The following is a 144,179-nucleotide window of genomic DNA, read 5'->3' as shown; positions in this document are numbered from 1 at the left end:
CCATTATGTACACGTGGTGTACCACCTTCTTCGTCTTCCTCCTTCTCCACCTCCATTATCCCATGAATAGCCACTGTATCTCTCCCTCTCAGCTTAATTTCTTTCTGCCTTGAACGTCATATCCTGCTCATTGTCTCGTCCCAAGCAACCTTTTCAGTAGTCGTCTTATATACGTCTTCTCTATCTATAGGCTTTATCTCTTAATTCTTTTAACAATCCAGGAAGTTTGAAGCCATGAGCAGGTCCAATGCGACTTCCTTGTTAATGATAAATTCAGGAGCTTCTGGGGCATCGCCAACCTGGTTGGAGTAACGCTTCTTGTAGGAGAAGAACATGCAGACCCTAGACAGGATATGAGAGGGGATCTCCTTCAAGTTCACTTCATTGGTTTCATCCTCTGCAAACTCGCCTGGCCCACTCAGCATGGCTTTGATGGTGGCAGAGATGAAGGCATGATCTTTTTTCACAATAAATTCATGGCCATCTGAAGAAATCAACTTCACATACATGGCCTCTGGCCCCTCACAGCCACCATAGGGTGTCTCTACAACACCGTCCATTACGTCTGAGGAATCTGTTTGTAGATTAACGGTTGTAAGGCCAAATATCCTGACTTGTAAGTGATGGACTCTCTCCGGTCAAGGTACTTGAAGGTTGAAGGCGAATATAGTCTTGAGAAGTCGTGTCTTAGCGATAGTAGGGTGCGAGTGGAGTGAATACTGCTTGCTTCTGTGGCTGGGTCTGTTGTCAGTCTATGGAGACAGGGGCCGCTACATATACATATAAAGTGTGACGTGTTGTTAACGTCACCATAACATTATGGTGTTGTGTGTTTCCATAAAGAATGGAAATGGAAAGTAATAAAACAATAACATGGCTTCATGAGATCTCAGACTTCATGTGGCCATATGATGTCAGTCATCTGATGTATGATGAATATTTCATGCCTGAACACCATTAACATTGAAGCATGAATATTAGTTTATTTAGTACATTTTGTAGTCATATAATGCATGTGATGTTGATATGAATATACACTATCAAGATTAAATCACAGACTTAATTTATAGTTCTTTGACACTATTTGACAATTATTTTAAGTGATTTTGATTCACTTGAATGAATTACAGTCTCCCTTTCTCACACACACACACACACACACACACACACACACACACACACACACCCCCCATATAACGGCATTTCATGGTATAACATGGTCATATTTTGGACTTTTACTTTTATGTGTACATGACATATTTAGGAAACGTCAAGAAAGGGGAGCACTCTACAAGCTTCCTGCTCAAAGTAAATTATTTAACCCCTCCAGTATCTGGTGATAGGCTCAATCATCCGTGAGGGAGTCTGAGTAGAGCCGGTGCTTCTTTGTGTAGAAAGGACAAAGGAGCCAGTTGAGGCGGTTTGGGCATCTAGTAGGATTTCCCTTGGTCGGTTGTCCAGGCATGCCCAGGTGGGAAGAGGCTGGCTGTGTGTGTGTGTGTGTGTGTGTGTGTGTGTGTGTGTGTGTGTGTGTGTGTGTGTGTAGCTTTATTTATCGAGAATCTACAGTACTGTTTACAATAAAACATTGTGATGCCCCTTGTGCTTGTGCTTGTGTTGATTGTGATATTTCAAAAAACTTGATAGCTCTGGAATCTAATCAATACCTAATATTTTTTTATGGAGAATTTAGTTAATACATCCTATACGATTTACCTGTCATATGGCCTATACAACCTTTGCAAAAGTAATATGCATGTCAGTTTGACCCAGAATGCATATCTCTGTTGACGGAAGTTTTAATAAGAATGTCAAACAACAAGATCAAATGTCACAATAGTATTAGGCTTTACTGCAGTAGTTGTCCGTCATTTGTTGTTTCCTGACATCTGCTCTCGATATGTAAAACAATGTACAGTAGATAGAGGAATTCAGTGCAGAAGTCGAAGCAACCTTGGTTACCATGGTAGCACCTGACTAAGTCAAATTCTGAAGGTGACGACATCAGATGAAGAACTTCCGCCCAGCTGAGGAGATACACTTGGAGCCACTAATGTGTAAACAATTGTGTCAGCTAAGCTTTTGAAATCACGGTACATTGACCTGGTTACCATTACTGATAAGAATGGCTTAAAACTTCCATTATGTATCTCGTTAGAGAACACTTTTTACCATTGTACCGTACCGTCCAACTCGTCTGTTTCTCTCAATAGAGATTTATTATTGGATAGTGCCTCAAAAACCTATCCATCAATTTGGCTATAACTTTTGTGGAGGACAGTCTGAAGATGCCATGTACCCAGTTTGGTGTCAAATGAGAAAACAATGTGGGAGGAGATAAGTTTAATACATGTTATGGTTTATGAGAAAAAGGGTAATGGGCTTAATAATTCCTACCAACTCAAACAAATTTTCAACGTTTAAAAAAACTTTGGACGGTTGCTTTAACACCACCATACTATTAGCCCACAATGGCAGTTTAGTTCTGGCATAGGACTGGACCTGTGTACCTTATTCTCATGCATGGAAAGGCAGATTTCACGACTGGAAGAACAAAGAAGGATCAGAGATACAAGCACTGGCAGCAGCATAGGCCTACTGCCTGGCATACTGTCCGGCCCATTAAAACAAGACAGGGTCCTATAACGTGTGTGGCTTCATGTAGATCACAGATTTCATGTGGCCAGTCTGTGACATCAGCCACTGACTGCAATTCACTTCCATTATAAAATTAAAGTAAAATATTTCAAATATAAAACGTGAATGCGAGCTCCATGTGAAAAAAAACCTTGACTGCGGTGTTCTCAGTATCATAAACATGTCCATTACTTGCTCCACCCTCTTCTTCTTTTGGTCTTTTTTTTTGTCTCCAATCAAATTGTTTAACCACATTAAACATTGGCATCCCTATAAAAAAAAATCAAAAAAATCAAAAATAACAAAAATAGCCAATCTGCAAGCTCACAACGTGTTGCATTTGTGGTGTGACAAAGTATATAGGGTGAAAGGTGGAGAGTTGACTTCTGGGGTAACGACATTTGTCACCTTCTGGGGTAAGCCCTTGTGCATAGGTCCACCTCCAGGCAGAAATAATACAGAGGGGCTATCGTTCCATCAAGAACGATCTTTCTAATGTTTCCTTGCATATTCTTTCGAATTGATTGCGTTGTTCTATATGTTAAGCGTAAATTAAAAGGACATATCCACAAACTATATTAACGTATTGCATCGCGACGCAATGACTTGTAGATCTGTTCTTTTTGGAACTCGACACCGTCTTATACCACAGAGCGAAGTTGCTGTACTTTTTTCACTTTGGCGAATGATAATCCTGAATCTGTGATCAGCGTTGCTTGATTCCTTGTTCACGTCTACCTGGTGCTTGTTGTTCTGATATTATCAGGAAACGCAGTTTCTCGTTAACCAACCGTGTGTTCATTGACTGGATATGAAGTGCAACATATATACGGTGCCCTCGATCTCCTCTTCTTTGTACTTTGTGTGTGAAATGATCTGGATATGAAGCGTCCGTAGCGCAAAATAATCAGACGTTTTTAAAGACATAAGGAGCCATCTCCTCTTAAAAATAAAAATACTAATACAAATAAAAAATGTGAATAAAAATAAAACAAAAAGTCCGCATCAGCGGTCATTCAGCACCTTTCTAGTTTATCTCTTCATCTTTTCTAACAATCCAAGAAGTTTGAAGCCATGAGCAGCTCAAGTGCGATGTCCTCGTCAATGACAAATTCAGGGGCTTCTGGGGCATCATCGCCTTGCTGGTTGGCGTAACGGACCTTGTAGGAGAAGAACATGCAGACCCTAGACAGGATATGAGAGGGGATCTCCTTCAAGTGCACTTCATTGGTTTCATCTGGGGCAATCTCACCTGGCCCACTCAGCATGGCTTGGATGGTCGCGGACATGAGGGCATGTTCTCTTTTCACAATAAATTCATGGCCGTCTGAAGAGATCAGTTTCACAAACATGGAATCTGGCCCTTCACAGCCACCATAGTTTTGATCTCCACCGGCCATTATGTCTGAGAAATTGATTCTTTAATCAACACCAGTAGGAAAATATACTTTTCTTTTCCCTCTTACTGTATCATCAATCCCTTGTCGGTATGTAGACTGTGAGGTTGTGGGGTGCTATATATACAGATAATTATCATGTGGTGACGTCACCAGCTGTGCCCATATGGAGAGAAGTGTATTTGGAATTAACAAGGGCGTTGAAACATGGGTACAACGAGTACTGCAAAACCGGACGGGACAGTCTATGACGTCATATTGATGGCATCAGGGATCTATATGGGCATAACACGGACACAGACATAAAGACACACAGACGGACGAGACAGATACAGAGAGAGAGATAAAGATAAAGAAAACCTTCCATTTGATGTAAAATTGAATGGACAAGGCCATTGTCTTTTATCTTTATATTTAGTACCCGTTGTACCCGTTGTCAGAGTATCCAGTGCGGTAGGCCTACCCACCCACCATACAACCCACCCACGACCCACCATACATACAACCGATCGTGAAATGGGGATCCCTGATATTGTCAGAAACTACTGACGTTGTGTTGATGACGTACATGGGCATTGGTGCAGTGGCACAAACGTGAGGCAAAGCTCAGCCTATCGTGAAACCGATGGGTTGGATTGGCCAATCAAGGAAGCCAATGCCTGTATACACCCCCCCGCCCCCTTTTTCTTCATTGCACTAATTTTATAGATTTTATTTTCCTAATAAAGTTGTTTTTATTTGTTTCAGCATTTTTGGGTACTCAGAAAAGCGCTATATACATTTGACATATTATTATTACACCCCTCCCACACCCAGAGATTCTGTGCCTCCTCCACAGACAGACAAATACAGTTATTTGTGTTTTAGATATTAGACTTTCAGGCCATCAGGCTGAGGTTGTGAGCCACTCTGCTACATGTGCACCCAGTAAAGAGGTTGAACCGAGAGAGTGAGTGGAGTAGACCACAACTACAGTGTTACAGTGCAATGTTGATGACAAAACACATTCAAGTTCAAAGAGGAGATTGTGTGCAGGTACCACATGTTTAGGCACATCTGCAAGCTTCTTTTCTGTGAGCAACGCAATGAAGCATAAGAATTGCATTGATTGTACAGACATTTATCGCCATTAAACATGAAACTTCTGCAAAAGCCCGTAGTGGCAACTTGAAAAGTGTGCAATTTGTGCTATTAAAGTAGGGGTCTTCAATAGGGGGTCCGGGACCCCTAGGGGGTCCTCAGAGGGAAAAAAGAGCAGTCTAAGTAAAAAAATCTGAAACACAATTTATACAATATAGAGTAGGGGGTCCCTGCTTTATCGCTCTCTCAGCTAGGGGGTCCTTGGCCTGAAAAGGTTGAAGACCCCTGTATTAAAGTATTAAAAAGGGGGTGGTGGGGCTGTTGGCCCGTTGCAGCTGCTGTGTGTGTAACACATACAACAGATACAATATAAAAACACAGCACAAAGATGTTTAACTTAGATTTCAAGGAGGTTCAATTTACCAACACCGAAAATAAATCGACGTTTGCTGAAGTTGATTTCTTCAGACTGCGCACGCACAAGCTGAGCGCAGCGCAGGCGTGAGCTGAGCAGAAGAGCCTGCATTGTCGATCTGTATCTGCTGTCTGTCGTTGTAGTTCAGCCAGAACACACGCGTGTTGTTTACTGTGTTAACAGGTCCTGTAGCGGTGCTGTGTACACGCCTGTGCTGAACCGAGGTGATGTTTGTTGTCTTAAGAGTCAGGAGGACAAGTATCCTGACCTGCTGCCGCCATTATGTCACCGCGGCGGCAGGACTCAGAGAGACAGCCGGGAGCAGCAGCTTCTTGGCCGCCCAGAGGCTTCAGATCCACACCGGCACCGTCCACAGAGCTACCAACCTGCTCAAGAAGCTCCTCAACAAGTCCAAGTGAGTATCCATGAATTAATAATTCATGGTTTTATTGCACTTGACACTGCGCTAAAACAAGTTTGTTATTATGTGGGGCATTTCAGTCTGTTCAACAAAGGACAAATATGACATTTGGGAAGGTGAGGGATGATTGCGTGATATAGCAGCCTCCTAGATCAGTGGTTCTCAACCTGTGGCTCGAGACCCCCAGGGGGGTCCCCACATGATTTTAGGGGGATCCCCAGATGACAGTGAAACGACAATTTAAGGACTTTTAAGACCTTTTTAATACCTAAAAAAGAAAGAAAGAGACCATTACTGCATCAAAAGTAATGAACAAACTATAGCCTACTAGAAAAACTGGTCAAACATTGGCCAAATTGTCAAATAAAATAAGAAAGAGCCAAGATAAACATTTTGAAAATAGCCGATCTACAAGCCACTGCCGCCCCAAATTAAATGAAAGTATGTAACTGTGTAGTAACTGTGGCATCATTTAGGGCCCCTGTCATCATGGGTGCTGCTGTCTTTGCAGAACCTTTGTAATCTTAATAACTTTTCACCATAACATGGTGCCCAGGCTGCTGCATATCACAAATCCTATTAACCCAGTGTGTTCTGACAGGAAGAAGACGTGGTACGTGACTCCACCACAGGTCAGTGACATGACATCTTATTAGACACTTTCAACCTGGTGTCCCTATTTTGGGCATGTCGTTCGAGGTGTAAAAATGTACAAGCTCACTAACAAGTGAGCTTGTACTGTAGATCGGCTATTTTCACTCCGCAACACCATCGTACGATGAAAACATTATGCTGCATTGCTTACCAGTCTACCATGTTTTGATTCTGCTGTAATTGTTTTACCTGAACTGGAAAACAAACTACAAAATCAGCCTAGGGTTTCATGCCCCTTTGAAATGAGCACTAAGGATTTTGCTGTTATGCATTGCAGTAAATTGTAGATTGGGTTTGTATTCATATTTTTCTATAACTTTTCAACTCACTTTCAATCCATGCGTGGCTGTGGTAGCGATGTTAACAATTAACTGACTATTAATTAATTAATTGCTATTTGCTAATAGGAATTTAATCAATTTGATTTAAAATTAAACAATTGACTGTCTTTTGTATCCTTAGTATTTAACCAGGGTAAATCACATTTTACCCAGAATTATAAAATCTTTCAAGCTGGTCCTGGACTCAGACAGCTCCACGCATTCACACCTGTGGGAGCTATCCAGTACAAACCACCTACGGTCACAGATCTGCATTAGAAGCATACCGAGGCATCAGACACTTCAATTTCCCATATTGTCTTGTAGGTTGTGGGTATTGCTGGTTTTCTGGCGTGTAGTTCGCTTGAATTACGTTAGAGTAGTTGTATCATTGAAAGAACTACAACCGAAATTCAGATTCTCCGGAAAATAATGAATGATCAATTAACCCATTTAGACCTGAAGCCGATTTCTACAAAATGTCTTCTAAATCCCAGCAGTTTTCTGAAAAAAACGTATATTTCTATATCAGTGGTGCTCAAACTTTTTCATGTCAAGGACCCCCAAAATGATATTTATTTGACCACGGACCCCCATCTCAAAATATGTTGTTCCAGGGACCCCCAGACGCAAAGATTTGAGTTATAAATGTTCGCTTTAAAAGAATATAAATATATTAATTTGCACACATTTTCTCGATTTTTCAAAAATAGCAGATCTACAAGCTCGTAGCGCGGCACTCGGTGCTGCGCTATGAGCTTGTATATCTTCTATTTTTGAATAGCCAAAGTGTAAAATAATGCTTTTTAGCTCAAATGAAAAGGTGACACAGATGCTTCTTCAGGTCTTAATGGATGATCGGTTAATAACATTAAAATCTATCAATCAATGGAATTCCAGAGTAAAATGAACTGATGTACTGTAGTGTGAACGTGTTTACATGTTGTAACAAAGCTACTGCATCTCCAGTTGGTAAACGCCTGTGTGTTTAATGATGGACAGACAGGTTCGTCCAATCCTTGGGCTGCTGTGAGACCACCCAGGAAAAGAGACCAGGAGGACAGCCATCGCTGCAAGGTCCTAAACTCCCTTCTGTTCAAGGCTGTGAATGACCTGCTGACCTCAGGACAGGTACATAAGGAATAGAATGTTTTTTGACACTTTGTCGCTGCACTCAAGGTTCCGTTTTCATGATCAGAGAAAGAGTCTGTTATCTGTCCTCAGGTCAGCCATGATCTTTACAACTACAGCCTTGAGATCTCTAAGGTAATTATAAACACACACACACACACACACACACACACACACACACACACACACACACACACACACACACACACACACACACACACACACACACACACACACACACACACACACACACACTATCTCTCTCTCTCTACAGCAGTGGTTCTCAAACTTTTTCATGTCAAGGACCCCCAAATTGACACTTATTAGCCCGCGGACCCCCATTTCAAAAGATATGCCAGGGACCCCCATAAGAGAAGATTTTGTACGTCTCTAGCAGTGATTCTCAACCATTTTCATTTCAAGGACCCCCGGTTTGACATGCATTAGGGCTACGGACCCCCATTTAAATGGCATTTCTATCACTTGTACCGCAATTTATATTGTAAAATCTATGTCAATTTAACTCTGAGAGTGTACAAATGGACACGTTATTCGTACACTCTCAGAGTTACAGACCCATAAGGGTCCATATGGTGCCTAATCTATCATTTAGCTGGGGACCCCCTGGAACTCCCTCAAGGACCCCTGGGGGTCCCCGGACCCCACTTTGAGAACCAATGCTCTACAGGGCCTTGGAAACTCACTTGGTACATTGTAGTAAATGCGCTGTATGCAATAGTTTGCATCAGGGATAAGCAGGGTCTCATATTATTTTCTGCTCACTGTTTGCAAGTCCCTGCTATCCTCATCTCTAAATGATGTTTCACCAGGTGTCTCTGGCTGCAGACTTCTCCAGCTGTCGTGTGTTCTGGAAGAGCAGCGGGGAGTCTGAGAGAGACCAGCTGATCCAGAGAGAATTTGACAAAAACGGCCCTACTATCAGGTCAGAACCACAATACATTGTTTTATGAATGCTTTCAGCATTCCGTATGTGTTTTAATGAAACGATGGCTTTTTATTTGTCTTTTCAAACACAAAAAGCACAAGCTCCTCTGAAGGAGGACCAATATAGAAATGAGCTGGTAGAGTTGGTGGTACGACATATGACTGAACGGCACTATTCTGTTATGTGTGGTCTTGTGTGTTCTTTACGTAAAAAGTGTGTTAAAATAAAATATGATTATGTGCTTCCCGAAAAGAAAAGACAACAATCTTTAATTATGAACTTTTATAAAGTTAATAGGTGCATATGAAAACAAAAGACAAGTGGTTTACACACATATATAGAGTAGCATACTGTGCAATGCCTATCAAATAACAAGCTATTACTATATAATGAAGAAGAGCCCCTCCCCAGCCTTCACATTTATTTGTCTATTTTGATTTATTGTGTGTGTGTGTGTGTGTGTGTGTGTGTGTGTGTGTGTGTGTGTGTGTGTGTGTGTGTGTGTGTGTGTGTGTGTGTGTGTGTGTGTGTGTGTGTGTGTGTGTGTGTGTGTGTGTGTGTGGTGTGTGTCTGTGTGTGTGTGTGTGTGTGTGTGTGTACAGGTATCTGATCATGTCTCAACAGATTATGGGTGGCGTTCCTCCTCTGGTGTTCATCAGAGACAAACAAGATGCTGCCATGGTGGAGGTAATCCCATAATACTACAGTGCTACCGCTACGATACTGTAACTACCACTAATACTATTACAACCAACCAGTGTTCATTTTGACAGCAAATTCTGATTTAGCCGTAGTCTTTTGAATAACACACCATTTAGTTTTACTCCTATTTTAGTCATCTGAAATTGTTTAGTCTAGTCTTAGTCGACTAAATATCAAAATCTTAGTCGTTTAGTCTTCTTAGTCTTAGTCAACAAGATTAACACTGATTACAACTCCGGTACTACCACTAGGGGTGGGACGATATATCGATATCGTGATATATCGCGATACTTCCTCCCACGATAAATAATCGACATACTGCCGAAAAATATCGATATTAATTTTTTTTTCCGTTTGTGATATGTTGTTTTTCCAATTCTGTATTTGTGTGATGATGATTTTGAACTGTTTGGTGCTATTTTATGTGTTTATGAATTGAATACAAGGACTATCATGATATTATCGTTGGTGAAATTTCATGCAATATATCGTGATATCGCAATATATCGAATATCGTTATATTATTGTTATCGAGGGCCTAATATCGCCACAGATATCGTATCGTGAGATACCCATATTGTCCCACCCCTAACTACCACCACTACTACTAATATTACTACAAACCACTACTACTAGTACCCACTACCACTGCATGTACTACCACTAGAACGGCTAACTACTGCTAATTCTACTACAGCTACCTGTTATTACTACTACAGCTACTGCTGCTGTTCCTACTATTACCACTACTACTGTTAGTATGACTGTGTTATGTGTGTTCAGGTGGACATGCTGCTGCAGGAGGCAGACTTTGGTCCTGATCCTCCAGAAGACTCTCTGAATGACAGGTATTATTAGAGTATAATGTAATTGCTACTGTTTCTTATGTGTTTTTCTCTAGGCTGTGAAAACAAAAAGCCCTCTGGGACAGTAAAGTCTAATCTAGTCATAATGTTATTATTATTCTCATTCTCATTATTTATTATCACATTGATCTTTGGTCTTCATTCAAACTTTTTCTTGGCAATGATGTGTGCTGTTTATTCGAGGGGTGTTGCCCTCTCTGAACTTAATCTCGTGAACTTTATCGATGTGATAAAGGATATATATGATATGGAAAATGTTCTTCTTTTCATTCTATTTTACAACGGTGTAAAACCATTCAACGCAGTTATCTCTCTTTATCTCTCGTCAATTTGTGTTGTCAATTCCAAAGTCCGATTTCAGCAAATAAAGATGTGAATCATGCATATTAGCGAACTGTGTAGCACACAAAAATGTACGAATTATATTAAGACTTTTGGTCCACAGATGTTAAGTTAAGTTGTACACCTCTAGCTTGATATCATCATCTTCATCTAAACATTTTCTTTATGCCAATGTCAGTCATATCAATTCAATTTCTATTATATAATTCTATTTCAGACCCAGGGAGATCAATATCACAATTTAATAACACAAGACAATAAAATAGCAAAGGAAAATAAAAAATAAAATGCAAATAGCCCACATTGTTCAGTTTCTTACACACAAACATGTGCGCCAATGGTTCCACAATCTAGAGGAGAACCTGACAGAACTGCATGTACAGTAGGGTCTGTGATGACACAACGATGATGTCATTTACTGACTCGAATGCCCTACACATAATAAGTCTGTACATAATGTTGCGTAGCACAGCAGAGCAGGTGGATACCCAGACACTAAAACAACTGGCTTGCACTGGAGCTTCTTGGAGCTCTCAGCAGCCTCATGCAGTCATTATGAGCCACTGTGAGTCATCTGATGCTGCCTGTCTGTAGCGACACCAAAGGTGGGCAGTATACAGCGGTGTACAAAAGGATCTAAAGAGGGAGATCTTCACAGGTACTGAGCACACGCTAAATTTGCGACAGAGCCTGGTCGCTTGGGCATACAGCTTCCGCCGCTGTCTATAGATGTCCTTGTCATACATTTCACTGGTAACAGCTTGAAAGGGACCGTATTTTCAGTGTCTATTTGAATGAATGGAAAGAGTTTCTCAGTGAAAGTGTGTGTGATGGTGTGTATGTATGTGTTGGTATCAAGGTCAAAGAATGATAACCTTCCTCTGTTCCAGTCCAGCTGGACTCTGATCTTTTGGAGGTTTTGCTTCAAAGGGAGACTGGTGTATGGCATCTTTACACCGTAAATGGCATATTTACCATTATTGCGCTCTATTTTCCAGACGACACCGCCATGTTTTCCCTTCTTTGGATAAGACTCTGCTTTTACACCCACCTCCCAGCGTGTGGCCTCTCCGACCTCAACATCCCAGCTGTGGGTTCCTGAGTTGAAGCCCTCAGAAGCCAGAACAATGTTCCAGTAATCAAACCTCTCTGGGTTGTCGGGAAGCTGCTGTCTCTCTCCACACCTCACACTGGTCAGATCATCAGACACAATGAGTTGTGGGTGGGCAGTGTTGGGGTCCAGAATCACAGGATTGTAGGAGACAATGGTCTTCATCTTGTCCCAGACTTTGTAGGCCAGGTTGCCCAGGTGGTTGGTGACATTCATCAGTGCTCCTGAGACCGGCTGTGAGTCCTGCAGAACCTGTTCCTGCTGGACGCTTTCCATTGTGGTCTTGTAGTTATGCAGGAATGAGATGTGTTTAGCTGTCAGCTGCTCATCTATAACTCTGATTGAGTATGAAACAGTTTCTATGTTTCGGTTTAGCTCCTCAATCTTAACCTTCATCATCAGACTTTTCTTCTTCTCTTCCTCCCACAAAGCATCAATCCTCGCCTCCTCTTCCTCTTTTAGGAAGTGGCTGAACTTCTTAAACTGTTCCTTAATCTTCAGCTCTGTTTGCCGGGTCTGGACCTTAATTTGTTGTGCCATTTGATCATAGTTCACTTTAACTTTCCTAAATACCTTCAGTTTCTCCTGTAAGGGCTTCACTGATTTCTGGAGCTTCTCCCTGTGATCCAGTGCAGCTTCATCAATGGGTTTGAATCTGTGGTTGGTGTGTTTTTTAGAATCGCGGCACACAACACACACTGGCTGTTGGTCGTTCATACAGAAGAGCTTGAGTTTCTCAGTGTGCAGACTGCAGAGAACCTCAGACCCTGCTAAAGCTCTCTGACTCATCTGCTGTGAGAAGGCCTCACACAAGTTCTTCAGAACTAGATTTTGATGAGTGGGCAGAGAAGATATTTCCTTACAGAGTGGACAGATCTTTACTGGTGTCTCCGTCCACCATTTCTGCAAGCAGGGTTTACAGAAGCTGTGGCTACATGACAAGACCACAGGATCCTTGAAGATGTCACAGCACACAGAACAGGAGAAATCATCTTCTGAAAATGACGACTGAGAAGCCATTTTCTCTATCCGAGTATAGCCGGAAAAAAAAGAAAACCGGAGCCAAGGAAGTCAGGACTGGTAACACTCCCCCTTCTAGAAAGTTCCCTGAAGTTTACCTTCACTATCAATCCTGGTTCTTGTCAAATCAAAGGATGAAGTCAGGAGCAGGTTAAATGTCCCAGTGTTGGTGGAAATTTCCCTCTTGTAATTTAGTTGTGTGATGGTAGTCTGTCCTCCCTCCCTGTAGATTGTCTTCCAGTGAGTGTGTGTCTAATCAGTACGGAATGTTACAACCTTTGTTCAGGTGAGGCAGATAAAGGGTGGAGCTTACACACACACACACACACACACACACACACACACACACACACACACACACACACACACACACACACACACACACACACACACACACACACACACACACACACACACACTATTTTATGAACAAGATATAGTCCTGTTTAAATCAGCATTTTGTAACAATCTGCCTTTATAACTGAAAGGATAATTATTAACTAAAGGAAAAACAACAGGATCGGTGGGTTTTTAACTGATAAGATTTTTATATAGAAGCCTTGGAATGAATTGACAGATTAAACCGTACTCAAAAATCAAATAATAACACTCTGAAATTCACTTCTGTTCCTGTCTCTCTCCCTGATAAATAAAATAAACAACCAAACAAACAAATTAATCAGCAAACAATAATTACTTCAAACGCCCCTCCCTACCCAAACAAATCCCACTATCCTTTATAACGCCGCGGATCACAATTCAAATACAAACAATAAACACACGCACGCACAGCGTTTAGAAGTCCGTCAGGCGCACACGCGGTTTAAAGAAATAATAAACAGTCCCCGCGATCGCCCTCTTCTTAAGACGCTTCCGCGACGCAGCGCTCCTTAATCCAAACGAAATGAAAAGTCTCTTCCGCACGATGCGGCCCAAATAATGGCTACGTTTCGGGGTAACCCTATAATTTGTAATCCCAAGAGAACTGGATGCTTGGATTTGTCTCAACGGCCTCGGCTCCTCCCGACTCCAACACCGACCGGCGTCTCGCTCACAACACCACAGCGCTCGAATCCCACGGCACGGCAGCAATGGCAGGTTCCTACCTCTGCTGGGCTCGAAAGTCCTTTAACTTTGGCTGCAGCTTACTGTCACGTTTAAACTTTGTAACTAAACGGTATAAACTGGCGCCTCGGAGATCTCCGCTTTCCACCCCGTTCAACCGGGCACAATGGTTTGGTTCAACCCCCCCTCCCGTGTACCACACCCTCTATTAGTAACCTCGGGTGGCACCACTGATTCCATTATCCCCGCAATCAGACCCATTACAGCTCATGTGAATAGGAAAAGTTCATATTTTTCACGGCTTCAATCATGTCACATACATTCAACAAATATAATAACATGCATAGGTTGAGTGGAATAATAATACAATTGTCTCAATTCTTCTCATTATCTCGGGTGCATTTACAGTAAGCCATCTGTGATAAATTTGACCTTACATAAATGCTGCTACAGTTACCTACATTCTATCAATCATTAACTTTACCTTACATAAATGCACACTTTTTATCTGAATAGAAAGAAGGACCCAATCCAAAACACTGGATTTATTGTCTTGGTAAATGACAAACCTTCCCCCGAGTACCACCTTCAGGTGCCTTTAGTAAGTCATTAACCCCAGGAAGGATGGGGCCTTTTTAAAGGAGGGTGGGGGGTCGGTGGTCGCCTGTCTAATGGAGAAGTGTGAGAAAACTACTGATTTAGAAGGCATTTGTAGAATCAGCCTCAGATCAGATGGGTTTTGCCTAAACCCTAACATTTAACTTCACAAACACTATGCCTAACCTTAACCTCACAGAAAAATGATGCCTAAACCTAAACTCAAAACCCTGTCCACCTGGGCGAAACACCAGGAAAAGAGACTCTCCAGTATCTAAAAGCAATGATTACTATCAGACTATAGAGCTTTAACCTTTTTGACACACTTTTTGTGAAAAGAAATCACTCACCCTACCTTTAAGAACACTGAGCCTGACAGTCACACTGTCTTTCTGCCATGTTATGTATCTGTCTCTCTCTCTGTGTGTCTCTCTCTCTGTACAGACATGTTCCACTGTCTACAATCAGCACAGTGAGTTCAGCTGTGGCTAAACCGGCATTGTTCGGTGTCGACCACGAGGCGTTGAACCGGCAGATCTCTGACTGGCGGCACCGTTCCAAAGGGGAGGAGCTTGAAGAGACCCCTTCCCCTGAACTTACACAGGTAGAGACAACCACTTCACAACATTTGGAACAAAAAACTGTGGTTGGTTGGAACACTGTGACACGAGAACAAATGTAATTTTGAGAACAAATGTCGCTCAACCTGGAAAACGTTTACACCATTTTGAGATTGAACTGTGAGGACTGATTTAACACATTCCCTGCCAGAGGTCTTTTTTTTTTTTACTTCCCCCACTGCCGATGTTAAAAACAAAAAACACAGGAGCCGAGATACAGGATTTTAAAGTAATAAGTTAACCAAGGAGTGAATGGAGCTAGAAATCTTTGGATGGCTATATCTCTGGTTCTGTGTGGATAAATTGAAAATTGAAAAAACAAACAAAAAAAAACAACGGTTATACTCGTGGCTGGCAGGTAACGGGGTATTTTTTCAACAACGGTTATACTCGTTGTTGGTAGGTAATGTGTTAATGTGGATCAACTCTGTTTTGTCTATTCTGTGGTTCTCTAAGAAGTCAAATTAATACTAAATAAAATGTGTCTGTCTCTCTTCAGGAGCAGCTGTCTGTCCTGGCAGAACACAGGAAGCAGCAAATCATCAAGAAAAGGAAGAAGAAGGCTCCGCCCATCGACGACGATGTCACGCCTAGAGCATTCTTGCTGGCGCAGCATGATGATGTCACGTCCAGGCGGGGTGGTCGAGAGGAAGAGGACGAGCAGCAGGAGGAGGAGGGCACAGCTTTCAAAGAGGAAAAGGCTCAGTTACAGGAATTGATGTCACACGAGGACAAGAAGTTGTGATCATAGACATATAAAGGTAGACGCCTCCTCCGACTCTGGGGCGTCTGTATCGCGGCCGCCATATTAGAGGAGGCACGCTTCCTGACTACTGGCCAATCACAGCGCGTCTTTTTCCGAGACTTGGCGAAATCTAGTTGTATAAAAATATAACAGGATATTTTTATACCACTAGATTCTGACGGAAAAGACGCGCTGTGATTGGCTAGTAGTCGGGAAGCGTGCCTCCTCCAATATGGCTGCCGCGATACAGATCGCTCCAATGAACTGCAGTGGCCAATGAGGTATCTAGGTTTCTATAGCTATGGTTGTGATGGCCTAAAGGACTGGTCTTGTGTTCTTTCATCTGTAGGTACATTTCTGACATTGATGTAGATTTTGTATGTATTTTTGTATGCATGTATATTTCCTGTTAAGCACACTTGTTCGGTGACTGCAGACTATGTGGCTGACTCTGTATGTGTTATATAATGGTGCTTTCGGTCGGTCATCTTCTACTTGTAGTCTGAAAATTATGTTCTATTGTGTTGTGAACCTGCTTATCTAAGCGTTAAAGCAAATCAAATAATAAAATGGTATGGCATAACTATGCTAGCTATGGTCAAAATGTTGTCAGGTAAATACAGGTTACTATTTGCATTCAGAAATCAGGGAAAAGGGAAGCCAAAACGTTTTTGAAAACCAAAGCTTTGATGAACAGCCTACAGGTGTGGACCAGTGACTAGGACACAAAATGTTCGACTCCCTTTTTTCGCTGAAAACTAAGCTATGATGACTAAAACTATGACAAAATATACTGACAATTTCATCAACAAATAATAACTAAACTGTTAGGGAGGACTAGTGGAGAAGAGATCCAGTAAAACTAAAATCCTTTTATACTTGCAGCGACGCATTGTGAGCTTGTAGGTCGGCTATTTTTGGCACACAGTTGAGTATAGATCAGGCATTACGACGCCATCACGGCCCACCAAAAATATATCTTGGTCGACTAAATCAACTGTAGATTTAGTCTAAAATCGTATGATATTTAGTAAAAACTAGACTAAAACAAAAAAGATTCAGATGACTAAAATATGACACACTAAATGGAATTTTATTCAAAAGACTGACTAAAACAAAATCTTCATCTTCTGTCAAAATGAACACTTGTGTGGACGGTAGAGATGCAGAGGTGTTGTGGAGAGGGACGAGCAGGGTGGGCCTGAGTCCTGCTCAGCACTAGGAGGTTCTTTGGGGTGCAGCTTTTATGTGCAGACTGGAGATGACAGAGGACAGCATGTTTGCCCCACTGGGATGGACGAAGAGGACGACAATGAACAAGAAGAGATTAGGTTTTTAACAGTCTCAAGGGGGTCCATGTCAGTGCAGACACATAGAGGGCCTTTCTGAAAAGCCTGGATCTTCTGTTCCAGTGTGGTAAACCGTAGCACAGACAAGGGGTCGTACTTGTGCAGGAAACTCCTAAACGTGGGTATCATTATTGCCAGTTTACCACTGGTATTTAAGACTTAATGGCTGTTCTACTGCAACGTTTTGGTGGTAAACTGGGAAATTAATGATTTTACAATTTGACAATATCTGTGTTAATACACCATTCACCTTCAAAGCAAATACAAGTCACGGAATATCCCTTTATTTTCTTGCTTGTTATTTTCATATCATGTCATTTCAATCTTGAAATGTGTGCATATCTTTGAAATATATATACATGACAAAACACAAAACGTTTTCAGATGGGGGTCCGTGGCCAAGGAGCCAGATTGCTCAGATGCCAAGGATCCTGCACTGGGATTTGAACCCATGACCTCGAGGTCTGAAGTCAAGAGCTCTTCTAACAGAGCTAACCAAGCACACTGACCTTTCTACATTGACATTAGATAAACGTGATGGGTCAATCCACCAAATTCATTAAAGGCATTTGGCTCATGCACTTTACAAGTGGGCTTATTGTCAGCAACAGCTAAGAACACAGGAGTCTATCCTATTACAGCACTAGACCCCAGGGAGACAGACACATGCTGATTTGCCATTTCCAGGATTTGATTTCCAGGATTTGAGTCATGAGTCCCAAGACTCAAGACCCAAAAGAGTCGAACACATTAGATCCAGGGAGACATCAAATTTCTCTTTTGGACCTTAAGTCCCAAGACTCAAAGCCCAAAAGAGAAATTTGATGTCTCCGTGGGAGTAATTAGTTCGACTCAAGACCTTGAGTCTTGGCACTCAAGGCCCAAAAGAGAAATTTGATGTCTCCCTGGAATCATACGAGGAAGTAAAATGTATAATAAGCAAGAAAGGAAACACGGCCGCAATAAATGGATCCAGGGAGAAAGCGTGGCAAAGCATTGCCGACAAATTAAATGCACAAGTCGTCCAAAAATATATACAATTTATATTATATACAAGTTCATACATATATAATTTAGTTAAGCTCAATCTCAAGCATACATGTCCACAGTAAGGTGGAATTTTTAAATTGTGAATCAAGTTTATAGGTTTAAGTAGCCACCCCCCTGACAAAAACGCCAGGGTGGTGTGTTTATGTTTGGAACACAGTTCTTATATGACGTGATCTAAGATTCCCAAATGGGGATTTCAACACAAAAGATAAAGCCACGAACCCTGGAACAGCGCCCTCTACTGGCCCTCTACTGGCAGTGACATTGAGTTTCTAGGTGAAAGTGTTTTTTTGAGGTCCCTTAAAGGAGTACAATTCTAAAACTATGCAACATTTCAAAGATTCCTTTTCAGGCAAACATGTCCACAGTAAGATGAACATTTTAAAGTATGATTGCCTGAAACGTACTCCTAACAGGTTTTTGGCGGAACATTTTTTTTTTTTACACAATGGTGTCACTACCGAAACGAAAAAAAAATTACTAAGTCCAGAGCTCGATGAATGTTAGGGACCAAAAAAAAAGTCACTACCAATCAACTTTAAATTGCCTGAAACGTACTCCTAACAGGTTTTTGGGGGAACAATTTTTTTTTTGACACAATGGTGTCACTACCGAAACGAAAAAAAAATTACTAAGTCCAGAGCTCGATGAATATTAGGGACCAAAAAAAAAGTCACTACCAATCAACTTTAAATTGCCTGAAACGTACTCCTAACAGGTTTTTGGGGGAACGATTTTTTTTTTGACACAATGGTGTCACTACCGAAACGAAAAAAAATGACTAAGTCCAGAGCTCGATGAATGTTAGGGACCAAAAAAAAAGTCACTACCAATCAACTTTAAATTGCCTGAAACGTACTCCTAACAGGTTTTTGGGGGAACAATTTTTTTTTGACACAATGGTGTCACTACCGAAACGAAAAAAACAATTACTAAGTCCAGAGCTCGATGAATGTTAGGGACCCAAAAAAAAGTCACTACCAATCAACTTTAAATTGCCTGAAACGTACTCCTAACAGGTTTTTGGGGGAACGATTTTTTTTTTGACACAATGGTGTCACTACCGAAACGAAAAAAAAATTACTAAGTCCAGAGCTCGATGAATATGTTTGGGACCCAAAAAAAAGTCACTACCAATCAACTTTAAATTGCCTGAAACGTACTCCTAACAGGTTTTTGGGGGAACGTTTTTTTTTTGACACAATGGTGTCACTACCGAAACGAAAAAAACAATTACTAAGTCCAGAGCTCGATGAATGTTAGGGACCCAAAAAAAAGTCACTACCAATCAACTTTAAATTGCCTGAAACGTACTCCTAACAGGTTTTTGGGGGAACGATTTTTTTTTTGACACAATGGTGTCACTACCGAAACGAAAAAAAAATTACTAAGTCCAGAGCTCGATGAATATGTTTGGGACCAAAAAAAAAGTCACTACCAATCAACTTTAAATTGCCTGAAACGTACTCCTAACAGGTTTTTGGGGGAACGTTTTTTTTTTGACACAATGGTGTCACTACCGAAACGAAAAAAAAATTACTAAGTCCAGAGCTCGATGAATGTTAGGGACCAAAAAAAAAGTCACTACCAATCAACTTTAAATTGCCTGAAACGTACTCCTAACAGGTTTTTGGGGGAACAAATTTTTTTTTGGCCTCCACACTTGGTGATTTTTTCGGATTTAACTTCGTTTCGGTAGTGACACAATGGTGTCACTACCGAAACGAAAAAAAAATGACTAAGTCCAGAGCTCGATGAATGTTAGGGACCAAAAAAAAAGTCACTACCAATCAACTTTAAATTGCCTGAAACGTACTCCTAACAGGTTTTTGGGGGAACATTTTTTTTTTTGGCCTCCAAACTTAGTGATTTTTTCGGATTTAACTTCGTTTCGGTAGTGACACAATGGTGTCACTACCGAAACGAAAAAAAAATTACTAAGTCCAGAGCTCGATGAATGTTAGGGACCAAAAAAAAAGTCACTACCAATCAACTTTAAATTGCCTGAAACGTACTCCTAACAGGTTTTTGGGGGAACATTTTTTTTTAGTGATTTTTTCGGATTTAACTTCGTTTCGGTAGTGACACAATGGTGTCACTACCGAAACGAAAAAAAAATGACTAAGTCCAGAGCTCGATGAATGTTAGGGACCAAAAAAAAAGTCACTACCAATCAACTTTAAATTGCCTGAAACGTACTCCTAACAGGTTTTTGGGGGAACAAATTTTTTTTTGGCCTCCACACTTGGTGATTTTTTCGGATTTAACTTCGTTTCGGTAGTGACACAATGGTGTCACTACCGAAACGAAAAAAAAATTACTAAGTCCAGAGCTCGATGAATGTTAGGGACCAAAAAAAAAGTCACTACCAATCAACTTTAAATTGCCTGAAACGTACTCCTAACAGGTTTTTGGGGGAACATTTTTTTTTTTGGCCTCCAAACTTAGTGATTTTTTCGGATTTAACTTCGTTTCGGTAGTGACACAATGGTGTCACTACCGAAACGAAAAAAAAATTACTAAGTCCAGAGCTCGATGAATGTTAGGGACCAAAAAAAAAGTCACTACCAATCAACTTTAAATTGCCTGAAACGTACTCCTAACAGGTTTTTGGGGGAACATTTTTTTTTTTTGACACAATGTTGTCACTACCGAAACGAAAAAAAAATGACTAAGTCCAGAGCTCGATGAATGTTAGGGACCAAAAAAAAAGTCTCTACCAATCAACTTTAAATTGGCTGAAACGTACTCCTAACAGGTTTTTGGGGGAACAATTTTTTTTTCGTTTCGGTAGTGTCACTACCGAAACGGAAAAAATGTACTAAGTCCAGAGCTCGATGAATGTTAGGGACAAAAAAAAAAGTCACTACCAATCAACTTTAAATTGCCTGAAACGTACTCCTAACAGGTTTTTGGGGAACTTTTTTTTTTTTGGCCTCCAAACTTAGTGATTTTTTCGGATTTAACTTCGTTTCGGTAGTGACACAATTGTGTCACTACCGAAACGAAAAAAAAATTACTAAGTCCAGAGCTCGATGAATGTTAGGGACCAAAAAAAAAGTCACTACCAATCAACTTTAAATTGCCTGAAACGTACTCCTAACAGGTTTTTGGGGAACAATTTTTTTTTCGTTTCGGTAGTGTCACTACCGAAACGGAAAAAAAATGACTGTCCAGAGCTCGATGAATGTTAGGGACCAAAAAAAAAGTCACTACCAATCAACTTTAAATTGCCTGAAACGTACTCCTAACAGGTTTTTGGGGGATTTTTTATTTTTTTTCGTTTCGGTAGTGTCACTACCGAAACGGAAAAAAATGTACTAAGTCCAGAGCTCGATGAATGTTAGGGACCAAAAAAAAAGTCTCTACCAATCAACTTTAAATTGCCTGAAACGTACTCCTAACAGGTTTTTGGGGGAACAATTTTTTTTTCTCGTTTCGGTAGTGTCACTACCGAAACGGAAAAAAAATTGGTAGCACTTTACAATAACGACCCGTTATAAAGCATTTATAAACGTTTATAAGTAGTTTGTAGACTATTAACAAATCATTAACAACCTGTTTGTTGACATTTGTAAATGATTACTAAAACCTTTATAACTACGGTTACAAATCATTTATAAAGTATTAGTAAGTAGTGAACTATTCATGAATAAGCCATTTATATACATCTGTAAAAGATTATTAAATCATTTGTAACGACCCATTCTAAAGCATCTATAAACGTTTATAAGCAGTTTGTAGACTATTAACAAATCATTAACAACCTGTTTATTGACATTCGTAAATGATTACTAAAACCTTTATAACTACGGTTACAAATCATCTATAAAGGTATTTTATGACTATTCATGAATAAGACATGTATAATACATCTGTAAATGATTATTAAATCATTTGTAACTGATGTTACATAATATATACAAGCTATTGGTAGCTTGTTCATGTTTAACATATGCTTTGTTAAACATTCCTAAAGTATCTATAAATCCTTAATACATGTTATTATGTGCCCTATAGTAAAGTGAAGACAGTTCATCATTTACAACTGTCTGTTAATGTGTTTGTTCATGTTTAACATGCTTTGTAAAACATTCCTAAAATATCTAAGACTATGCATTATTATACTCTACCAGGAAGGCTGTACTTGTCAGCCATCTGTTAGCTCAATGGGTTGAGACGCAGTATTCATGATCCAGAGGCCATGAGTTCAAATCCCACTGATGTCTTTCCTATGATTCTTTCCTTTGCAGACTGGCTTCCAGAAGATCAACTGAAAACTACCAGGAAGGCTGTACTTGTCAGCCATCTGTTAGCTCAATGGGTTGAGACGCAGTATTCATGATCCAGAGGCCATGAGTTCAAATCCCATTGATGTCTTTCCTATGATTCTTTCCTTTGCAGACTGGCTTCCAGAAGATCAACTGAAAAGTACCAGGAAGGCTGTACTTGTCAGCCATCTGTTAGCTCAATGGGTTGAGACGCAGTATTCATGATCCAGAGGCCATGAGTTCAAATCCCATTGATGTCTTTCCTATGATTCTTTCCTTTGCAGACTGGCTTCCAGAAGATCAACTGAAAAGTACCAGGAAGGCTGTACTTGTCAGCCATCTGTTAGCTCAATGGGTTGAGACGCAGTATACATGATCCAGAGGCCATGAGTTCAAATCCCACTGGTGTCTTTACTGTGAACTTCTAGAAAAACAAGTTAAAACCACCAGGAAACCTGTAACTCTCAGCCTACAGCATAGCTCAACATGACTTGACTGATATCCGGATGACGGATATCAGTCAATTTATCCGTTGCCCCAAGTTACCTGGGACACTTGACTCGAGTGGGAATCAAACCCACTCAAGTCAAGTCAAGTCATGTTATTGGACAGACGCTCTACCAGTCGAGCTATGCTGTTGGCTGAGAGTTACAGGTTTCCTGGTGGTTTTAACTTGTTTTCTAGAAGTTAGTCTGCAAAGGGAAGCATCACTAAGGATATCAGTCAATGTATCTGTTGCCCCAAGATACCGGGGACACTTGACTCGAGTGGGAATCGAACCCACTCAAGTCAAGTCATGTTATTGGACAGACGCTCTACCAGTTGAGCTATGCTGTACGCTGAGAGTTACAGGTTTCCTGGTGGTTTTAACTTGTTTTCTAGAAGTTAGTCTGCAAAGGGAAGCATCACTAAGGATATCAGTCAATGTATCTGTTGCCCCAAGATACCGGGGACACTTGACTCGAGTGGGAATCGAACCCACTCAAGTCAAGTGTCCCCGGTAACTTGGGGCAACGGATAAATTGACTGATATCCTTAGTGATGCTTCCCTTTGCAGACTAACTTCTAGAAAAACAAGTTAAAACCACCAGGAAACCTGTAACTCTCAGCGTACAGCATAGCTCAACTGGTAGAGCGTCTGTCCAATAACATGACTTGACTTGAGTGGGTTCGATTCCCACTCGAGTCAAGTGTCCCCGGTATCTTGGGGCAACAGATACATTGACTGATATCCTTAGTGATGCTTCCCTTTGCAGACTAACTTCTAGAAAACAAGTTAAAACCACCAGGAAACCTGTAACTCTCAGCCAACAGCATAGCTCGACTGGTGGAGCGTCTGTCCAATAACATGACTTGACTTGACTTGAGTGGGTTTGATTCCCACTCGAGTCAAGTGTCCCAGGTAACTTGGGGCAACGGATAAATTGACTGATATCCGTCATCCGGATATCAGTCAAGTCATGTTGAGCTATGCTGTAGGCTGAGAGTTACAGGTTTCCTGGTGGTTTTAACTTGTTTTTCTAGAAGTTCACAGTAAAGACACCAGTGGGATTTGAACTCATGGCCTCTGGATCATGTATACTGCGTCTCAACCCATTGAGCTAACAGATGGCTGACAAGTACAGCCTTCCTGGTACTTTTCAGTTGATCTTCTGGAAGCCAGTCTGCAAAGGAAAGAATCATAGGAAAGACATCAATGGGATTTGAACTCATGGCCTCTGGATCATGAATACTGCGTCTCAACCCATTGAGCTAACAGATGGCTGACAAGTACAGCCTTCCTGGTAGTCTTCAGTTGATCTTCTGGAAGCCAGTCTGCAAAGGAAAGAATCATAGGAAAGACATCAATGGGATTTGAACTCATGGCCTCTGGATCATGTATACTGCGTCTCAACCCATTGAGCTAACAGATGGCTGACAAGTACAGCCTTCCTGGTACTTTTCAGTTGATCTTCTGGAAGCCAGTCTGCAAAGGAAAGAATCATAGGAAAGACATCAATGGGATTTGAACTCATGGCCTCTGGATCATGAATACTGCGTCTCAACCCATTGAGCTAACAGATGGCTGACAAGTACAGCCTTCCTGGTACTTTTCAGTTGATCTTCTGGAAGCCAGTCTGCAAAGGAAAGAATCATAGGAAAGACATCAATGGGATTTGAACTCATGGCCTCTGGATCATGAATACTGCGTCTCAACCCATTGAGCTAACAGATGGCTGACAAGTACAGCCTTCCTGGTAGTTTTCAGTTGATCTTCTGGAAGCCAGTCTGCAAAGGAAAGAATCATAGGAAAGACATCAGTGGGATTTGAACTCATGGCCTCTGGATCATGAATACTGCGTCTCAACCCATTGAGCTAACAGATGGCTGACAAGTACAGCCTTCCTGGTAGAGTATAATAATGCATAGTCTTAGATATTTTAGGAATGTTTTACAAAGCATGTTAAACATGAACAAACACATTAACAGACAGTTGTAAATGATGAACTGTCTTCACTTTACTATAGGGCACATAATAACATGTATTAAGGATTTATAGATACTTTAGGAATGTTTAACAAAGCATATGTTAAACATGAACAAGCTACCAATAGCTTGTATATATTATGTAACATCAGTTACAAATGATTTAATAATCATTTACAGATGTATTATACATGTCTTATTCATGAATAGTCATTAAAATACCTTTATAGATGATTTGTAACCGTAGTTATAAAGGTTTTAGTAATCATTTACGAATGTCAATAAACAGGTTGTTAATGATTTGTTAATAGTCTACAAACTGCTTATAAACGTTTATAGATGCTTTAGAATGGGTCGTTACAAATGATTTAATAATCTTTTACAGATGTATATAAATGGCTTATTCATGAATAGTTCACTACTTACTAATACTTTATAAATGATTTGTAACTGTAGTTATAAAGGTTTTAGTAATCATTTACGAATGTCAACAAACAGGTTGTTAATGATTTGTTAATAGTCTACAAACTACTTATAAACGTTTATAAATGCTTTATAACGGGTCATTATTGTAAAGTGCTACCAAAAATGTACTAAGTCCAGAGCTCGATGAATGTTAGGGACCAAAAAAGAAGTCACTACCAATCAACTTTAAATTGCCTGAAACGTACCCCTAACAGGTTTTTGGGGGAACATTTTTTTTTTTTTTTCGTTTCGGTAGTGTCACTACCGAAACGGAAAAAAATGTACTAAGTCCAGAGCTCGATGAATGTTAGGGACCAAAAAAAAAGTCACTACCAATCAACTTTAAATTGCCTGAAACGTACTCCTAACAGGTTTTTAGGGGGAATTTTTTTTTTCCGTTTCGGTAGTGTCACTACCGAAACGGAAAAAAAATGACTAAGTCCAGAGCTCGATGAATGTCAGGGACCAAAAAAAAAGTCACTACCAATCAACTTTAAATTGCCTGAAACGTACTCCTAACAGGTTTTTGGGGGAATTTTTTTTTCCTTCGTTTCGGTAGTGTCACTACCGAAACGGAAAAAAAATTACTAAGTCCAGAGCTCGATGAATGTTAGGGACAAAAAAAAAGTCACTACCAATCAACTTTAAATTGCCTGAAACGTACTCCTAACAGGTTTTTGGGGGAAACATTTTTTTCTTTTTCGTTTCGGTAGTGTCACTACCGAAACGGAAAAAAAATTACTAAGTCCAGAGCTCGATGAATGTTAGGGACCAAAAAAAAAGTCACTACCAATCAACTTTAAATTGCCTGAAACGTACTCCTAACAGGTTTTTGGGGGAATTTTATTTTTTTTCATTTCGGTAGTGTCACTACCGAAACGGAAAAAAATGTACTAAGTCCAGAGCTCGATGAATGTTAGGGACCAAAAAAAAAGTCACTACCAATCAACTTTAAATTGCCTGAAACGTACTCCTAACAGGTTTTTGGGGGATTTTTTTTTTTTTTTCGTTTCGGTAGTGTCACTACCGAAACGGAAAAAAAAATTACTAAGTCCAGAGCTCGATGAATGTTAGGGACCAAAAAAAAAGTCACTACCAATCAACTTTAAATTGGCTGAAACGTGGCTGTTGGCTGTTGGTGAATATTTCCCTGGAGGTTATCTGTGTTGAACTGAATCCAACAAGTGTGTGTCTATTTGCCTAATCAGTAAGGAGTGCTACTACCACCTCTGTTCAGATGAGGCAGGTAAAGGGTGGAGCTTTGACAGACACAGATCAGATCAGTGCATTGCACACACACGCACGCACGCACACACACACACACGCACACACATTTTATGATTATGAACAGGACTGTCCTGTTTGAATCAACATTTTTTTCATATCTACTGTAAGATGCATTTACAGTTAACCCTATGTTAACTTTACCTGACATAAATGCCAGACAAACCTTCCCCTCTGTCAACAACTACCTTCAGGGTGCCTTTGAGCAAAGCATTAACCAGTTAATTTGCTATTTTTTCCGGAAGCAGCTCAATGGTCAACAGGAGATCACTGAGCCTGACTGTCTGTCTGTCTATATTAAAGGAGGACTTCACCCATTTTCAACCTATCTTCATATAATTGGTCCTCACTAATGCTCGTGATAAAACTGTACCATTTTCTTCTACTCAGTCTGTCTCATAAGGAGAGCTTTGGACAGTTCAGAAACCCGTCTACCAGTGACATCATCGATGGGGAATCCAAGCTAATAGAAACTGCAGGCTTTGTATTCCTGGAAAGTTGCAATGCAATAATAGAATCCATTGTTCTCGCGTTAATAAATATCTAAATAAAATGTTTTAAATCTTGTTGAAAAAAAATTCCTGCTTAATGATGATGACTGGTAGACAGGTTTCTGGACTGTCCACAGCCCTCCTATGAGACACAGACCAAGTAGAAAAAAATGGTACCAGTTTATCATGAGCATTAGTGAGGACCAATTAAATGAAGATAGGTTGAAAATGGGTGAAGTCGTCCTTTAACTCATTTTGCTGGATCCCCCCAAAGACTGAGGGTCCCTGGACCCCACTTTTTGAAAACCAATGGGCTAAGTTACACTACTATAGTAACTCCACACAAGACAACAGTAAAGATTTTATTTGAGCTCATGTAACATGTTCCGGTAAAACATGTTTAAGAAATTTGACTGAATTTGAAAAAATGTTTTTCGTTCTTTGTTTTATCTTCCATGATATCCATCAACATGTTCCTGTTACCATCGGTAACAGTAGTTTATTAATATGGTCAAACAGTACAATTCTCAGCTGCTGTGATAAAACCGAGTCACTTCTTTTCCCATAATATTTCTTTTCTCTTTTACAAATTACACATTTTTAAAACATTTAAAATTTGTAATTTCAACCAGTAAGGCATCAGACAAGGTGCAGAATAAATATATATATGACACATACTGTATACACCTAATCAATGGTTTAACAAGGCTATTTCATCTCCGAGGTAGAGAATGTCTGTGATAAGACGACAGTGATGTTCAGTGAACAGCAGGTGTCACTGTAAAGCAGCAACAAACACACATGAGGGGCTCTTCTTCTCAGAGTTTCTTTGTTGTCCTTTCGTACCAACTAGGTTTCCTGTGCTTGTTCTCATCATCGGTACGTAAAAGTTAACACAACAGGCGGAAAACTGCACAAACTTTGCATAAAAATGTGATCAACATTCAGATTAAAAGCTTGCATAAATACGTTACGCAACTTTGATAAGCATCGACTGTTAAGGCAATAATTGGGTGAATTGCAGTAAAGAAGACAAGCTTGTACAGTAATGCTTAACATATACTCTGTTGTACGACGGCGCCACGGGCCAAAAATACCGTGCCAAGCGGTGAGAGCTGATAGATCGGCTATTTTCGGTGCACGGCACTGCCGTACACTGAAGCATAACTCAGGCTTAAAGCGTGGAACAGCAGATGACAAGACTATGGAAAAGAGTCTTCCCCAGAGCCAGCCTGGGTCACAGTCTCTTAGTAGGAGGTCCAAATGTCTCTGAGCTGTCATCCACACATCACCACAGTGCAGGACAGTCAGTGCAGGACAGTCAGAGCAGGACAGTCCACGTGGATCACCACAGTGCAGGACAGTCCACGTGGATCACCACAGTGCAGGACAGTCCACGTGGATCACCACAGTGCAGGACAGTCCACGTGGATCACCACAGTGCAGGACAGTCCGCTTGGGCAAAGCCAGGCTCCTTCCGCAGCTCCCAGTAAGTGTTGTTAGTAACCCATGTATCATCCCTCGACTTCCTGTAAAGCCAACAAGAACAATACAAAACTTGAGTAGATTTTTGAATCATTTTAACACATCTTGTATGGGTTAGTCCCTGGCACAAAATATTTTTAGACGGAGATCAGCAGCCAAATGCATAATAATTTGGGGGTCCTTTTTTGAGAACCACTGTTTTAGATTGATATGCAGTGTCATGGAATTCTGGATAAATCAGTTAATTGATGAGGCAATCGGAGTCCAGACAATATTCTAGGTGGTGATGGTTCTGCTTTAATGTACATGATATCATGGAGAGAAGTACAATAGCACTCAGGTCGGTGGTATGGTAGTCCTGCCAAGGAGCACAGGGATCAGACTATTGTAATACTAGCTGCTTCAAGGATAAGCTGAACCATAACAAGACAGCCAGGCTGTAACCAAAACAATAGCTATCAGGCCTAGTGGAGACATCTAGGCTCTTACGAGCTTCCAAATATCATAATGTATTTATATAAGTACTATAAGTGATGGTAAAATAGAAAGGTTATGTATAAGTAACCATAATAACAATATAGTATAATGAATAATTCTTCTGCAGCAGACAGTTACTTTACTGGTGTAAAGTAACTAAGTACATTTGATTTACTCAAGTGCTGTACTTAAGTACAATTTTGAGGCAAATTTATTTTCTGGAGTATTTCCAATTGTCTATACTTTTACATCTACTCCACTACATCTCAGAGGCAAATATTGTACTTTTACTCCACTACAATTATTTGAAAACGAGTTACTTTGCAGATATAAATCATGACATTATAAATCATACATTAACCAGATTAGCCCTATTTTATACCTAGGCTATTTGGAAATAGCCGATCTACAAGCTCACAACGTGTCGCATCGCGACGCGTTGTGAGCTTGTAGATCTGCTATTTTCAAACATTTTAGTACTTTTACTTTTGGTACTTTCGGTACATTTTGATACCAATACTTTAGTACTTTTACGTTTTTGGGTATAGTAGTAGAACGAGTACCTGAAGAATCTGGCCTCGTGTGATTGGTTGTTCTCCTCCAGGACTCTCCTCCTGTCCCTCTGCAGCTCTTCAATCCTCTGTTTGTGTTGCTCAGCGCCCTCTACATCCCCTTCCTCTAGCAGTCTGACACACACACACGCACACGCACACACACACACACACACACACACACACACACACACACACACACACACACCGGAATAACATTGAGGAAAAAAATAGGACACATTCAGGCCAAATTAGTGCGGGTGTATTTGTGGTTATAAGCGGTGTCTTGTACTGTAATCGCTATTGCTCTCATAATCTAAGGATACAGGATAAACACGTGAAATGGAAAGTAATGAAACAAACAAAAATGAGCAGTCAAAGTTGGAACACTTGAAAACTGAAGCTATTATTTTTGTCGGGTTCTCTCTGTTTTCTCCTGATTGGATGAAATTGGTATCCCAACCTCAAAATGAATTTTCTTTTTACTAAATAGCTGGAGAGATGGAGAGACCCCTGTTACTGAACAAACACTCCAGTCTAATAGCAATACTATCAGAATATAGAGCTTTAACCTTTTAACAAGAAAAAAAACAAAACAACTTTCTTTTAATTAATATTGTAATTTGTTATTTATTTTTAATTTTTTTCAAAAACAACCGTAAGTTTATAGTGTAAGTGGTTGTGTGGTGTGTCACCTTTGGTCTGGTCGTAGCCTGGTATCTGTGGGTGGTAGCAGCGGCTTCAGCGATGCATCCAGCTCGTTCAACTCCATTGCAAACTTGGTAAAGCCGTAGTACCTTTCATGATCAGCTGGCATCGCATCTGCAATGCACACCATCACAGCCACACATAGTAAATATATGTTTACACTCAGTGTTACTGTAAACTACCATTCAGGATTTTGCTGGGTAGAAGAAGGGCGTCACCTATTGTCAAAGTGCTTAATTAGAAACCCTTTAAAGCTGCGATCCGGGCCTTATTTTAATGAATAAAACTTTATTTTAACCAATCTGTATGGTAGAGTGTGTGTTAATACAATATAACTTGTACATCTACAGTGGTTGGAGGTGGTCTACTACTCTTCCATTTAGAAATGTACTCTCCGGTAGGACACCACTTTTTTGGGGGGTGTTTTGTGTTTTCATGTTTCATGTGCAATAATATTGAAGATAAAGTATTGACTAAAGTTGACTAAAGATTATTTCCTACACACAAAATACAATTCCTGCAATTTGTTTTTTAAAACACTTGAACCGCCCAGCATGGCTATTCTGGGGGGAACATTTGCCAAAAATAGCAGATCTACAAGCTCTAAACGCATTGCGTTGCTAGATCTGCTATTTTTGGCTAAAATATTTGGTATCAACAGAAAGTCCAAGTACAGTTGTAACTCAGTCTCTAACACTAGGTTTTAAGTGGTTAAAAGATCGGGATTGCAGCTTTAAAATGCAAAGAAAGAGATTCCAGTTAAATCAGCCTACTTGCTCTCCAGATGCAGGTGGCTGAGGGGGGGTCTCCGCAGTAAACCCCCTCATGCCACTTCCCAAACAGTCTGTGGATCACCTTGCCTTTATGGTCTGTGACGGAACCCTCCACCTCGTTCATACTGGAGTTCCAGTACTTGGCCTAGTGTGCACACAAAACAGAGTTGTCTGTCTTTAACTCATCTATGCTCAATCTGATTCAATTTGGCTGTTGTTGTTGTTGTTGTTGTTGTTTTTGTTTCATCCACTTTGGATAAAAGTGTATCAAAAGTACTTATACAGTGAACTATGTAAGAAATATATACAGCAGCATCATAGACAGTTTAGCCCAGTGGTTTTCAAAGAACGGGTAGGCCTCAATCAAAATCTCCAGGTACACCTGTAATAATAGTGAAAAGAGCACATCTACAAGCTCACATATTTGTAGTATTTGCTCTATTTATTTATTTATTTAATTGTTAATTGTTATTAAACTAGTAATGACCAAAAACTATTGTATGGTACTGTATAGACAGAATGTCCCTCTGTATTGGGAAACGAGTGCACACAAAGCACTGATATAATGAATGTAAAAATATTTCAGATCTTTTTGTATGGTTGTATATATTGCAATAATGTGTGGTTGTCACAAAATCCCAAGGCACACCTGTGTTGTGTTGAGTATACCAGGATGTAAATAGAAAGTCAAGTAAGACTGTATAGATGAGAACTTGTCTTTCTCTTGGGTTAAAACAGAGAAGAGACATCCAACAGTCAAACCTCCGTGCTGGCTGCCGTGGTCAACCAGCGGGTGGCAGTATTACTATACTTGCCAAATGTCCCCACAAGTATATTAGAATTTGATAAACAGACATTGTGAAGACAATTTTCTTGGTCCTCACATTATTATTTTTATGGTTTAAAAAGATGTTGGGTTAAGTTGAGCTTACAATTAGGAAAATACCCCAACCCCTTTGGGGTTAGTTTTAGCTATTGAGACGTCAGGTCATCATGTACATACCTGCTACTACACCTGCCATCTGTATATATGTATATATCATTGATCATTGATTATTTGACCTGTTTGAAACCTGTGTTATTATTTTTTCCCCCATACCTCTCCTGCACAACCCTACCTCTGTCCTATCACATTGGCTTTACTTTGAGGGTTAAAAATGTCAAGAAATTATAAAAATGGCATTCATAAAATGAGCGTCTTAATATGTCCTCACAAGTATAGTAATATAATCGTGTGTGTGTGTGTGTGTGTGTGTGTGTGTGTGTGTGTGTGTGTGTGTGTGTGTGTGTGTGTGTGTGTGTGTGTGTGTGTGTGTGTGTGTGTGTATGTTTGTGTACGCACACACGCGTGCGTGCGTGTGTGGGAGGGGGGGTGCTTAACAAGCGCTGACGTGTCTTGACCTGCAGCGCTGCATAGCCTCTGAAGGCCTTTTCATTGCTCACACGCTACAGCTAATGAACCCACTCCTCCAGAGGATAGAGCACCATCATTAGGCCCTCAGACATCACAGACACAGTGCACAGATGGAGGCTGTTCTCTCCGGGCAAGGGAGACGAACAACACCGTCTGCAATGTTCAATATTCCACCGAGACCGCAGACTTAACGAGGAAAACGAAACCTTTTATTAAAACCCACTGATAACGTATAGTATATAGTCCCTGTCGGGGTGGAAACCTCATATGTCCCAAACTGTTACTTATTTTTAGGATTTGTGGTTCATTAACTCATTAAGAACGCATCTGCGTCATTTTTAGATTTCTTTAGGCTATTCAAAAATAGCCGATATACAAGCTCGTAGCGCTATTTTTGTAAAAAATCGTGAAAGTTTGTGCAAATCTTTGAATATATATGTCTATTTTAAAGCGTTAGGATTTAGAAAACATCTTTTTAATGGGTTAATGCTACTGGACACACTGGCCTTCAGCGCACCGAAGAAAACACAATGTGCTCAAACGTCTGCTCTGTTATCTCTGCCAGGCCAAAGGCAACAGATGATGTTTACCCCATGTGTGTGCTTGTGTGTGTGTCCAGCACTAATCTCGCAAACTGATGGACGAATCAAGACCATATCTCTCTCTCTCTCTCTCTCTCTCTCTCTCTTTCTCTCACACACACACACACACACACACACACACACACACACACACACACACACACACACACACACACACACACACACACACACACACACACACACACACACAAGCACACGCACACACAATCTCACTCTCTTCCAGTGCCGCCTCTATACGCTCATGCAGACCACGCACTGTGCGTAGGGCACCACGTTCCCGATGGGGCATCAAAACGATCCAAGCCTATCACCAATCACCATAGGCTAATAATCATAAATTAGTTGATAATCATGGAGGAGTTATTGATATTTAAGATGAAGAAGTACTGTATAGCTTACAAGAAGCACCATTAGACCAGGCAAAAAGACCCTGCTTAAAATAGTCAATAGATTATGGTGCGTCATGTGCGTCGGTTCACTTCATGCGTGTCATTATGTATCATGGTGGGAGCGCGAATGCCCCCGCTGGGCTCTCCTTCCCGGTCTTATGATCATTGTGTATTCTATTGTTCCGTATTGCAGAAATAATAGGAAGGAAACAGGCAGAAGAAACGTGGTAACGAGATAGCCTACGCACGCACGTTATAGCGCGCTGTACAGCAAGTCCCCTCCGCGGCGCATTGTGTATTCATTTTGTGTGCGTTCGTCATGCGTCAGAGACACTGACTTAATCAGACTAGCAATTAATGGGCTGTTTTTGCAATTTCAGCACTTTACTTTACTTGTTTTATATGAAAGAATATCAAATATTGCACTAGAAATGTATCAATTTCATGGCCTTGTTTAACTCTGAAACATTAAATGTGGAGTTATCTGGATTTTGCCAAAAACCTTTTCTTTATTATTAATGTTATCTGCTTTATTATTAATGTATGTAGAGAGAGAGAGAGAGAGAGATCAAATGTTCCTCACCTTCAGTGGTGGAAAAAGTACTCACACGTTTTACTTAAGTAAAAGTATCAATACTGCAATGCAGAAGTACTCTGTTACAAGTTAAAGTCCGGAATTCACAATTTGCTTGAGTAAAAGTAAAAAGTATTGGTATGAAAATGTACCAAAAGTACCAAAAGTAAAAGTACAAAAATGTTTGAAAATAGCCGATCTACAAGCTCACAACGCGTCGCGATGCGACGCGTTGTGAGCTTGTAGATCTGCTATTTTCAAATAGCCATATGCATAAAATAGGGCTAAAGTGGTTAATGGATGTTTAATAATATCATAATTGATATCTGAAAAGTAACTAGTAACTAAAGTTTTCAAATAATTGTAGTGGAGTAAAAGTACAATATTTGCCTCTGAGATGTAGTGGAGTAGAAGTAAAAGTATTGGAAATTGGAAATACTCAAGTAAAGTACAAATAACTCAAAACTGTACTTAAGTACAGTACTTAAGTAAATGTACTTAGTTACTTTCCACCACTCCTCACCTTGACAAAGGTGATCTTGCACTGGCAGATATCACTGCTGGAGTTCTTGATGCAGATCTCTCCATAGTGTTCTATCCAGCGCTGGCCGCTCAGGATGTTGTGGATGCAGGACGTCACCTTGTTCCACTCGTAGTGATCTCCTGATCTGTTGGAACAACACAGGACCGGCTCGTCTCTTTGTGCTGTGATTACATACAGTAGATGGTGCATGTCTGTTTGCACTAATTGATTTAATTGATTTGCTAATTTTGCACAAACACTGTTGTACAACACATTATAAAATAGGGCTTAAAGGGATATTTCACTTTAAAAAAAACTACTCAGGCTTTTGTGAGTCCCCCAGACCGTTTTTAAGTTGCTTGATTCAGTATTTAGAAATTTGATATTCATTTTATCAGACACGCCCCCTTCCTATACAAACCCATTATAACTTCAAACTAAATTTTGAACATGTTAGATTCATCAAAAACACCCGTCCTTGGTCCTGGTGACTCACCCTGCCCTCCTAATACGCGAGGGGGGCGTGTTTTTTCGATTACTTTTTTCATGTATTTTTAATATTATTTTTGGAAAATGAAAAAAGTTAAATACAATAAAAAAATAAAATACATGAAAAAAGTAATCGAAAAAACACGGCCCCCTCACGTATTAGGAGGGCAGGGTGAGTCAGCAGAACCAAGCACGGGTGTTTTTGATTAATCTAACAGTTTAAAAATGGAGTTTGATATAGTGGTAAATGGGTTTGTATAGGAAGAGGGCGTGTCTGATAAAATGATTATCAAATATCTAAATACTAAATCAAGCAACTTAAAAACGGTCTGGGGGCTCACAAAAGCCTGAGTAGACGATAAAATGACTCAACGTTTTTTTGAAAGTGAAATATCCCTTTAAGAGGTTCATCAGACGAACCTTAGTCGACCATTAGTCAATTATGAAAATAAATTAGAATGTCTTTGCATCAATTCGTTGATATAAAAACATTGTGTGTGTGTGTGTGTGTGTGTGTGTGTGTGTGTGTGTGTGTGTGTGTGTGTGTGTGTGTGTGTGTGTGTGTGCGCGCGCGCGTGCGCGTGTATGTGTGTGTATCTGTACGTACGTACAAGTCTGCAGTGCACACACTATCTGGTCCTACACTGTAGAGACGGACTCACCCAGGCAGGGTTACATGAGTGGTTCCCACAGGAACGATCTCCATGGACTTCCCCCAGAACTTGTTCTTCCACCTCATATCTACACAACCAGGACATCAGAACGGTCAGCATGGTTGTTTACCACAGTGGTCCTCTACCTGTGGGCCAGGGCCCACTGGTGGGTCGCGAGGGTATAAGTCTGCCCCCAAAGAATTGGCGAAATACTAAGGTTTTATCCCAATAAATAAGAACTTAAAGTATACTATGTCAGTTCCATTGGTCCAAGGTGGATCGATGGAACTAAACATGCTCTGAAAATTATACACAAACAATTGATTTGTTGTTTATGTAAAATAATCTAAGAATGATATGAAAAGAAAACGTATATATAACCTATATATAAAAATAAAACGTGCTTCTCTAATTCATTTTTGCCCTGATGAACACCTTCCGAGGTCGAAACATGTTGGCAGTTGCCTTTTGATAAATTCAGGCTGTTCCTCCATTTTACTCCTGAGTGCCCAGATTGTCTGTTGTTTTTTCACATGTTTTGATCCTGTTTGATCAGTGAGCGCCATTGACACTTTTACTATAGTTACCTTTTTATATCTCCTGTGAGCACCTGTTTTTTCCTGGTTTCTGGTGCTTCTCTCTTAGTCGATTAATCGGAAAATAATCAATAGAATAATCACTATAAGAACATAATCGATAGTTGCAGCGCTGCTATTCTTGAGGGAAGCTGTTTGAAAAGACTGCTCCAGTGACTCGTCTATAGTCTTCAATTATTCAGTTATATCTGGACAGCCTGCAATTGAACATACACTGAACTAACTGTGTTAAGTTACTGAATGACACTCTGGATAAAAGATGCTTAAAGCTACAATGTGCAGGTTTTATGTCACCTCTCCCGATGGACAGAGGCAACTATAACAATGTCCGAACTACAGTCAAGATTGCGGATCTACGGCCATCTGCTTCAAATAACTTTATTGACATTGTTAACCAATGGGTGTCCTACCAACCTACGCCAGTGTCAACAGATCTCAAAGCAAGAGTAGGGAGAGTAGGGAGACCACCTTCAATCACTGCACATGTGCTTGTTAACATACTCTACCATGCAGAATAGATTGGTTAATCTTTCGTCCAAACAAGCACCGGATTGTAGCTTTAAAATCCGCCCTGACAGACCGGATTACAGATTGAGCAAATAGCTTGTATGAATGAATCTCATACTTAACAGTGAAGTGTTTTCATTAGAACCCATATAAATTGGTGCAACTCTCTTTCTCACAGCAGTAAATGGGTTCAGTCAGACGCTCACGTCAAGATGAAAACCATTTATTGCAATGATATTGCATTGTATTTGGCGGTGTGGCGCTATGCCCCCGTGATATTACAGAATAAGCTGTGCAAGTACAGGCACAGACTCTGAGATCACAAACCCACCCTGAAGCAAAGCTTACAGTTATTTGCAATGACATAACAATAGACATAAAAACCCCCTCATAGGGCAGAACCTAAACCTACACATAAATTAAAAGAAGATTATACGATACATAATGAACCCGCATTGAATGACATAATGCTGCCAACGTGAAATTAAGTGCAACTACAGGAGCAGGCTGGGGAGCTGGAGGGAGTTTGAACACTTGATGAGCTGTCATTGTGGCCGCGGCAAGAGATGTTGAGCATAAAATAGTGTCGGTCTGCTTAAATAGACGCGGAGGAAGACCAATTAGGTTGCAACGCGTCCGTAGATCTGTCTTGGTGAGGCATAACAAATGTGAAAAGGACATTCATAATGAGTGCCGCTGGCTGTTTTCTTGTCCTCATGATATTCTTGCGATTGAGACTTTTATTTAATTTGGAGTCTAGCCGGCATTCTGTTTTGCAGTGCTTCCTCTCAGGTCTGCTTAAATAGACCCAAGTAGATTTAACCATTTAGAACCGTGGCCGTACTGTATGTGGGACCGGCGGCTCGACTTCCAGGCCTGCCTGAACTACTGTACCGCGATGCTCCATTCCAAAACTCCTTCACAGAGGATTTCTGAGTTTGCCTACCTTGCCACAACGTGAAGTTTTTAGATTCGGCATGGCATGCTGAGATAGGCGGGTGATGGCTGACCTGTTGGATGAAAGAGCAATTCAATTTGGGTGAAAGGGAATTAAATGGATTCCGTGTGCGTGTTGTTCAGTGGTGACTCGCCCCGTATACACACCTGCTCTGCGACACAGCGGAAGCCCTTATCTGGTCGATCACATTCATAGGTCTCTCCCAGGACAGGATTGAAGGGTTTACCTCCCGCTCTGTAGTAGCTGGCGGCATACTCCGATACAGCGAATGTGGCGATGTACACCTGCACACAGAGAACACTTGGTTCAGTATGGACTCACGTTTGATTGACAAGCATATAACCACTTAATATCCCTATTTCCTGTAGCTCGTATTGTCTGGAAAACGTATGTCCTTTAACCCTTTAAGACCGGGAACGCATCTGTGACATTTTAAGATTTCTTTGGCTCTATAAAAATAGCAGATATACAAGCTCATACCGCAGCACCGAGTGCCTCGCTACGAGCTTGTAGATCTGCTATTTCTTTTTTAATCGTGAAAATGTGTGCAAATCTTTAGTTTGAATATATATATATACTTTTTTATAGCGAAAGTTTTTAACTCAAATATTTGCTTCTGGGGATTTTACAAATGTCTTCTAAACAGTTTTTTTTTCCTAAAGTTTTTTTTTTATTTTTTACTTATGTTGCTATATTTTCAATGGTTTTCAAACTTTTTTCATGTCAAGGACCCCCAAAATAATATGTATTTGTCCGCGGACCCCTTCCCATCTAAAAATATTTAGTTCCAGGGACCCCCAGAAGCAAAGATTTGAGTTAAAAATGATTTGCACAAATTTTCAAGATTTTTCCCAAAAAATAGCAGATCTTATAGCGCGGCACTCGGTGCCGCGCTATGAGCTTGTATATCTGCTATTTTTATATAGCCAAAGAAATCTTAAAATGACACACATGCGTTCCCTTCCTGGCCTTAAAGGGTTAACCTCAATTTCAACATCCAATTTCACCCATGACCAGCTCCAGCTGTACTTTATTTCCTGCATCCACCTGCTTTATCACCAATGTATAATTTTCTCCTAAATCATTCATTCTGCAATGAAGTAAACCATAGGGCCCGCATTTGTTGACAGTCGATTCATGCCTCGTATCCAAACACGCATTACTCTTTCGCTTTGAGTTGGCATAGGAAGTTTATGACGACAATGTTTCTATCTATCCGGAGACACACCCCCACCCAGCCCGGACCCCTCTAGGCACACTCTTCTGCTTTGAGTTGGCACACAATCACTCTTTCACTTTAAGTAGGCATGCATGACTTTCAAATTAAAAAGGCATGCATCTGCCTTTAGCTTTGAGTAACAAATAAAAACAAACAAATTGGATTTGTATTTATCACCTAGGTGATCTATTTCTCATTAAAAACCGAGGGGTTTGTATGCCTATATAATGAGTCCCAGAGAACTTGAGAGAGTTCACTATGTGTGAAATCTCTTTTTGATTGCCGCCAGTTGTAATTTCCTCTCCACTTGTGTGTAATGGTGCTGATTAGCCGATGGCTGATAGTAGAGTGCTTCAGTCTGGGTGCTGTTGTAATGGTCAGGGAGCACACAGAAAAATACAGAGTTTTAATTGATCTCTGAGAGTATAGAAATGGCCCCATGAGGATCCCGTTGTGCAGGAGCAGTGAGCACTCGTCATTACTTCCACAATGTGCACAGGTCTCTACTTGCTTCTGATTCTCTTTCTTAACAACACAGTTATTTTACAACCAGACGCCTCCTCAGGCTGCACATTTCTCCACCTCCCACGTACTGTAAACACTCATGTCCTCCCGTCTAGATTACTGCAGCTCCACATACTTCAAAATTAAAACCTTTCCCGTCGCCAATTAGTTCAGAAAGCAGCAGCCAGCACGTCGCACTAATTTCAGCCTCCCTTAATTGGTCACCTGATTTAAATATTCTATTGATTACTTTTAAGGCACAGCTCGGTCTAGCACAGTGGTTCTCAAACCTTTTCATGTCAAGGACCCCCAAAATGTTATGTATTTGTCCGCGGACCCCTTTATCAAAATATTTTGTGCCAGGGACCCCCAGAAGCGAAGATTTGTGTTAAATTTGTTAAATAATGTTCAACCTATTTTCATACCAGTGGAATCATCGATTGGAATCCAAGTTACTAGAAACTGCAGGCTTTCTATTCCTGGAAAGTTAGCATGCTATAATGGAAGCCATTGTTCTCAGTAGAGGAGACATTAACCAAGGATATGACGTGACCGGCCCGTGCGCTATTTAGAATGATGCAAGAACCTACAGGAGTTTAGATGTTACAAGAAAAGGCAGTTAGCAGGTAGCAGTGTATTCTGGCTTCTCGAATTCGACCCTCTCTGCATCCGCTCCCATTCCATCGATCAAATCTATTTTCAGATGTGAGAGCAGATGTGAAACAGGACCCGCTTACTTACACATGTACTCCATTTGTCAAAATATAGTGGTGTCACCTTCCTGCCTGAGACTATACACACACACACACAGAATGAATGGCTTGAGCCTGAATACAAGTACGAGTATGTTATTTTTGTTTTCTTGTCTGTTTATGCTACTGTAGGTGTGTTTACTTCTTCTCCTAGCTACTACTCAGCACTCTAACTCATGGGTTTTCAACTGGTGGTCCGTGGACCACTGGTGGCCCGTGAAGGTATTGCATGTGGTCCCTGACCATGCATTTAGTAATGTAGGAAAGTGAAGATTTGTATTTTATTTTATTTTATCGTCCACTAGTTGAGAAACAAAGCAGTAAATTACCTGGCGACGTAAGATGACCCATCAATGTTGTCAGTTACTGTGAAGTCGGATGTGAAGAACTTCCACAGAAATGGGAAGATTAGATTAGAATCTCAAGGGAAACTGTACCGGCTTGTCTGGTTGATGTGCCCATAATCAATCGCATGTGTCTGCTTGCTAATACATAAGTTGCAATGAATCAGTTATCATGAGTTTAATATGGAAGGTTAAGAGAACAGAATAAGGGAAACCATGGGAGAATATCAGTGGTTCTCAATCTTTTTTCTTTTTTTTTAGCTCTGGACCACTAGCATATCTCAGTTAAATAATGACTGTTAAGGGCTTGATTGAATAGCTTTTTCACTCACACCACACCCATATACCCCCTCCCAAGTTCCCAACACAACAGTGGTCCCCAGGTTGAATCTCAATCAAGGTGGTGGTCCCTGGTTCATAATCAGTTGAAAACCCCTGCTCTAACTTAATCCCTCAACTTGCCTTGTTGTTGTTGTTGTTGTTGTTGTTGTTGTTGTTGTTTGACAATCATTCATGATACTTACAGAACAACTACCTTGCAAATGTATAATTCGTTCTGCTAGATGCCTTAATTGTAAATGTAATTTTGAATAACCATTATTGATAGTTTTGGTCTAAAACGGCCTTTGGTCTAAAACTGCTGATAGCTCATACACTGCAGTAATAGCGTTAACCACTTTGTAATAGCTTCGAGTACTTAGTATCAAATATCTATGCACTGAATCAAGCAAAAAGCCAGAGCAACTTTAAAATGACCCCAGAAGTGTTTCAAAGTATATACCGCTTTAAGAGTGGGAGGATGAGTCTCGGATGCTAATACATTTGGCAACAGAGCAATCTATTTTTGATGGGTTTTAGAGGAGGCTGGTGGAGCAGTGCAGGAAGGGAGGGAAGTTCAGGGAACCAAATCAACCATTTACTTCAGCTCTTTATTTCTAATGGCCTCGGGAAGGCCCTTTCCTCTATTCCATCTCATGGACTGGAGACCCGACATCAACATGCCATTGACTTTTAACAGATAAGCTCATTTTGCGTTGGTCTGGCCAATGGTCTCCTCACGGCTTATACAGCCTGAGCTTTATCTGGCTGCAAGCTATATTATCAAAACTCATAATCTGCAATATCCCAGCGATTGATAGAGGTTGATATACTGTTGGCCTCAACAACAGTGATGCATGTGTACATTTCTAGACAGACAGACAGACAGACAGACAGACAGACAGACAGACAGACAGATAGATGTTAGTGTTCATGTGAAATATTCGCGAATGACTATATATATATTTGCATATTTCCGTATAATATATTTGTCATGTGGCCCAGAGCAGGCAATACAGAGAATTACAGTATCTTCCCTCTCACCGTCCATTCATTACAGCAGTGGTTTTAAAAGTAGGATCCGGGGGTCCTTGAGGGGGTTCTGGGGGGTCCCCAGCAAAATGGGGGACAGTTTAATTTCGCTATTGAAATTTGCTGAAACTGCTGCAAGGCTGCAAGGCTTTGGCAAATGAGGTAATAATGTCTTTGTGACAGGTGTGTAGGTGAAGCACACATTAATGAACGAAGGCACCTGCACACTGCCCGACTTGCACAGTACAAGAACTTTACTAATGGCAACGTTTCGGTCACCAAGACTTCTTCATTCTTCAAGCATGCTTCTTGAAGAAGGTCTTGCTGACCGAAACGCTGGTGACCGAAATTGAAACGTCTAATAAAGTTCTTCTATCTCTCACCCAGTGTTGCCAAGTCTGCTTATTATAAGTGAACTTCTTTGTGCTTGTTTTTCTGTAAAGTCTCTTGTAAAATACTGGTAGTTGCAGGTTGCGTTTTTCTTTTGGGGGTCTTGTTTCTAAAGCGTAGTTTCTTATTTAGGCTTCCTTCGTGATGTTGTTTAAACCAGTGGTTTTCAAACATTTTCATGTCAACGACCCCCTAAATTAATATGTATTTGTCCGTGGACCCCCATCTGCAAATATTTTGTGGCAAGGATCCCCTATACAAGATTTGTGTAGTTAAAACGTTTCAACATTCCACATTTCTTTCAAGATTGATTTGAAAAGAGCAGATGTACAAGCGCACAACGTGTGTGTGTGTGTGTGTGTGTGTGTGTGTGTGTGTGTGTGTGTGTGTGTGTGTGTGTGTGTGTGTGTGTGTGTGTGTGTGCGTGCTTGTGTGTGCTCATGTGTGTGTGTGTGTGTGTGTGTGTGCTTGTTTTTTGGGCTTGTTTTCGTAGACCGCTTATTTCTCTTGCATAAATCCGGCAACGCTGCTCTCACCATGCGTTCAAATGGGTCGGTTGTGTGGGCGGCGCGGTCCAGCAGCTCGCTGTACTCCAGCTCCTCACACAGTCTCTGCAGGGTGTTGAGAGGCTCATTAAGCTGAACGGGCATGGCCACCTTGGACAGGTCTTTGCCAATGTTGTTCTTCAGTATGTTCCACAGGCTGACAGTGCTGGTGTTGGGGCAAGGGGCGGGCAAACACGACCTCCGCTGGCCCACTGGGGCACCGTTCTGCGCGCAGCCTGTGTGACAAGAGGGTTTGTACAGGTCAGAATTGGTCATTTCACAGCCAAACTGGTCAGGTACAGTACTACAGATGGTTTCAGGCTGTAAACAACAATAACGCTGTCCTGAACGTTGTGAAATTCCAGTTGGGACCGCTACCGTAGGAAAAAAAAGACTGTAACGTAATCAAAACTATCAGAGAAACAGTAGCTACTGTAGCAAGCGAGTCTACAGGAAATGTCCGTAATATTTCTAATATACTATTATTGTTTTAAGACAGAACGCCAGCTTGAGCAGGGGGGATATTAGGTTTTGAGCTTCATGCTATACCAACCAGTTTGTTCTTTATAGAAGACCATATCTAAATGTCTCAATAGAAGAGCAGGTAGACCAACTACAGTTGTGTTAGTTATTGTATTAACATACTCTGTCATGCAGATTGGTCAAAATAATGCTTTATACACAAAAAAAGTTAGCTAGTGTTCTAAACAGCTGAAAGGACGTTGACAAGGGTTTTCACCTGTCTCCTAGCAACAACAGGATTATGAAGCAGTCAGGATAACAGAAACTTACAGGTGTGAAAAGAGAGGACATTAAAGGGATATTTCACTTTCAAAAAAAACTTTTGGTCATTTTATGGTCTACTCAGGCTTTGTGAACCCCCCAGACCGTTTTTAAGTTGCTTGATTCAGTATTTAGATATTTGATATTCATTTTATCAGCCACGCCCCCTTCCTATACAAACCCAATATAACTTCAAACTCCATTTTTAACCCGTTTAACCATCAAAAACACCCGTCCTTGGTTCTGGTGACTCACCCTGCCCTCCTAATGCGTGAGAGGGCCGTGTTTTTTCGATAACTTTTTTCATTTATTTTTAATATTTTTTTTTTGAAAATGAAAAAATTAAATACAAAAATATATATAAAAAATAAATGAAAAAAGTTATAAAAAAAACACGGCCCTCTCACGCATTAGGAGGGTAGGTTGAGTCACCAGAACCAAGGACGGGTGTTTTTGATGGTTAAACGGGTTAAAAATGGAGTTTGCAGTTATAATGGGTTTGCATAGGAAGGGGGCGTGGCTGATAAAATGAATATCAAATATCTAAATACTGAATCAAGCAACTTAAAAAACAGTCTGGGGGGTTCACAAAAGCCTGACTAGACCATAAAATGACCAAAAGTTTTTTTGAAAGTGAAATATCCCTTTAATGATCAAATAAAAGATCACAGGTAATAAGAAATGCAAGCCATTTTCATAACATACGCACAAGAAGGTTGTCCAGACATTTCAGCAAATATTTCACAGCCTCACAGCACACACACACCCACCTGAGGTTTGTCGCTCGATTTCCGTCTCGTGGCTGAAGTTGTCCATGGACAGGTTGTCGCTGATGTCGCTGATGTATGAGTCATCCTCTGAGGCCTAAAACACACAGCAAAGTCATTGAATCATCAGTCCTCCAGCAGCAGCATCACGCGCGTCTCCCTCGACAGCAGGGATCCAAGGCAACCAGTGGGGGGGATCGTGTTCCTGAGGGACACGATCCCTCAGGAAACACGATTCCAAATTGACATCACAGGCTCTCTCCAGGTATTTTTAGCTGTGAGTAATTAACTGCCATTTGCACATTGCTTGCGCAAGACAGGAGCTTTCTGTCTGGGTGAGTCTGAGCACTGCAGCGGCTGCTGGCACAAGAGATGTTCTGTCTGCAGCAGAGAGCACAACTTGCTCCTTCAATCACTTTACACCCAGGTGTCCCTACATATGACAGAGAAAATGGTCAAGACGTTTTCAAATATAGCAGCAGTGCCACACGTGCCGTGGGACGGGTCAAATACATCATTTCAGCAATCATTTCGGGGGTCCTTGACATGGAAAAGTTGGAGCACCACTGATATAGCAACATAATGTTTTTAGATATGTATTTGGCCGCGGACACCCCCATCTCAAAATGTGTTGTTCCAGGGACCCCCCCGAGACACAAAGGTCTGAGTTGCAAATGTAAGCTCTGAAAAAATATACATTCAAAGATTTTCAAATTTCCAAGATTTTTCAAAAAATAGCAGATCTACGAGCTTGTATATCTACTATTTTTGAATAGCCAAAGAAATCTACAGTAAAATGACACAGATGCGTTCCCGGTTTTAATGGATTATCTGCCATTTGCACATTGCTTGCGCAAGACAGGAGCTTTCTGTCTGGGTGAGTCTGAGCACTGCAGCGGCTGCTGGCACAAGAGATGTTCTGTCTGCAGCAGAGAGCACAACTTGCTCCTTCAATCACTTTACACCAGGTGTCCCTACATATGACAGAGAAAATGGTCAAGACGTTTTCAAATATAGCAGCAGTGCCACACGTGCCGTGGGACGGGTACAAATGATGATTAAAAATATACTTTTTGGGGATCATTTAAAATATATTTAACATACTTGTAAAAGTCATTAAACTCAACTTCAATGTAGGCTACTAAAATATAAATAATACTAAATACTATATCTGCACTGCAGTACTTAAAATATGTTATTTCAGCATACTTATTTAGTGTAGAAAGTACACTAAATTGAAGTTACCTACTACTGTAATAATAGTGATAATGTAGTGTACTAATCGAAAGTACACATATTTTCCAGTCATTTGTAATACAGTGTTAGTATACTATATTAAAGTGTACTTTCATTTCACTCCATTACAGTAGTTCTCAAGGATGCACACACAAAGTAACATTGCATTGTTACTTTTCACTCTACCACCTCATATTCATGGCATCTTTTACTATTTTGACATTTGCGGTCACCAAGACCGATTGCGGTCACCAAGACATTCTTCAAGCATGCTTGAAGAATTTCTTAGTGACCGCAAACGTTGCGTCTTGTAGCCTAATAACATTTTCCTCTTGTACTGTGCAAGTCAGGCAGTGTGCAGAAGTTTTTCGTTGATTCTTGTGTGCTTCTCCTGTCACAAAGACATTTTAACCTGCTGTGTGAAAGCTTTTCAACGGTTGTACTGCTTTGACATTTACCAACAGTATGACAGTCTCTACTTACTATACCTATTTGTATCATTATAATGATTTTTACTATTGTTTATTATTATTAAGATGATGGTGACCACAATATTCAGATGTACACGCATTCATTCTTTCCTACAAGATATATCATGTCACAAGGGAAACTTGAGAGAATATACATTTCGGTTAGAACTGTTTACAAATGGCTTTGTACTTGACACACAAAATACATTTAAAAGTGATATTAGTAAATTCCAAATATTATGAAATAATTTTCACGGCACCCCTGGTGGACACTCCACCTACTTTGAGAAACTCTGCAGTATAGTTACGAAGCAGATTTCTTCAATGTAGTCTTTGTGTCATGGTATGCATTTTGATGGTACGTTTCTGTACCTTGTATTTATATTGTCTTCAATTTCTTGGCAAGGTCTCCCTTTAAAAAAGGTTTTTAATCCCAATTAAGTTGACGTCCTGGTTAAAAGGTTCAACGAAATAACACTTCAATTGGATGTAGTGGATGTAGAGGCCGGCCATAATTAGGATGAGTAAATGCAGAGGACAAATTTAATGTATGTAATGTATGTGCAAATACCCCCCAAAACAACTACACTCATTATTAACCCATTAAGACCTGGAACTGTGTCATTTTTAGATTTGAGCTAAAAAGCATTATTTTACACTTTGGGCTATTCAAAAATAGCAGATCTACAAGCTCATAGCGCGGCACCGAGTGCCGCGCTACGAGCTTGTAGATCTGCTATTTTTGAAAAATCTTGAAAATATGTGCAAATCTTTGAATATATATATTTTTAAAGCGAACATTTGTAACTCAAATCTTTGCTTCTGGGGGGTCCCTGGAACAAAATATTTTGATGGGGGTCCGCGGCCAAATACATATAATTTTGGGGGTCCTTGACATGAAAAAGATTGAGCACCACTGATATAGAAACATACGTTTTTCAGAATACTGTTGAGATTTAGGAGACAGGAGCAGTGCATATCCTTACCTCATTTTCAGAGGAACTAGCTGACAACAGAACCTCCTGTGCGTCAAAGAACTCGGACAGAGACTCCGTGATGGACGCCCTGCTCTCGTGGGAGGCCTGGTGCACCAGGTGACAAGATTCCTCTCTGGAGTCCTGTTTCTAGAAGACATAAGAGAAGTAAGGATGAAAGCAGGGCAGCGACATTTTTTTTTTTAAATCTAAATTTAGAGTAGCCAATTATTTTTTCTTTTCCTCCCAAATTAGTCGTTATGCCAATTAATTCCTCGCCACACGTTTTTGTGTTGCCATCGCTGTTCTACCCTACTGGCTCACCTGCCAGTTAGTTAGAAGCCCCCCCCCCGGGAAGATGTAGCGCCTTCGCACTCCTTCCCGTTCAACACCCCCCGGCTGACAGACCCTGCCCAGCCTGTAGGAGTTGCTAGCGCCAGTGGTGGAAAAAGTACTCAGATATTTTACTTAAGTAAAAGCATCAATACTGCAATGCAGAAATACTCTGTTACAAGTAGAAGTCCAGAATTAAAAATGTACTTGAGTAAAAGTACAAAAGTATTGGCATCAAAATGTACTTAAAGTACCAAAAGTAAAAGTACTAAGATGTTTGAAAATAGCAGATCTACAAGCTCAAAGCTGCGACGCGTTGTGAGCTTGTAGATCGGCTATTTTCAAATTGCCGAGGTATAAGATAGGGCTGAAGTGGTTAATGTATGTTTTATAATGTAATGATTTATATCTGCAAAGTAACTAGTAACTAAAGTTTTAAAATAATTGCAGTGGAGTAAAAGCACAATATTTGCCTCTGAGATGTAGTGGAGTAGAAGCAAAAGTATAGACAATTGGAAATATTCCAGTAAAGCAAAAGTACCTAAAAATTGTACTTAAGTACAGTACTTGAGTACATGTACTTAGTTACTTTACACCACTGGCTAGCGCAGCGACAAAGATCACCCACCCCGCCCGCCTTCCCTCCCCCTGAACACAGCCTGAAACTGTGTTTGTGTAGACGCCGTGGCAAACTGGATGCATTGCGGTGGATAGGATCCCCTAGATTTTCTCATCTTTCTTTGTGCGTGACACCTGTATGGTCATGGTCTGACTATCACCGCGGAGCTAATCTCAGAGGAACGCTTTTAGCTTAGCTCAGGTTGTTCAGCACAGGTCGTTCTGCAAGGATCCGGCCAGGGACGTGATTAAGTGGATCAGCTTGCACTCTTGTCAGCAAATCTGATTAATCAACGAGTCCTTGAGGAAACCAGATTCTGATGGCTGATTTCTGAAGTGCATGTGAGACATATGGAACATGTACACATGATTGCATTCCTGTCTCTCTGTCCTCTTCTTCATTCGCTAATTATTTCTACCAATTTCTTCTCCCCATTTAGTAATTACGCAAAATAATCCATCCCACATATTTCTATTTTGCCACTGCTGTTATACTCTACTGGGGGGATGATCCTGCCCTGAACACGGCCAACTGTGGTCGTATAGATGCTCGCCAAGTCTGATTCGAACCCCTCCTAGACTTCATGATGATGGACAGGTGCTTTACCCCTGCACCACCCGAATGCCTTGACTGTGCGTGATCCCAGAGGAGAGGAAATATCATATTTTTGGAGAGGAGAATAAAAATTCAGCTTGTTTGACAAGACAGCCCTCCCCACAAACACAGAGAAACCCTTTGGTTGGTTGGGGCCAAAGTGGAGTGAGTGAGGAGATGAGAGTTGAAGGACATGATTGTGAATGGGACTGGAGAGCGATGACCAACTGAAGTCACAGACATTCAGTGGAAAACTTGACACAATGGAGCCAGATGAGGTTGAAAGCAAAAATCATAATAGTACACAGCAAAATTCTGTTATTCTAACCGGGAGTGTAAAAATAGTACATTTTTACAATATGTTTTACACTTAAGTTAAATCAACTTGGAAGATTACATTTTTAGACAAAGGCAAAAGTGGCGTGACACTTATCACCGCTCAGCCTTCATCAACTAGAGATTATATTTTTGGCAGTTGAATACTTTTTTTTGACAGGATATTGACGAGAGACAGGAAACTGATAAAGGGCAGAAACACAGGGGAAAACACATGCAACACACACACAGGTCTCCAGCCGGAATCGAACCGGCGACGACACACTATTCGGTTACATAGGTGCCGTTTCTCCCCAACACAGAGGATTTTGCTGTGTAATAACGATGAATAAGGAAGGGTGAAGGGAGGTATGAGAGGGGCTTCATCACACATTCCCACACCCACCTGCAGGGCGGTAGATATGTTTATTAGCACTGAGGGCTCTACGATGCGGGACTCTGCGTGAATCTTGTATAGGCGCTCTTTCAGCTCAGAGTTCTGGGCTATGGCCTAGGGAAATAACCGCTTATTAACACAACACACCCAAACAACAAACGCAGTCAAATTTACATGCTTGATAGGTCCATTTCAAACAAAGACAACTACCAACAAACTATTGAGTAATAATAATAAACTGTATGTGTAGGCTATACAGTAGCTATTTTCATGCATAGATTTTATAACTCAAAGTCGCAATTGGAGAGACAGTACAAAGTGAGAACGTACAAAACTCAAGCAACTATAGGAACTAACTCAAGAAACTATTAATGCATACTGCAGTGCAAACTGTACTTTTATTTCAATAAATACTTGATTAAATGGATGCTAATGTAATTTCATCTTAAACTAACCTTGAACTAACCTGGCCAAATCAAAGCTTTCATGATTTTTTTTTACATATCCATAATGTGTTATGAGTATATCAGCCCAAATGTCTGGAAAGCAAAACAATTGAAAACAAACAATATGAGACAAAAACTACTTCAGTCACATATTATTAACCTTATGTGTGAAGGAATTCTCAGTGACTGATTAATGTAACACGCATAATAATCGGAGTGTTTCTCAACTGGGTCTTTGCACAGAGCCACACATTTTGCTTTGGCACAAACTTGGGACCCAAAACAAAAGTTGAGAACCTCTGAGGTTAGGCTACAGACAAGGTAAAATGATGGCTTGCGTGAACAATGTGCCACAACAGAAGCTCCATGGCTGAAACTGTCAACGGTGTAAAATGAGGAAGACAGCATGGTATTGTCTGACAGACGACAAAGGAAACAGACTCTGAGTAGGAGGTGATGGACTGTTGAATGTTTTCTTCAGGTGGAGAAATTTCATTCCAACAACCCACACACTTGCACACATGCGCACGCACACACACAAACACACACACACACGCACGCACGCACGCACGCACGCACGCACGCACGCACGCACGCACGCACGCACGCACACACGCACACACCCACACACCCACACACACACACACGACAAGAAATCCAACAAAAGTGCTGTCACACATGTATTTATCCCACAATGTGTTGTACTTTTTTATTCTACTACATCTACAACTCTGCATAAGTATGGTAGCACGAGTATGGTTCCCTCTTTTGTGACCGTTCTTGAGCTTTCTTTCTTTTCTCTTCTTGGGAGTTTTTACCTCGTTAGTTTCCTTTGTTAAATGTGGAACCGTAAAGCCCTTTCAGTCTGTAACAGCGAATTAAGGGCTATAGTACCGTACAAATAAACTTGACTTGACTTGAGTGAGGTACGATAATGTGTGTGTGTGTGTGTGTGTGTGTGTGTGTGTGTGTGTGTGTGTGTGTGTGTGTGTGTGTGTGTGTGTGTGTGTGTGTGTGTGTGTGTGTGTGTGTGTGTGTGTGTGTGTGTGTGCGTGCATGTGTGCGTGCGCGCACACACACACACACACACACACACACACACACGTGTGCACTGTTACATACCGCAGCTAGTGCATTCTTCATACCCAGAGCCTGCGGGGTGGTGGGCGGGCTTGTAGCTTCGTGATGACCCAGCAGCTGTTTCAACCTCTCCCTCTCTGATGTCAGAGAACCGAGTGCTGACTTCATGGTGCCGTGCACTGGAGGGGGGAGGGGGGAGAGGGGGGAGGGTGGGGGGGGGACAGACGTCAAACTTGGTGCGTGGGTATTTGGTGACGCAGCACAGACACTCACCTCCACAACCACAGGGACAAGACACGCTGCTCTCGACTTCACCATCTCTCCTCCTGTGCACATATGCAGCTGTGGTGGTCACATGGATCAACGTTAATGAAATCTTCTCACGACTGCAAACCTTTGCTAGACCTAAAGTCCTAATCTGTGATTTATGAAACAGTGTTAAAGGAGGCCGTCCCGCACTAGCACTCTGTTTCCTAAACAATTAGCACAATATGTAGAATTCTGATTATTATCATTCTAAACCTATGTTCTTGCTGTTCTACAGCAGTCAACCAGTTGAAGAAATCGCAGATCCCATAAAACCATTTGGGTTTTATGGGGATCTTTACTTTAATCTATGCATGTTCATTCCACCAATCCATTCCTGTGTATGCGGACACCCTAAACTAAATGCAGACTTGAGACCGCGACTGCAGATTCCATAGCCTGCGGCAAAAAAATGCTAACAGCTTCAATTGATTGCTTCAATCCATTTCAGATCAATATACCAACCCACTGAACCCACTGAGGAGAAATTGCACGACAACAGCTGCATGCAACTGTATAAAAGTTTCCGTCTGCCGATTGGTCGTTAGGTCACTCTAGCGTGCTAGTGCTACAGTGGGTTCTTTCCAACACAGCTGATGAAACCATTTTGTCATTGAAGCTTCTGTGCTTTATTGACCAGTGACCACACACACACGCACGCACGAGCGCGCACGCACGCGCGTCAATAGGCTATGTGCAGCCGAGCCTCGCTGGGCGTGCTGCTTGCTAAAGTATGCGTATAAATCAAAGTCCTTTATAACTTTGCACCATTGAGCCAGCTCTCTCTCTCTCTGCTGCCGTTTTCCCTGGTGTTGTGTGTGTCTACAGCCCCAGTAAAAGCATGCCACTATAAAGAAAAGAACACAGGGCAACAGATAATTGAAACTAATCACTGGATATTCAAATATTGGGAAAAAAAAACTGTATGTTACTTTTCCAACATGTTATAAATGTTGGAAAAGGAGTTTGAACAGCTAAATCTGCCCCGCCCCCAGCATTCAATAATCATACATATGATCAGCTTTGTGGTGTCAGGACACGCCGGGTAAACTCATACCTACAGTATGTCATTGATATGCATTTAATTTCACAGTCAACAACAGAGAGGCTTCCACAGCATTGCAAATGGAGCTAGTTCTGAATGCTATACATCTACAATGTACAGTATATCTATACTGCACAGGCCAATACCAAGTACAGTCAATACAACTACTGTAGCAACTTCCTCCACTTGTGATGTGCACCTTTACAAAAGTTATTTTCATTTCAAGTACATTTCCATATAATTATAGGCTATATAAAAACATGATTTTGTTGTCTAGATATGGACTAGTATTTCAATATCAGAAGTAATCCCGTATCTGTTGCCCTACCCTTTCCTATGAGTCACTGGCCCCTCTCCACCCACATTAGTCTTTATTGAGTTATAGAGTTCACAGAAACAGATTCATTTTGGGAGAAGTAAAAATTCAGCTTCCTCACTCCTTTCATATATCAATGGTCAATACCCAGGTCCAAGTTTAGATATATTGGTATAAACTACTGAGGAATAAATTGATACAGACAGACAGACAGACTGACAGACAGACAGACAGACAGACAGACATAATGCAGAGACAGAAGTTTGCTTTTGTTGTAGGATTGGGCCGTCATTTTAAAGGGAAATGGACAGGCTCTCCAATAATATACGTATATAACATATATATGATATACAGTAATTTCAATGATATAAGATGCAATGCTACAAGTCCCCCCTCACACATCCATTTCAAAAGGAAAAGACATTCAGCCACTACGCTACTGTCATTTTGCTCTTTTTTGCTGTGTGACTGGAATGACATTTTACCTCCTACCTCTCAACGAGAGATAATTACACCTCTGATCATGGCAATTATCACACTGCCACACTACACTGCCTGAGAGCGAATCGTTATGTTATCGGATTAATTGCAATACTGATGCACCATGTCACTGCTTTGCAACGAGTCAATCAGCAATCCGAAGCCTCAGATTTTCAAATGGGGACATCATTATATCACAAAGTTCATTTCAAGATGTGCGCAGGCATCTGGCATTTGGACATTAACACACTAATTTGGACATTAAGAAAGGCAGAGAGTCAATCTGGAGGCCGGTTTGAGGTTGTGTGTGTCTAGGCCTGTCACAATTATTACATAATCAATCGCCTGATAGCAATTATTTAAACTAATAACATTTATTTCTGTATAATCATTAGAATAATTTTCATTCATCAGTGTAAAAACAGCTGGGATAACATTAACAGAAATGTAATATCTTTATATTTTTTTCCATGTAGTTGTCCATGCTCTTTTAACTAATCTTAGGCATTTCGGGCCAAAAATGGCTAAAGTTTTGTCACTAAAATCACAACGTGTCGAGGGCTTGTAGCTTGTAGTTTTCGCCATAGTACCATTATTTATTTTGATTATTGGTACTGGTAATTGTCAGTCATTTCTTTGTATGTTTCAGTAATAGGCTTTGTATATTAAAAGTTATTTATCATATCTTTCCTGTGTAATGATAGCGTACAAATAGAAATGTATTTATTTTTATTTTCCGAATGACAATTAATTCTGAACTAAAAGGTCATGATCGTGACAGCCCGTCATGTGTCTGTGTGAGCTGTGAGCTGCGAGCTGCGTTCAGACATACTTCTGCCAAGATGTCTGAGCTTTACGAGCAGAAAACATCTCACTTAGCAACGCTGCCAACGGAAATGTTGACATGGCACATTCCCAGAATTTTAATGAGCAGCAACTGTGACAAACTACCAGTAATTAACAGCTACCGTGACTCCACGTCTGTCACTTCATTTCAGGATACAAACAATAACAAGCGTGCTATTTTACTTGCAAATAGCCAGTATGACTAAGAGGGGTAGGGATGGGGAGGGTGGTCTTCGATTAGACTGATAAATCTCACAGAAATGACAGCTTGTGAGTTTCCCTTATTTATTTATTTTGCATTGAATAATGTATCCCCACTTAGCATGTCACATTTAACCACCCTCAGTGTGTAAAAGTGACTGCATAGATGCCTTGGTGACTCATCCTTTTGACAAAATAAGCACTGCATTTTAACTATTTATTTAAGAGCATTCCTGCGTCATTGAGTTCGGACAGAGGCAAGAAAGATGGGAAGGACAAGGGAGAGAGAGGCGATGACGTGATGACACAGCTTTTGAGGCAGTATTCTAACTCGGAATCCTATCCTTCTATTGTGAGTAGACACTTCCATAACACTTCCTGTTCTGTGTCTCGAGTACTCGCTCTCGACAGGCTCTGGAAAGCACGGGTCAAAACCCTCAATATTGCTAAAATATTTTCTAGGAGGAGCATATTAATGCTTAATGTATACTATGTCGTACTATGGTGTCGCATGCCGAAAATAGCAGCTCACAAACTGTCGCATTGTGATGTGTTGTAAGCTTGTAGATGTCTTTTCGGTGTGCAACACCTGCACAAAGTATAAAGCAGATAAGATGTATTGTATCAAAGAATAAAATAAACTAAATGAAAGCCAGTGGTTCACTCACTGTTGGTGGCAACACGGCAGAAATCTTCCTGCAGCTTGGTTACATCAACGGAGAAGTCCATGGATTCAAGGTGGGGGTTGTCGTTCCCCAGGGCAGCAGAGGACAGGTTGGGGTTGGAGGCATGGAGCCGCATGGAGCCAGAGGAGATACAGCTAGGAACCTACAGGAATGCAGTGAAGAGAGGGTCCTAAGACAAAGTTGTGTGTATGTGCGTGCATGTGTGTTTTTGTGATCTTGCAGAAACATTTGCAGCGGAAACCTGAAATCCTGTTTTATTGTAAAAAAAAAAGGAAATTCTAGTTCATGTTTATCTGGTCCATCCATACTGTAATGCTCTGAGTACATATGATTTTATAAAGCAATGCTTCATACGCAGCAACAAACAAATCCAGCCTTGTTATGTAGTGAGCAGCTCCACAAGAGCATGTGGTGGAGTGTTGCCACACTTTGAAGGACAGAATGTTTCTGAATCCTCCAGCTTATCGCAATCATGTTGTGGAGTCAACGCAGTAATTTAACATAAATAAATGAAGCTTTAGCGCAAGTTCAACAAGGAATTCCCCCTCCCACGGCCGGCACTGTCATGCCCCTTATTCATTGATGAAATTGCTTTCAGGTCACTCCTATCCCTCATGTGTTCATACTGTATGAAATGAATGCACTTCCTGTTAGAGCCCTGTGTGGGACGCGAACTAGCCTTTCCCAGCGGATCGTAGTAACTTGGCGACGCCCCCTTCTGTGACGCACACGGAACTGCCTCTCACATGAGCGGACCGCATTAAATAACTCCCAAAACCCCAGCAATACTAGAAGCTCCTGTGTTGTGCAACGGGAATTGAATCCCTCTCCCGACTCCCGATTTTTTTTTATTGGGATTAAGGTTAGGTTTAGGCAACGTTTTGTCGCCCCCAGCGAGGCGGACCACTCATCCCACTTGGTGAGAACAAACTACAGCAGTAGTTAGGCAAAAAAAGCGCTACAATGACGGAGTTCGAGTTATGTACCGATAGAATCGTTAATTATCGCACCCCCCTCCCCCCCATGCAGTGCCAGCACCGAGCACTATTTTCCACCACGGAGGAAAGCCAGTGGGAAAGGCGAGGTCATGCGTGGGACTGTCTTCTTAGTCTCGCTTCTCCCCGCTCCCATTGGATTTCTGACCATTCCTGCTCATTCCCGTAATGGTTTCATTTCTAACCACATGCAGTTAATTACTGACCACTCGCTCCCGCCTGCAGCAAAATTCAAGTACCGTCTAGTCTTGCAATATTTCCATTGGGACCGAAATGCATTATAAACATAATGTGAGAGAGAGAGAGAGAGAGAGAGAGAGAGAGAAAGGGCCATTACAGCACCAGAGTTATTAATAATAGATGCACATCCTGCAGTTTGATTCCTTTTTTGTAAGTAACAATTAAGAAATGTCCAAAATGTCAGAACTGCCTCCTTGCTTTGCTTCACTATTATTATCACCCGCTTTGATCTTCTTTTAAACCTGTTTTTTTTTGTTGACAACATCTGTGCTCCATGGTGGTGGCTCCATGGTATCTCCATAGTGCAACTTTTTTTTGTAAATTAATGCCCTACTTCGTCATACTACAATGTCACACAAAAGTAGGGTCGCATTGCGACGCAATTTGAGCATGTTGATCTGCTACAGTATTTCTGCTGCTTTTGAATCATGAAAATGTACAGTTTTGGACAATATTTTACATCTAATGATATTAACCACTTCAAACCGGGGTCCCCCAGGGGTCTATACAAGCCCCCTCGTTTTTTTTCCTGCATACCAAATCTCTTCACAAAAAAATATATATATATTTTGTCAAATGTTCGCCCTACATTAGGGATGCTAGGGTCCATGTGGTTAGAAATGTTCTTGATGCATTTAACCCATTGAGGCCTGAAGCCGATTCTACATGTTTCCTAAATCTCAACAGTTTTCTGAAAAACGTATGTTTCTATATCAGTGGTGCTCAAACTTTTTCATGTCAAGGACCCCCAAAATGATATGTATTTGGCCGCGGACCCCCATCAAAATATTTTGTTCCAGGGACCCCCAGAAGCAAAGATTTGAGTTAAAAACGGTTCGCTTTAAAAATATATATATTCAAAGATTTGCACACATTTTCACGATTTTTCTAAAATAGCAGATCTACAAGCTCGTAGCGCGGCACTCGGTGCCGCGCTATGAGCTTGTAGATCTGCTATTTTTGAATAGCCAAAGTGTAAAATTATGCTTTTTAGCTCAAATCTAAAAATGACACAGTTCCAGGTCTTAATGGGTTCATATAATGTTAAGTCTGGTTGTAATCTTTGTTTACCTGGAGAGTGTTTTTGGCATCTTTGTTGTAGTTCTTGGAGCGCCATTTCCTTGGAAGCCTTTTATCCTTCTTGGGGCTGTCAAACGCAGAGGCCTAGTGTAGTGAGTAGGAGAGAAGAGTGGAGGAGGAAAAGACAGAACAGTTTCCTTTTAAGAAAGCTTTCTGATGGAGACATCTTTCTCAGACAGACAGTCTGTGATATGTTCTCCATTCAGCAGGGTCTGCCTGGAAAGACAAGAAAATCAGATACCAAAGAGAACACAATACTTTTCTCTTTTATCTTCAGTATTTCATTGTCTTGTCTTTCCAGGACCTCATTCGTGCTACGGGAAAAGGGTTTGTGGTCAAGTGTAATCTACTGTAGTCGTAGTCTACTTTAATGTGACCAAGTCAGGTTGTATAGAACCCTTTTCATCCTGAAAATCACCTCTAATCAAAACGCAGAACTCAGGAATGATTTACTGCCAAGTATGAGGTTAATTTGCAATGCAATATAAACAATACCTTTTTTTGTCTGAATTTATAGACAGTGGTGTCGTGTGAAGCAGTGACAATCAGTGTGGGCTGGGAAGCTGGTGACCAAGCATAAGAGTGCCAGTGACTCAGGCAGTTCCTAGAAATGTTGAAGTGTCCTTAAGCAAAACACTGAATCCCCCATGAGGGTGAATGTAATGCAGGAAGGGTGACGTGACTTAACGACCAATAGGCTGACGGGAACTTTTATACAGTTGCGTGTGTGTGTACAGTAGGATTCAATTGGTTAAAACAAACTGACATTTTCTTAACCACTTAAGCCATTAGTTAATAAACACAGAGAAGAAAAGAAAAACGGCTACAGATTTTTTTAATCTTACCAAAATGGGGAAAATGTTGTGTAATGACTACTATAGGGTTAATGTAATCTCTCAAGAACAGATCCAAAGTGGAAAAAAATGTTTTCCATTTTTATGACGATGGGTTTCCAGATTGGGGTTAATGTGGTTAACATATTTTTTGTATTAGATTGTTTGAATTGTGATATCATCAAACATAAATATCAAACTTATCAGACAGTATAGTTCACAAAAGAAAATGCATGTCTGACCAGAATGACCACAGGGGGATATAAAAGCAGAGGCATGGATCCCCCCCCCCCGCAGCGGGCTAGGAGATAGCAATCAAGGGGTGATACTGACCTGTAAGGCCTGGATAGAAGGAGCAGAGTAGGTGCGATGAAGGACCTCCATGCTCTGCAGCAGATGGGTGAGGTCCATCAGGTAGGACTCACATGCTGACAGGTCTGTGGAGACGGACAGACAGCCAATACAATTCAATAAGTTATTGTGTCCCTGTGAGAAGATGTACAACAAAAACTGAACATTGGAGCGATGTGTCAACACAGCCACCATATGGTCAAGCTGCACCTTGTCAGTACTATGACACTACTTCTGTCTATCGAGGTCTCTTAATAATCACAACTCTGTGAATTTTCAAGCAATTGCCAAACGATTTGTTTTTTACAAATGCCACGCATATAGTTATGTGTTATGATACGGAATACTCTGTTAGATTAAAAATGTGGGTTTTCATACCAAAATACTTGATCCTACATACAGTAGATACTGTAGATAAAGCAATTATATATATATATTATATTGACCTCCGTGTACAATGATAATGGGTACTGCGCTAAGTACTGTACTCTGACAACGGGCACAACGGGTAGTGCCTAACCGAGGGGCTGCGTTCACTGGCATCTAGCGTCGGAGCTTGGACAGCAGGGGCGCGGCCACTGCGTTGTGATTCAAATCAACAGCCAATGAAGAAAAGGGGGCGGGATCCACATGCAGTGGGTGTTACATCTAAATAGTTGTGTACTGCTGTTTGCCTCTCGTCTGACTTTTTAGACGAGTTGCACAGCTCTCAGACCGGTAAGAGGCGTGTACGCTCAGATTCTGAGCGTAAGTTACATCCCGCGCCCACAAATACCAGACCTCTGGCCCAGAAGTTCCTCGCCGAGAGCTGGCGAAAACTTCTGGGAACTCAGATTAACTGGCATCATACCCAACAGGCATCATCAGTAGTAGTTATAACTGCACACGACTCAGGGAACTTTCTTGTGGTAGAGTTACTGTATGGCAAGTCGCCCGGACCAGTATGGCGGTGATGTTGACGTATTGCAACGGCGGCCAATGCTGTGTCTACGTACTGTATGTTATGACTATGACACAAGACACCTTGAACCATTTTATTTGCAGTTGATGGACTTCAAAGAGTATGCAGTGTAAGCAGGAAATCTCAAGGGCACCCTGTCGGCCTGGCCAGCTAGTGGCTTTTGATCTGTGTAGCAGCATTTAACCATCTCTCTCCCTTAGATGCAACTGTATCTTTCCACTGAATGGCTCCAATAAAGCACACATGCATGAACAGTTCAACAGCAGGCCATTACTGGACAATTCAAACATAGATGGTGGTCTTCCGCCTTGGTTTCAGTGCGTTTTTTTCGATTTAACCACTTAAGCGCTATACTGTACTTTAGAAAAAATAGTGATAATAGCCGATCTACAGGCTCACAATGCATGCTTGTGGATCTAAAAGTTTAGCTGTTTTTGAAATGTTTTTAATGTTTTTTTATTTGTATTTATTTATCATTTATTTTACATGAAAATACCTACAATGACATGCTCAAAATAGGGCATGCATTGAGATTTAAGTTGCATTCTATGAGAATTGTACTGTACAAATGTAGCACAACAGAAGCAGTAGCAAGAACCATAAGTAAACTTAAAGAGGCATGAAACCATAGGGTGATTTTGTAGTTTGTTTTCCACTTCAGGCTAAAAACTACAGCAGGGTCAAAACATGGCAGATTGCAGAACACTAGTACACTAGTACAGACTGAGTGATGTACAGTAAGCAACACAGCTGCAGCTAATCACATTAATAATGGGTATGTTGGCCAATACTGTCTGTCATGCTTGCACATGGCTCTGGACACACTCATTATTAATTTGTTTGGTGCAGCTGTGTTGCTTACTGGTCTGCCATGTTTTTAAGCTCCTGTAGTTTTTAACCTGAACCTGATTCAGTGTGCTACTGAAGGTCTCTACAGGGCTCTACAAATCACTGGTATGTGAGCAGAGTGCATCGAGCCACTTAATCGCGACAGCCCCATTTCGATGTTGGCCGGCGGCCAGTGCCTTGCAAGACTTTCTCCTGTCTAAAATATAATCTAAAACCTTGAACCTCCACAGGTCAGGAGTGGCGGAATGCCTCTCACCTTCGGAGCATTTGCCCATGTCATCAGAGGACTGCAGCCAGGCGGCTACCTTAGCCTGACTGCTGCAGCACCCGGGGAAGGTTCCCGCGCCGCCGTGAACAGATGGCTGCCTGGCGAGAGACATGCGCTGCAATCAACAGGAAACACACCAAGAAGGTCAATTCAATAACAGCCCATCTCTGCCTCTTACAGGGAAATGCCAGCAAAGGTCTGACCTTAGAAGATAACGTAGATAGAAGATGAACATGTCAGTAAAAGACTAAAGTAAACAACATAACCTTCGACATGAACGCTTAATGTCCGGGACAAGTGAATATTTTGGACGGACAAGTTAGCTGTTATTGTCCAATCGGACGAGCCATCAACTGTCTTCACATTTCTTATACCTGACAGCTATTGTAAAGGGTGTACTTGAAGTGGAGAAAAAAGCAGAACATGACCTCAAAGCCTACAGTATGACTGTTCTGGCTTTCAAGCAATTCCAATTTTCTTAACAAATGCAATCTTTAGGACCGGCTGTCTACACACACTGTTGACTGTAAGGGATCAGATCGGATGTACAGGCTTACAACGCGTGACGATGCGACACGCTGTGAGCTTGCAGAGTATACTGTAAATCAGGCTTCAGCGTCCGAGTGTCCAGACTTAAGACACATCTTTATAAATCAAATTTGATTATCATTTCAAATCTCATACAGTAGGAATGTGGTTCAAATTTGATTATAACAAAAATGTTTAGACCTGATTAAACCAATGTGATTGCTATCTGGATAAGCATAAAATGTGATTTGGGCTGTACTTCTAGTTTTTAGTCTATAGGAAGTTAATTGCATTCAGCCCGTGTCCCAGGTCCAAATGAAGGTGTATGCCTGATTCTAATGAAGGACATGCGCTGAAATGATCTAATAAAGAGATCGTCCAAGTTGCACAATGTGGCTGGAATCCTTATTTTCTCAGGTTTTTACCTTCCTCATGGAGGTGCTGTCCGCCACGGTAGGAGAGCCTGGTGCAGTGTAGTGGGGGGTGTAGTAGTAGGGCTTGTCAGAAGGATATACAGCCATCTCATTCTGCCGATACAGTCTGTGGTGACGCAGCTGGGACACCCATTCATCAAAAAGCTCCTGAGACTTGATCTAAAAGGAAAAATATACTATGAATACTATGTATACATGAAGAAACACATGCAAGGTCAAGAAACACACACACACACACACACACACACACACACACACACACACACACACACACACACACACACACACACACACACACACACACACACACACACACACACACACACACACACACACACACACACACACAAAGAAGGTCACAGACAATGGAAGTGCTTATTGCAGTAATGAAAAGAGACAATAGGAAATAACCCTCAGGACTTCAATAAACAATGTATGTCCACACCATCAGAGTTAATTTACATAACAATGGTGATAGCCAGCAGCTATATGCGCTCTATGAGAGAACTAATAATTCACTTGTCAACTCAAAATACATGTAAACAGTTAAAGGACCATACTGCTGCTCTGGCATGTTCAGCCTATTGTCTACAACTCCAGCTATACAGTATAAGAATTAAGATTCAAAATAAACTTTATTGTCCCACTATGTGGAAAATATAGCTTGGCCTTTCACCCATGCTGCAGTCATCAAAGACAAACATGCCACATATAAAAAAACATACAATAATGTTATCCTATTATAATTCTAGTAAGCTCACGGTGGTGGTGGTTGGTGGTAGAGTGGTCTCTTGATCAAACTGCGCATGCGTGGTTGGTGCCAGGTTTCGCGAGAGAAACAAGCAGCGAGGTCTATGAAAACGAGGCCAAACCAAACGAACCCTAACACCAACATTGGCCCTACAGCGCTTACAATCGGCGGACATGGCAACACCGACGCCGACGCTACACCATAGACCCCGCCCACTCTCTACTGCGGAAAGTAAACACTCCAGATTTTTTCCCCCACACACACGATGCACATTAGCTCCATAAAGAACGGTTCAATGTCGTTCTCTTCCAGGATCGGGCGAACGTCCGCCAAGGCTCCGCTGTTTACCCTTTTGTATACATCGTATCCCAAAACTAATGGTAGATTCTAAACCGCACGGATGTTTAAGGTTTGGTCGGCTGCATAATATTTTAGGTCGCCAGCGAAAGTACCCGTTTAAATCGCTTATTTAGTCAGCCTGTGGCCATGTTTCCCATTGGAGCCAAACCGGGAGACACCGGCTACACGAGGCGCGCGGATACGTGCATCCCCCATACGCAGACTTTTAAAATAGGACTGGATCTAAAAGTGAGCGTGTGTGCGTCAAAAACTCTGCTGTGTTTCGTGTGTGTGTGTGTGTGTGTGTGTGTGTGTGTGTGTGTGTGTGTGTGTGTTTGCGACGACGGGGGGCACGGGGGGGGAGTAGCATCGTGCCTCCGTGGTGTGTGTGTGTGTGTGTGGCTGGGGGCTGGGGGGGAGATGATCGCCCGTGTGTGTTCGCGACAGGCCACGGGCCGCATGGATGTACCGTTGTGTGTGTGTGTGTGTGTGTGTGTGTGTGTGTGTGTGTGTGTGTGTGTGTGTGTGTGTGTGTGGGGGGAGATGAATCTGATCGCACCACAATTGCAACTTGGGTCCGCGGCCGTGTATGCGTGGACACGCACGTGCGCATGCACGTTAGGGAGCCACGTGTCACAATGTACTTTATTTGTACTTTATACACACACACGCGACGCCCGTGTGTGTGTTCGCGACGGGAGGATGTACCGTGGTGTGTGTGTGTCTGTGTCTGTGTTTGTGCGCGCTCCTGACGGGGGACGGCTCCGCCTGTTATATGCGCGGGTGTTTGTGTTCTGTGCCTCCACGACGGGATGTGCGTGTGTGTGTACACACGAATACACCATTGGTTCTCAAAGTGGGGTCCAGAGTTCCAGGGGGTCCCCAGCTAAATGATAGATTAGGCACCAAATGGACCCTTATGGGTCTGTCACTCTGAGAGTGTACAAATGGAACCAAATGGACTCTAAGGGGTCCATTTGGTTCCATTTGTACACTCTCAGAGTTAAATAAACATAGACTTTACTATATAAACAGTGGCGGACTGGCCATTTGGCGTACCGGGCAAATGCCCGGTGGGTCGCTGGGCCAGTGGGCCACTGGGCCAAAAAAAAAAAAAAAATATTATTATTATTTTTTTTGAAAAATATATTTTTAAAAATGTTTTAGGGTTATTACGGTCATATCCGAGTCGCGCGGCCCAAGTATTAGTTACGTTAATGTTTGGGCTGGGATGCTTTCCAGCAGGCGCCTCAGTGCGGCCGCAGAGTTCATGTGCAGGGCTGGGCTGGCTCAGTGAAACGCACCCCCCCCCCCCCCCCCCGTTGACAAAATGGGGTGGGGGGGGGTTGGTCCGGACCAAAATGCCAGGCCTGAATTTTGGTCCCAGTCCGGCCCTGTTATAATATAAATTGGGGTCCAAGACATAGAAATGCCATTACATGGGGGTCCATAGCCCTAATGCATGTCAAACTGGGGGTCCTTGAAATTAAAATGGTTAAGATTCACTGCTAGAGCCGTAAAAAAAGACGTCTCTTATGGGGGTCCCTGGCATATCTATCAAATGGGGGTCCGCGGGCTAACAAGTGTCAATTTGGGGGTCCTTGACATAAAAACGTTGGAGAACCACTGCACTACACAGTACACACTCACTTTCGATCCCTGATAAACTGTCTGTTCTCGGCCATTCTCCGTGCTGATATATATATATATATATATATATATATATATACGCCCGTGGGGAGGGGTGACGCAACGCGACCCACGGGGGGGAGGAGGACGGGAAGCCACGACGGGGAGGAGGTGGGGAAGCCATGACGGGGAGGGGGGGGGGGGGAGCCACGACGGGACGCGCGCGGGGGAGAAACCGCGCGACAGGACGTGCATTAACCCCAACTTTGCAACTACTTTCACCTGCGCCTTTCACCGGGTATGGTCTAGTTCAATAAAAACATGCAAGATTCATAAAAAGTAAAAACACCTAGACAAACAGAAAAACAAACATATCAATAAAAGAAAAATATCTCAAATCCCTTAAATTAAAGGGATTAGGATGGGTTAAATGGAGAGGACATATTTCATGTACAGTATGTGCCAGTGTACTGACAAACAGCCCCAAAACAACTAAATGGGACAAAATGATTATGAAAATACAAGCAGGCAGTGTGAGGAGGAGGAGGAGGTGAAAGTAGGAGGCTGAAAGTCAAAACTCCTTATCCGAAGAATAGAATTCTCTCGCTTTTGGATTTGTACTGCCAAGAGCCAATTATATAATCTAATCTTTTTTTTAGTTGCTAGGCATCAACTTTTGACTTAATTGATTCCAGTCTTTAGCTGGGGGCGTGGAGTCTAATGAGGTTAAGATGAGCTGTGTCGAATGGTATTCTTGACTTTCCATCCTGCTCTGACACAGATTGGTTCGTCCTGATATGAATGCATGCATGCATTATCTTTTCTTCTTTTTAATAAAACTTTCATTAACATTCAATCAGGTCAGAAAGCGTGATTTTCCACCCTGACACCAACTCCCCCGGTAGTCAAACACCAACTATTGTTAGCATTCAAGACAAGGCGGTTGTCACATCATTTTACAATACGTTGTATCTCTGAATAGTAGTCAGATAGATCTCTTGTGTATGGTAACATTGACTGACACAACCCTGCAGGGCTCCTGTGCTCAAGGTTCTATGTTCTGAGAGAGTTCCATTAACACTGAACTGTGGTTTACGATGGGTGGTTTACAATGAGTGGTAATGAGAGAGTGGACATAAAGGTCATTCAGCCTCTCAAAATATTAAAATAGACTTTCTACTTTCTAGTTGTGATAAGTAAGTTGGTTAAAATGCCTTAATATCTGCATAGGAACAAAACAATCAGTGAGCTGATTCCTTCAATTGGTTACTTTTGTTTTCCCCCCCATCTCCTGACATCATTACGTCACTTCCGGCATTGGGCGGCCGTTCTGGTGACGCCAGAAGACGAGGACAAGCTCGCCGCTACCTCTTCCCATGTCTGTTATACCCCTGCTGCTCCTGTAGATGCACCCCACGCACTTTCGCTTTGTGCAAGATCAGATCCACATATTTTCCTATTTGTCTCATCTGTTTAAGAAAGTAGGTAGCTGATATATTGCACTTTTACCTTAGCGCTAGGTATACTCTTAGTTGCTTGTTTTTAGAAGAGAATGCACTTAAGACTTCTGGTGATTAGTAGTTTCGTTCCCTACCTATGTTGAATGCACTTATTGTAAGACGCTTTGGATAAAAGCGTCTGCAAAATGACTGTAATGTGATGTAATGTATTGTGATAGTAATATTATGTTCTGCACTGCACTGGTTCTAAAATAAGTTAGCTAAATTCAATTACATTTAGCACTATAATAAACATGAATATGAATGTAACATTAAAGTAAAAAGAAAAATGTAATTATTGCACTAGATTATTACTACCTTGATGTGATAGATGTTCTCTTCAGCATCCAGATCAATACAGTTGGATTTCTTCTTGATGGCCATGACAGCGAGACCCACATCAATGCAGCCATGGAACTTCCCTTTCTCCATCTACGGTGACAGCAGGAATGACACAGCAAAGCAGGGGTCATCAATTTATTTTATTAAAAAAAGTTTTATTATAATATTCTTATTTTGTTCATGTCATTTGCAATGAAAGCGCTTAGTGTACTGATAAGACCCAATTATTGAAATGCCAGTCTCCCAGATTGTCTTCAGAATAGCTAGGACACTGATTTAATTATTGCAGAGACACAATTTCTTTTCAATAAGACACATTATGACCTATGCCAAGATTTAGGCATAGGTATATGTGTTTTATGACTACAGCAAAGTCCAGAGTTATCTAAGTGGTTTTACACTTTCAGAGTTATAATAACATTATAATAATATTGGTCCCCACTCCTTGGGGTGTTTTTTGTCACTTTATATTTGCACATACGTGAAATGTGTCCTCTGCATTTACCCATCCTATAATCACTAGGAGCAGTGAGCAGCCATTGTGCGGCGCTCAGGGAGCAATTAGGGGTTAAGAGTCTTGCTCAGGGACAAGGACACATCGACACATTGCTGGCCTGGCCTGGAATCGTCAATCAATAGTGTCTATGCAAAAGTGACATGAAACTGTCCTAATAACAAACTTAGTAGCAGAGGTAAGCTTGGTTGAAAAAAAAAATACATTCTGATGTTCAACAAAGCTGATACCATTATCAGTACCATGTTATCAGATCAGACCAGAATAATGTGATGGGCTGTTCTGCTAGAGCCCGCCAGCACAATACAGCTTGAGATTATTAAAACCATAAATATCGACAAGATATCTGTACGCCTTCCTGCATTTTGCAGCACTATTAAAACCTTCATGAATAATGTAGATGGATTTATATCTGTGTGTGTGTGTGTGTGTGTGTGTGTGTGTGTGTGTGTGTGTATATATATATATATATATATATATATATATATATATATATATATATATATATATATATAAAATTATATAAACGACAAGTTACTTCCGCGCGCCGCTGACGCTATAGCCACAGCTCTGTAATCGAGTAAACACAACGGCACCACAGGACATGTCGCGAAAACACTAGCCACTAGTGATGCGCGGGTCGGGTTTTTTCATGACCCGCCCCGCCACGGAACCCAACCCGCCTCAACCCGCCCCGCGAACCCATATATAAATCTACGGCTCAACCCGCCCCGCGACCCGCGATTTTTTTTTCTTTTCTGTAAAATCATGGTTAGAAAATAATCCCCAAGTGTATTCAAACTGTTTTATTGTTATTATTCTTATTCTTATTAGGTTAAAGACAAAACAAGAGCATATGTTATTATTTTATTTTTTTTTGCGTGTGAGAGCGCGTGACCCGCTCACCCGCAGCCCGCATAATTTTCTCCGAAATTCTGACTCGACTCACCCGCGCCGCGGGTTGACCCGCGGGTCCCGCGGGTTACGGGTCAACCCGCGCATCACTACTAGCCACGGCCGACTTTCACAAATTACGGCTGGCGTAGGGCACCTATCATTGCTCACTTCACAGTTTCCACGTCGCAACATAATTTATTACACTCACCACATTTCGGACAAAATGGAAGGTGAATCACTTTCTTACCGTTTAGCGTGCGCACCACCGACACCGAACGGCGACGGCTTGAGCCGAACAGAGCCGAAACAACACGAGCGGCCGCCATTGAACTCTGCCCATCTCCTCCACAACAACACACACGCAGCTCCTTCGCTTCAACCCCCCCCACCCCTTCTTAGGTACCTCCTTTGTTCCACCCAGGCCGTTACTTTCACTTCACTCATGTCTCCATTACAATATGTCCGTCCTTCACGTGCCATGCACACCCCAAACACACAAACACACGGCGACGGCCACAGTACAGCAGCATAGCACGCTGGCAAATCTGGTAAACAAACCAGCCTAGGTTCATGACACCAAAGGATTCGTCAGTGATGTCATCATTATGCAACCCGGAAGTACAAATACCAAGGATACGTCAGTGATGTCAGTCGGGTTGCCACGTTCATGCCAGGTTTTCAAAAACAGAAACAAGCAAACCGTGCATGGAAGAAAAAAAAAACAGCCGAAGGGGTCCGCCATGTTCCAGGGGGGTCCCCGGGGGTCCCAACACTCATAGGGGGTCGGCGGACCACCAGGGGTCAATGACACTGACATTGACTCAGAGTAGGCCTTTTGTTTCTGAAACTGCCCATTTAAGTATCCTCGGACGGGAAACAGCCGGCAGCATAGCATGATGCCGTGTTTTGTGCAAAGTGTGATTAACAAGGCCGAAGTGACCTAGACAGAAGAGCCCAGCAGGGGCCGATAGGTACTCACATCAGCACCACACTTGCTGTACTTCAGGATGCCCTTATCCAGGAAGAAGTATCTCTGTTGGAGGGACAGACAGACAGACAGACAGACAGACAGACAGACAGACAGACAGACAGACAGACAGACAGACAGTTAGTTAGAGCAGTGGTTTTCAACCTTTTTTGCGTCAGAGACCCCCAAATTGACACATATTAGCCCACGGACCCCCATTTGAAAACATATGCCAGGGACACAACCATTTTTATTTATTGGGGGTCCCAATCTACACTGTATCGTCATCATTAGTGTTCATTTAACTCTGAGAGTGTACAAATGGAACCAAATTGCAAACACTCAGACACATGAGGGTCAAATTGGTTCCTAACTATTAATTTGGCTGGGGACCCCCTGGAACCCCTTCAAGGACCACTGGTGGTCCCCGGACCACTGGTTGAGAACCTAGAGGCGAGTTAGAGGCACAAAGAAAAAGCACGAGAGAGAGAAAGAGCAATGTGGGTGTGTGGATAAGATTGATAGATAGAGACAGGAGGAGAGGCAGAAGAGGGAGAGAGGCAGAAGTTAGGATGATTTGTATCTCCCCCTCTGGAGACGGCATGATGAGGACAGTGGTGATAGATTAATCGCCCTGATGTTTTGTACAGTGGGCGATACATCACCCCGTCCCCTTCCCAATCCTGTGGATATTACTCTTCCTTTCCTTTGTTTCTTCTCTCTCTCTCTCTGACCTATGAATATCTTTGAATATTTAATTTGAACTGCACATGCATATTCAATTTACATTCTCTCTCTCTCTCTCTTTGTGTGCTTCTCTCCTCTGTCTGGCTCCGGTGCCTAACCCATCATCATAACCCATTCAATTCGGGAACGCATTAGTGTCATTTTAGATTTTAGCTATAGTCGTTATTTTACACTTTGGCTATTCAAAAATAGCAGATATACAAGCTCACAGCGCAGCACCGAGTGCCGCGCTGTGAGCTTGTAAATTTGCTATTCTTTCATAATCATGAACATTTGTGCAAATCTTTGAATATATATATTTTTAAAGCGAACATTTGTAACTCAAATTTTTGCTTCTGGGTCTCTGGAACAACATATTTTGAGATGGGGGGGGGTCTGCGACCAAATACACATTTTATGTGGTCCTTGAAAGTTTGAGAACTACTGATATTATTGCAACATACGGTTTTCAGAAAACTGTTACAGTAGGATTTAGAAGACATTTGTATAGATGTGTTCCCGGATTGAATGGGAAAACAAGGCTGCATGCAGAAATCCCAAGGAGTTTGAGTGGAGAGAAATCAGCAGGTCAAATACTGAGAGTGTTGACCTACTCTGTAGCGTGTGTTGACCAGGACCAGAAGGAGAGCACACATTACACCTGTTTCAAAATCGCTGCACTGGCTATACCTGTTTATTTTAAGATTGTTTTATTCGTCTATAAATCACTTAATGGGGTCGCTCCCGACTACACATCGTTGCTGTCGGGTCCGGCTGACCAGGGGGAGGCAGTATAGAGACCAGGAATACTGCATGTTTTTGTGAGGGTATACCTACCCTTATATTTCTAGTTATTGTATAACTACTATTACAGTAGTTATAGTACTTGGTGTGATTGGCCCTTAAAGATGCAGTGCAGAAACGCTATAAATACAATACTCGAACTCCATCCCTTAAGGAAAAAGAATATATCAAAGATCTATAATATAGTACAGGACATAAATCCTCCCTCCTTTGACAACACGAAACTGGCGTGGGAATCGGATCTGGATGTCACACTCTCAGAGGAGATCTGGTCTGATTGCTTGAGACGTATACACACTACCTCCTTATGTATAAGGCACAGCTTTATCCAATTTAAAGTCACGCATAGACTTCATTATTCTAATGATAAATTAGCCAAGATTTACCCTGATTTTGAGGCGGGATGTCCGAGATGTCAGCACAAACCAGCCACGCTGGGCCACATGTTGTGGTCAGGTTATGGGAGGGGATTTTTGAAGCGATTTCCTGTATAGGTGGTGGAGAGGTGGATCCCTGCCCGGTAATTGCCGTTTTTGGTGTGTCTCCGATCGGGGGACGGTTCACGGGTCTCCAAGCAAATGCTGTAGCATTCACTACACTGATGGCTCGCAGACTGATACTTAGACAATGGAAATCAAAGAAACCTCCCTCATTCCAACAATGGGTCAAAGAGGTACTTTCTATGTTACCCCTAGAGAAATTGAGGTATAATCGTAGCGGCTCCAAAGATAGATACATTAAAACCTGGACCCCTTTTGTAGAATTTGTTGAAAACATACCTTTTACTTGAATGCATACTCCCTTATACAATTGATGACGCCCAACAAAATCTGACCATATCAGCCTCTGGCCGGAGGCCTACAAAACAGAGACGGCTGGATACGGAATATTTATTTTTTCATGTATTTTTTATTCGCTGATTTCAATAACAGAAATATCTACCTTGACTTAAAAAGTACAACATATTTTGATGAAAGTTAAACTGTTTGACCTGTCTGTCTGTCCGTTTGTTTGTCTGTCTTGTCTTTTTTCTTTTTTAGTAAGTGATTAGTATTATTTATTTTTATTTTTTATTCTTTGTAATGTCTTGTCATTTGTTTTACCATGACCTTGGGGGGAGGGTTGGGGATTGGGGGAACAAGTTGTCATATATACAATAATTTGTCTGTATCTTGTGTGTAAAAAATAAAAATAAAAACAAAGTGTTCAAAAAAAAAAAAAAAAGATGCAGTGCAGTGACATTTTCGGTCATTTTATTTTGAAGATTCAGTCTGAAACGTTGCGTCAAGCTGGTCTCAACCAATCAGAAGGTCCCATCCCTTCAGGCTATGGGACGTTGGAATCTCAATCACTTCAGCCATGTGCAACAGGGCTAGTGTTTGTTTACAAGTGAGAGAGAGACGGCCAGTTAAGCACGTTTGCTACTATGTGGCTTATTTCTAACCTATAATGTTTTCAGATACATATTAGTGTGCAGATTAAGTTTAAAATGAGTAATACACCGTCTGGATGTCATCTTGAATGAGATTCAAAACGGAGTAGCTCTGTAATTAAAATCAGCTGTGTTTGAAGAACGTGCAGCTATGGGAATCAAACAGGTGCATGTAATCAAGATTCATTTATATTCATGAAAGTTGTGTTATGTCATCACGCATCACACATGTTTTCGTTTACAGGAAGTAATTAAGATTGGCTTTTTAGGGACTTTTGATATAAAAATACACAAAATGTTTCAATTATTTGGCATCTATTGTTAGGTATGCCCATATGATGACACGGATATGCTCTAAAAGTGTGAAAAACACATTTTTCATTTCACTAACCTTTAAGATCTACGGCGAGGCAACTTTTAGCCACTATGGCCCTAACTTGTGGACGTGATAGCTAGTGAAGATTATAGATGTTTTTAAAAGAAAACCTTTTTGCACTAGCCTGGTCTTTTATCTAATCTGTTTATTTCATCTACTATTTCTTATTATTTTATTATTGGTTTTGTTGCATTTTATTGTCTTTTGTTTATCCATGTTTATGTTTTGGCTCATGGTTTAGTAACTGCTCTTATTTCCACTTTTTATGTGCAGTACTTGGAGTTGCATGTGACGTATGATATGTGCTGCATGAATAAAGTGTATTTGATTGATTGATTACTCAACGTCTACACGCTGAGTTCCTGCTACGTGTCTGCTGACCAGCAGGCCATCAGCTAATGCCTGATTTATACTTGGTTGCGTGTAGTGTCGCGCATCAAAATAGCTGATCTGCAAGCTCAAAGTGAGCTTGTAGATTGTAGATCTATTTGTAGATTTGGTGCGTGACACTGGTATATAAATCAGTCTTAATGCATGAGAACAGACTGAGACGTGGCTGGGTCAGTGTCATAGCACACTGGAGGAGGAGGAAGCCTTTCAGAGAAAGTGGGGGGCGCCAGCTGTGTGGAATCGACCCACACGCAAACACACACACACACACACACCCACACACCCACACCCACACCCACACCCACACACACACACACACACACACACAGGTTACACTGCAGGGTAGGACGTAATTTATCCGTTCATTCAATTAATGTGAAACACAAAGGAACGATGTCAGCAGATTTATGAACTGTGTGTATGTGCGTGCGTGCGTGCGTGCGTGTGTGCGTGCGTGCGTGTGTGCATGTGTTGGCATGTATTGTACAGTAAAGCACATGACTCATACAGATAAGCAGCGCTAGTGGCATTCCGAGAAATCCTGGTGACTCAACCAGGTAATATGCTTACAGTACTACATACTGTAAAACATACTGTACAATACTGTACTATATATTGCACATAATCTACCATACTGTAATATCATACTATATGTACCACATACTGTTTATATACTACATACTGTACCATAACAATATACTGTACTGTGTTTCCCTTCGGAACGGAGTCGGCATAATGTATAGCGGGTAGTACGGCCGTAATATACCGTTTGGGGACAGCGCCAGCAGTCTTCTGCGTAATTAACGGGTATCGGGAAGTGCCAAGGGATAACGCAGGGCGGAAAACAGGGGGGGGGGGTATAATTATGTCGATACTATGTTTTCAATGAAGCAGAAATACCCTTCAAATCATATTTAAAGAGCAGCTTCTTGGCGCTAGACTGGTGGTTCAGCAGATTCCTGCTGTGACCATGTTATTTATCATCCTTTTTTAAAGATCTTTTTCCTAATTCAGAATATCCAATACATTTTGCTCCAATTTCCTCCCAATTTAGTCGTATGCCAATTCATTGTGTTCATACAGGCGGCGGTCAAAACACACAGTTTCACACAGCACACACAGGGTCCTGCCTTACTAGGCCTTAGACTCTGCAGTGGTGGGTAGTTACTGTACTTTACCTCTGCACCACCACGACATCCTGTGTTAACCACAAGAAACTATAGCGTCTGTATTCTGGGGGCGAGCATTCAGCAAAAATACTAAATCCAGGTTCACAAAGCGACGCAAGGCAGCACATTGCGAGCTAGTAGATGTAGATTGGGTATTTGCGGGAAAGGGATTGGTGTTTAGGGAAAAAAGGACAGGGCCTAGTATAGGGTCCCTGGGGGACTCCCATCACCGAAGTACATAAGTTGTAAAAAGTCTCAGGTACTGTGTTGCATATCACCTCAATGTACATACTATACACTATCTCTCCACTATGCTGTCCTGTATGGTGGAAATACCTGTGCCTGTTATGATCTGTCAAATTTTAACATGAGTACAATAGAGCTGAATTCTGGCGTGGAAACAACCAGGCTGTTTTTTAAAGACAAGACAAATTATGGAAAAAAACACACCTTTCAGGAGATATATTGCAGAGTCAAAGGGTGGGATAAATAACCCTCGGTTTTTCCTCTGAGCTTACAGTTTTATTGCACTCATAACTTAGCTTGCCTAAGGTAAGGTTCTACCACTGACTGGCTTGTCTTTAGACAACAACAAAACAAATTTCTCTTCTCTTATGAAGAAAGCCAAGTCTGAGATTTATTTCTCTGTCACCACTGAAAATCGAACTACGAGTTGTGAAATATGATGGCAAATCTCTAAATTCTTTATCTTTCTCAGTGCAGGAAGTTCATAATGCTATATGAAAGCTTTAGATTCTAGACCTAGACCTGATCTTACTTTTGAAATTGGCAGCTGCTTTTATAGTAGCCTCTTATACCTCTTATATTTAACCTCACAGTGGAGAATAAGGAAATCTGCTTTTATTCTCTCTATTTGTTTATCAACATGGCAACATCTGGTTTTAGGAAGCAAAATAATGTAGCACTAGCATAGCAGCATTGGAAGTTGTAAATGAAAGTTCTACTGCACTTGATAAGAAACAAGATTATACTGTACATCACTTTTATGTATCTGTCTAAAGACACAGTTGACCATAATATTTTAAAAGTGGGACTTTTATGGGACTTTTGGAGCAAGCAGTTGCTTGGTTATTCTTTTACTCTTATCTGCACCTTTCTCATTCATACTGCAGTTGGTGTAGTTTCCCTCCAGGGAACAAAGTTTATCTTGCTATCAATCTATCTACAAGCTTCTGCTAAAAAGTAGTCAGTTAGATAGATGATTAGAACTACATCAATAGTGACGTAAAGCCTGTATCCTGATTAAAACTAGTACAGTAGCATTATAATTAATAATCTGTTGATTAATTAAAGGTGTGTTGATTAATGCACATGTATTGTGTCAACTTGTGCATCGAGTAACATGCAAGAAAAATTTCCAAGCATTGGCTGCCGGTAGCCTTTGAGCGGTACATTGATATTTGTTTATTTTATCCAGTGTATCTAGTGAAGCTGAAAAGGCAGCAAACCATCAAAATCATTTTCTGGAACAGGTAAAAAGGTAAAGGTTTACGATGATGTAGTTAAAGGAAGGGTAAGTGATTTTCTTTGGTTAAAATAAGTGTTAAATAGCTCTATTCTGGTACTCAGTGCCATAGAGTGTTTGTTCAGCTCTTTATTAAACAGAAAAAACATTTTTTGGTTGGGATACCAATTTTCTCCAATCAGGATAGAGAACTCAGTCAGGATAATTATCAAACAAGTGAAATTGGAAGTGATGACACACATAAATGAGCAGACAAAATTGGAACTGGAACGCTATAACAAATGAAGCTGATAAATGGGTACTCTCTCCTGATTGGCAGAATTTTGGTCACCTGCCTGATGTATTTTCTGTTTATCAAAGAGCTGGAGAGACAGGGAGAACCCTGTGACTGAACAAACACTCTATAGCAATGATAACTATTAGAATATAGAGCTTTAACGTTTTAACAAAAAACTTTTTGTTTAAATCAAAAAATATCACTTACCCTACCTTTAAACAACTGAACTTATTTGGCACCAGGCCCATGCCCACCTCAGGCTATGGGTTGACTTCTAAGGGTGTCATTGTCACCAATAAGCTTTAAATATTTGTCAAGGGCTGCGCTGCCGCTGTCACCAATGTTTTCATATTTTGCCAAGGTGCCCTGTTACAGATAGTCTTCAACAGATGCGTGCTGTCACAATGATGTTTTCATATTTCTCAAGGTACACATTATCGCATGTTTTTTGTCACGATGAGCGATGTCACCAATAATGGTTCATATTTGTCAAGGTGCACTCTGTCAACAATAATGGTTCATATTTTGTCAAGGTGAGCGATGTCACCAATAACTATCAACAATAATCTCTTTAATAAAATCTAAGCTGTCTGTCTGTCTGTCTGTCTGTCTGTCTGTCTTTTAATCACACCCACCCCCCCCCCCCCCCCCCCCCCATTAGATTGAGCAGAAACTCAATCTGAAAACACAGCAGTGTGTTATGATCAGGGGAAGGTCATGAACAACGTTTTGAAGTGTTTTATTCTTTTAATATTTAACTTAATGTTTTACACTGGAAGTCAATGGACAGGCAGCATGGGCTGAAACTTTGCCCAAATATGGAGATGCCTGATGTCACAGTACTGACATCATAGACTGGCCTACCAAGTATTTTGTGTCTATTTCACCCATGTAATAACACATGTTAACAACTCTGGCTTCCCCATCTAGTGTTTTCATTTTGTCAAGGTGCCCTTATTCCCCTAATCCTATTAGTAGAGTTGGATGGTTAAATTTAGTCATGGGCTTTGCATGGAATAATTAAAAGATTTAGTCAAGGTTAGGCAATGTTATTAAGGTAGGGGTTTGGCGTTGTTACTGTACGTTTAGATGAAGGATTTGGGAGGGGTGGCCATAGCTGAATGGGTAGAGAGGCCACCTGGGAAACAGACGGTCCCAGGTTCGATTCCTGGCCCCGGCTATGTGTGGAGGTGTCCATGAGCAAGACACTTAACCCCTAACTGATGAAGCTGAAACATTAATTTCCACCACGGGATTAACCAGGTCTCCCCTGTCCCACTCATCACACGATGCATGCTGTATATTGTCCTGTTAATTAATTAATGAATTTGAATGCCTAGCCCTGTGTTTCTCTCTTTGATATGATTGGACCGGAAACACCTAGGACAATAAACACCTAATATGATAAGACAGGAAAAATCTGATACTATTGGACAGGAAACAGAACGATGGTCTGCTCTTCAGAAGTAACAGACCGCATAATAATGCATTAATTGAACAATTCATCAAAATGGAGCATTGAGCAAAGCAGTGCGATAAATAACTGCAACATAATCAGATTGTGGAGAGGAGGTATATGGAGGGTACCTTATGCCAGCCTTTCATGGGCCACTTCCTCTTCTTCAGCATGTAGCCTTCCTGTTTCTGGGGTTCCTGAATGTTACTGCAGCCTCCACGCAGTCCCTCCACAATCTCCCAGCTGTCCTGTGGACACACGGATCAGGTTACAGTCCAGGGACAATACGCATTCACCTGTCGTTTAAGTCAAGGGTTCCCAAACCGTTTCAGCTCCAGACCCAAAAGAGACATTTGGTGCCCAGCCCCCGCGGGAACCAAACTTACAAAAATACATTATGAATTAATTGAGATTGTGATAATAGCAGATGTGCTATTTTCAGAATTCTTTCATCCACTTTTCTGAAAATCTTTTGAAAGATATATAAAAAGATTAAATGAATGTGTTTGTTTAGAGAAAAGGTAAAAAGAAGTGACATTTACTTGCGACCCATAAAAATTGGTAGCCGCGGACCTATTTTCATAAGTCGTGAGTAACACATGGAAGCAGACATTAAGACACATGGATCTGTGCAAAGATGGCAAACGCACACACGTGCGCTCTCACACACACACACACGCACACGCACACGCACACACGCACACACACACACACACACACACACACACACACACACACACACACACACTAAAAGGCGAGCGTTGAAGGCATTCCCACAAGGACGTTCGGTAACATGATTGTCATCATGCGTGACAAGTGTCAAGCTCAGAGTCATGAAGCATATTGTTCATCATAATTAGAGGCTGCTGATAGCTTTTAAAGATCTCCATCGTCTCATTGAATTCAGTGTGTGGGAGGCCATTTGTTCCCTGGGGAGGACAGTTAAGCCCGATTCGTGCTTTGTCGTGTGACGGTGTGGCGCATTGAAAGTAGCCGACCTACAAGCTCACAACACGCCGCGGATGCGTGCGTGTTATGAGCTTGTAGGTCGGCTTTTTTCGATGTGCGACACCATCGTGTGACGGAGCATAAATTAGGCTTTACAGTCGGAGTCAGTAAATGAGCTTCAGACGGGTGAAAAGGACAGGGGCAGGACGCCATTACTGACATAGACTTGGAAGCTCTAAAGGACCATTTATACCCGGGGTCCGCCAGGGGTATGTATATACAGTACTTGGTCCCCTCCTTTTTTCTGCGATCGAGAAAGCAGAGAAAGCGTGTAAATCTATATATTTTTTAAAACTCAACAATAGCTGCAAGAGCAGAAAGATGATGAAGAGGCATGTTAATTAATTAGAATGATGGGGCGTTATATAGGCTAGGGTTAGGGTTAGTGAAAGTGCTTTATAAGCCAGAGAGAAGTTAGTTGGAATGAGTATATCTGAGGCTTGATTTAGGGACATAAACAATATGATATCAAATATTATTATTATTTTTTAAATTCATGGTGTAGCTCCTTTAAAAGGCGTTCTAAAAGAACTAAGAGTGGCAGCCGACCTGTAGTTTATGTAATATAATACAATAATTACATTGCGTCATCGTCTTGATATAGAACTGCGTTAGCCTACAGTATGTTCTCATAGCGGGGTGGGGGGGGTGTTTGGGACCGTGTTTGGACGCATCGCTGTCACTCAAGATGGCCGTGGGGGCGTGAAGGGGCGCGGCCTTACCGGCTAGTGCGGTAATTTGGACACACGTGTCCTTGACATGAAACTGTTTGAGATCCACTGGTTTAAACAAGTATCAAAAACATTTGGAAGCAAGCCCAAATAAGCAACTACACTTTAGAAACAAGCCCTCCCCCAAAAAAACGCAACACGCAACCACCAATATTACAAGCAACTTTGCAGAAAAACAAGCCCAAAGTCGCTTATAATAAGCGGACCTGGCAACACTGCATCAGACCTTCTCAGAGCGACGGGGGACGGAGCCTGACATAATGAAACCCTCCAGGACAGGTTAAAGAGCGTGTTGTGTGGTGGTGTGTGCTTTAAGTAGCCCTTCTCTCTGTGAAGACTCAGCCCCGGCTCCCCCTCACACACTCCATGGCTGAGTGAGTGAGTCACTGTCACAAAGCCCTGGGTCTCCGTCCTCCAAGGACAAAGGACAGTCACAAATGCAGTGATATTAAACAGAGCTGTGTTTATGTCTTTAAGGAAGACTAACAGCATATCGTCGCTGTCGGGTGGAAAGCTTGTACGTCCCAAACCATTACTTTTTTACTATTATAAAAAAAAACAATGTATTTTAATGTTTTTTTGTGCGACACTCTTGTATGATGAAGTAGGGCATTAAGTCACGAAGAAAACGTGGAGATACAAGGTTTCTGCCCGACAGCAACGATATATTATATAGCGCAACAATGCAGTTGTTTCGATGTCAGTGGAGGTATGTTGAAAATAAATCTTCTCCTTATCAAATAAAAACAACAACATTAAAGCCACTATCAGAATGGAGCAAAAATGTTCCAAAACAGATGTTCAAATACTGCTGCCACAACAGGCAAGCAGAGACACGTGTGATGTCTCAGAATAGCAGCGTGTCAGTTCCTACCGTTGTATACTGTAACTGCCCTGTTGTGCAGTACATCAGATAACGTCTCTATCGGGTGGAAACCTTATATGTCCAAAACTGTTACTAAAAAGTGAAAATATGGAGATAAGAGGTTTTCTGCCTGATAGCAACGATAAGTACAATAAATGCTACCATTATACAGGAAGCTGTTGGACAGCCAGAAAACATAATTCAAACTTTATTCTTTCAAGACATCTACGGTGACGGTCTCCTTGCAGATCAGGCACACTAGCCTGTATGTGAAATAATATACTGTAGTTACATCCTGCTAATTGGTTTGCATTGTAGATATTATGTAAATGAATGTGTTCCTCATCGTCCATTAATCACACGCAAAGGTACGCACATGCGAATGCGATTATGGAGTGTTTTCACAGAGCCTATCGTACTGCATTCAGTGTAACGATAGTTCATGTAGACACGGAAGGCAGAATGTTTATAAATTTCATTCATACTCCCCGGACCCCCCTCATTCGCTAACAAGCTATTCAGTTGTACTCCTTTAAGTCTCACGTTCAAACTCTTGTCATTCTCATTCGCTACAAGCTAACTCACTCACGCCCCCATATACCCACAGTGCAACTCTGGCGGTCCATTTAAGCAGCCCCAGTTCTCTGTTCATTCTACGTGCTTAGCTGTCAGTGCCGGTTGTTCAGCTGTCAGTGTCAAAACTCCTCCACCTCCCCGGCCTCCTCCCTGGCATCTGGTGTTGGCAGGATAGTTCTGTAGATGGCGTCGTACTATGGTGATGGTTGTACATTAAGGGCTTAATGTTGGTCATGTTATAACTGTTGCATTATAACTGTTGTGTTTATAACTGTTGTGTTATAACTGTTGTGTGATGTTATAATTGTATTACGCTCTGCTCAGGGGGTTTGTGATTAAAAAGATCTGTGTCAATTTGCACAGGGAATCTGTATATCACATGAGCAGAGTCACACCGCCAAACTTGATTGCAATATCATTGCATATATGGTAACGGTTACCTTAATAAATGGTAAATGGTTCATAACGGTCTGGTTATTTCTGAGCTGAAGTGTCTAAATGAAATGCCTGTTTCTGTACGTGTGTGTGTGGGTGTGTGTGCGTGTGCATGCGCGTGCGTGCCTGTGTGTGTTGTCTTGATGATGTGTAGTTGTGTTGATGTTGTGTTGGTGTTGTGTGGTTGTGTTGATGTTGTGTATTTGTGTTGATGTTGTGTAGTTGTGCTGATGTGATGGTTGTGTGTGCAGGGATGACTGGTTTATCCTACCCACACATTCAACTGCACACGATACTTGTTGTTTGTCGTGTCTCATGTTTGATTACTACAGTATGTATGTTTGACTTACTACTTGTTTATTATTTTAGGTGAGAACCTTGTATAAGCCCTATTATGGGTTTCCTTTCTCACCTGCACTTATTTCTGTGTCTTTTAATAATTGTTACCTTTGTACTGTTTTTATTGTGCGAATAAATAAAACGAAAACAAAACAAATCCTGTGTGCTACACCTACTGTAGCTCTGAGTCCAATTAGTTTGACTCATGCCACTCACTCTTGCCTCACAGCACAGAGAGATTTGTGGAATTTATAGTTAGATGATCACTTTCCTATTGGCTGTGCCCCCAGAGGCTTTTTTTTTACACCCCCATTAGGTCAGCAGTTTAGAAACGCTCAGCAATGAATCTTAAGTGAAAAGTATTTTTCGGTGTGTGTTCTTTTTGATTTGTTGGATTTAGGATCCAGTGAGCCAGTCTGCTGGTGGCTATCAGGAGTGATTGCTTCCATTCATTATGTCTTCTGGTTAACCCTTTAAGGCCGGGAAGGGAACGCATGTGTGTCATTTTAAGATTTCTTTGGCTATTCGAAAATAGCAGATATACAAGCTCATAGCACGGCACCGAGTGCCGCGCTACGAGCTTGTAGATCTGCTATTTTTTTTCAAAATCTTTTGTGTATTTGTGCAAATCTTTTATATACATTTTTAACTCAAATCTTTGCTTCTGGGGGTCACTGGAACCAAGTATTTTAGATGGGAGGGGGTCCGCAGACAAATACATATTATTTTGGGGGTCCTTGACAAGAAAAAAGTTTGAAAACCATTGATAATATAGCAACATAAGTAAAACATTTTTTTTAAACTTTAGGGGGAAAAAACTGTTAGGATTTGAGAAGACATTTGTAAAATCCCCAGAAGCAAAGATTTGAGTTAAAAACTTTAGCTTTAAAAAAGTATATATATATTCAAACTAAAGATTTGCATACATTTTCACGATTTTTCAAAAATAGCAGATCTACAAGCTCATAGCGTGGCACTCGGTGCCGCTCTATGATTGTAGATCTGCTATTTTTGAAAAGCCCAAAGAAACCTAAAAAATTACACAGATTCTTTCCCGGTCTGAAAGGGTTAATGTAGCACTAATGACAGTCTGCTGCTACAGATAAGACTGGAGGGGATAAAGACAAAATGCTAGTTTTAGAGCAATTACTGTAGCTGCTTGGAGAGCGACAACTGAGCTGGTGTGCGTGTGTGCTTGTGTGTACTGTATGTGTTTGTGAGCATGCATGCTAGCATCATGTGCATTACGGGCATGCCTGGCTTGTTGTGCATGCACCCGTGCTCCTAGTGCTACTTGGGAACCGTGGTGTGATCGAACTTTCAATTCCAAGAATTTGAACTTTAGTTTGTGTGAGAATGGTACAACTTTCTCATGTAGCTGGATTACATTAGGACAGCGGTTTTCAAAGTGGGGCATGACAGAGGGTGCCATGGGGCCAATTGAAAAGGAGAGAGAGAGAGAGAGAGAGAGAGAGAGAGAGAGAGAGAGAGAGAGAGAGAAATCATACAAAATATATATACAGTACAGAATGTTATTTCAATTCAAATCTTTAAAACTTTAGAAAGTTCTCTAACACAGGGGTCTTCAACAGGGGGTCCGGGACCCCTAGGGGGTCCTCAGAGTTACTACAGGGGGTCCACCAAATCTTTGTGTGAAAAGATTTCTTTATTTTACCTTAACCACTTGAACCCTAGCATCCCTTTTCTGAGGAGAACTTTAGCCAAAAAATAGCATATCTACAAGCTCACAATCTGAAGCACAACATTTAGGGGGGTCCCTGCTTCGTCTCTCTCTCAGCTAGGGGGTCCTTGGTCTGAAAACGTTGAAGACCCCTGCTCTAACAGAAACATTAGAGGGTTTGGGAACCCCTGCCTTGAACACTGGGGTCCGGGATGAGCGCTGATCACTCTGCTGGTCACATTCATTATGAGCCACACCGGACATGGTTAAAACCAAAGCCTCAACGAGTGGTCAGAACGCTTGACCTGGGGTCACAGTCTTCCCATGCCTAGAGTGGATGCCGTGAGGACTCACAGACACAGAGACTGGCTTTGGAACATGACAATAACACGCACAAAAACTCAGCTAATGAAAAACAGAACACAGAGAAACTGAGAATGGGATCTAAAGTCCTCCTCTGAACCTTACGGCGGGCAAGATGATCTGTCTGTGACACCCTATCAGCCTATCACTGATTCCACCCGCAGAGTGGAGCATATGATTGAGTGGCCGGACGTTCATCACCGTCAAGCATGCATGCAATGCGTGTGTGTGTGTGTGTGTGTGTGTGTGTGTGTGTGTGTGTGTGTGTGTGTGTGTGTGTGTGTGTGTGTGTGTGTGTGTGTATGTGTGTGTGTGTGTGTGTGTGTGTGTGTGTGTGTGTGTGTGTGTGTGTGTGTGTGTGTGTGTGTGTGTGCATGTTAGAGCTGGCCCACTATATAAGTTTGGGTCATTATTAGACTTTTTTGATGACGTTACCAGCAATTACTGTATGCAGCCGAAGTGTCCCAATTTTTTACCTTCAATATTCAAATATAGTAAAATTACGAGCTCACAACACGACACGTTGTAAGCTTGTAGCTTGGCTATTTTTATATTTTTTCAAGTGTTTAGATAAAGTACATTTGAGCTTATGTCTCACATACAAACTTGAATAAAATCAAAGTTTATCAAATTGATTTCAAGATGTTGCAGGTTTTGCTTTTAATTTCTTTTAAAAGGATCGGCATCCGACCCAAGCATCTGGGATCAGATGGGCTCTAGTGTGTGTGTGTGTGTGTGTGTGTGTGTGTGTGTGTGTGTGTGTGTGTGTGTGTGTGTGTGTGTGTGTGTGTGTGTGTGTGTGTGTGTGCGTGTGCGTGTGCGCGTGCGTGTGTGCGTGCATCTTCCAGTTACCTGCCGGCTGTCATGCTTCGAGGAGGAGCTGCTGTTGCTTCTGGAGGGGGAGGAGATCTTGTGGGACATGGCGGAGCTGCGTTCCTCAGAGCCCATCTCTCTGTCTGTGTCTCTCTCTCTCTCTCTCTCTCCCCGCTGGAGCTGTTTGATGAGTGTTACTGTGGGTCTGGACCGGACCCCACACACATTCCCTCACTGTTTAGAGAGAGAGAGAGGGGGGGATGGGGAGAATGAAAGGGGGATTGAGAGAAAGGGAGCAGTGGTGGAAGAAGTACTCAGATGTTTTAAACTTTACTGTAAAGTCAGTGGTTCTCAAACGTTTTAAACTCAAGGACCCCCATAACCCTGAGAGTGTGCAAATGGAACCAAATGGACCCGTACGGGTCCATTTGGTTCCATTTGCACACTCTCAGAGTTACAGACCTGTAAAGGGTCCATTTAGAACCCCATCAAGGAACACTGAGGGTCCCTGGACCCCACTTTGAGAACCACTGCTAGGAGTTACAGTAGCAATACCACAATGCAAAAGTCCTATATTCAAAATCTTTTGAAAAGTATTGGCAGCAAAATATACTCAAGAGTAACAGCCGTAAAAGTGCTCATTGTGCAGAACGGCCCATTTCACGATGATATCATTGGATTTTAATTAGCAACGCATTAATGTGTTCATCCCTTTAATGTTGCAGCTGGTAAAGGTGGGGCTGATTTTAAAAGGGAAAACCACTCATTTTCAACATTGAACTATGTCTTTGATACACCTTAACTGTTGTGTGGAAATAAGAAAAAAGTCCCCCCCCCCCTTCTACAGTATGTTGCCTAGAACTGGATAATTGATTGAGGTCATGTGATCAGTGATACACGCAAGGTGTACTTTTGTCTGAGAGGGTTGGAGTCAAAAGTACACATTGCGTATGTCACTGATCACATGACCTCAATCAATTATCCAGTTCTAGGTAACATAGAAGGGGGGGGGACTTTTTTCTTATTTCCACAAAACAGCTCTAAGGTGTATTAAAGACATAGTTCAATGTTCAAAATGAATGGTATTCCCCTTTAATTACATTATGTGCTGCTTGGTAGCTTACTGTAATCTACTGTATAATAATAACATAATCCTTTATCAGTTAGGGTTTGGTGTTAATAATCTGAATGCAAAAGTAATTAGTAACTAAAGCTGTCAAATTTTACTGTAACGGATAATATTTGTGCTTGAGAAGTGGAGTTGAAGTATAAAAAATGGTAATCCACAAGAAAGTAAAAGTACCTCAAAATTGTACTTAAGTACAGTACTTGAATTAATTTCCACCACTGAGAGGGAGAGAGCAAAGACAAAATGGGGGAGAAAGAAGGATAGAGAGAGGGGAAGAGAGAGAGAGAGAGGGGTGAGAGAGTCCTGTTAGTTTTGATAGGAAAGCCTTTTAGCGGCTATGAGTCACAAGCATCAGGTTATTTAGAGTGCTTTGCATTTTTCACTCACAAACATAGAGACAACTTGTTGTAAACAGACGATTCTCAGTAAAGTTCCTCAGCAAGCATCCACACCACTCAAACCTCAAAGAAAAAAAAAGAAAAACGGAGATCCTACATCGATCCGTGATACTAGCTAAACAAGAGATACCCACTAAAGGCCATTGGCTTAAATAATTCACATATCATGCCCAACAGAGACTGATTGCGAGCAGCAGTGCACAAGGATCAAATGAACATAAATAGGAGGGTGTGTGCCAGGGTGCATGGCTGCCTTTCATGCACCCACTTTCATGTGTGTGTGTGTGTGTGTGTGTGTGTGTGTTTTGTGTGTGTGTGTGTGTGTGTGTGTGTGTGTGTGTGTGTGTGTGCACTACATGATTTGAATAATAGTTTTCTAAGCCTATTACGCTTGATTTATACTTGGTTATGTGCTGATGTCGTGCACTGAAAATATTAGACCTACAAGCTCACAATGTGTCGCATCACGTTGCGCTGCAAGCTTGTAGATCGGCTATTTTCAATCAGATGTCGGCTATTTTTAGATCAGGCTCGAGCGTGCGCGCACACACACACACACACACACACACACACACACACACTAATCCAATCTGCCCGCTCATAGGCTGGATCAGTGCCATGTATGCCGTCAGCATTTGAGCCGCAGACAGTGGCGTTTGATGTGATTCCACTGGCACCGCGCTGACAGGAAGAGGAATGGCACGCCGTTTCAATGCGCCGCAGCGTGGAGGAGACAGACCATGGAGAGGCCTGACAGGGAGGGAACCTAAAGCATCCCCTCGCTGGAGTGTGAAAATAACTGAGGCTATTCAAGAAGACACTATGGGAAGTGGTAACCTCCAGCCAGCCACAGGGACCACTTCTTCATGGCTCGTTGCATGCACAATAACAAAACAGATGGGGTGCCTGCTGGCTCAGCTGGTGGCTGCAGCACACTTCAAATGAAGTTGAACTTTTGTAGGCTTTATAGGCGCGTCAATAAGAACAACATGACGTAATTACATGACGTAATTGCGGAGCACAAATGCAGTGTCTTGCACCTCACAAGAGTTTCTAACTAGCAGAGACACCAATGCGAACATTGTGTGTGTGAGTGGTCGGTGTCACGGCCCAGTCTAGGGGTGCCTAGACTGGCACATGAAAAAGGTTCCCACCTTCCCCAGGTATAGGCACAAGGACAAAAAGGTTTAACTTGCAAAAAAGTACAGTATTTATTTACAAAATAAGGATCATATAACAAATTCGAAATAACCATGAACAGGATGAACATAAATGGATGCCAAAAATAAGAGCTGGATAAGTGACGATGACTCGAATAAACAAACAAACCAGAAGAGAGTTACAGTAGTTGAAATAAATGGTCGAGAGATGCCCCCTGCGTGCGCCACTGCGTGGTTTGGGTCACCTTATAAAGGAAACCTCCATGGTTGTTAGCCACTCAGGAACTGGAAAATACCTCTCCAATCAGATGCTGGCGTGAAAGTTACCACTCCAATCACCTGGATGCTGACACAGCTAATCTGCATACAAGCAGGCACCCACACACACACACACACACACACACACACACACACACACACACACACACACACACACCAATACCTGGCACATACACACCCTTTCAAACTACCGCTAGGACTACAGACATAGAGGGCATTCATGGAGAGAGTGCAGCACACATTGTCCACCATGTTTGTCGGAAATGGCTAAATCTCTGAGCCAAACAAGTCAAAGCGCATCAGAGGTTGATGAAAACAAACAGCTGAGATCCAGGTGTCAAAATAACAATTACAGCACTGTGTATACAGTGTGCAGGGTCTAACATTCAGAACTCAGAATTGAGTATAACTTTGTTCGGTTTGGCAAACCGGGAAAAAAAGTAAATTTATGCAGCCAGTACAGACCATTATGCTACTTGTGAGCGCTACACTAACCTATCTGAAATAACACATCCAAAGTGTCAGAAACTAAAAAAAGGGAAGATATTTCACTTAAAAGTATATTTAGTACAGTATATTCTTGAAAGACAATACATTATTGTACAACCTTTTTAAATTTGCACACTGACACTGCCATGTCATGTTTAATACTGTGCATCAGACAGGCCACATGTTCATGCTCCTATAGGTCTCTATGTGCCAGATAGTCAGCTGACGACTCAGCTGAACAACTATCCACTTCATGTGACCATTCAGATAATTCACACACCAATCACAGTCACCCTCACAACAAGGCCCCCTACTGGCCTGAAATCCCTGAATCCTGACACTGCAATGCTACAGGTCCACCTGCTCCACCCCAGCCTCCACCTGCTTCAGTCTTGTGTTATATGAATCATACTGTATCATTCTTGCTGCTGGTTCTGTTCAGTCTGTATCGCCGGGTGGGATTCATCACATGCCCCCTGCTTTGTCCTGCATGCTGCACCATGGGGGGCTTGTTACGCCAAACACAAATATAATGTTTTATGTCATTGTATAATACAGTTTTGGGCCCATATACCATTAAGTCACATGAAGTACAATATGACAACTTTCTACCTGGCGTCCCTGTTTTGGGCATATCATTAAAGGTGAAAATAGAAGATCTACAAGCTCACAACGTGTGGCATCGTGGCACGTTGTGAGCTTGTAGATCAGCTATTTTTGCGATTTTTGTGAAGGCGTTGTATGATTAGGTGAAAATGTATCATACAAAAATGGGGCTTAAGTGGTTAAAAAAGGAACTACTGTTCCTGGCAAAAATCGCTGTTCGATTGAAACGTTGTCTGTAGTAAATGGTGAGTAAATAGTGTAGATGGCAGTGTATATTGTGCCCTTTTTCCTGTTTCAAAGAATACAATAATTGGCCAGACAGAATGATATGCAAAACACAACAGCCATTACTCAAAATAACTTCAAAATATAAAAATGTGTTTTTACATTGATGTAGTTGTTTTTTGGTACAATTTTAAATATATGTAATACATTTTCTGCTTTTTTCTATGTACAGTTTACCATGGAAGACAATCTGTGCTCATTCTAATGTGAGTGAGTGGTGGAACGGTCATGCAGCAGGCTGATAAATGACTTGAGATGTTGTTGTGTGTAAATCACTTCCCAGGGTTCACAGGGAACATACAGTCCATCTAGCAGGCCATTAGCTTACTACTGCGGCTGTGTACTGCAACACTGGGTCTATGGACCATTAGATCTGTCTCCAACATCATACCATATTATAGGACAAAATCAAATATCATGATATTTTTGACCAAATACCTCAATATCGATATTGAGGATATTGTGAAATATCATAGGGTGACACTAATAACTATTTAAAAAAAAGAAACATTTGGAGCATTTTCGATAGTATAAAATAGGTGATTAAATCCAGGAAAAGACAACGCTTACTGTATACCACCACATCATGATATTACAATATCCCAAATCCCAGATAGCTACCTAGTGTCATATCACGATATTGATATTCAAATCAATATTGCCCCGCCCTGAAGTGCAATGCAAAAAAAAATCACACCCAGTGTGAAGGAAGCGGTGCCTTTGGGGCGGGGCTTAACTCATTTCAGTTCGTCCCTATTGGTGGTCTGAGTCCACTTACCAAATTTTTACTTGGTAGCATGCTGCAAACTGGAATGGTGGCTGTTTAAAGCCCAGCCAATGGGCACACAGAGGGGGCGGGGCTTAAGTAATTACAGTTCGTCCCTATTGGTGGTTTTAGTGCATGTGCAAAATTTGTACTCCGTAGCATGATGCGAACTTGTGTTATGGCTGTTTAAAGGCCAGCCAATGGGAAGACAGAGGGGGCGGGGCTTCAGCAATTCATGCTCGTCCATATTGGTGGTCTAAGTCCACATACCAAATTTGGACTTGGTGGCATGCTGCAAACTGGAGTTATAGCTGTTTAAAATCCCGTGCTCATCCCGTGCTCATGCGGGCGGACGGACATAACATACGCTGGGGGTCCCTGGACAGAGGGGGCGGGGCTTCAGCAATTCATGCTCGTCCCTATTGGTGGTCTAAGTCCACATACTGAATTTGGACTTGGTGGCATGCTGGAAACTGGAGTTATAGCTGTTTAAAATCCCGTGCTCATCCCGTGCTCATACGCTGGGGGTCCCTGGACCCCTCTTTGATAACCAGTGGCACGTGTGGCCAATGAGAGGAGAGATGGCATAGGCAATCTCCAAGTCCGTGTGTGTGTGTGTGTGTGTGTGTGTGTGTGTGTGTGTGTGTGTGTGTGTGTGCGTGCGTGTGTGTGTGTGTGTGTGCGTGTGTTTGTATGTGTTGCTTCTTTGCCGTGCTCATCCCGTGCTCATCCGGACGGCCGGACGGACGGACGGACGGACGGACGGACGGACGGACGGACGGACGGACGGACGGACGGACATACGGACAAAGTCAAGCTTAGAGCGGTTGGCACCGCTCTAAGCTTGACTTAAGAGTCACCGCTCTAAGCTTGACTTAAGAGGCACCGCTAAAAATGACATTTCTTCTCTATCAGAGAACTTCTGCTCATGACTAATGTAATCTGCCAATCGGTGTTACATCTCCAAAACCGACACAGATGTGGGATCAGATGTGGAACAACAGTAAGGTTAATCACATTAACAGCTCCACCTGCTCCACTGATCTGTGCCACTGATCTGTGCCGCTTGTAATGACTACAGCCTCTGGGGCTGGATGGACAAAAGAGTGGTCACCCGAAACCTCTGTCCTTCTGCCAACCTACCGCTACACTATACCTCCTCGCCATCTGTCCCTTACTGTCCACAGGCCCCTGTCACTGGTGACGGACAGCCTAATCAAAAAATTACATCAACTGCATTGAATGAAAGTGTTGGCTGGTAGCAGAAGGGCACGTCCTTGTGTCTTTTGTCAACCTAATTGTTGTTAAATGTAACTAGCTGATGCTGCACAAGAGGGAAATTACATTTTGTCAAGATAATTATAACTAAACGTTTTGAATACAGTTGTGGGCTGTGAACCAAATCATTGACCCTAGTAATTGCTTTTCGCAATTCAACATTTAATATTCAGAATGTGTAAGAAATACAAGCTGTTCCAAGAGAGTGTTGTTGTGCTGCAGTGGATGGAGCACGAGACACAAGATCCCCGTTATCTAAAACCAATCTAAAACGTCTTTGAGGGCCCCTGTCAGCCCTGGGCTGGAATCTTCTGAACACATTATCAAGAATCGATCAGGAATCAAGAGGGGTTCATTTGTCACTTACTAATACTGGTACAAGCAGCGACATGTTGGTGGGACATGTTCCACAAAGACTGTGCTTGTGCTAACAGAACAATGCTACAAGAAAAAGAAAGAAAACAAAAGTAATAATACTGAATGTAATGAAGTAGAAAAACTAAACAAAAATAATCTATTTATGAGATACAAAATAAAGTTAAAGTACACATTTGACACTTGATATCATACTGTCTGAAGAACCTCCTCAGACAGTATGATATCAAGTGTCAAATTTGGAAGCAGAGTGTCCCTGTGTGACACTAATCGTATGCTTTGGATCGATTGATTGAATACTTTATTAGCAGTTGAAACAGTACAGCAGTACAGTAAAAGATTATGCCAAAAGGATAACACAAAAAGCCCAGGGGCAGGGGACTTGTTTCCATTGTGGTCCATTGTTCTCAATTCATCGTCATGACAGACAATTCAGGTTATGTCGCATCAAAAATAGCATAATCTACAAGGTTCGCAGATCTGAGCTGGTAGTCGTACAACATCGTAGTATACTAAGTATAAATCAGGCTTTAGGTTTCAGTTTAGATCACGAGATCAGGTCACACTGTGTGTAACTTTCATTGTCTCTGCCAGGCCGAAAGGCATGGCGAGAGAGTATGTTTCGCCCCCTGTCCGTCCGTCCGTGTGTCCGTGTGTCCGTCCGTCCTTCTGTCTGACTCTGCGAGCAGCTAATCTCCGCCACCGTTGGCCCAGTCGCTGTGAAACTGCACACACACACTCCCTGGATGCCACAGCAGAGCCTCTGCCCCACATTTTTCAGATCAGCCTGTCATAGCGCCACCATGAGGCCGACTTTTGCAAAACACATTTTTGGATATTACTCTTACAGATTTTGTCCAAACAACACACAAATCGGTACACAGTATCTCTATAGTCATGTGATCAACACGGATTTCCATATTCCATCCTGATTGGCTAAGATTGGCTTCCAAAGTTTGCAGGATTGGTTTGTTTTGAACAAAATGCCTCAAATCATGAACACAGCATGCGATTTCCGTGAAATTATCCACGTAAATTCCCACTTGGCCCAGGAAGAAATGCCACTTGAAAACGTTCACATCAGCCTCATGGTGGAGCTATAACAGGCCGATTCACCTTTGCCCTGCATATTTCACATTTGCCTGTTAGAGCGCCACCAGGAGGCTGAATTTTGTAAAACAAATGTTTTTCTCCTACTCCTTCAGATGTTGCTGTTGACGACAGTATCATTGGCTACAGCAGGTACATACCGTGTGATACCGTGTAACAAACGTGACACGACTAGGGCTGTCACGATTACAAATTCAAGTTGACGATTAATTGTCCCTCAAATAATTGCGATTAATGATTTAATTGTGTGTTTGGTGTTGAACATTAGAACATGTGAATAAAAACGTAATTTCTGTTTGCCTTTTAGGCTTCGTAATCAAAAATTGCACACCTGGGGTAGATATGACAAATAACTGAAATATACACATACATTACTGACATAAAATTTCATAATTTTCGAAATAGTAGAACTAGTTGATCTACAAGGTCACAACACGCCACAAAGTGACGCGTTGAGAGCTTGTAGATCTGCTATTTCTACTATTTTTGGAAAATGTATGAATATTTTTCAACATAGATACGAGTATGACGATTATGCAAAATAATTGCATCCCGATTATGTAATAATTGTGACAGGCCTAGACACGACATGCCCTTGTGTGGATCAAAGGCAGCATCGAGTCTTCACTCAGCCAAGTTCAAGTTTAAGAGCTCAAGGCTCGAGTTCAAGAGCTCAGCTTTTCCAGACGAAACAGAGAACAGAGGGAGAAAGCGAATGGAATGACGGAGGCACGTAACAAAAGTGTGTGTGCGTGTCCTCGCTTGTGCATGTGTGTGTACAGTAAAAAGGAGTAAAAAATCCTTTCTGGATAGGAGACTTCCTCTAAGTCTATATGATTCATTGCCCATGTGGACTGGCTTATGTGGGTAAAACTTCCAGACGTCTCAGGAAGTGAATAAATGAACATAAGAGCTCCATTCAGAGAAATGACCGTGATTATCCTATTGCTGTCCATTTCAATGACTCTAAACATGACATTTCCTCTTTTCGTTTTATTGGCATAGAACAAGTCCGCCTGCCCAGGAGAGGTGGTAACCATGATCTTTTACTCAAACAACGTGAAGCATACTGGATCGATACACTTCAAACCCTTCACCCCAAAGGGCTTAATGATGAATTGTTACTAAACGTGATGCTATAATTTGTCATGCCATAACGTCTTTAGGGTTATCAGGGCTCCTTTTTGGCCCCTAAATCTTCTTAACATTTTCAAATTTTCTTCAGTCGTTTCAGAACTTCTTGCCTGTTTTAGTGAACTTGATATTTGGTTTGTGTATATAGTCATGTGTTTTTCCACTCTCTGACAATTTCTGTATGAGATTGTTGACTTCCTTATTGTATTTTTACAACCGTGTGTGTCTTTGCATCATTGTAATTTTGCATAATAATTTTGTATAATGTTTAGAATTAATTTTAATGATGTATTCATTTTCTGAGGCGCTTGTGTCTTTAATAATGGTGTCACCATATTGATGATCATCACAAGCTATCACCTCTTGGTAATGTTTGTACATAAGTAACTCTGTCCGACTGCTGTATTATGCCTGAAGAAGGTCATCAGTGACCGAATAAATGTGATCCTGTACAGTGCAGTTTGGCAGTGTGCGGGCGTATTCTTTTATTATTGATGTGCACTTGTTTGCCTACGCACCTGCTCTTAAGCTTTTATTTTAGGTGTGCAAAAGCTTTTCTCAACAGTATATGGCAGTATGAAACACAGGTCAGACACAGGTCAAAAAAAGAGATACAACTGGCATCGGTCGGGCTAAATTCAGGTTAAATTACAAGTGAACAGTTTATGTAAGGAACGCTTGAACTCAGCACAGTCACAGGCTCAGCATTCATCTAAAAACAGTGCAATGAGTTATTAATAGCGCTATCAAAGTGCCAACTGGAAGACCAGACTATAGTAGCCTCAGAATGCTGTGGAAAACGTGCAACAAAGGAAAGAAATAGGGGCTGCTATGCTTGGGTCGTATCCTCATCACAGTTTTGTATTCACTTTCAATGATGACAGCCAACCCGAATAAAGCCTTTTTAACCTTTTCACCAGAAGAGTGCCTTGGTTTCCTTTGCTACCTACTAATTAATTACCTCTGTCAAGGAGGTAATGCTTTTGCCAACCAATGTGCCTGTTAGCAGGATATGCTGTATGATGATAAGAAATGTGTACAAAACGTGGTGGGAAGGTTGGCCCTGGACAAAGGCGGAACTGAGTCAATTCTTACACTGATTGGCTAAAAGAGAACATGGCGTGGGGGTGATTCACATAACACCACAATATAAAAAGAAAAAAGAAGAAACATTTATAATGGGCCCAAGAAATGTCTTAGAGAAAGAAGAGACATGTTCTACGCAAGGAATGCACCATTGACGCACGTGGGAGTCAAACTGGAGCCGGATGTTCAGTGGAATGCATTGAAGTCAATGAGATCCGGGTAGACTGTAAGCGTATGAGCAAACAATATTTTTGAATGATTGTGACCTTTGTCAGATAATCGGTTGATGGAAAATAAAATAAGACATATCACACAATGTTTTCTGATCTCTTGTTTTTTTATGTGTACTGATATCATTTTATTGAGGTATCTTAAAGGTTACAGAGAAGCTTTCTGTCTGGAAAGACATCGCGAATTGGTAGACACAGGCTACTCGCGATAACGGCCCATAGTTACTGTCCTGTAGTCAGAAACCCATGTACTTTGGATACCTCAATACAATTATGTATATAGTGAGCACGACAGCAGGAAACAATGTGTGATGTGCCTTCTTAAATTTTCCTGAGCCGATTATTTTACAAAGGTCGCTATCATTCAGACAGTGTTTATTCATACGCTTAACCACCTGGCTCAACGCATTCTATCAAACTTCCGCCTAACCCAGCGCGAAGAAATGCCGGACGAAGAAAGGGATGTAGATGACCTGACTCCCAACCCGTCTGTTGTTGTGATTTAACTTGAAGAGAGTGAGGTGTGAGGTAGCCTAATAACAATTATGACAGAGAGTAAGAGGTCTGACCCTGTCATCTGCCAAGCCAGGAGAGGCGGTGTTGTCGTAGCCAATGAAAAGGTGCCATGGCACGCTGATGTGTGACAGACCTGTCTGTGTGTAAAGCCACCGTGTGACCGGTGGAAAATGGATGAATAAATGATGGGAGGAAGAGAGACAGAGCGACAGAGAGAGCTGCCGTGACCCACTCTGCTAGTTGGCCAGCTGTTCTGAGATAGACTTGGCACAGAGGAAGGCCAGACTCACAGATAGCCAAGTATGAGAGTGTGCCTGTCAAAGGCACACTCTCAACGGAAGTCCTTAACCACTTAAAAGGGCATGAAAATTCTATCCATACTACAACAGATTAAAAACACAGCAGGCTACTAAGAAACACAGCCGCTGCTAATCAAATTAATGTGTTTAGATGTGGTCAGAGCCATGGGGTGTGCCACTGTGCAAGCAGTCAATAGTATCGTCAATGCATATTGACACGTAAAGCTACAGTAACACACCCATTATCAATTTGATTATCTGCAACTGTCTTGCTTACATAAGGATGTACTATAAGGTCAGACTTATAGTGTGATTATAGTGTAATGTTTTTACCCTGCTGTAACCTGAATCTGAAAAGAAAACCCTACAAAATAAGCTAGTGTTTAATACCCCTTTAAGCCCTACATACTTAGTTCATTGTACGACTAAAAAAAGCTAAAAGCTCACAACCCATGATGCAACCCTAGATTAGGCTATTTTCAGCAAAGATATTAAATTTCAAACAAGTATAGGGTTTAAGTGGTTAAACAAACTTCTAGTCAGCAAATAGGATGATCCAAGGGGGCTGTGCTTTTACAGAGGCCCTCAAAGGGGCTGTGCTAACACAGGGGCCCTCAAAGGGGCTGTGCTAACACAGGGGCCCTCAAAGGGGCTGTGCTAACACAGGGGCCCTCAAAGGGGCTGTGCTAACACAGGGGCCCTCAAGGGGGCTGTGCTAACACAGGGACCCTCAATGCAGGGGCCCTCAAGGGGGCTGTGCTGACACAGGGGCCCTAAAGGGGGCTGTGTTGACTCAGGGGGCCATCAAAGATGCATGTGTCCAAATTACACCGCACTCACGGGTAAGACCGCGCCCCTTGAACCCAAACAAGCCCCCCGTGGCCGTCATGAGTGACAGTGATGCGTCCAAACACGCCCCCCACTGCCGTCCTCAGTGTTTGCTATGAGAACATAGGCTAACGCACTTATACTGTATATCAAGGCGATGACGCGATGCTATTATTATATTTATACTTATATTACATAAATACCAGGTCAGGTGCCACTCTTAGTTCTTTTAGATCGCCTTTTAAAACGCCCTTCTGTTTCCTGCTGCCTTTCACAGTTAGTCCAACAGGAGTAAAGATGACAGTGGCTCTACAGAGGAAAGTTGAAGATTACAACATTGAGTGCAAGTACCAATGTGCCACGGTGACAACAACATCCAGGGGCAAGCAGCTGGTGGCCATCTGCGCCCCATTGATGAAAAGAGTGGTGGTTATACTGTATGTATAGGCTACATGCATGCATGTATGTTTTTATTCTTTTTTGATTTGTAGAAGTGATTCTACAAATAGGGGAAGCTCTCTACAAGCCTATCTAGTTTTAGTTCTCTATAAGCCTATCTATTATTATTTTTAACTCAACAATAGCTGCAATAGCAGAAAGATGATGATTATGTTAATTAATTAGAAAGATGCAGGCGTTATATAGGCTGCTACTCCATTCTACATTGTATTATTACGTTGGGTGGCATATATACCTACTTAATATTATCCTACAATTTAGACTAAAAAGCGGCACAATTACTTCAGACTAAACTTGCATTCATTGGAAAATCGTCCAGTAGAGAAAGGGAGAAATAATAAATGTGAAAGGCAGCAGCAAACAGAAGGGTGTTTTAAAAGACGATCTAAAAGAGCTAAGAGTGGCAGCTGACCTGGCTTTTTATGTAATGCAAGTGTAAATATAATAATTGCATCGCGTCATCGCCTTGATATAACTGCGTTGGACTATGTTCTCATAGCAAACACTGAGGACGGCCGTGGGGGGAGAGTTTGGACGCATGGCTGTCACTCAAGACGGCCGTGGGCAGTGGGAGTGTGTTTGAGTTCAAGGGGCACGGCCTTAGACATGAGAAAATATTTCAATTCAAAGATTATTGTGCCAGTTCAACCACTTACATATGTCAATATTGCCAAAACTTTCAAACATTTTCACTAATTTTCAAATATAGCAGATCTACAAGCTATTTCCGTTTGTTTCAGAAGCCCTGTGCTAAGCAAACTGACTGAAGGTGATTGCATGTTTAGCATGTCTGACCCCCAGCGGAGATGGAGGACAGAGAAACACCCACACACACACACACACACACACACACTTTTGGCTGGGCCGACATGGACTGCTGGTGAGGATGAGATATTAGCGAAGGACACAGGAGTATCCTGTAAAACCACATCAGCCCGCATAAATACACACAGACTCACACATACAAACACACAAGTATACAAGCACGCACAATGGTAAACAAACACTTAATTGCGTCAACCGAGTATGTATGGGTCAATCTACTGGAGGAAGAGTCAAGGTATGAAAATGATTATAATAACGATCTCTCTTGCGCTGCAGACAAACCACTGTTGGATTTAATGAGGGTGGTCTTTTCTGAGGAAGATGGAACATGATACAGACCTTCACAGAGAACAGCTATTATTATAGTGAGCTCCTCTCAGTGCTGTTATTCTTCTGCCATGCTTACAGATACTACCGCAGCAACAGGGGAGTATCAAAACCCAATGAATGAAGATCCATATACATTTAGTACTGTAGGTCATGGGTGCAGGCTTACAGAAAGTGGACGAAAATGACCCTGAAGCACAGTGCAGAGTGAGGGAGGGCGTCGTGCAATGCCTGGAGAGTACGGTAAAGCATTGGTTCTTAAAGTGGGGTCAGATGTACAAGCTCAGCTTGTAGATCTAATATTTTAGAAAAATCCCTGGCACCCCATTACCCCACGGTAAAGAAAGATATCATTACGGCCCAGAACGCTGGCGTAGCAGGCCGGGCACCCAGGCTCATAAGAAGCCTGACAGCGCACCGCGGGTTCGAGTCCCGTTCCCGACGGTCTTTCCTGCATGTCTCTCCCCATCTCTCTCCCCCTGTTTCCTGTCCATATCTACTGTAAAAGTATGAATAAAAGCAGAAAAGGCCCAAACAATTATATTTAAAAAAAGAAGAATAAAAAAGAAAGATAGCTATCATTACTCAGGCTGAGAGACATAATGTTCCCTCATATAGACGCCTCACTTAAACTCCATCCAAATACAGCAGGGTGTAATTATGAGCCCAGGTAAATGACTACCTGTCTTTCCAGTGATGTAAGGGGATCATACTGCTTTTCAGTCACGAATCATATCGTTGCTGTCGGGCAGGAACCTCTTATCGTCAGGAACTGCCCCTGTTCTGGCTGCCCTGCCCCTGTCATTACCTTGTTGTGACTCTTCTCCTGCTCCCTCCCTCCCCCCTCTGCGTTGCCCTGATTGAGAGACTGGTTCCACCTGGGCAACTAGTCCAGGGGCCAACACTGATATTTTCACAAATTGGTACCACCTAAGGTGACCATAAAGTTTTTGTATTTTTGTCTTCCTACATGTCTCTAGTTTATATTTTGGTATGATAACCCTTCCAATCTTGTAGCTTAATGGCAGTTATCACTACCTACCGGCTAATGTATCCGGTAGGAGACACAAAGTAGAATCTTTGTGTCTCCTACCCCGGGCATCAAATTATTGCGACAAAAAACAAAATATATCCATGTATTCAAGGCTTCATGGGGTGTGCAATTGATAACTTCTCAGATTTTTGGTGTTTGCAAAAAGACTGCTTTCCATAAGCTTGTAAAAGTTGACCGTCCTTCGGTCTAGGGTGGTCATAGCTGAATGGGTAGAGAGTCCCCCTGGAAAACTTAAAGGAGGAGTTCACCCAAAAAAATATTTATTTTCTATCAATTGCACACCCCATGAAGCGTTGAATACATGGATATATTTTGTTTTTTGTCGCAATAATTTGATGCCCGGGGTAGGAGACACAAAGAATCTACTTTGTGTCTCCTACCAGATACATTAGCCGGTAGGTAGTGATAACTGCCATTAAGCTACAAGATTGGAAGGGTTATCATACCAAAATATAAACTAGAGACATGTAGGAAGACAAAAATACAAAAACTTTACGGTCACCTTAGGTGGTACCAAAATATGGCTTGGCCCCTGGACTAAACCCAGCTGTAGACTGTTGTGTAATTGGACTTGGAAGTGTATCTAACTGTACTGTTAAAAGTTAAGTTGCTGTATTATTGTCTTCTGTTTGTTTGCTGCCCTTTGCTTTGTTCCTGCTCGGGTTTCTGTTTTCAAGAGTATTTCTATGTTTTGACGTTTGTCCTGTGTGGTGTAGTTTCTAGTAAAGACTGTTTAAGTTCATTCCGTGTTTCCTGTGGCCGTTTTCTGCATTTTTCTGCATTACTTCCCAGGTGTGAGCGTAACACTCATTCATATTTTAACTTTTTGTGTTTTTCCGTAAATGAACGACCTACTTGATCACACTACTGTACTTGATCACACTACTACAGCGTCACACAAAAGCATCAAAAGTAGCAGATCCACAAGCTTGAATGCAAAACAATACAAAACAATATAAATACCTGACAACTGTATAAATAAATATGTATAATATCTATTTATACTGTATAAATACGGTAGAGACAGCAAGGAGAAGTATATACGAACGTGCTTGTTCGGCATATAGAGATGTGTGTAACATTGTAGATAACCTGAAGGCGTGAACTGGTACAGTACAGTATGTCACCAACAGTAGCACACCTTTCATTACCACCTGACCTCATCAGATTTAAAAAGCATGTGGATGGGAAAGGCTCGTTAAGGGCTCAGCCCAAATGATCAGCCATCAAAAAACGCTCAAGCAGTCCATCTGCACGAACTCTATCTATGAGTCTATCTATGAGTCATATTGTTTTTCCTGCCTCGAGAAAGTGTGTAGAATGTTTTCTAAAGGGGTGTGAACCGGTAGCTGTGTATAAATATCAGGGAGTTTGCGGGGGTGGATTCCAGCTGGAGACCTCCCCGCCGTACACACGCGTGCACACACACACACACACACACACACACACACACACACACACACACACACACACACACACACACACACACACACACAGACTCAGTTGTTGTAAAGATGGGGAGAAATATATCGTCTCTTCCGGGTGGAAACCTTATATGTCCAAAGCTCTTACTTTACAGGATTCTAATTCTAAAATAGCGAAAGTAGCAGATCGACAAGCTCAAAATGCATCCCTTTGAGTCGCGTTTCGAGCTGCTACTTTTATGTGACACTGTAGTATGGTCAAGTAGGGATTTCATTTACGAAGTTAAAATATTGGCCTAGACGGCTGGCGTAGCGGTCCAGGCACCTAGGCTGCTATTAATGCAGCCTGACAGCATGTCGCGGGTTCGACTCTCGATCCCGACGGCCTTTGCTGTGTTTCACTCCCCATCTCTCTCTCCCCGTTTCCAGTCAGTCTAATCTGATCTATCAATAAAGGCATAAAGTGCAAGTCACCAAACAAGTCATCCAGACTCTAGTGTAGTCTGATCACAGTGACACTATGATCTGGTGGACAGTGCAACCAAAGAATGATGTGGAAAAGCTGCAGCTGGCTCAGAACAGACTCGAGCAGCTCGACTGGTAATTCCATGTACTTCAAGGTCGAATGTAAACAACACCGCGTGTCTGTCAAGCTCTGCTGGATGAAAGTCACAGAAATGCTGACAGCATCACTTTTTTTTGACAAATATGAATTAACTGCAATATCCCAAGTGTTTATATATTCAACTAACTCTCAGCTCTAACATACAGTACATGCCTAGGAATAAAAAAAACAAGAAGTCCTGCTTGTCCCCAGTGGTGCAGACTACTAGGGAAGAATGACTGAGGTCACTGCGTCTTCAGGTGAAAACATTTGGATTAGATTTTTGACACGTTTGGACTTCAACAGGGTCTAACAATGTAGCTAATTAGTCACACTTAAGTACCAGCCGTTAGCTCATTGCAATCACTAGACTGATTTTTCAGATGTAAACATCATAGCCATAGCAACCACAGCGAACACACAAGTCACACAGTAAGTGACCATTGACCAACACATATTTTGGAGAAATATTAATGTACAGCAATCAGCTACAGCTCAGCTTTAACATACGTGTACATGTCTTTGCCTACCAAACAAGACATGATGTCACCAGAGGTTGCTATGTATTCCCTAAAGCAAGAACAACATCAATGCACACTTGCACAGTGCTGTATCGAGCCATGGTTGTATCGATCAATGAACTTCCAGAACAGATTACCAATACACAAACATAAGCAAGTTTTAAAAAACAACCAAAACTGCATCTAAACAGCATGTCTGTAAACACTTTTTAGTTCACTTAAACAGGTTTAATATTATTTTTAATATATATTTTTTAATGTCTGTAAATGTATTTTCCTCCTTTCTCTGTCATGTTTTTCATGTCAAGTGTGGACCCCAGGACGAGTACAGCTAATGGGGATTTATTTCATGTGAAATGCACAACATTTTGCTTTGGATAATTATTTGGATAAGTCTTTGGATAAACTGGAGAGGGCGGTGAAATGAGGCAATTATCTTAATCTGAATTAGAAATCAGTGTTCAAGAGGCTCTTATTTGGTTGAATGTTGCCCTTTCCACTAAGCAGCAATTGCATGTAATTGCAAACAGCTCAGAGGGTGTCTTGAGTGTGTGTCTGTGATTCGAGAGTTTGAGAGTTTAATGTTAGATTATTTTCTCCCTGCTTCCCCACCCCCCCTCCTTTATCTTCTTGCAGTTTTCTGGAAAACAGCACCCACCTTTAAACTAGTGATGTGACAATAAAGTCAATCAATCAATGATACTGAGAGAGACATGTCAGCACCGAACATTGTCCAAGAGATAGCTTTGTTATCACACAGGCAGCAAATACATCATTTTAGTCATCATTATCTGCATTCAGGGGAAGGTAAACACGCTCTATTCATCGTATAAATCCGAATCCCATCAGCGCAATGTACGTAGTTATGGAAATGACATGGCTGAAATGCAGTCGACGGTGGTGCTGTGATGTAGGGAGAGCGAAAGGCTAGAAACTGAATTTAAGCATTTAAAGTTTCAATGGTTAAATTCAGCTTCTAGCCTTTCGGTTTCAATTTTAAACCCTATATACTTAGTTGACCAGAGTTCCCCAGGGGTTGATACTAGACTGCGGGTCGCAAAAATAAAAGTAACCACTTAAGTCCAGTTTAAAAAGTAGCTAGACACATTGTAGATCAGCTGTTTTTGCTGATCTACAGTCTACAAATGTAATAAAATCTTTGAAAATCTTCGCCTATAATATACATATATTTATATGGTTGACAAGAAAATGTGACTTGTGTCACCGTATACAGTACGTGTGTAGAGGGCAGGATGTGGATTGAGATGAAAGATTTAAAGGTTCAATGTGAACACTAGGGGTTGGCAATTGCCATCCCCTGTGACCCCAAATGATGCCCCTGTACTTCTTTTTTTCCCCTCTACACTTAAGATCTTTGCCAAAAATTGCATCTGCAAGCAAGTGGTTAAGCACTCCACCTCCTCCAATGCCCACATGTACCTCCAGCTGGCCCTACAGTTACGGTTTAAAATGTCCTGTTTACAGTAAGCATTTAGCAGACGACAACTTATCCAGAGGGACTATGACAAAGTGCATGATTGGAGTAGTTTACCGTAGTAAACAAACAACAGGGTAAATGGTCAATTAAATAGAGTGCAAAAAAAAATGAATTGCTACAAAGTAAACTAGGATAAGAGGTAAATATCAAACCTAGCATCTGTCTAAACATGCTAAATAAATAACATACTGTGGCATTTGTAGAGAAGCAAACAATATACAGTATGTCTATATGGACCTATTGTGTCTGAAAGAATAAATAAATAAAGTTTATCTATTTATAAATTCAATTCAAACCTTAAATCACTGAGGTTACCCCATATTTTCGGCAACGGCGAGTGTACAAAAAAGCATCACGATAAATAAAAGAACAAACCTAAATTCACATAAAATATGAGTAAAAAACAAACAAACAAACATGAGTATCACAATAAAAACAGACAAGTGACAATGATGACAAGAAAAAACAAATGGATGAAACAAAACAAAAGCAGTTACTGTACAATGTGTGGTGATCATAAATTTGAACTGTGCAAAAGAAGGGAAAAATTCAGCTGGAGGTCATTCCAACAATTAAGAGCACTAGACCATACCCGTGGGGGGATATGCGCACATGATTTGGCAACCCGGGAGCCAGCGAACACAAAAAACGCTAATAAACAGCTGACATTTGGGGAAAGTGAAAAACGAGCTTCGCTGTTCCGTGCACATGGTAATGGTGAATGGCTGTGTGCAAATTCAGATCAATTGCTCCAGCCACTGAGGAGAACCGGGCAGAAGAGATTTCGGCTCACCACCCTCACACCACCCTCACAGAGCTTTGTCAAATTATAGGAGGATTAAAATAAAAGACTGACTTTCCGAACTCAGAACATATATGGGGGAGCGTGAGAACCAGCTAGTCGTTTGAACAGGTAAAGTAAACATTGTTGAAATCTAAGGTTGCTTCCCAATAAGGGCCTTATACGTACCAATGAATATTACGCCTGAATGAATATAATAAGGTATGATAATAAGGTTGGCAAACCTTATCAAACAGCAGGCAATGGGGAGCAGAGTAAACTATCACCTGTGATAAAGCTAAGGTCTGAGTGGTAAAATAAATCTAGGGGTTTTAAAGATTAAGCTGCAGCATATACATTACAGTACATCACCATAATCTATAACGGGGGGAAAAACTGCTTCAATGATCTTCTTTCCTCTAGGCATAACATATTGTGTGAACACTGAACACGTAACCAAAGAGCATCTATCAAAATAGATGCAAAGCATGACAAGTTGAGTCCCGGCGGTGTCCTCCATTTACACTTACAACCTCTTATCTCACTTCTGTTCTCCTTCTACCTGTCATAATAAAGGCAAAAATACAAAGTGAACAGAGTAGAGTAATAAAATTCGCACCAACTCCCAGCAGGATAAAGATCATGTGCCTGAAAGTGTCGAGATACTCAACAACGTGACCTTTGTGGTAAGTAGAGCGCTGCTCAAAGTGAAACTCAATTTCACATCTCTGTAATGAGACCAGAGAGAGAAAATGGGAGAGAGAGAGAGAACGCAAGAACAAGCAGAGTACTTGCCTCCAGCAGCCCCATAGAGGTGAAAAGGCAAACTAAAAGACACCAGAAGAATTTATGGCTTTGATAGATGATGTGTAAAAGTCACTGGGGCTCAGCGGTGACATTTGTATATAACTCTCAGATTCAAACCATCGAATGCAGCTGCTCACAGTGTTTATCCTAATTCCCACGCTTATGAAAACTTCCATTAATAACAACGAAAGCAGCGGCGACTCAGGAATAGAAAGTAGAAAAATAGGGAATAGAAAGTAAGCAATAAAGTTCACCGTTGAACGAGTTTCAAATGAAGGCCTAATTCAGGCTAACCTTCATCAACTTAATAACATGTGTCATTAATCAATTGTGTCATTTACGATGTGTTGCGTTGAGACACGTAAGCTTGTAGAACAGCTATTTTCCCTATTATTATCTTTTTACCTATACTGTAATGACATATTGAGGTTTTCCCACATAAACAAGGCTGTGGAATGTCCGAACAGACAGTGTAGTGGTTTAGAACCCTGTGTCTAGAACTGAATGTGCTCCCGTTGAGCTGTTGAGTACAGAACCTCACCAGGAGTTCTCTCCTGTAGCTTCCCTTATGCTAACACCCTTTCAGCTTTTCCTACAGAAAGGATAAATACATTAGGAAATGGAGAGCTTCCCTCTTCCCTTCCCCAAAAAAAGGGTCGATTTCTGTACATCCTGGAGCTTCAACGTGTTAAAGTGCTGACCCACACAAAACGGCGACATCCTGGGTTTGATCACGGGACATGCGTCAGCTGTCTCCTTATCTTCCTGTAATTTTAGTAACCTACCTCGATGAAGCAGTGATGGGCTTTAATAAAACATAATCTTGAAAATAATCAATAAAGACAGAAATCCTCTTTCTTAACACAAGTGAACAGAGCGTGTCACGTGTTCTAAACGTGGCTGCCATGTGGATCTCGCACTTGATGAAGCCAGTTGTACTTAGTCATCTATGACAGTGCTTCTTTTTCATGTCAAGAACCCCCGAAATGAATATTTGACCACGGACCCCTATCTGAGAAAATATTTTGTGCCATGCAGTGGACCCCCATACAAGATTTGTGCTGTTAAAATGTTTCAAAAATATTAAAACATTCTCCAAATCATTCTCCAAATCTTTCAATTAAAGTATAATATCTATATATACAATTTGAATCCTGCGCCATGTCGGTTGTCCGTATGCGACGCCAGTGTGACGGTGTGGCGTAATCTGACATCACGATGACAACGCCAGTGTGACGTAATCTCACGACAGCATGACATCACATGACATCACATCCTACCTATAAATTCTAGGATGCCGTCAGATCGCACCAGTTCGACGGCTTCCATAGTGATAAATAGTAATAATCTATACAAGGAACTCTCTCCACCACAAGAACTCTCTCCACCACAATGACGACAACTTCACCAAAGCCACAACGGCTGGAGATACAACGCCAGACATGGCGCACTGCAAAGTGAACGACGCGTCACGCTAGACGTTCGGGCCGCATAGCGGCCCGAACTTCTATCTATATATACAATTTGAATCCTGCGCCATGTCGGTTGTCAGTATGTATGTAGCCAGTGTGACGTAATCTGACATCACGCCAGTGTGACGTAATCTGACATCACGATGAGACGGTCGTCCCGAAGCCAGTGTGACGTAATCTGACATCACGCCAGTGTGACGTACTGCTCACAGGTCTGCCATGCCAGGTGTGAGTAATCACAAAGTGGGTTTGGGTCCTTGCAGAGGTGGTGCATGTCACCTCTTTAGGTGCCTGTAAGGTGGCACTGCAAAGTGAACGACGCGTCACGCTAGACGTTCGGGCCGCGTAGCGGCCCGAACTTCTAGTATATATACAATTTGAATCCTGCGCCATGTCGGTTGTCAGTATGTACGTATGTAGCCAGTGTGACGTAATCTGACATCACGCCAGTGTGACGTAATCTCACGACAGCATGACATCACGCATGACATCACATCCTACCTATAAATTCTAGGATGCCGTCAGATCGCACCAGTTCGACGGCTTCCATAGTGGGTTTTGGTCATTGGAGAGGTGATGCACGTCACCTCTTTCTGAAGTGGGTACTTTCAAAGCCTGCCGTGATTTAGGAGAGCACAAAACTCTCTCTCACACTGTGAGGTGCCTGTAAGGTGGCACTGCAAAGTGAACGACGCGTCACGCTAGACGTCGCGGCCCGAACTTCTAGTGACTCCATATTTGGGAAAGGTTTCGGCCCAATCCGATCCCCACTGACTTCCATTATAAATGTTTTGTTAAATATTCACAAAAATATAAAACGTGTGAAAATAAATAGCAGAGGTACTTCTGTGGCCTACTGGCACAATCAATTTGATGCTGAGTGGTTTGGGTGATTAGCTCCGGACAATCACACACACACACACACACACACACACACACACACACACACACACACACACACACACACACACACACACACACACACACACACACACACACACACACACACACACACACACACACACACACACACACACACACACACACACACAGAGACAGACCAACCCTCTTATAAACATCTCTCCTCTTACTGTACAGAGCCACGGCGTTAAAATAAAAAATCAATATCAATTTAAGGCACATTTTGCCCCTGGCCAAGTGTTGACGCTGTAGAGCAATCAATGGCAAGTGTGATATACTGCAGAAAGAACAGTCTACAACCACTGTGTTAAATAGGCCGTGTTGTGGTAACTATCGTATATCTACATGGTCTCCGTCACGCATTCACTGATAGCATGACTCTATGAACAAAGCCTTGGGTCTTACATGTTGACAGAAGAATCTCCACTTCCGTCGCTTGCTTGGCAACAGAGATGAACTCACATAACCTTTCACATGAGGCAGCTATAAGAGCTGATGACCTGTCTGTTCTGCATCATGTCCACTTCAAACCATTCATCAGTATACAATATACTCTGTGCCACCCATCCACCCATCCATCCATCAATCCATTAACTATGTACACTTAACACCACACTGGTAATGGTTATCCTATCCCTCAACTAGCTGTATTGCCTGGAGGAGACACGAAAAGGAGGTTTAATTCTGTCTCCTCTCCCTAGAGAAGCAGGTAGAATCATTAGCAAATGTGTCTAACATAGTTACACTGTTGGTTTACTGCCCAACTATAGGACACATAATATTGGACATCTCATTTGTTGTATCTAATGGCCTCCACTTCAATAGCAGTAATCTCATCTTATTCCGTTTGAGCATTACTGGAATAAGACCACTTAGTCCCTGTGATCACATTATGAGAATGGCACTGGAGCATTACAGCTTCTACAAGCAGACCAAGAGGCAGTATAAGAATGGTACTGGAGCATTAGCCTCTGCTAACAGGCCATCAGGCAGAGATATTAGTTTACAAAGTAGCTGAAAATATCGCGAAAACTTTATCGCTAAGTAGGGATGCACTGATATGGAAATTCTGTCCCAATAAGTGACCAATTGCAAACACAATCTCCGCCCATACCGACAGCCCGACCAATATTAGGTTATTAAAACCTATTTGTGCCATGGCGAAAATAAATGATAGTCTTTATTGTAACATTCTTTCACATAACCAACTGTACAACAGTTCCCTTCCCCACAACACCCGCCTGGACATCACTCAACTCCAAGCATTCACACCAGTCTGAAAACTCACCTTCTCAGACTATACAGTACCTCACCCCCAGCCACCCTCTCCCCTTATATCACTTCTTGTTGCCTATTTTTGATAGATGCGAGTTATGCAATGCAGATCAGTGTTAATTTCGTCGATTAAAACTATGAGGAAAAAAAAAATCAACAGTAGATTTAGTCGACTAAAATCTTAAATTTAGTCGACTAAAATTAGACTAAAACGAAAACATTTCAGCTGGCTAAAATATGACTAAAACTTAATGAAAATGTATTCAAAAGACTATGACTAAAACGGAAAAAAAGATTGCTGTCAAAATTAACACTGAGACGTACGTATATTAGTTACTATGTTGGTTACTTGTTCACATGATAGGCTTGGAGCACAAAGGGCATAAGTGATATTTTCAAAATTGTACAGGAGAGCTTTTCATTTATTTCCATTATTTAATTAAAAACAAAATATTTAAGCAATCTATACTTTTATACAGACTAGGCTACAAGGAATGTATTTTAAAATATTATTTCTTTGTTGTCTTTAATAAAAAATAATTACAATCGATGAAAAGCTCTCCTATAAAGTTCCGAAAATGCCACTTACGGACTTTGCACTTCAAGCCCTCGTGATAGACAAACTGTGTGCTGGTCCACAAATGCTGTTATTTAGATTAGCCTGTTTAGACAGATTACTGTATATGTTTACATGGTATCCTAGTTACTTAGTAGCCCTAAATTGATTTCTTAGCACTCTACTCATGAGATCATTTACCGTGTCGATTGTTGACTATAGGGTTCATGCCATTACCCTGATCATGCACTTTGTAAGATGCTCTGGATAAGACTGTCTGCTACATAGTTTGCAAATTGCAAACTGCAATACGTTAGCCATAATAATATTACAAATAGTAGAATAGTAATGTCATCAATCTTTTTAAAGTCAGTCTGGTCTTTAAATGGCTCATAGTTATTGATACTTGGCGGTACATTAACCTGGGATACCTGTAACATAAAATGTTAATGTATCAATTTCCTGTCCCATTTCCGGTGCAAAAGGATTGAGGTCAGAAGAATCACTGAGTGCAGCTTGCTGGAGACATAACGAGATGTCTGAGCGGTCAATCAATATGAATCTAGGAAGGCGAAAGGCTACAAAGAGTGATGTCTGGACAATGATGGAAGCCCCATTGTAAAGCTTTTAGAAGTGAAGTGATGAGCTGTGCTGGCCCAGGATCAGGTCCTGCCAGAGCCTTCCATTTGTGCCACTCCTACTATCCATCTCAATATAAAGGTGAGCACACTTACTACCAATTCCTCTTGAAGAACTCGGAACGATGCATGGAGATTTGATTTAACCACTTTCAACCTGGAGTCCCCATTTTGGGCACTTATAGGGTACAATTTTCACAAATTTGCTATACATTTTAAACAATTTCATTCGCAAATAGCAGATCTGCAAGCTCACACCTCGTGGTGCGACGCATTGTGACAATAGGTAAAGCCAGTCTAATTATGACTTTCCAAAATTGCAATATTTGTAAACAGATGTGATTTGTGTCAGTATTATTTAAGAATGTACAAGCAGTCCATGGCCCTGACCAGAATAAAAACTCAATCTTAATATCCATATTATGCAAGGGAAAGGGGGTATTTTTGACACAGTACATTTGCGCAATCACATACTGTAAGTGAAATTGGTCTTCTGAACATCCAAACTATTAGCAGCAGGGAGTGCTATTAACACAGCACCCAGGAAGTATTTAGGGCTGAAGTGTCGCGCTCAGGGACACTTAAAGACATAGACTAGGGCCGGGGGGGCCAACTGGGGATCTTCTGATTCTCATAGCTGAATGAGTAGAGAGGCCGTCTGGGAATATTAAAAAAAAGAGGGCGCAAGAGCTCAAAATGTAATAAATATGTGAAACGGGACAGCACTTTCTGACATGAGAAGACCGTGACAACACCAGCTGTTGCTGTTTCTTTTCAGTGAGCTGTTTTTATTTGCATGTAAATGTCTTCATTCCAGCTCATGTTTTTATGGCACTGAGCTGTCAGGAAGATCGTCTCTATCTGTGTTTGTGTCTGTCTGTCCAAGGCTAGCCTCCGGCGGATGCATAAAAACTAAACTCTTTGATGCAATACCCAAAAAGTGCATGTGAAAACCGTATACTGTATGTGCTTAATGTGCAGTTTTCTTTTGGGTGGGTGGGGGGGGGGGTCCACTTGCAAGTTTAGAGGGGCACTGTTGGAACAAATGTGTTGTTTGGACTGGAACTTTGTCCAAGACTGTTTCTTTGGCAGTGTGCATATTCACCTTATACGTATATTCTTGGGTGAATTCTTTATGAGTACAGATGATACTTATAATATGATTAAAATTATGATGATGATGATGATGATGATGGTATTCATTATAACAGTAATAACTAGAAAATGTGCTCCTCGGAGCACAGGTCTCCGCCAGTACTGTTCCTGATTAATCCTGTCTTACCTCACTTCAAAAGATATAAATGATCTTTTGAAGTGACACACCTATTTATAGGTCTCTATTTCATCATGCGTCTCGCTAGCCAATCAAAGCACACCCTTTCAACATATTGTCACGTGTCACGTGAAGCTTGACCAATGTTAGCTTGGTGGACACACGGAAGGACGAGAACGAAAACATAGTCTCCTGGCGGAGACAATAATAATTATAATGCTTATTATTAATGGTTATGTAGTGTATAATAGCATATATGGATCCGGGTAGATCTTTGTATACACTTATTGATGGGGGTGGGATTGTTTTGTTTTTGTTTTATGTATTTAAATCTGTCATTTATTTTGTATGTTTGGCTTGGTTACTGTCGACTTTTCGTTCATTTAAACTACTTTAGCCAAACATAAGGTTATGTACGTAGGATAGGATAGGCACCTATAAGATTTTAGCTTCAGCCTAATCCTTTTGGATCACTTTTAACTATATGAAACAGCCTGATTATGTTGATGTATGTGATTTTATTGGTGAAGATGATCAAAATAAACTAACTAACCAACTAAACGGCACCTTTAGTAGAGGTGAGCTCGTTCTACATAGAGCGGCAGAGAAACGTCTCTATCTCTCTCACACTCTCTCTTCCTCTGTCACTGTCTCTCTCTCTCTCTCTCTCCCCCACCCACACTCTGGCCCCCAGGAGGGAAAAGGCTGTCTGGATCCTCGGGCGCAGTAATTAATCACGTCCCCTGTCCCCTGACCTTACGCACCAACCCCCCAGGCTCTGACACAAACCAGACCCGGTCTACCTGGAAGTAGAACAAACACAACTTCCTCTCCAAGGAATCAGCATCTCAGGATTCAGGAATCAGAGCAGTGCAGACGCAGTGTATGAGTCAGTGAGGATGCATGCTACTTAAGAGCAGAATCTACCTTACTGTGCAGTCAATATTCACAGCCCTACAGTGCACGACAGGGGCCCCCCATCAATGATTCAGCCTTGGGAATGGACAGAAAGGAAGACAAAACCTTCAAGCTAACCACATCAAAGCCCCCTCTGCGCCATGCGTTTCATTTTTCATGAGTACATCTCTAGACATATCTAGAAGACTGTGGGAGTGGATTTGAAGAGTAGACCTACAAGGTTCCCTTGCATAGACCAGTTGTTCTCAACCTTTTTTGAGCTCCGGACCACCAGTATATTTCAAACAATTCCAAAGGAAATCTTAAATATTAACGCACTGGTTGAAAATCGCTGCCCTAGACTGATTGATTCATAACAGTATATCACACAATCGGGCCTTACGAGAGCTGTTGTTTGTCCATCACTATTGTGTAAAAACACCTCATGACCCACTTTTGGGCCTCAAACCACATCTGGTTGTGAAATATTGTCTTTGCCCAATTGCCCGGCTAAATGCAGACACACACACACACACACACACACACACACACACACACACACACACACACACACACACACACACACACACACACACACACACACACACACACACACACACACACACACACACACACACACACACACACACACACACACAGTACAGATGGGAGAGCAGTCTGTCACGACCAGCTTAAGGCATCATGCTGAGGTGTTGCCAAGGCTGGCGGGAGTCACTCCAAGAATCAGGCTCACACTGAGAGGCTAAAAGTGTTGAAAAGTCCTCACCAGTAGCTCCTGTACTTGAATCGTACATGTTCACCATAAAGTTTTCATTTATTCTAACCAGGGATGCTAATTTATTGTCATGACAGATAATTGAGCACTTAAAGCCTATTTCAAAATTAGACGCGTTGTGTATTTTTGATTGATGTAAACCATACGGTATGGATTCAGATCATCATTTTATTGCAAAACACAGCTTTAAACGCGTTGTGAGCAATGTAAGCCTTGTGAGACTGTATTTTTGATTGATGTAAATCTAAGAAAATTATTCAGATTATAATTTTATTGTGAAACTTTATTCCGAGAAACATCCATCTATAAATGTGCAGAATGTCTGCGTGTGTGTGCGTGTCCGTGTGTCCTCCGGATATCTTCAGAAACATCCGACCGATCAGCTTCAAACTCTCTGCGTGTGTGCCGCTGAGGACCCGAGGGGAAGCCGTGCCCAGTGTGAAGTCGGTTGGATCAGCGGATACAAAAAATTATCGATAAATCCACAAATTTCCAGATATAGATCCATGACGTCATCAATATTTCACAGATTTCACAGATTTAATTGAAGGGATATCCCCCTTGAGATGCAGCATCAGATTTTCGAGGACATGTAATACAAGTGTAACGATCATCAGCTGTTAAACAACAGAGGAGAAAGAAGAGTGCAGTACAAGTACAGTCAATTTAGAAGCATAAACAAGTTGTATCAAAATGTGACTATAGGGGGGTCCTGAAGCGACAGAAGGATGATAATGGATCAGAGAGATAGAGGAAGATTATTCCAATCAAATGGAGCTTTGTAGCAGAATGACCTTCGTCCAACCTCTTCTTTTTTTTTTGGGGGGGGGGGGCTTTTTATGCCTTATTGATAGTATAGTAGGTTGACAGGAAATGGGGAGAGAGAGATGGTGAGTGACACGCAGAAAAAGTAATCGGGATCGGGACTCAAACCCGCGACACACTCAGGCTACATTGAGCCTAGGTGCCTGGACCGCTACGCCAGCAGTCCAGGCCCGTCCAATCTCTTTAAAGATTGGTGCCACAACAAAGTAAGGATATTGCAGGTGTCTAAGTGATGATATGATATGATGATGTACTGTAGATAGAACCAAATACTGTTTCAAATAAGAAGGGCAACTAAAGTAAATGCATTTATAATAAAAAATAATTGAAACCAATGTAGTTTACTTCTTAATATGACGTCATAGTACTGACGTCATAGACTGGCCTATCATAACGGGTACTGCACTCTGACAACTGGTACAACGATGAGTATGAGGTATTGCATAAGCACATGGGGCATGTGTTCCCACCGGGCATCGGCCTTCAGTAGTTGTTTTGAAATGAAACTCTCACAACATGAGTCACGACCGTCCGTCTCTGCTTGTCAACTTCCTGACGTTGCGCAAAGGTTCTTCACTCCCCCGTGTTACTTGTACAGTAAAAGGCGGCAATTCATAAAGCAGTGTAGTTTTGTAACATGGAAATTAGAGATATATGAAATGTTGAACCAAAACCAATAATGACTGACGCATGACTTGCCCCAAGGCTATGACTGGAATATGACATTTTGCCTCAGAAAGCCTTTGGGCAATGGCATTAGAAAGAAAGTCACGGTCACAGTCTTAGTGAAAAGAGGTTTAGGGAGAGATGGTGTGATAGAGAGAAAATAAATAAAGAGGGAGGGGACACGAAGGTCATGCGTGGGGTGACATTGGTGGCTGTCATTGCATGATGTGGGCCTTGTGTGTGCATGACAGGCAATGTGTCACTTTCCCCAAACCCCCCCACCACCACCACCGCATCCGGTTAATGAACCACATCCTCCACAGTGCACCCTCTGTCCCTCCCCATCACCCCGCCCTCTCTCTCTCTGTTTCTGTCTCTCTTTGCTCAACACCAGCTTATTAAGACAGTCAGAGCGTAACCACTATGTACTTGGTCGTATAACGAATAGCGTAGTCTGTTTTGACTCTATGGTGACAGGCCCAAAATAGGGACACAACGTTGAAAGTGGTTAACTTACACCCTCGTGACAAAAGGAACGGGAACAAAGCATGTCGGTTGATGCCGCAGCGACAAAGGCGAAAACTTGTCTCCAAAACCTGCCACGCTTTTCACAACGTGGCTCTGTAGGGGACAAGCCGTCTACAACATGATGTCTGTCTATGTATCGGTGTTTGTCTGGGCCTAATCTCGCAAACAGCTGGACTGATCAGCACCACCCATACTTTACATATTTTGAAAAATATTTAACTTATAATTGTTAAGTCGATTGGAACAGGCTTAAACCTTTCCCATACAGTATGTCATAGATATGTCATAGATGAATGATGTCACAAACTGGCCACATGAAGTCTATTATTACTGCAGGCGCCGTTTTTAGACCCTGTCTTTTTAGAGTGACGAGCATGATGGCCTAATTCACTCAGTCTTTGTCTTCCAAATTGCAGGTAATGGTACTGTTTCCGCGCTGCCAACTCAGGACGGGGTGGAGGGGTGGTGGGGGTCCGAGATTACGGGATCCCTTCAACACCCTGGACCTTGGCACGACAATGTGTGAACCGCTATCCAGCCTAAGGCCAACACTGTGCCCTTTCCCTTTCCCATCAATGAAAGCACTGTTAAAAGATTTAACATTTCACACAGTAAAAGACAGAAGACCAACAGACCACGTCTGTTCTGCCAGCACTCTCAAAGCGCTTCCAGTGAGGGTATATTTAGAAGTGGAATCATCTCCCATTACTGTTCCATCTATGCACAGTCAGAGATAAAGCAGTCAGAGGGAGCAGAGTTCCTGCAAAATTGCAGAATGTCGGCTTAGCTTTATTCTCAATCAAATCAGCCACATATATGTGTGTGTGTGTGTGTGTGTGTGTGTGTGTGTGTGTGTGTGTGTGTGTGTGTGTGTGTGTGTGTGTGTGTGTGTGTGTGTGTGTGTGTGTGTGTATACTGTATATCACATGTATATACTGTATCACACAGCTTACAAGTCTGAGATCGGAATAAGCTAAGTAAGCATGAACCCTAGTCAACAAACAAGGTAAAATATTCACATAATGTAGAGTGCAAAGGGAACAATGTAGTGCCTCAAAGAAACTAGGATACCAGCTAAACAATGAACTTAGAAAACAAATCTAAGAAACAAAATATACGAGAACAAGTGACCAAGACATATGTGCGTGGGAAACTAGGGACACAAGGAGATATACTGTAGACAGAGGCTGTATTTTTCTACCAAGGAAGATGCGGTTTGACAGAAGAAGCACAAAGCCAGTCTGTAGCCGTCTCACAGACTGAATGGCTGAATGATAAAAGATTGGACAGCCTTGGGTAAATTCAAATTTGAAGAGTTTTGAATTATGACTGAATGTCTGTCCACATTCTGCCATGCTTTGAAGTGTTCCATTTGGAGCAAGTTGTTTCATTTTCAGATTGTGGCGCTATCACATCTGACCGACAGAGCTTTGAAGTCAACCATTTTATTTTCAGCTCTTCGGAAAGCTATTTTATGCAATCCAATTACTAATTTTGGACTGTACTGTTCCCCAGAGCCAAGATTTCACTATAAAAGAGACACGTCTAAGAAGAATGAAGAAGCCCTTGTGTGTTGCGTTTGACTTCACTGAACAAATCCACTTAAATTCTTTTCCAACAGGGAGACTCTTGGACTGAGTTCGATAGGGGGAAAAGTCTAAGCCGAGAAGCTGCCCTTTTAATGTGTTTTTGAATACTTGACAAGAGAATGGGAATGGAATGGAAGATGGATGCTTTTAACGAGATAGAAAGGATTTACAGTACTCCAGAGAGTCAGTGTTTTGCTGGTGCGCTCTACACAGTAGTTCTGTAGCTAACAGTTTATATGCTCATATACTGTATATGCTGTCACTGTGCCTGTACTGTACAGCTCATGTGAAAAATGATATGTAATTTATCAAGACAAAATATTACATTACATAATTAATGATTTCCATTAAACACTACTAGTTATTCCTTAACCACTTAAACCCTATATACTTAGTTGACCAGGGTCCCCCCAGGTCCTATACTAGGTCTGCTCCTTCTTTCCCTGAACACCAAATTTCTTTGCCGAAAATAGCCAATCTGCAATAGCGTTTTGAGCGTGTAGATTGGCATTTTTCACCAAATGATTGCCCTGTAATAGAGATGCATGCTGCAGTTCATGTGGTCAACACCATCTATTGTATTATACTGAACTTTTCTCAGAAGCTCTTGGCATAATGCAGTCCACACTTATAACATAAGTATTGTGGTCACATGAACGTTAATAAATAGTCACGCTAATAAGCAATTAACATTGGTTGACATGGCTGACGTCAATATTCTTTTAATAGTGTCCTACATTATTAAAGCACATGAGAAATACCATGCTTGTAAATGGGAAAGGGTGTTGAATAATTCAGCCCTAAAACCAATATACAGTAGTGGGAGGTGGGGGTGACCCCGTCCCAGGGAGTACTGAGACTGAAGTGAATGTATTGTTCTTCCCGCTTAAAAGTCTCTGGCAGGGGTTCCGGTCTGGCGCAATGGAGTAGACGGACGTGCGGGCGAGCCGCTCTCTAAGACTTTTAACATTTCCTCCTTAAACAACTCGATAACTCAACAATACTCGATGGAATAGGGAGATGGGAGAAGGAGAAGAACCAAGAGCCAAAATAATACCGAAGGGGAACCCAAACGAGCAATAAAACACGACGACACAAGAGTTTAACAGCAACGCACCAAACAAACAGCGAGTGCCCCGCCCCCCCAGAGGAATATGGAGTCTGAAGAGATCATCAAGGCGATTACCGAGCTAAAAACGGAACTCACTGGGTTTAATAGTGGTCTGAGACAAGACCTCAACCAGCTGGGACAAGAAATCAATGGAAAACTTGACAAAATTGGGGCAGAAATGCAAGGTCTCAACGAACGAGTGGAAGAAGTGGAATCGCGCGTGGAAAAAGTTGAGAATTGGGCGGATGAAGTGACCGAGGCCTTGTGCATTTGTCTGGGCAGAGAGGAGGCTACGCAGCTAAAATTAAATTCTTTAGAATTTCACGCACGGCGCTGCAACATCCGTATCTTTGGGGTGGTAGAGGGGGAGGAGGGGGAGGACCCCATGTCAGAGTTTGTGGAGACACTTCTCAGGAACAATCTCCCCCTACCAGATGCATTGGCCTTAAAAATACAACGATCACACAGATCAAAGCCACAGCGATCCCCCCCTGACAAGCCCCCGAGGTCCATTATCGTCAACTTCCAAGAGTTCACAACCAAGGAACTAGTGCTGAGTGAGGCATGGACGAAAACCAAGACGGACAAGATTCAGCTGAATGGCAGTTTCCTCTCCTTCGACCACGATTATCCAATTGATGTGATCAAGAAGCGCAAGGAATATGCCTGGATAAAGAAGTCCCTAAAAACAAAAGGGATCCGATTCAGAACACCATACACAAGTATGAAGATCCATTGGGAGACGGGAGCCTGCACATACAGCAGTGCTGAGGAGGCGGGGCAGGAGCTGAGGAGACGGGGGTACAACATGGAGGAGACGACATCTTCTGACGAGCAGAGGGATGCGACAACAGCGACAACAGCGACATCTACTGACGAGCAGAGGGATGCGACATCATCTGATGAGCAGAGGGATGTAGGAGGACACCTGCGAGAGCTGCTTGGATCCTGGAAGAAGGTCCCAGAACGCCGTGGGACGGAGAATGAGCTGATCCTGAGAGCGAGGGGCAAACTACAGTCCTACCAGAGAGGTCATTGGCGCGACTCCCCCAGAAGGAATCCCCCGAGGGGCGGTAATGGAAAAAAATAGATCTAATATCTAAAAAAAAAAAAAAAAAAGTAAGAAAGAAATGCATAATGGTGCGATTGCTATAATTTCGAGGTTGTAACAAAAGGATGTTAATATACTAGTATTTGGGTTTTTCTTTTGGCTCACAAACATTTAATTTTTGTCTGAAAGAGCGGTTTCATCTGTAGTAGTTATACGTTGGTTATTTTCCTTTTGGAGGGTGAGGTTCGTTTCGTTTTAGGCGACCCAGAAACCTTCCTATTAGGGCCCTTTCTTAGAGATAGGATTTTCCCTCGACCCACCAACGGGGTCATGGTTGAGGAGGCAGGAGTTCCTCCTTCCTACATGGAAGCCAGTTTTTCCTTTCAGTGTGTTTTTGTATATGTGTTTATGTGTCTTTCCGTTTGGGGGTTTTACACTATGTTACCATATCTTTGCTGGGATTTAGATGATGGGGTCACGTAATCTAAAAATAGCCTCTCTGAATGTGAATGGCTTGAGTAGTCCAATAAAGAGAAGTAGGGTACTGGCGAAAATGAGAAAGGATAAGACACAAGTTGTTTTTCTCCAGGAAACACATATGTCAAAACAAGAACACGAAAAGTTGAAGAAGTTTGGTTACTCAAATTCTTTCTTCAGTTCATGCAAAAACAGTAGACAGAGAGGGGTTGCTACAATGTTATCCAACTCTTTACATTTTGAATTGATTAAAGAAAGGAGGGATAATGATGGTAGATATATAATAGTCAAGGGCAGGATAGACAGCGTTGTGGTCACCTTTGTCAATGTGTATGCCCCTCCAGAGAGCGATAGAAATTTTTTCAAAAAACTTTTTGATATAATAATTACTGAAAGTGAGGGAATACTTGTCTTTGGGGGTGACTTTAACACCATTCTGAATTACAGTCGGGACACAACAAGTGCGAAAAGCAACAAATCTAGAAAGTCAAAAGACCTCAATATTCTGATTAAGGAATCGGGTCTGTTTGATGTATGGAGGACTTTCCATGCACTAGACAAGGAGTTCACTCACTATTCGGCTACACATCAAGTTCACTCCCGATTGGATCTTTTTTTAATGAATACAATAGATAGGCATAGAGTTAATAAATGCTCAATAGGTACAGCAGACATCTCGGATCACAATGTGATCTATTTAAACATACATTTAAATAATAGGCCAAAAAACACGCTGTGGAGGCTGAATACTGGAATATTGAACAACAAAACAACTGTTGAAGAAATTGAGACAGAAATCAGGGAGTGTATAGCTGATAATAATAATGGACAGGTTGCTCCAACCATTTTGTGGGACACGGTGAAATGCATAATGCGGGGAAAGCTAATCTCTAGAACAGCACACTTACAGAAAATGAGGAGGGTAACATATGATCAACTAGAGAAGAAACTGGAAAAATTAGAGAAACAACAACCACAAGCCGAAAATAAAGAGTTAATAATGAAGCAAATCAAAGAAGTACGAAAACAGATAGAAAACATCTTGAATGAAGAAATAGAGAAGAAATTGAGATTCACGAAGCAGACTTTTTATGAATCTGGTCCAAGGGCTACAAGAATATTGGCAAGGCGTCTGAGAACGCAACAAATTACAAATTCAATAAATAAAATTATGGATCCCTTAACAAACACGTTGAAACATGAACCAGAAGAAATCCATAGAACCTTCAAGGACTACTATGAGACATTATATTCTCAGCCTGAGAAAGTAAATGAAGAGAAAATACAACAGTTTTTATTATCATTGGATCTTCCCTCAATAGGCAGGGTGCAAAATGCTTTTCTAACAGCCAGCATCACAGAGGACGAACTAGACTCAGCCATAAGTCGTTTGAAAGCTAATAAGAGCCCCGGCAGTGATGGATTTTCGAACGAATTTTATAAAAAATTTAAGGGAGAGTTGACCTCTGTTCTATTGGAATCATTTAATTGGACCCTCAAAAAATCCGTAATCCCACCATCTTGGAAGGAGGCTGTGATATCAGTCATCCCGAAGGAAGGTAGAGATAGGGAAAAATGTGAGTCATATCGCCCCATTTCAGTCCTGAATGTGGACTACAAACTATTTACATCCATAATCACACATAGACTGGAACATTTTTTACCTGAACTGATACACGAAGATCAGACAGGATTTATTAAAGGACGCCAAACACAGGATAGCATTAGGCGCACCCTTCATATCCTAGAACACACGAATAAACACCATATAAATGCTGCCTTATTCAGTTTTGATGCACAACAAGCCTACGACAATGTCTCTTGGGCCTTTCTGTACAAAGTACTAGAGAGAATGGGGTTTAATGAACAATTTATTAACTGTATAAAAGCACTGTATACAGACCCAACTGCTAGAATAAAGATAAACGGTCATTTGACGGACAGTTTCAGGCTATTCAAGGGTACGAGACAAGGTTGTTGCGCAAGCTCGGGTCTCTTCGCGATTTTCATAGAGCCACTCGCTCAAGCCATTAGACAAAATGAGGAGGTGATAGGGGTCTCTATAGCAGGAGAAGAGCACAAGCTGGGCCTTTTTGCAGATGATTTGATCACCTACCTCCAGAATCCGGATGTAACACTCCCTAAATTAATGAAGACTATGGAAGAATATGGAGAGATGTCAGGCTATAAATTGAATATACTGAAAACACAGGTTCTTCCTCTCAATTACATACCGAATAAAGAAATCAGGAGTATGTATAGATTAAAGTGGAAAGCTACATCAATAAAGTATCTGGGAGTACTAATCACTCAAGAAGCCGACAAATTGTATGAAACAAACTATAATGTAATAAATGACCAGATAAAGAAGGATGTAGCTAAGTGGTCTACAATAATATTGGACTTTAGTTCAAGAATTGAAGTGGTCAAAATGAATATTTTACCAAGGTTGCTATATCTCTTTCTGTCACTCCCAGTTAAAATACCAGAATCACAGTTCTCTGCGTGGGATAAGTTGATCTCTAGGTTCATTTGGGCGGGAGCTCGACCCAGGGTAAGATTCAAGACTCTGCAATTAGACAAGGAAAATGGAGGACTAGCACTGCCAAATTTTAAAGAATACTATTATGCTGCACAATTGAGGTATATCGTCTACTGGTGTTCCCCAAACTATGTATCCAGGTGGAAGGAAATTGAGGTGGGCGTGGGTCGAGCTCCCCCTCAGGCCATGTTAAGTGGAAAAGAATTTAAGGGAGACAATTCTATTGTAAGCAAAACATTGGGAATATGGCATGATGTGGTTAAAAAGTATAAATTGACAGGTGACAGTAAACTCTTGATCTGGCCCTCCCATAATACGAAATTCAGACCTGGGGAACTAGATAAGACATATGAAAGATGGAGAGAAAGGGGAATAACAGCTATGTGTACACTTTTAGAGGGTCAAGAATTCAAATCGTTTGATCAACTCAAGAGGGAGTTTGACTTGGAAAATGGTGACATGTTCAGATTTTTTCAGCTAAGACATTTTTATGACACAGAAATTAAAAAGGAGATATCAGTGGAAGGAAATGAAGTGATTGGTGTTTTGACAGGTGCATATAAACAAACACCTTCAAGGATTGTTTCCAAACTGTATAGAGGCTTGCAGAAGCAACATGGAAGAAATACAATGTATGTGAAATCGAAATGGGAATCTGAATTTAATATTGAGGTGTCTGAGAGTGAGTGGCGTTCCATGTGTTCCACACAACAATCTTCAACAAACTCTAAGCAATGGAGGGAATTTGGGTGGAAGAATTTAATACGCTTTTTCATTACACCTAAAATCAAAAGCAAACAACTGAGTAAACAGCAGTTTTGTTGGAGAGAGTGTGGGCATCCGAACGCCAATCATTCACACATTTTCTGGTCATGTAAGAAAATACAGTCATTCTGGGACAGTGTTCTCCGGGTTTTGGAGGAAGTAATGGGCTACAAGATTGTCTGTGATCCCCGGATTTTGTATCTCGGTTTGACACCAGATGACATAATAGGACACGAGGACGTTTACCTGTTCAAAATCTTGACACTGGCAGCTAAAAAAGCCATCACAAGGAAATGGCTGAAAACAGACCCTCCTAGAGAGGAACATTGGTGTGATATTATTGAAGAAATATGTCTTATGGAAAAAATGACTTATAATTTAAGGATTAAGGCAGAGATTTTTGAGAAACGTTGGGAGAAATGGCATATGTATAAGAGTAAATGAATAGTGTATAACCCCCCCCCCCCCCCCTGTATTGTCCTTTTCTTTTCTTTTTTGTATTGATTTTCTTTTTTACTGTTCTGTCTTTTTCTTTCGTTCTGTTTTTTGTTTTCCTTATTGTAATGTCCTTTTTGAACGTTTGTCTTGTTTTGTGTGTGAAAAATAAAGACAAAGTTTAAAAAAAAAAAAAAAGTCTCTGGCAGGAGTGGCTGCGCTTTGTCTAAAATGTCATTCTGTAAGTAATTTCTTAAAAGGCTTGGCAGACTGTTGAGGGACAAATCAGCCACTCAGACTGCAACCCCCACCCCACTCCTCTCCTCCCCGCACCCCCTGGATGAGGCTGATAAGAATGGAGATAACCTTTCAGTCCGACATGGAGAGAAAGGCAGATGGTAGACTACAGTACCACTACCTGATGGTAGCTGGTCTCAGGCCAGTCATGCTGACAGGACAACAATTAACCACTTAAACCCTACATACTTTGTTGACTAGGGCTGTGACTCTTCTGCTATCTAACAATTCGATTCCAATTCTTGGAGTCACGATTCGATTCAAAACGATTTTAAAAAATCGATTCTCAATCAGTTTTTCTCTAAATTATTTCAGTCATATTGTTACCATCTGGACTTTAACAACCAAGTGTAGCCTAGTTATTTCCAACAGCTCAAACCAAAAATTATATAATACCACTCAGAGAGGGTTGTGTAAAAAATCTTGGCTCTGATGGAGTTCTATTTGATGCAGAAACAGACCATAATTGCTTTGACAAGTAACATTAACGAGTGGCAACGAGCTTCAACTGGACAGTGACACACACTTCAGGTGTGCTGAACTGAAAGTGACTGCAGTTGGTTTAAAAAAAAAGCCCTTGAATATGACTGAGGACATGATAATGTTTACTGTGATTATGGTAAGCTTACATTTCATTATCACAAACACCATAGAGTAAAAGCTCCTGTAACTTTAACCAGAAAAATAAAAAGAATCCCGCCCAAAAATGTGCCAAAACAATAATAAAGATCATATTAATAATAAGAATCGCGATTCTTACATGAAACGATTTTTTTCTAACACCCCTATTGTTGACCGGGGTCCCCCAGGGGCTATCCTTGGACCTTTTTTGATCCCTCTACACCAAAATCTCTTTGCCGAAAATCTACAAGCTCACAACGCATCGCAATGCTACATGTGAGCCAAGATCTGCAGTTTTTGCCCAGAATAGGGACGCTAGGGTTCAAGGGTTAAGCACAAATTATACTTGTACACTATGATGTCAATTTCAGCACCAGCTTATGACAACATACGGCCCGGGGGCCGAACCCAGCCCTTTGACCGTCTCAATCCGGCCCTCCAAGTCATATGCCATATGTTAATGGTTTTGAGACAAATTAATTTAACTCCAATTCATAGTAATTAATTGCCATATGAGTACATACCTGCATTCCTCCATCCGTATGTACTCAAATGTTTTATGTTTATAATGTAACAGTGAAACAGTTTGCCGTGAGTCCATATATAATGAATGCAATGTGATTGCAATGTGTTTTATCAGTGACCTACTGTATGGAGTGGTGCATATCAGATAAGATGAGATACAGTATTGACGTGGATTGTTTTATGTAATCTTTTCATTGTAATCTCGTACAGAGTACACCAGAGTGATACAAAAAGAAAAAGAAAGATCAACATTTTGTAACTGAAAATTCTTGTTCTGAAAGCAAGGACCTTATTCTAAAGTAGTCTGGCATGTCTACCAAATTCAATGTCTACCAATGCAGTTGTAACATCATTCAGCTTCAGCACCATGTGTTTCAAGTTTCAATTCAGTTGTACAACGTGTGGCCCTTCACTCAATTTATCGAAGTCAGTATGGCCCTCTGGAAATAAATGCTGCCCACCCCTGCGCTAGAACATAAATGTTAACACTCTGTTTAAAGAGAAGTTGTCTGAGCATCTTTACACCGTAACTCATCATTGAAAGCTATGAGTTACAGTAAATTCTTTAATTCTTCAAAGAAATCTCTGTTAACTGATATAAGTATGAAAGCAGAAGTGGCATTATCTGCGGGATGCATGCGTGGAATGCATACACGTCTGCAGACAGAATTATGCACGCGTCCGCTTGCAGATGTGTCAAGTATAATCAGGCCTTTAGATTTCAAATGTACGGTACATAATCATTGGCACTGTAACACCTGCATTCACTCATCACTTCAAATTGAAAATTAAATGAACGGTATTAACCTGGCTTTTACTCTATCATGAGCAGAGCACTACTGTGGTGTACACAAAAGTTCATTACATATTACAATTGTATTTTGCATTAGGCACAAAAATGTACTCAAAAGAGCAGAGGTTTCCATGTCCATGGCTTCTTAATGAGCACTGATGTATGCATGAAGCCTCTTTTATCTGTTTACATTTTGAAGCCACATGTATTATGCATGTAGCGCCCTCGCAGCTAGAGTCAACACCTGCTAGCATGCATGGGGCGCTGCTGTACCCGCTGACTCCATCTACTGTTCCCCCAGCACATTCACAAAACCTGAGTTTACATCATCTACCTGCATTCACAAAGCCTCTGTCTTTACACCCATCTATCTATGGTTTGATTAGTTGGGAAGGGGCATGCCTCTGCTTTTGATATCACCCCCTCTGGTCATTCTTTTTTATTGCTGGTGGGAATATGTTTTATCCTTCCTTCTGGTTAAGCTGAATTAGATATAGACAGGGTCAATTTTCAGAGAAGCATAACCCCGAAGGCATTTCGTGTTTATTTTTGGTATACAACATTTCTAGGGGTATTAAGGGGTGCTGAATCCAAATCTGCTGTATACCCAGCGCAAAAATGTCAATTAAGGCCTCAAAATTGAGAAATTCAACATGGCCGCCAGCGCCAGGACCTCTTTCCAAAAAAACAGGTGCTAAACCCACATTCTTTATTCTACTGACATGAAACTTTGCACAGAACATCTGCACTTATGGGGGAAGAAAGTAGGAATATAGCTGGGGTGCAACCATGAGAGTAACAGGGTGTTTTTGACTGTCTAACTGTAATCTTTGTATAGGCGAGGATACAAAAATGACATTTCTTCAGTGTTTGCAGGAATACTACAGCAATTTGGTAATAACTGTACAGTGTTGGACACCAACATTGGAATCCCCCAAGTCTTAGCTTTCTTCAGGTACCAAGTTTATGCCAGTAGCCCTTATAAGTCTGGATATATAAGCATTTTAGTGTAAGCATGCTGTTTTATAGTAGGGTCCGAAAGTGAGGTTCTGTGACCATCCTTTGGCAAGTATGTTTTTACGATTGATTTGACCTCTATGGACCCTTTAGAAAAGATTTAGCCCCCAGGTCCCTCCCAAAAATCCCGGCATTTTTTGCTAGACAGCCAAATTCAAAATGGCGCCCGGCGCCATCTCTAAAAATTAACTTTTGATCTGGATGACCTAGAATCATGTATGAAGGCACTTTTCCATACAAGTCAACCATGAGGATTCCAAATCTGACACAATTTTAATTGTCAGACCTCGTTTTGACTCCGAAATTCAAGATGGCCGACATCCAGTACAGTAAAAACTTAAACCCAGGGGGCAAAGAACCAGATGGGCTAGAAATAAAAACTTGGTGTCTATTTCATGGTTTCAGAGCATGAGAAACTCAATGGAATACTTATCTTTATGATTGGGTGTGTCTGGACCTTTAATTTGCATATTTCCAAGATGGACGCCACGCGAAAATGAGTTTTACTATGACTTTTACAGTGACAGCTTACTGTTATGGCAAAAAGTCTGCTTTTTAAGCAATATGAACACATTTGGTCAGTTTGCGCTTTAATTTATATGTTGTCAATATGGCTGCAGTCATAAATAATGTATGGTATTACATTTTCCATTTATTGATTTATAGATCTATAGTTGTGGGGATGATTGCAGAGAAAAATCGGAGAAAAAGCCCACAATGTACCTTATGTATCATAAACTAAATACAATATAAACAGACACATGCACACTCCAAGACTTGCCAAAAACTTCAACTTTAGGGCTATACAAATTAACATAGTGGTATGCATTCAAGTAACATAACAAAAGATAGACTACTTAGTGACAAATAGAGTAAAAGCGGAGTTGAGGTTGCCTACAAAAGGTTCATTTTGACCTCTATGGTTCAGTCTTGCCTGCTTCTAAAGCCAATGATACTATGGTACAATGCTATTCACTGTCACTGTTGTCATGTTGCACTGATCCTGCTGCATCGTGTCTCCAGTCCCTGGCAACGGCATCCTAAGTAGAATGGAATTGCCTTCTTTGCACGGGAACAGTTTTTCTGGCAGCCTTTGATACAGCTGCATGATATTGCCTTGTTCATTGACACAGGCCAGGCTGGCTCGGTAGATGCAAGGGGGACTGCATTGCTAGCACTGAGAGAACATCCATACTCTGTGAAAGAAGGAATATCCGGCTTGGCGATATGTGCACATTTATCTATTATGGTTGCAAGAACAGCTCTTCTCAGGTGCAGGTCAAAGGAATTATCTGTCGGGGGCAGCAGCTTTAAGAGGGTTGATCTATTATTGAGGAACTTTTTACACTCTAAGCTTACTCAGGTCAAAATCCTCCTGGTGGTCCGCTTTGGATGTATATACAGCAATTGTGAGGTCTCGTGCCTGATTGATGGACGTCATCTGAGAGGGAATCATAAGAGTTTTCATCAAACTCCTCAAGTGCAGAGATCCAGACGCATGATGGCCTTGAGCCATGCCTTCTTCCCAGTGAAGAAGGGATAGCTGGTGGTACAGTATCTCTGCCACTTAAACTATGGATAAAGGGCAGGGCACGACACTGTGCGAGACCCAGTGCTGATACCATTTGATGGATAGGAAGGTATGAATTTTGCTCTGTTCTCACCCACAGCTCTGGAAGGCATTGGAGATGGGTTGCTGCATAGTAAAGGCACATGATGATGATGTCTGTGTCATTGGCATGGATGACAGCGCCGCCCATGGCTGCTGTGGTGTTGGGGAGTGTTGTTTCTGTCTGTTGTAAACTGTGCTCCGCTGTACCAAATGAAATTCCTAACATGTTCACATGTCATGGCAATAAAGTCTACTGATTCTGATTCTGACAACTCTGTCAACTTTGTCATTCTGGACACTGTACAGGGTGTGGAGTATTATTCTTGTATCAGCCTCCTGTTGTGTGGATTCTAGTGCAGGGACATCTTCAATAGACCCCTCCTTGATCACCACACTCCTTGTCTCTTCTTTAAACCCCCCACCCAGGTAAAGATGTGTTGGACCAAGGGCCGACTTAAGTTTCTCATTTTCACACCATTCGTCACAGAGGAAACTCAATAGGTTTGCCTTGTTAGCTGACACAGCAAAAAACTCCTGAGGATCTGGAGCTGTGTAATGCATACTGACTTCATATTCTTTGGTAGGTTTTGGTCAAGCATATCTGTGTTCTTGCTCAGCTGTCTTAAGACTAGGTCCACAGTACCGGTCAAAACAGAAGTGAATGATCTCTGTGCCAGCAGGCACATCATTCAACAGCAGACGTTGGTATCGTTCAGCGATTGTTCCAAATGCTTCACCTTTCAGGAACGACCAATGGCGCATGGCATACATGGCATCAATAACTACTGCTGTTTTTCTGTCTTCTGTAGGCAGGTCAGGGATACATGCAACTTTGGTCTCCTCTTTCAGGACCTTCACAAGGCTTGCCTTGGTACCTGTTCTCATCCTGCCATCTTCCTGGAAGAGGGAAGGGGGGAAGTCACTGCACTCGTGGTTGCCTATAAAGTCAACAAGGTTGAGTTCTCCACCACTGGCTATGATTAGGGTCATGCGCAGGAGGGCAGTAATTTCATTGCTCTTGCCAGGTGCTGAGGTTTTCCCCTTAGATTGTTTAGATTTTGTGTTTTGAGTGTAGAAAGTGTTAAGCTTCATTATTCTTGTCTTCTTCTGTTCACTGGACAGTGACTCACACAGTGCCTTCAGACCCAGTTCTTTCACACTCATCAAGTCGTCCTTGACTGTGGATGTGGAATCAGCACACTGTCCTGTAGATATGTTGATCATGGATGATGTGCTCACTGTAAATGGGTTAGTCTCCACTGCTGCCTTGACTACCATCTCTGCATCCCGGATTACACGACTCTGACCAGACTCATGGTGTGGGTCTGCCATATTGACAACATATAAATTAAAGCTCAAACTGACCAAATGTGTTCATATTACTTAAAAAGCAGACTTTTTGCCATAACAGTCAGCTGTCACTGTAAAAGTCAAAGTAAAACTCATTTTTGCGTGGCGTCCATCTTGGAAATATGCAAATTAAAGGTCCAGACACACCCAATCATAAAGATAAGTATTCCATTGAGTTTCTCATGCTCTGAAACCATGAAATAGACACCAAGTTTTTATTTCTAGCCCATCTGGTTCATTGCCCCCTGGGTATAAGTTTTTACTGTACTGGATGTCGGCCATCTTGAATTTCGGAGTCAAAACGAGGTCTGACAATTAGAATTGTGTCAGATTTGGAATCCTCATGGTTGACTTGTATGGAAAAGTGCCTTCATACATGATTCTAGGTCATCCAGATCAAAAGTTAATTTTTAGAGATGGCGCCGGGCGCCATTTTGAATTTGGCTGTCTAGCAAAAAATGCCGGGATTTTTGGGAGGGACCTGGGGGCTAAATCTTTTCTAAAGGGTCCATAGAGGTCAAATCAATCGTAAAAACATACTTGCCAAAGGATGGTCACAGAACCTCACTTTCGGACCCTACTATAAAACAGCATGCTTACACTAAAATGCTTATATATCCAGACTTATAAGGGCTACTGGCATAAACTTGGTACCTGAAGAAAGCTAAGACTTGGGGGATTCCAATGTTGGTGTCCAACACTGTACAGTTATTACCAAATTGCTGTAGTATCCCTGCAAACACTGAAGAAATGTCATTTTTGTATCCTCGCCTATACAAAGATTACAGTTAGACAGTCAAAAACACCCTGTTACTCTCATGGTTGCACCCCAGCTATATTCCTACTTTCTTCCCCCATAAGTGCAGATGTTCTGTGCAAAGTTTCATGTCAGTAGAATAAAGAATGTGGGTTTAGCACCTGTTTTTTTGGAAAGAGGTCCTGGCGCTGGCGGCCATGTTGAATTTCTCAATTTTGAGGCCTTAATTGACATTTTTGCGCTGGGTATACAGCAGATTTGGATTCAGCACCCCTTAATACCCCTAGAAATGTTGTATACCAAAAATAAACACGAAATGCCTTCAGCATTTTATACAAGCACATTTTCTGAAATTCTGCCTAGTCTAATACCTTCATTTCCTTTTTAGTAAATCAGATCAGTCTGTCTGATATGTTTTATATTCACGTCTGATACTATCGGAATTTAACAATTTAAATCAAATTCATTTTAACCTCATTGCCGCTGGCATACCTGTGGCACACGTTGTGAGCTTGTATAACAGCTATTTTGGCTATTAGGAAGTATATGGCCCTAGGCCTACAACACATTCACAAAAGCTCCATCTCGAGCAGCAACACAACTCACACTGAGCTTCTGACTAAACAACTTGGGGAATTTAATGGTAGGGCTGTAATGGCGAGGAGACGAAGGAAAGGTGCAACAGCTGACCAAATTAGATGTTTGAATTCATTGCTAAGTTTAGCGATTACGCAATTATGAAACATAACATCAAGATGAATTGTGCAAGCCCCATTACATGGCTAAACTATCAACTGTTCAGAATGGTCTCGTGCACCCAACAGCACATCACATGACAGAAGAAGCACAAAGCCAGTCTGTAGCCGTCTCACAGACTGAATGGCTGAATGATAAAAGATTGGACTTTTGAATTATGACTGAGTGTCTGTCCACACTGTCCGCCATGCTTTGAAGTGTTCCATTCCATCACCATTCCATCATCATACACACCTCATACTAAAGGACCACAATGGAAACAAGCTGTTAGCTTTTTTTGCGTTATCCTGTTGATTATGGTGGGTCAGATGTTTGTTACAGATGTATGTATGTGGACATGATTTTATTTCATGATCAATAAAGACATCAATCAATCAATCAATCAATCAATCAATCAAATGCACAGGTTGTAAGCCATTCTCTGATTTCATCTACCAGCCAACAGCAACTATATCAATTTACTGGACCTGTGCAATGTAACAAGATACATGCATGGCAGCACGTTGCAGGAGAAAGAAGTCCTTGGCAGCCATGATGCAGGAGTAGGAGTCCTGACAACCTGCACACACGCTACCTCCAGCTTTAACACATTATAGATGAGCACTACGTCACGGCATGGATTACATGACTCTGCACATCTATTCACAGATAGAGATACATCGGGAGTCAAGGGCGAACCCAGGCGGGGAAGAAATGGAGCGTACGTGCTGTCATTGACTGTACATATTTAACCATACTATAGCCTATATACTGGGGATACATTTTTCACGTACACTTAGGGTGGCATGGTGGCACAGTGGAGTTTGCATGTTCTCCCTGTGTTTGTTGGGTTTGTTGGGTTTCACCCCACACCAAAAGACATGTATATTTCAGGTACATACATACAGACTCCAGCCAGTGCCCTTGACCAAGGTGCTGGCATAGTGCCTGCCGTTACAACTGGAGTTGGTCCCCGAGCACAGCGCTGTACTGTGGCTGCTCACTGCCCCTAAATACGTCCAATGCAGAGGACAAATTTGCCTAAGGGGGATAAATAACACCTTTATGTATCTGTTAATAGCTACAGTCACCATGCAAATCCTAGACGGTCCAATTGCAGAGGGCCAGGCAAGACTTTTTTATTATTCTTGAAAATTTCGATGTATCTCTTTACTCCTATCTGTTTCCGTCCTGTGTTTTTCATACTGCGGTGCTGCCATGACAACAGAATTTCCTTTGCAGGATCAATAAAGGTCCATCTGTCTGTCTGTCTGTCTGTCTGTCTGTCTGTCTGTTTGTCTGTCTGTAAGAGCTTTATTTCAGAGAGTTCAGTGTAGAGAGACAGGAATCCAAGGGCAGAGCGAGAGGAGAGACATGCGAGAAAAGACATGGAGTCGGATTCTAACCCGGGTCCTCACACTCACACAAGGACCATATGGTCTGTGCACTAACTGGCTGAGCCACCAGGCACCCCACAGTTAAATATATTTATCCCTTTGCGGTGTAGAAGTGATATCATAGAACAGCAGAAAGACTGGCTGCCACTAGGTGCCCCCGCAGTGTGAGTTTAGTATGTTCCCTTGTGGAAAAAACAGGGGAAACTGTTTTTCTGCTTCGCATTGGCGTTCCAGGAATTCTGCCAATTCCTGACTGTCCTTCACAGTAGACGTGTGTGTGTGTGTGTGTGTGTGTGTGTGTGTGTGTGTGTGTGTGTGTGTGTGTGTGTGTGTGTGTGTGTGTGTGTGTGTGTGTGTGTGTGTGTGTGTGTGTGTGTGTGTGTGTGTGTGTTTACTGGAGGGGCCGGTTGTGCAGTGACTATATATTTACAGTACCAATACCCAGAGTGAAATGCAGATGAAAGGTGCTACAGTATAAATATTATTGATGTACATATCGCCACTGTCCGGTGGAAACCTTGCATGTCAAAAAACGTGAAAATAGCCGATCTACAAGCTTGTAGATCGGCTATTTTCACTACTTTTGTGCGACACTCTTGTATGATGAAGTAGGGCATACATTTACAAAAATATATAAAAATATGCAACGAATAACGATATACTCCCTATCTGCTGCTATTTAGAGTGAGTTGCCTGTGTAAAAAGCTACTATAGATGTTAATAGGAAAGGGGAGAAACACATTTGAATTGAATGAGGCACATCCTTAAGCCTCAACAGTGAATTCTCTATTCACTTGGCAAGGATGTCACAAAATGCAGAGCATTTACAACAGTGCCACATACCTCAGTCAACAGAGCTGGCATTCACTTTGAGGCAAACACTTCAGATGAAGCCCCCATACCCCACCCCCAAAAAAAGAGAGAAACACATCTGAATAGTCCTCTTTCAAGGCCCATGCATGTTCCAGCACACACAGGACAACAACAGCATTTAAAACGGTCTCCCTCTACCCAAAGGAGTTCAGATATCAGGTAGTTAAAAGACTTACTGTAAGTCTACGTAATTACATAAAGAAGATCGTCAATATATAACCTAGAGTTTTTTGTGGGACAAGCCAACATTAAATTAAAAAAATCTTAGAGCAGAGTCCCTGGCTGAATTTGGCATATGGTAGTACAGTACTGTACACTGTACAGTTTATCTGTTAGGAGGAGAAGTGAAGAGTGGGAATGTACTGAGACCAAACAGTCGAGAGTCTATTTTAAATTGTCAATGACAAATGCTCGCAAAATCTACCTACTCGTGTTGGGGAGCACACTAAATGCCCACACTTTGACAACCAAATCCCAGCTCAAATTCTGATGGAATATGAGAGTGGATTCTCCACTCCTCCTCACAACTCTAGGCCTTTCGATTACACACACACACACACGCACACACACGCACGCACGCACACACGCACCCTGTGGAGCATGACTTAATAGGCCACCCATTCCTATTCCAAGCACATGATTATTCACCATTTTACAGTAGCTTTCTCTAAGTAGCTGATTCATGGCTGCATTTAGAAAATGAGAAATTGTGAATTATTGATGTACTCTATAGATATGTCCTCTTTATCTTTTCTAATCGAAAAGAAGGCGAGTCTGGGATGGCTCTATTCAATATGCCATATGCATGTTGCAGGAGTAATAGCAGTGTCTCTCAAACATTTTCATGTCGAGGACCCCCAAAATGATATTGCTTTTTTGGCCCTTATTTGGCCCTTTGTGCCATGGGACCCCCATAAGAGAACATTTGTGTTGTTAAACTTTTTTCAAAATGATCACAAATGTTTCAAGATTTGTCTAAATCTTTCAACCTGGACGCCCCCCCCATCCCGGGGGTCCCTGAACCCCACTTTGAGAACCACTACAGTCCAGGACAACTGCTTGTGAAACCTGTGTGACTTTCAGCTCCTCCAGGTATAGTGTCTGGCTACTGTTCACTGTTGGCTTAACCTTGAAGTAGACGATTAATCCATCCATTACTAGGCTATTAGCCTAAATAATTTGTATTGTTATTGTTGAGTACTTTTATCCAGGGCGAAGGAATTGAAAACAAGAAACTGAAAACAACAGAATTCCCTTGGTAAAATCATAAAGCATAAAACTTTTTTAAATTAGATTTCACGAGTCATTTATATTTCAGACTGAATAGCCTAAAGAAAGGTGCATGTTCATGTATCCCAATTAAACACAAGGACTGGCCTAATACATAACTGTCTGGAAGCTTATTAAAGTAATGTGAGACTTGTTACTGATAAATAGCGCACTCACCTTGACACTTTCAGATGTGAATTCCCAAGTGTTGAAAGCGCTCTATAGATGTGTAGGCTCTGTATTCTCTTAGAAAACAGCCGGCTGTTGTAGAATGGTTTTAAACTATAGTTTATGTGGCCAAAAACACATATAAATGAGAGAGAGATGAGCCGTACACCCTGTGATCTCTGACGGTGAATGACGGACATTCATGCTGCCTCAGTTTCAGGAACGCAACTCTAGCGGTTGAAAGCATCAGTGTTGCCAGTGTGTGTGAGAGAAATAAGCAATCACGTCTAGGAAAACAAGCCCAAAAGAAGCGACTAGGCTAGATGAGAGACCTTTGTACATCGGCTTTTTGAAAATAGCCTATTTTCAAAAAACTTCTTGAAGAAAATATGTGTTTTTTTAATATAAACATTTTAACAACACAAATATTGTGGTCCCTGGCATAAAATTTGGTCTGCAGAGTGCAGACAAATACATATATTCATTTGGGGGTCCAACGAATGACATGAAAATGTTTAAGAACCACTGGTTTAAACAACATTACACAGCAAGCCCAAAATAAGAAACTACACAATAGAAACAAGCCCAAAAAAACGCAACCCGCAATTATCAATATTTACAAGCAACTTTACAGAAAAAGAAGCCCAAAGTGGCGTATAATAAGCGGACTTGGCAACCCTGTCTAGCGGTTGAAAGCATCCGTTTATCAACTGCTCTCGCTCCACAACCGGATCAATATCATTCGCGTACGGCGGTGTCGCGCAGGGAAAATAGCCGATCTGCAAGCTCACAACGGGTCGCGTCCACGACGCGCTGTGTGAGCTTGTAGCTTGGCAGTATACGAGGGGAGGCGGCGATGCGTTATTGACAGCAAGAATCTCCAATCAGAGTGCAGAATCAGCTCCTTTGAAAGGCGGGACTTGTACCATCGACAGCATCTTTTCCGTGACGTGTGACTGCGTCTCATTAAACAGCCGTCTGTCAATCATTTTCCTGTCAAGGATCCCCAATCTCATATACCATTATAACCAGTGGTGGAAAAAGTACTCACAATCACCATGTAGAAATACTCTGTTACAAGTGAAAGTCCCGTATTAAAAATGTACTTGAGTATTGGTACAAAAGTATTGGCGTCAAAATACTTAAGTACTAAAAGTAAAAGTAACAATGTACTCATTATGCACAATATTCCATTTCACATGTTTCAAAATGTATAAAAAACCTTTGAAAATAGCTAAGCTCACTTTTTTTCTCTACAACGCCTCACTTTAGTAGTTTGTAGATCGGCTATTTTCAAATAGCCATAGCTGAACTGAAGTGGTTCATTTTGTATGTTTTACAAAGTAACTAGTAGTAACTAAAGTTTTCAAATAATTGTAGTGGAGTGAAATTACAGAATTTGTGCAGAATTACAAAATGTAGATTTATTTGACAATTAAATGACAATTTAAACCTAGATGTTGGAGATTACAAAACTACTGAATAGCATATCCCATGACAGCAAAAAGCACCATGATTGTGACATTAAAAAACATTTAATTTCCATGCTCGGCCTATCACATTGCAGCTGTGTGGTCGAGTTGTGTAAACATCATTTGAAAATAGCAGATCTGCAAGCTCACAATGCATGCATCAAGGCATTGTGAGCTTTTAGATAGGCTATTTTCAAAAGGCCGAAATGTATAAGGCTAAAGTGGTTAAGGTATATGTTTTGTAATAACAATCAAAATCTACAAAGTAACTAGTAACTAACGTTTTCAAATAATTGTAGTGGAGTAAAAGTACAATATTTGCCTCTGAGATGTAATGGAGTAAAAGTAGGCTATTGAACATTGGAAATACTCCAGTAAAGTAAAAAAATACCTCAAAATTACAAGTACAGTACTTGAGAGTAAATGTACTTAGTTACTTTACACCACAGGAGGTAACTTATTAGAACGTTGAGTATACACTTCTTGGCAATTAACAGCTTTGAGTAGGCTAATGTCAATATTAGGCCTATATTAAGACATTAGCAGCCTACTTGTTTTATGGGGTACATAATGGGTTATAGCCTACAGCTGGTTTTAGACATTTCAATTAGCCTAAAGTGATCAAAAAGAAGCCAACCCTAACCTGTTTACATTACTCTGATGTTGGGATTCAAATATTTATATTGCTTATTACAAATTTAAGAGGGTAATAATTAGCAATCTAATGGAGCTGAGAACCCTCATTAAGTATGGGGGTATTCTGCCATCTAGTGGACAGATCTTAGACTCACAGCCTTGTCAGTCTCATGATGATGATGAATCCACCAGGCCCTGATACACTTATCACGTTATCAGCTTTAAACATCAACGAGCAACATGATTTAACACAGGGTCTGCCTTACCTAAGGGCCTATGGGAAACAAGGCAACAGCTCCAACTGAAATGGAATGTCATTTGGGGCCTATAATAGGGCCTACATGTGTCATATTCATTATCATTATTATCATAAATTATGTTCAAATGTTCAGGCAATCGAAATTGAATGAACTTCAATTTCAAGTTTATTGTCACATCACAAGTCAACAGATGTTTTTTTTTTTAAACAATCACAAGAAAAGCTTTCTGAAAAGGAAAATAACACCAAATCTAATAACACAGCAGCCTTACCAGATGTCTTGCTGCTGTTATTGGTTGCCTTCAGCTCACAGGGAAACACCATCTGTAGATTCTTAAACTTGTTTTTTGATGAATTCCAAAATAAGCAATCAGAAAAAAAAGAACAATTTGTTACCATTCGTGAATAGATAAATTCATGTTGATTGTACAGTCTTGTTACACTTTCAAGAGAGAGACAGTAGTGCCTCAGTAAACTAGGATCACAGGTAAACCATGAAGAACCTAGCATCAGTCTAAACAATAATAGTATCAAAAACAATAATCTGTACATTGAACTATAGGATACCAAATAAACAATTTACCTATAGCATCTGTCTAAATAATATGCTATCTAGATATACTATTTCTGTTGTGGTCAAGGAAAAACAAGCCTAAGTAACAAAAGCAGCAAGTATTTATCTTACCTGTGAAAGACACTGCATGGCTTCTGTTCAGACAGTAGGCCTATGCTTCTGATGGTTGCAAGGGCCCTGGCTCTGACCTTACATTGTTCGTAGACAGCAGCCTTGTGTGCAAAACAACATGAAAAGTGCAAGGTGTGATCATTAAGGAAAACAAATACACTCTAATATGTCTGACTTACAGATCCACTTACATACTGCTGATAAGAACCAACTCAAACATTTCAAGTCAAGGACTCCCAAATTCAAATATATTTGTCCAATTTTTCTGCATGTACTAATCAAGCGTGATAGTAAAATGATACACAACCTGTCTCAGTGGAATATTTGCATTGTGTCAATGAATGCAAAACTGTACGCCACACCTCCATGGAAGGGTTTTCAACCAGTGCAACGAGACAAAGGCTTTTTATATCGACATGAAACATTCAGAAAGATAATGGCAGGTGACAGGTCCATGTGATGGCTAGATTGTAATATAGTGAGTCTGTCCCTGCAACGTCAAAACAATCTCAGCTCATTTCTCTGTAATTCTCACATCCTTTGTTACCACAGCAACACGTACAGTGTAGCACAACCTCCACCCTGTACGATCTAGGTCTGCTCAATGACAACTTTGACTGCAAATAAACATCTAGAATGTGTTCTTAGTTTATATGAAATCGTTTTCACCCGGCAGTTGTTCTCCAAACGTTTACTTACCAGAGAAAAAAGTTATCAGTTCAACTTCAAGCTCCTTCTTCTCAGTCCAATGTGCTTGGGATGGCTGCCACTGTTGCTATGATTGGAGGATTAGTTATGTTGTCTAGCAGAGGTCACTGCTAATGTAATTTACGTTTCATCTTGATATTGATACAAAAACAGATAATATCACCCAGATCTACAAGGACACAATGTTAGTTTGTATATCTAATCTTTCTGGAAAGTGACACCCTCATGACTCATGACTGAGATGGAACAGGCTATAAATTCCTTGACAACAACAAGTACATTAACTCAACTCAACTCTCAACTCAAAATGTATTAGCTCGTAATGACTGTTGCAGTCCCAGAGGGCCTTAAAGGCCCATTTAACAAAGGAAACAAACAACACGTCTGTCCCTATTTAAACCGTCAATTAGGAAAAAATACCTTGATGGGAATAGAAAAGGAAGAGCCCTCAGGAAGGATCACAGAACAGGCGACTGCCCTCCAGGATGGAGAAGGCGTGACCGTAACCCTGCAGAGTGCAAAGTGAGGGGCCAATTTCCAAATGGATTAGAAAAGTGACTCATTAGATAATAAAACAATTAATGTAATCATTAATGATCTTGTCACAGTTAGAGTAGCCTAATTTGCCGTAAGGACAAGAATAATGACAGTTGGCAATCTAAAAATAAAATCCATCTGTATTGTCCTCAAACACCATCTTGTGAGCAGATATCAAGTCCCTGAAGGCTGTGTACAGCACTCAGAAGGGAAATCGTGCAGATCTGTTGTGCTTTGTGTGCAGTGGCAAGACGGCCCTTTCAAAAGCCCTGAATGAGGAGTTGCTGTGGCGCTCAAGGCCACAGGCTCGCTGCTCAAGGATGCCTCGCTGTCGCAAAAAAAAACCTCTTTTGTGCCGAGTCAATCTAGCTGCAGAAAACCAACATGTGAAAAGGCATTTCAATCCTTTCAAAAGAACTCTCCTGCAAGGTTACTGCAGCAGGGGTACAAAGAAGTGCATTCCATTCACAGGAAGCACATACTGTACTAGTCTGTACCTCTATGCTGGTGAACACCTATCCCTGTCTCGCTCTCTTGCAAGGCTTCTCCTCTGTCGAGTTAAACAGTACAACTTTAAACTTCAGCCTGATGTTCTGTATACTTCATTGCTCAATGGTGACGCTCGCCGTAAATGAAATATTTTCAAGTGATAAATTGGGATGCTTTTGCTTATTCGGCTGTGGGCTTTAGACGCATGCGTAGACATGAAGTACAGCAATCCACAGTAGCACCATTTTATTGCTTTTGTGCTTTTAGTGTAGCTGGTACACAATAATTACTCTCGAAGGACCTTTTCTACACTTGGCCGTGACTTCTATAAGAGCTTCATGCAATGGCATGGTTGTACAATAGCCTATTTTCATTGTTGCAGTGAACACCACAAATGATGAACACCACAAATGATGAGCACCACAAGTGATAAACGCCACAGATGATGAACACCAAATGAGGCACATAACACCAAAGACCAAATGTCTAATGTTGTGAAATGCTGCAAGCTGTGCCTTGATCACACACAGGCTGAGGAAAACCAATAAGTTGAACATATCAGATGACATAATGCGTGATCATGTGCATTTGAAGTTGTTTTATTTGAAGGGCATAACATGAAAGAACAAACCAGATTTCTGGAAAGGACTTTTTTGTATAGTCTGTTTTTGACACACGCACGCACGCATGCACGCACGCACACACGCACACACGCACACACGCACACACACACACACACACACACACACACACACACACACACACACACACACACCATCTGGGAGATTATTATTAATATTCTATGACATATTATTATTCTGCTGTTCTACCCATGGAGGTAATAGCAGTTGATGCCATAGAATCGATGTTTCTTCCCTGTGTGGATGTCGTCTCTCAAGTCCACTCCGGCCACGCTGTTGGCATTGTTGAAGTTGCGGCGGGCCTCTGACTTACTGAATGAGTCCTGGAGCTCCAGCAGGCTAGAGAAACAGCGGCCATGAGGACCAGCTTCACCTTTACCTGCAGGGTGGATGATGTCGGGCAGGACAGGAGGTCTGGGTAGGATGCAGGGAGTGGAGACACTCCTCGGCAGCGTCTCTCTGTCCCTTTGTGGAGTTTGTGGATCAAAATCTGCCCTTGATGATTCCACACCCTCTATGGCTAAGTCTTGCCGTTGTGCGTGCGTAGTGAGCTCTGCTATGGCTTTGTGTTTGTCCACCTCTGCCGTCTCTATCCGGAGATGCGGATGGCTGTACGAGGCTACCTGCTGCTCTGTGTCTGTGATCTTTGAGGCTTCTGTCTGCCGAGCTTTTGTCCCTTGGCTGTTGGGTGATTCTGTTTCTTGAAGGTGACCATCGTCAAACTTGACTCTAAAATGTTCACCTCTCTTGCTGACCGTGCGTGTGGAGCCTCTGGCGTCCGGTTGTCGGGTATTTACTGCCACATTGACATCCTCAGCAGATCCAGGCTCAGTGAGGCTTCTGCTGAACACTGCCTAGATAGATAGATAGATCGTTAGACAGACAGACAGACAGACAAACAGACAGACAGACAGACAGAGAGACAGACAGACAAATCGATCCTGTTTTAGCAGTGGCATTTTGTTTGGTATTGTTGAGTTTAATACTTTTTCCTGATCTTTTTTAATCTCACCCCTGACAAATACCCCAATAAAAAAACAACATTAAAAGTAAAAGTAAAACTAAACTAAAACTAAGCTTTAAAAAAAAGAGCTAAACTAGACTAGCCCCCACTCTCAATACAAAAAGTAAAAACAAATGAAAAAGCTCAAGTTCCTTACAGAAGCGGGTGTAGTATTGGTGGTGGTATTGGTGGGTGGGGTTGGGTGTGGGACGGCTGCTGGGGTCAGACGATGGTTTGGAGGAGGAGCTTCGACAGGTTGAGCAGTAGGCTCAGTGGACAGGTGGGAGATGGCCTTCAAAGCACTATGATGTCCACGATGTCTCCCCGTCTTACGTCCTTCTCTCGGTTTGGAGGTCACAAACATGGGGTGGGACCTTTCTCTCTGGGAGACAGGAGGACAGACTTGAATATATTCTGGTTTAGCACGGCTTGAAACGAGCTCATGGGTTTGGTGTCACTGTCTACGGCACATGCGTTCATAATTGTTGCTTGGCTGCTGTAGTGGCCACAATATCTCCTGAGAGATCAGCCATGTTCCGCCTTATCTGTCATGTCATAACATCACATCATATCTTTTTTATTTGTTTTCTTATTTAAACAGGAATCTCGATGAGACTTGAGGTCTCATTCTCATGAGAGACCTGGCAGACAGCAGCATTCCACACAACAGATTGATAAATAGAGTGGTACCGTACCGTAGTTCATCGTGTTCAAAGCCTCCACAATGTCGTTTAACACTTTTATTGCAACTATTACAGTACCATGCTGCTTCCTAAAACCTGACTGGTCGAGAGATAAAATATTGTTCAAGCAAGCCATGTATTCCTTAATCTGGTCATTCACCAGCAGCCTTTCAAGGGCCTTGACTAAAACGGAGAGCTTGTGGTATAGCCATCTTTCAATAATGGGAGAACAAAAGCTGTTTTCCAAATATCAGGAACTACATGGTTGTGTATAGAAAGGTTAATATGGTTAATATGACACTGGCTTATAGCTATGATATCCACAGCCAGGTAAGAAGATAGGGGGAGATTGTCTGGGCCTGCTGGGCCCTTGCAGGGGGTCAAAACCTCCCTAACAGAAAAAGTAGTGAAAGAGAAAGTGTGACTTCTGGGAGCATGTTGAATGGGTAAACTACAGTTTGCTGCAGATCTTATCTGATCTCTCCTCGTGTCATCATGCATTACTATGAATTGACTGTGCACGCTTGTACACAATTCTATAGTAGCCTACCAGTGGTGTGGCGTGTGGCGTCATTCCACCAGGAGCTGAAGAATCAATTATGTTTTCATTGTAGTCATCCATCTTCAGTGGGTTTGTTGGCCCTGATCCTGGAGAAACCAAAATGTCACTAGCAGACTATATTGAACTGACAAAGATCAATCATGGATCGAAATGTTGCTTGATTAACCACTTGAGCCCTATATATCTTAGTAGTGCGACAAATAGTGAAAATAGCTCATCTAACAAGCTCACAATGTATTGCATTTCAAAATATGCTTAAAGTACCAAAAGTAAAAGTAGAAAACATTTTTAAAATAGCAGATCTACAAGCTCACAATGCGTCGCGATGCGACATGTTGTGAGCTTAGATCGGCTATTTTCAAATAGCCTAGGTCTAAAATAGGGCTAAGTGGTTAATGTATGTTTCATAATATCATAACTTATATCTGAAAAGTAACGAGTAAATAAAGTTTTCAAATAATTGTAGTGGAGTAAAAGTACAACATTTTCCTCTGAGATGTGAATTGGAAATACTCCAGTAAAGTAAAAGTACCTCAAAATTGTACTTAAGTACAGTACTTGAGTAAATGTACTTAGTTACTTTTCACCACTGAATACAGCTCATGTTGTCTGAAACCTAACCACTCAGTGACTCAGCCATCCAATTTCATTTTTTCATTTTTTTTACTTTTGTCAAATGTTGAGCTTGTAGATTTTGAAATAATTGGTCTCTGTCAAACATTTTGAAATGTTTGAAAATCTAAGAAAATGTTTTCCACATGTCCAAAATAGGGATGCCAGGGATTCATGTGAAATCTTGTGTTTTAGGGTTTGTCCTGCACTTATTACCAATAATGTTGGCTCAGTATTCCCATAAATCTTTAAACTGTACTGTACTGTAGGCACGTTATATTACTACTGCTGATATATTGGACACCAGCATTTGGGAACTCACTACCCCTGTCTTACATTTGTCAACCTCAATGCAAGCTCTATGCTCACAACGCTTAGAGAGCTGCTATTTTTGCTGAGGAGATTTGGTGTAGACTAGGGAACAAAGGAGGATAGCAAGTATAGGTCCCTGTGGGACTCAACAAAATAGATAGGGTTTATGTGGGTAAGCATACCTGTGTATTGCAGTTGATAGGACGTGATCCAGTGTGACTTCTCCACATTTTTTTGAGTGTTTGCAGTCCGATCCGACAGAGTAATATCCCAGTTACGGAGTCTGGAGTTGGGGAACACTGTTTTTGGAGGACTGGGATAGAACACCTGGCCCTGGCCTTTTAATGGTTTTGTGTACTGGAATAGAAAGAAGACAGGATTGTTAAAGTACATCATCGACCAAGATTCAAACTTCAAGGTTCGTCAAGCTTTCTTTATTTGTTACATCATGTGTACGAGCACAGGAGAGAAAAAGTATATTGTTCTGGTTTTCTCAGACATTGTAGCAGCATTTCCGGTGTTTGGACAATCTTGACTTGATTTTATAACTGTACAGTGTGTGTTAAAAATGCATTCTAAATATTATTTATTATGCATGATTGACATACAGTAGGCTTCACATAAAGTGTATTAGGGTACAGTATATAATTTGTCTTCGTATTGGGAAATGAGTTTGCACAAAGTACTGATATACTGTAGACAGCAGTAGTAAATACAAAAATCATTCATAACTTTTGTATAGTTTGTATATATTGCAACAATCATGTGTGGTTGTAACAAAATCCCTAGTACTGTACATTGGTACACCGTTTGGGAATTCACTAGCTTGGTGCCAGATATTTTGCTCTTGAAAAACATTCAACAGTAATGTGATTTCTTCTTTTCAAAATGAGAACCTTTCAGTCAGAAATGACTGAAAGGTCTTACAGTACTTTAGTTTATTTGAACACTCACGTCCAAGAAGCCACGTTCTCCTGGCCACTCAACAGTTGTGTTACTGACTGACAGCGGTGCCTCCAAGACCTCATGTCTATACGGACCCCCTGCAGTTTGGAACACAAGACATTTTGAAAACCCAGAAGTTAGAACTCTATGGAAACACTGTTACAACATTTTACTATCCCCCTTCATAAAAAAAGAAATTCATTTAAAAAAACAGCGGCCAGACCACTGCCCCCCCTTAATACTTTATAATATTATTTATTAAACACTTTCCTGGCATCCCTACTTTAGGTATGTCATTATAGCCAAACTAGCAGATCTACAACCTCACAACAAAGCATCGTTTTGAATGCATTGTGAGCTTGATTGGCTATTTTCGCAGCGTGGCACCATCGTACGATGAAGTTTACAACAGGACTTAAGTGGTTAATGACTTATATACTTTGTATACATAGTTTTCCCACAACACTAAAGCTCTTTGGCAAAAATATCCAATTTACAAGGTCACAACATTACATTACATTACATTACAGTCAATTAGCAGACGCTTTTATCCAAAGCGACTTACAATAAGTGCATTCAACATAGGTAGGGAACGAAAACTACTAATCACCAGAAGTCTTAAGTGCATTTTCTGCAAAAACAAGCAACCAAGAGTATACCAAGCGCTAAGGTAAAAGTGCAATATATCAGCTACCTATTTCCTTAAACAGATGAGACAAAATAGCTAAATCAAATGAGCAGGAGCTAAAACAAATAATTGTATCGACTAGACAAGATCCAATAAAACAATACAACAATAAAACAAGCGTTCGTACAACTAGTTAACAACAAGTAGGCCAGGCAAAGAGGAAGGGTAGTGTTTCCTGAAGAGGTGGGTTTTCAGTCTGCGGTGAAAGATGGGCAGTGACTCTGCTGTCCTGACATCAGTGGGAAGTTCATTCCACCACTGTGGGGCCAGAACAGAAAAAAGTTGTGACCGTGTGGATCGGCCAGAGGGACCCTTGAGTGACGAGGCAATCAGTCGCCCCGAGGTGGCAGACCGAAGTGGTCGGGCAGGGGTGTAGGCATCGACCATAGCCCGGAGGTAAGAAGGAGCTGTTCCTTTCACTGCCCTATAGGCTAGCACCAGGGTTTTAAACTGGATGCGAGCCGCTACGGGGAGCCATTGTAGAGAACGGAGAAGGATAGTTGTGTGGGAGCACTTGGGGCGGTTGAACACCAGACGAGCCGCAGCTTTCTGAACAAGCTCCAGAGGTCTGATGGCAGATGCCGGAGCACCAGCAAGGAGGGAGTTGCAGTAGTCCAGGCGGGAGATGACAAGAGCCTGGATGAGCACCTGGGCTGCCTTCTCCGTGAGGAAGGGGCGAATCCTCCTGATGTTGTAGAGGAGGAATCTGCAGGACCTTGTCACTGATGCAATGTTTGATACAACATGATGGGTTGTGAGCTTGTAGATCGATCTGCTAACGTACACCTATTATGACATGCCTATGTCAATAGGGATGGTATGTCAATAGGCTGCCCGAAACACCGCCCACCACATGGCGACCTAGGCCTGATGAACCTGGATGACGAAATGCTGGACTGGCT

The 144,179-nt window shown here is 41.6% G+C and overlaps 6 protein-coding genes across 8 annotated transcripts in view; 1 reads left to right on the top strand and 5 right to left on the bottom strand.

The window, feature by feature from the left end:
* Positions 1–209: 209 nt before the first annotated feature.
* On the bottom strand, positions 210–560 carry LOC311041451 (elongin-C-like; the record flags this gene model as incomplete). Its single annotated transcript, XM_084051829.1, has 1 exon — positions 210–560. One exon carries the CDS (start codon positions 558–560, stop codon positions 210–212), a length of 351 nt encoding a protein of 116 aa, XP_083907955.1.
* Positions 561–3,686: 3,126 nt separating this feature from the next.
* LOC311042117 (elongin-C-like) lies at positions 3,687–3,989 on the bottom strand (the record flags this gene model as incomplete). The annotated part of the gene is made up of 1 exon (XM_084052676.1): positions 3,687–3,989. The coding sequence occupies one exon, from the start codon at positions 3,987–3,989 to the stop codon at positions 3,687–3,689; it is 303 nt and encodes a 100-aa protein (XP_083908802.1).
* A 1,658-nt stretch (positions 3,990–5,647) lies between these two features.
* rbfa (ribosome binding factor A) lies at positions 5,648–16,643 on the top strand. Its single transcript, XM_084049757.1, has 9 exons — positions 5,648–5,944; positions 6,552–6,582; positions 7,927–8,055; positions 8,149–8,190; positions 8,886–8,998; positions 9,604–9,688; positions 10,487–10,551; positions 15,149–15,308; positions 15,824–16,643. Exons 1-9 carry the CDS (start codon positions 5,757–5,759, stop codon positions 16,067–16,069), a joined length of 1,059 nt encoding a protein of 352 aa, XP_083905883.1. The 5' UTR covers positions 5,648–5,756; the 3' UTR covers positions 16,070–16,643.
* Positions 11,148–14,628, bottom strand: LOC311039767 (nuclear factor 7, ovary-like). The gene has a single exon (XM_084049747.1). The coding sequence runs from the start codon at positions 13,040–13,042 to the stop codon at positions 11,564–11,566; it is 1,479 nt and encodes a 492-aa protein (XP_083905873.1). The 5' UTR covers positions 13,043–14,628; the 3' UTR covers positions 11,148–11,563.
* Positions 16,644–27,819: 11,176 nt separating the features above from the next.
* osbpl3b (oxysterol binding protein-like 3b) lies at positions 27,820–133,227 on the bottom strand. Of its 3 annotated transcripts, none has more exons than XM_084049716.1 (23): positions 133,055–133,227; positions 84,850–84,893; positions 83,586–83,780; positions 76,867–76,983; positions 68,632–68,685; positions 66,218–66,331; positions 61,673–61,840; positions 60,708–60,834; positions 58,624–58,727; positions 57,449–57,541; positions 55,125–55,284; positions 51,305–51,441; positions 47,491–47,628; positions 44,802–44,895; positions 43,240–43,484; positions 38,291–38,428; positions 38,133–38,196; positions 36,093–36,171; positions 34,942–35,086; positions 31,440–31,584; positions 30,654–30,780; positions 29,971–30,093; positions 27,820–28,974 (listed from the first exon to the last, which is right to left on the bottom strand). In XM_084049716.1, exons 3-23 carry the CDS (start codon positions 83,679–83,681, stop codon positions 28,878–28,880), a joined length of 2,565 nt encoding a protein of 854 aa, XP_083905842.1. In that variant the 5' UTR covers positions 83,682–83,780; positions 84,850–84,893; positions 133,055–133,227; the 3' UTR covers positions 27,820–28,877. The 3 variants fall into 3 exon arrangements, with proteins under 3 accessions (XP_083905842.1, XP_083905844.1, XP_083905843.1); XM_084049718.1 differs by having other exon boundaries at positions 47,491–47,622; XM_084049717.1 differs by lacking the exon at positions 84,850–84,893.
* Positions 133,228–138,657: 5,430 nt separating this feature from the next.
* Positions 138,658–144,179, bottom strand: part of spmip4 (sperm microtubule inner protein 4) — a gene marked incomplete at both ends in the record, with an annotated part of 7,564 nt that continues 2,042 nt past the window's right edge. Inside the window, 5 exons of the mRNA XM_084052203.1 lie at positions 138,658–139,326; positions 139,633–139,857; positions 140,709–140,806; positions 141,827–142,001; positions 142,599–142,687. Of these exons, the coding sequence (XP_083908329.1) occupies positions 138,658–139,326; positions 139,633–139,857; positions 140,709–140,806; positions 141,827–142,001; positions 142,599–142,687 (1,256 nt within the window). The remainder of the gene's footprint in view (positions 139,327–139,632; positions 139,858–140,708; positions 140,807–141,826; positions 142,002–142,598; positions 142,688–144,179) is intronic.

The sequence above is a fragment of the Gymnoscopelus microlampas genome, assembly GCF_963454915.1.
Source record: "Gymnoscopelus microlampas genome assembly, chromosome: 3".
Lineage (NCBI taxonomy): Eukaryota > Metazoa > Chordata > Actinopteri > Myctophiformes > Myctophidae > Gymnoscopelus > Gymnoscopelus microlampas.
The sequence above is the reverse complement of the archived record's forward strand: the minus strand, read 5'-3'. Positions and strand labels throughout refer to the sequence as shown.

Bases quoted from the DNA above. Each gene is read 5' to 3' on its own strand.
- LOC311039767 (XM_084049747.1), bottom strand. From the start codon at position 13,042: ATGGCTTCTCAGTCGTCATTTTCAGAAGATGATTTCTCCTGTTCTGTG.
- osbpl3b (XM_084049716.1), bottom strand. From the start codon at position 83,681: ATGGGCTCTGAGGAACGCAGCTCCGCCATGTCCCACAAGATCTCCTCC. The intron at 47,629-51,304 runs GTATGTAACAGT...TATGTCTTCTAG, and splicing joins TGAAGAATGCACTAGCTGCG to AAACAGGACTCCAGAGAGGA. The intron at 38,429-43,239 runs GTGAGAGCAGCG...CTCTGTGTGCAG, and splicing joins CCGACCCATTTGAACGCATG to GTGTACATCGCCACATTCGC.
- rbfa (XM_084049757.1), top strand. From the start codon at position 5,757: ATGTTTGTTGTCTTAAGAGTCAGGAGGACAAGTATCCTGACCTGCTGC. The intron at 8,999-9,603 runs GTCAGAACCACA...GTGTGTGTACAG, and splicing joins AAAAACGGCCCTACTATCAG to GTATCTGATCATGTCTCAAC. The intron at 9,689-10,486 runs GTAATCCCATAA...ATGTGTGTTCAG, and splicing joins AAGATGCTGCCATGGTGGAG to GTGGACATGCTGCTGCAGGA.